Source organism: Podarcis pityusensis (genome assembly GCF_964106645.2).
Source record: "Podarcis pityusensis genome assembly, chromosome: 7".
Classification (NCBI taxonomy): Eukaryota; Metazoa; Chordata; class Lepidosauria; order Squamata; family Lacertidae; genus Podarcis; species Podarcis pityusensis.
The window spans coordinates 52234197-52358585 of record NC_138031.1 but is presented as its reverse complement, the minus strand read 5'-3'; the positions used below and the strand labels follow the sequence as shown (position 1 = coordinate 52358585).

At 40.2% G+C, this 124389-nt stretch overlaps 1 protein-coding gene across 6 annotated transcripts; it reads left to right on the top strand.

The window, feature by feature from the left end:
• The first annotated feature begins 20014 nt into the window (after positions 1-20014).
• On the top strand, positions 20015-96327 carry LOC308481612 (cadherin-19-like). Of its 6 annotated transcripts, none has more exons than XM_081014192.1 (14): positions 20016-20242; positions 47640-47773; positions 48191-48260; positions 49057-49284; positions 52266-52368; positions 56733-56834; positions 57909-58067; positions 60317-60501; positions 61564-61817; positions 63680-63816; positions 68994-69115; positions 81551-81668; positions 87376-87627; positions 88795-90465. In XM_081014192.1, the coding sequence occupies exons 4-14, from the start codon at positions 49087-49089 to the stop codon at positions 89286-89288; spliced, it is 2124 nt and encodes a 707-aa protein (XP_080870318.1). In that variant the 5' UTR covers positions 20016-20242; positions 47640-47773; positions 48191-48260; positions 49057-49086; the 3' UTR covers positions 89289-90465. The 6 variants fall into 6 exon arrangements, with proteins under 6 accessions (XP_080870321.1, XP_080870319.1, XP_080870318.1 ...); XM_081014191.1 differs by lacking the exon at positions 47640-47773 and adding an exon at positions 38728-38811; XM_081014195.1 differs by lacking the exons at positions 47640-47773; positions 88795-90465 and adding an exon at positions 96178-96327 and having other exon boundaries at positions 20015-20242.
• Positions 96328-124389: the final 28062 nt, after the last annotated feature.

Genomic DNA, 124389 nt, shown 5'->3' with positions numbered 1-124389 from the left:
GGACTCCCCCCTTCCCCCACCCCTACCATATTCCCATTTCATATTGTTGGCTCCACAAGCTCTCAGTTCTAATTGAAACTTAATTTGTTTAGACCATTATTCGAATTTAAAATTTATACACTCCTCATCAATACCCCTAATAAAAAACAAAAGTTCTCTCCCCAGGGCCCACCCCATTTTCATTCCACAATTTCCCTTTTTTTAATGATAAGGACACCCCACACAATAGAAATATCAGAAATAAGAAATAAAAAGTATAATAAATGAAAAAGAACCAGTTCAAAAAAGAAAAGAAGTTAACAAGCCTTTGGATTTTAGTTCTCCCCCCCCTGTCCCCGGTTTAATTTCCCCCTGACCACCAAACCATATTATCCGCCTGGAATTCTTAAAGTCCATAAATCATCTATTTCCCCCAACTCCTTGCTGGCTTTTTCTTTTTATAGTTATTTTTTAAAACACTTAACTTCAGATCTTTAATAAAACTCCCCCCATTGTTCTTTCCAAATTGTAGTCCAATTTCCTCTTGTTCCGCTGCTGAAACGTTCTAATTCAGAAGCTTAGTAAATCTGCAGGGATTATTGTTATTCAGGAACAAAAACTTGCGTTCAGTCCCTTCCTTTCTTCAATAGAAAATTCTATTGTCTCCTTTAGCTGAACACCCTGTAGACAAAATATTATTTCCGTTTTGCAGCTTTCCCAGAAGATAACCAGTCCTGTAAAATTCCAATGGTATTTTTCCACTTACGACCATCTTTGTAATGTCCCGAAACTCCTCTAGGGGGATTGTTGTAACTTTGTTTTCTCTAGTCCAAAAGTCCGATTGTTATCCATGTTTTCGCCATTTTGTATCCAAGTTTTAACGAGTTATAGCAAATTGTAACAAATTTAACCAGCAAAGTTCTCATAATAAAATCCTCTCTGCTTTCCGACTTTGACAGCTACTTTGACAGCTGTCAAAATCTCCGACTCTTTTCACCAGGCTCTCTCTTCAATCACCCCGGTTCCCAGGGGGGGGGTTACGTTTCTTCTCCCTCAATTCTTCCTCCAGCACAGTTCTTATAGTTCCCCATCGTGGAATTCTTAGTTTTTATCAGCAATACAAATCTTTTTGGACCTTGGTTTCCCCGTCCTTGTTTTGGAAGGTTTACAGTAGGGGGGGGGACTGACTTCCTTTTTGGATCCCCCCCCGCTCGTGTCCAATCCAAAAAAAAATTTCTTTTTTTTTTCCTTTTAAACCCGGTTTCCAAATTACTCACGGGTTGTTGTTAAGAAGTCCGAATTTTCAATGGAAGAAGTCAGCGCTCTCCGCCGGATGGCATGCGGCTGCGCTCGGCAGGGATAGCAGAGGACTCAAAGCACCACGCTTCTCCCCGGCACCCGATCCGTAGCCTTTAAAAAGGCTCCTTCACGAGTCGGGAGGGCGCTAGCGGTGCCAGCCGAGTCTCCATGTCCACGGCCCCCGTGGCCGTGGTTTTTAAGGGTCCCCGCATCGCCGGTGCGGTAGGACCCAGCCCCTGCCGAGCAGGCTCCCTCCGGAGCTCGGAGGGAGTCCGCCATTCGGCGATGGCGCCAACCCGGAAGTCCCAAGCCTCCTAGATCCTTTTCACATGTACTGCTTTCAAGCCAGGTGCCACCCATCTTGTATTTGTGCCTCTCATTTTTTTTGCCCAAGTGCAATACTTTACATTTCTCCCTGTTAAAATTCATCTTGTTTGTTTTTGCCCAGTTCTCTAATCTGTCAAGGTCATTTTGAAGTGTGATCCTGTCCTCTGGGGTGTTAGCCACCCCTCCCAGTTTGGTGTCATCTGGAAATTTGATCAGGATGCCCTTGAGTCCATCATCCAAGTCGTTGATAAAGATGTTGAATAAGACCGGGCCCAAGACAGAACCCTGTGGCACCCCACTAGTCACTCTTCTCCAGGATGAAGAGGAACCATTGATGAGCACCCTTTGGGTTCGGTCAGTCAGCCAGTTACAAATCCACTGAGTGGTAGCATAGTCAAGACCGCATTTTACCAGCTTCTTTACAAGAATATCATGGGGCACCTTGTCAAATGCCTTGCTGAAATCAAGGTAGGCTACATCCACTGCGTTCCCTTCATCTACCAGGCTTGTAATTCTGTCAAAAAACGAGATCAGGTTAGTCTGACATGACTTATTTTTCAGTCTGACATGACTTATTTGTCTCCAACTAACACTTTCTAAAAGGGGACAGGCTGCATGAATCTGTCAATTTTGGTTTCTCTCAGTTTCTCATATTTTAAAGAAGTTCAATTCCCTACATTTCTGTATCAGATGGTGAGTTAATTATTGTTTTAATCAGGAAAATTTGTCAGCATTTTAGTGCACATATCTCCTAATGTTAACATAATGGTTTGTATTTTTGCCTCGTATACGTGTCTTTTGCAGGTAAGTTTCCCTAATATAATGCATTTTATTTTATTCTCCCTAATAACTTGCACATTTTGCTTGCATCAGTTGGAGAACTATCACAAATTTCAGCAAAGTGTGACTTTTGAACGGTAGTTGTGTTTCATAGACACATAGAATTGTAGAGTTGGAAGGGACCACGAGGGTCATCTAGTTCAACCCCTTCAATGAGAGTACCCCACACACGTTTACTGATTTCGTCACCCCCCACCCCCACAAGTTGGAGAGTGCATTTGTGAAGCAGGGAGCTTCCTGTACTTGTGCAGCCTCCCCACATCTTTTAAGGCCTCAGTTTTCAACAAGTACAATACACCCTTCCAAGTTTATGGGCAAATAGTATGGGGTGTATGTAGATAGCATGCTCATCTCCAGTGTTCTCCATTTTGTTTTTAAGCCACATTAAGAATGTCCAAAGGGAGGTTTAATGTGTGTGTGTTTCATTCTGGTCCCACAATTTGGTTCATTCATTTTGCTTTATAACTTTTCCATGGCTGCAGCATCTGTTCTTTGTTTGCAATACTATGTGCCCTAATAATGCAAAGGGCAGCATTGTTATTTCTTTATTTGTTGTTGTTATCTAGACGTTTAGTCGTGTCCTACTCTTCATGACCCCATGGACCAGATCACGCCAGGCACTTCTGTCTTCCACTGCCTCCCACAGTTTGGTCAAACTCATGCTGGTAGCTTTGAAAACACTATCCAACCATCTCGTCCTCTGTCGTCCCCTTCTCCTTGTGCCCTCCATCTTTCCCAACATCAGGGTCTTTTCCAGGGAGTCTTCTCTTCTCATGAGGTGGCCAAAGTATTGGAGCCTCAGTTTCACAATCTATCCTTCCAGTGAGCACTCAGGGCTAATTTCCTTAAGAATGGATAGGTTTGATCTTCTTGCAGTTCTTTATAGTAATAGTCAGAAGCCAGAGGGTAGTGGTCAGGTTTAAAGCATGACAATGTGTATCGAAAGCCAGCCATTAATTTGCCTTTGCAGCAGTGTCCTTACATCAGTAAGACTATATTAAACTTTGTCAAACATCATTACAAAAATGCTGTGAAGGGAGGAACTCTTTGACTATTGTGCAGAGACCTTCCATGCTCCCTAGTAAGTTACGGATCTTCAATATATATATTATGATGCCATAAATAGTGTCAGTTATATGCCTGATGTCTTGCTAAGTATTACATCAGTCATGCTGTGCAGCTGGGACTCAACCAACTTTGTGTGAAAAGCCCTTTATCTCCTTTGGAACAGGAGGGCTTTTTTTTTATACTCTGATTTCCCCTTCCTTATTTAGGACTTGACTTTGTCAGTGGAATAAAGAGCCATGGGGGCAAGATATTTATAAGAATGACCTATCTTAACTGAAAAGCAAATCTCAGTCCCAGATACAGCATATGTGTTTCAATGAAAAGACTCTAAATGGATAAGTTATCACCTCCCTGGTGAAGTGCAACTCAATTGGACATAATGTATTGCCTTTTCTCTGAAGCAAATCTCACTTATAGATTCTACGTTCAAGACCTGTTTTTGGCTGTAGCCGTGAGTATGGTTGTTAACTGTATACCATGGGCCTTCAAAAGTACAGTATGTTTCCTCCTCTTTGTGAATTGATGCCAAAGATGAAAGTGAAGCCCATTAGAATGCAAATAAATGAGAGAGATTCTGTGAAGCTGATTTGTTTTGGTGTGTTGTTTAAGGCAGAAGATACATTTTTGCTTTTACAAATTCTATGATGTTATGTGATGCCCCGAAGTCGGAACATTGTAGAAAATGTTGCATTGCTAGATTTATTCAATTGCTCAACTGGTGAGGAGAGAGATACCATGTAATAGGCTCCTCATGATGTGAATCAACTTCATGCTTCAGCTTCATGCTATAACAGGCTGAAAATTCAGCGCAAACTCATCAGGATAATTATTTCTTTTCTTCTTCATGTGAGAGGAGTGTCCTGCAGGGTGGCCATCTCTAGTGTGATCACTGATTACATTTGTAGTCATCCATGCCTGTGAAACAAGTGTGGCCAATCTATTGCTTTGCTGCATCACGCAGAGCCCCGGTTCCTGTCCTCAAATTTGTAGCTGGTGCGGTATATAAAAAGGAGAGAAACCCTCATTCCCCCTCCTCACTCCAACTATTTGAATTGCTCCAGTTTGTCCTGGTAATGGGCACCAGATGTCAAAGCATAAAAGGAAGCTGGACCCAGCAAAAAGATTGCCATTTTGACCTTCTATTGAATTCCAGAACTCTTGCCCTTTTTATTTTTTGGGTTTTTTTCTCCCCTGTTTCTTTCAACCAAATCAAGCATGCACAAACATGCTGAATGGAGTGGAAAAAACAGCTTGACTTTGGAGAAAGAAGTCACAAAGAGATGGCCGTTTGCCACTTTTCCTGTCAGGGTGACATCTGCCACTGTTTGCTGAGATGTCTTTTGTGGGCGGGTGGGGGGTGGGCAGATAAATAAAAAGATTAACCTCAGCAGGCCTGTTTTTTCCCCTTTGCCTTTAGAGCTGTTTTATCCCTCTCTGGAATGGTTTTTATTTTGGCTTCAGTCTATCCTTTAGGAAAGATGAAGGCTGTGTCTTAGGAACCTGTTTCCCCCGCCTCTGACTTCCCTTCTGCTATGGCTAGAGCCTTGACACAATTCCTCTTCTTATACAATGAGCATTTAGTTTATTTGCCACTCCATTTGTCTTGGCAAAGCAGGTTTACATCTGTAAAAACGCTCAGCAGAGTAAATCAAAGTGAATACAGCCAGATGCCTGCTAGCATTGATAACAACCCTGCCTCATGATAAAGTCAATCAGCTCCCACACAATTTATGTCTTTTAGCCTTTTCACCACATTTTTAGGATAATAGATCTCTGATGTGTGCAAGGAAATCTATGCAGGACTATATATTTCTGTTTGTGGATAGAGATAAGGTTTAGAATAGAAGGATTTTATTATTATTATTATTTCTCAGTTGCTTTTCACATTGTTTCCATTACAACACCTCACTGTAGAGTTTAAGCAAGAGAATAATAGTAGAAAATAGTAGAAACAGTAGAATAGTAGAAAAAGTTTGAAAACAAAAAGTGTTCTGACCCTTTGGATAGTACCTGGTTAATTGAGTCCATGCTAGGCAGTTGTCGTTTTCAGCAGTTGCATGAAATAAAAGTAGACTGACAATGAGTTTTCATATTATTAGGTTGTATTTTGCAATGTATCAGTGTCAGAATGTGGCAATGGACAGCAGTTCAACCTAAATAGCAATGATAGATAGTGGCTTAACCAAAAAGAATATAGTAGAAGGCTCTATTTGTCTGAGATGTGTATCAACAATATTATCAGGAATTTTATAGTGACTGTAGGAATAAAGTAACATAGATATTGCCTTGCTAGATCAGACCAATGGTCCAGTATGATATTTTTTTCTATTAATCCCTCTCCTGTTACTTGTGCAAAAATCCAGCAATCATTATGTAGAAGCTTTGTTTTTGATGTGATAGTTAATAGCCATTTGTAGATCGGTTCTCTAGAAATAAAATTTGTTTCATTTTTAAAAGCAATCCAGAGTGCAATCCATACCCAGCCCCTGGGTATGGAGCAGGGTTAGGATGGCACATACCGTATTTTTCGCCCTATAGGACGCACCGTCCCATAAGGCGCACCTAGTTTTTTGGGGAAATAAAGGACAAAAATTTTATCCCCCCCCAGGCGCGGGGCTGGGGCGGGGGAAGCCTGAGTTTCCCCCGACCCCAGCCCCCAGAACAGGCAACTCTCCGCAAGCCGGGCTCCCGTGCCTTGCGGAGAGCTGTGCGAAGTCTGGGCATGCTGAGCTCAGCGCGCCCAGGCTTCAGCATGCAGGCAACTCTCCGCAAGTCGCGGGAGCCCAGCGTCGGGCTCCCATGGCTTGCGGAGAGCTGCACGAAGCCTGGAGAGCGAGAGGGGTCGGTGCGCACCGACCCCTCTCGCTCTCCAGGCTTCAGCGAAAGCCTGCATTCGCTCCATAGGACACACACACATTTCCCCTTCATTTTTGGAGGGGAAAAGGTGCGTCCTATAGGGCGAAAAATACGGTAGGTTTATGTTAGTCAGTCTCCATTGGCAGAGAGGTGCACCACTGGGTTTCAGCTTCACCCTAGCAACTTGTAATGAAGCCATGGCTGCTTCTCTCACTGACAGCTGCCTGTGGTAGACATGGCAAGAGGGCACTTTGGGTGGGAGTGAGACACCAAAGGCTTTGGAATTGATGGATCTAAAGTCCCATGGTTCCCATCAACTATGATTGTCTAGAGCTGTTCTCATGAAAATGACAGAAAAAAGTAATCCCACCTTCCACCCTGGCCAGTACAAGCTGGCAAATCTTTGGACATGGCAGAGAATCTACTGCTTTAAACTTCCCCAAGGCCTCCTTAGGACTGCCTAGAGGCCACCACGCATTGCAGTAATAGATTTCATGTTAAATTATGCAGCATGTCAAAAAGTATTTGCTGCATAACCTCCTACCAGTTGTTTGCACTCAAGTCTCATTGGCTGGTCATCATTGGTTTGAATAGGCAATCAGGGATTCCAAAGTAGGATCACTGATAGGTCAAAACGAAGACTTTTGGGGCAGGGAGGGGAGTGGGTAACTGATGCTCTTTCATGCACAGAACTCAAAGTGAAAAGAAGTCTTTTGTTCCTTCTGTATAAATAAAATATTGATTTTTCTGCCTCCTGTTAAGGAGAATGAAAAACAACACAGGAAGCCAAGGTTTAAGTTAAAGACAATTGTGCCATGTTCCTTTTTAACAATTTAAGAAGAATAGCTTACTGTATGGACATTTCACACCGGAATTGTGACTGCACTTGCACATCCAGTGGTGAAAATTGGAAGGCTTGTGCTTCTGTTACAATTTGCTTATCTGTATCAATCTACAGTATATTGAAATGATTTGTCTTTTTTCTTTTCTTCTGTGTTGTCAAAGAGGCAAGAGTGGCTTCATATGTAACCATCATAGGTATGGTTGACACTTCTTCTATGTGCAGCACAAGGGGGTCATCAAATAACTGTCTGGCAAACTCCACTGTCTGTGCAGATCAAAGGCCATTGTGTGGTAACAGTATTTATCCCACTTTGTTGTGCAGCCTCCTATAGGAAACTTTTTGCAAACTAAGGGCAGTATTCCTGAAATATACTCAGAGTCACATAGCTCTTTATTGCAGCTCGTAAAACAGTGAATGAATCCCCCCCACTGCGCCCAACCCTCTGGCTTTATATACATTATTTACACAATGGGTCCCATCTGATTGGCTGATTCTGCTTCCCTCCTGGGGCCTGATTGGGCTGCTCCTGCAGGCCAATCAGGTTGTTGCATTCTAGGATCTTACCTGCCTATTGTTCTAGAATCCAAGCTTACTACATAACAACTCCCTGTGGGGCAACCTTCTTAGGATCACATACCAGTGTGGCCAGAGGCAAAAGTAGACAGGGGAAGGGATGTGATATTTATTCATTTATTTGTATAAAAATATTTCAGTGCCACCATATCATAAAATATCAGGGCAGTGTACAACCTTAAAGCATAAAACACCACTAAAACCAACACAGATAATCATTAAAGTGACTGGGTAATAAATTTAAACTGCTGATAAAGCCTGTTGGCAATATACTATGCTCCAGCCACACAAAAGCCAGAGGTTCTTATGACCTCCCTCCAGACAAGCAACAGACAGTATCACAGTTCCAGGTCACATTCCAGCCAGGCAAAAACACTCAAGGATGGTGTGAAGCAGGGCTGGTGCGGGTTGTGGCCTGGGAAGAGTCCCAAGGACTGAACAGAAAGGCCTGGAGGACTTCATTTGGCTCCTGGGTTTGAGATGCCCAACCCCTCATATAAATACTATAAAATATTCCAAAAGTAAGAGAAGGGATATGAATTTCCTGGTTAGCTTTTTTGGTCAATAGGATGCGGCTGCATATTTTAGATGAGGTTTTGATACTGCAACCATCTCCAGATTTGGGGGATCTGTGACATAGAGTGGGGAAGAGACAAAAGCAGAGCCAGGAAGAATGGTAGCACAGATGGAGAGAGATATCATCCCAATTCCCCACTTTCTTAATATTGCAAGTAGGGATGGGGGCAGAAATTCATTTGTTTTCACCTGAAGGTGAATCTATCACAACTTTCCAAAACAGTACCTGAACCAAAACACAGCTGTCTTCACAATTGCACAAATATTGTGAGGCAGTTCTCCAACCAACTAATGTTTACATGGAGGGGAAAGTTTAATTTAAGCGAATGTATTAGTGAAAATACCACAGAAAATATGTTCATGTTCATTTCTTCAAGACTCTATATCTAGCCCTACCAGCAAACAAAAGAGAACGCCCAACTTCAAAAGATACTTCCGAAGAACTGTAGTTTCCCAAAGAATCAAAGAAATTATTGCAACTTTTAACCAAACACTGGGGAGGGAGGGAAAGAGCTTTATCAGCTTTATCTTGTAACAATTAACATGACAGAGAAATACCAGAAGGAGGAGAAAAGCTTACTCATTAAAAATAACCCATTAAATCTTCATGAAGATATGTTGTGGAGGAGTCATACATCTTTAGGGATGACATAAAAAATAATCTAATGTGATGCGCAAATTTGCTCTGATATCTCTGATAGTAATTTTTCTTGATGCATAGCACTTTAGGATATTCAATAAGTGGCACTAGGCTATTTATCTTCAAGCCAAAATATGTAAAAGGTGGGGGACGTAGGCAACATTTCTCATTTAAATCCAATGAACCTGTACTTTAGATTACATCGAGCTCCTGAGCATTCAATTTGTTTTTCACCCAGAAGTATTTCATGCAAATGCATCCGTGTTTACACATTTGCACATTTAAGGGAATGCTTAAGAGCAAATAAATCTTTCTATTTCCAACTTGATATATGGTGGAATCTGTACATAAATAATGGCAGTTCATCGCTGTCTGACACATCACGTAAGCAGTCGACACATTTGGATACCATTTTCATTCTGGCAGTTGAAAAATGAGGTCCAATGAAGTCGTTGTCAGTTATTGTTTTTATGTAGAGCATCATCAGAATATAATAATACAACGGGTGAGATCAAAAAACAGTCAAGTACTCTTGTTCTCAGACAATGGTCAGCCAGATGTCCGAAATATGATTGCAAGGCAGGGCAAAAATGAGCAGACCAGCCTATGATCGTCTGGCCTCGGTATCTGACAATGAGAAATGTGCTGGCTTTGATCATGGGCATTTAATTCTAGGTACCATGGCTAGCAGCTATCAACAGAGCCAGCCTTCATTAATAGACACACACAATGCATATAGATAGAGCTTTTGAAATCCATAACTGGGTTTATTTTGCAAGAATATTGACAACCTCTCTGGGTATGTTTGAACCTGTGGAAGCTGGACGTATACAAGCCATGTGTATTCCGGGGTCATAGTAATCCACAGGGGCAGTTGACACCCCCAAACCATAATTTCAAGATCTCCTTCCCTCCCTATCTGGTATTCTTCTTCTTTTTAAGCTGTAAATGACCCTGCGATCCTTGAATGAAAGGTGAAATATACATTTATATTCTCCTTATATTGTTGTTAGGAGCTAACATGTTTGCCTTTCAGTGTTTTACATTGCCTCCTCCCTTGGAAAAAAATCCTGTGAATCCACATGACAGGGATTCTGTTGATGTAATGATAAGCTTTTGGGAAGTGAAGGGTAGATAGCTTCATCTCAGTAAACTCTGAACCTTTATCTTCAGTAGGAAAGCCACCCCTTGGGAAGGAGGCACAACTACAAATGCCTATTGCCAGATGTAATATATTTCCAGACTCTTCTTTGACTACTAGAGCTGAAGATCTTTGAGCAATTATGTTGGTTCTGCCCATGAAAACAGTTGCCATTTATGAGTAACTTAAATGCACCAGAACCATGTTTCCAATAAAACGCTTAATTTAATAGTGACTTGCTTAGTATAACATCTTCAGTCATTGATGTGGAAAGTGCCCTAGTGAAACATGTTTAATGGAGGATTTGTTTTGAGGCTGAAATGTCCAGTAAAATTAATATTGGGAGTATAATTTGGACAACAGCTGAAATGCCTATTTATTTTTGTTCAGGAGCAAAATGTATGCTGGAATCACATCTGGGATGCAAAGCATCTTACAGCCAGAGGTAAGATTAAGTTGCCTAGTGACATGTTGTGATAACATTAAGTTCAATGGTAAGATTACCTATTAAAACTTACTATGTTTCCCTTTTAATTCAGCTACAATTACCAGTGGTCAAAATAGATAGCTGAAGTGATAAGGTGGGGCAGAGACTTAAAGGTAAGGCTGATGCTTCTAATATTCTTTTAACATTTGTGCTTAAACAGATCATTAATTATGCAATTTTGCTACCTTTGGATTAAAGCACCGCTAATTGTGTGAGAAGAAAAAGTGCCACTATGAAATTTGTCAAACTGTCATTGTTCATTTTTTGACAGAAACCAACCTTCTTTCCCTCTCCACTGTGGCCTTCACCACCCCACTGTTCAGCTGTCTGGTTTGACAATTGTTCAGCTGTCCACCAGCAGACGCCTCTTTCACTAGCTTTAAATTGAGAGGCAGTCAGCCTTTATAGCAGGAGGGGGCAATGCCAGCTCACTGTACAGGATTTATTCTGATGAATGGCTGCCAGCCATTTCAGTGGGAGAGAGTCACGGAGGCGTGCTTTTGCAGAACTGAAAGGAATCACCATTTCTGCAGTATGGTACTGATATTCTCTTAATTTTCCTATTTTGAAAGAAAAAGAAAAAGGGGGAAGAAAACTCAACCTTCTAATTGACATCACGAACACTGACTCACCACTCATTTTACGCCAACAACTTTAGCAACAATGCAAAAGGCTGGGGTGTGATTTGCTGTGTGTCCATGCAGTCATAGTTAAGAGGAGCATGACACTGATTTACAAGAGCTGTTATCTACTAATTCGTCAGGCTGTTTTATTGGGCCATTGACAGCGCTTTCAGAATGTCGTCTGTATATTTCCTTCCCGTTAATAGAGTTCTCATTTCCACAGTTTCTTTTGAATTAAAAGATGAATTGTACTATTTAGAACGTTAATTTAGTCCATACATCAAAAATGCACTTGATTGAGCCAGTAAAGTACTTCAGACTCCTCACCACAACCCACTCAAGCCGAAGTGCTGATACCAATGGCAACTGGTATCTCCTTTATTCAGCTGAGAAGACAGTGGCTTATATGTAAACTCTTCAAAATATCCAACATATGGATAAAAAGGAACAATGTATAAAATAAAAATAATAATCAAGGTATGAGTCCTTGCAATGCCACCAAGAGTGCAGTTTATGTATAGGAAAATGTCTTGATCCACAGACAGATTACTATGGCTAATGGGATATGCCACTCCTAAACGCAACTTGTTCTAAGGGCCTCTCCAGACAGGTGTTCGAGTGCGAAATGTTCTTAACACATTAATAGTGCACCAGTGGTGGATTTATTCTGCTTTAGTTTCTGTGATGCTTCTTTAGTGCTACAAAACTATTGCTGTCTGGAGGGACTACAGCACATCAAAAGCAGGACAAAAAATAAACTGAACAAATTGGGCTTCTTCCAAATGTTGCAGATGCAAGGCAGATCCTGTTGATTGCTGCACACCCTTTAATCTATTTATTAGGATGTTCTATAAGGAAAAGGAAAACTCTGATGCTAAACCTCCACTGTCTTATGGCTATAATAATTTGTTGGAAAGCCTTCAGGAATAAACGCTGAGGAGAAATCTGTACCCACTGTCTTGCAGGACATCTTTGGGAGAAGAAAAGGCTACGGAGTAAAACCTAAACGAATTCAGAGTGGGGACCCTAAGATTGTTGGATGGTGTCTTGTAGGCCAAGATGGTGCCAAATGTATTGCTTTGCTTTCCTTTGGACCACAGCAGTGAGGCTGAGTGTGAGATCTTGTCATCTGAGCAGCCCAGGACCTCCGTACACACTGCCCAGGTTTGTGCCCTGTAGTTGTTACTTGAGTGCTAGTAATGTAGCAAAAACAATATGGGAGGCAGCAGCTACGAGTTACCAATCTCTGCAGCTCCAGCAGTTTGATTTCATCCTCTTGAGACAGATGGATGCCAACAAAAATTCTATATCAGAACTTATTTCTGGGTTATGATCATTACCTTATTGACTGTAACCCTTTGCAATCATTTAACCACTAGAAAGATAGAGCAAATTGCTATACCATAAAGTGTAATGGTCCATTTGACCTAGTAATGTGAGTTGCAGTAGCATGAGTTGATTGACATTGGGTGATGAAAACCAAAAGCTTTGCAAAGCACCCATGGATGCCCCAGAGTCCATGCACCTGTAGCTTCTGCTGCAGCAGCTCCCGCCAACGATGGAGTGGATAGGAGCTCCAGACTCAGCTTCCTCCTTGAAGGCAGGAGGCAAAGGGCAGCATTATAACTCATCCAGCCTAGTGGTTTGAAATACGGCATTTCTTTGATTGATGGTTTGCTTTATTGAGTGCTATTAGAAACCACTTTGATCACCCAGTGGTGAAAAAATGGCTTACAAATGGTGGAATAAATAATAGGTTGTATCTCGTGCTGCAGTTCAGCTGCACAGCAGACTTCCACTTGCATAATGGTACTTTCCCCTTGTTTCTCATGGAATCTCCCAGGCAATCTGAAAATCTGTTCCAGAGGGTTGGGAGACTAGAGTAAAATTTGGGGTTCCACGAGGAGAGGAAAGGGAAGGGAAGTCTTGTAGCATGAGTGGAGCACTGCTCATGCCACATCAGATACAGTCCAATATAAATAAGATTACATAAGTTAAAGTTTTAAATGAATAAACACAATTTATTTTTTATTTCTTTGAATTTATAACCTGCTTTTCACCACAAAGTCCCAGGAAAGGGCAAGTACTGTTCCACAATACAGTTTTAAAATAATAAAAATAACAGTTAAGTTAAGATGGCAACCAGCACCACAACACTGCAGGAAGGGTGCTACACAATAGGGTCTATCGCCACATGACCCTTCAGCTGCAATCAGAAGTGGCCCAGTCCAGGCACAGAATTACTTCCTCAGTTAAAACCTGAGCTGTTTTTGACAAGTTTCTGGTTTTGAAATCACAAACTGCCGTTCCTCATTTTGATTTCTGGGCTGGCTCTTCCAGGAAACATCACTATGAACAAAGATAATTAAAATGTAGAGACATGTTTTCTTCCATTCTTGCATTTTATTTATTGCACCACACTTCGGTGCAACTCTATCTAGTCTTAATTGTACAATCTACAATTTAATTAAACTGTAATACTTATAAGCTAAGGGGAAATTTTATCCTAAGCACATTTTGTGGAATTATGTCCAGCTGATTTCACTAGGAAGTTAAATGCTAAATGAATTTTAGGAATGTCGAGAAATTTAATGCCCCAGAATTGAGTCAGAAGGCTCCTTTTAGCTCAAGTAATGAGAAGATGTGATAGTATATGAATGAAGGGGGGCAATAGTGACCTTCTTTCTATTCTTTACTGTGTGAACTGAGTTTAGCCGGTCAAAGCCATACATTGTATATGACGTTTTTACAGCCATTCTAGAAATAGTCTTCTGGGGCTGAGCTACTTTTCACATCCTCTTATTTTAAACAAACTAAGCTATTTCAGCACTCATCAGACACTCTCCTTCAGAGGTTTCTATAAGATATTTCACAGCAAATGCATTATTGTCACTGAAGAGACTGTTTTGACAGTGATGTCTGAACGTTTGTTTATTTATTTGCTGGTTGGAAGCAAGCCTTACCCTTCCCTCAAAACAACAGAATTGAATTTCCTGAAAGATGGCATGGCTGAATAGCCGGGACCATGACCAGATGCACTCCTTAGTGTGGCATTTGCAGGTGTTTACCTGAACACTCTTAAACTGTATTTGTGAATGGGAGACAGGTTTGGGCATACAAGCCCTCTCTCAGAGTTCTCATGCACATTGACTTGCACTTTTAGTGATGAAACCTTCCTTGTGTTGAGAGTGGGTGTCAGTTGTGGAAAAAGGCAAATTCCAAGCTAAGGATCATGAGGATAGGAAAGAAAGAGGGGTTGGGTTGGTTAACCAGTTTGCATGCCTCCCCTCTGAGTCACAATGCAGGATGCAGCCAGTGCCATCACTTATTAACACTAGTTGGGGAAGATATATAAGCTAGCAGGTACTATATTTGCAAATGACTGCTTCTGATCTAACAATCTGCTTGCACTGCTAATACCTTCCAAAATGTCTCAATTTGCTCATTAAATCATAATTATAACCTACTGTACCTTTAGGCACCTTTGGAGTTTGAAATTCTACCATTTTGCTTGTTATTTTGCTCAGTGGTCAAGCTGTTCTAGCAATTGCCTGGCCCAGGCAGACACCCAAATGGTGTCTCCATCTGGCCAGTGGGTAGCTGGTTCCAGAAATGATTGACCTTGCTGCTGGGCTTGCCAACACTTGATCTAACTGGGACTTTGCTGTTTTGCCTCTAGGATAATTTCTTTTCCTCTTGTCTGCTGGGTAAGCTAGTTCTTAGCTGGCGTCTCGCCAAACTAACCCAGTTGCAGCTTTTCCATCTGGTTTATTCTTGGAAACATCAACTGATGTTGCTTCTCAATTATAACTCTTTCATTCTCAGCCCTTTTTACATATATCCTCCGTCTACTGTACACTGCCTTAATCCCTTCCTAAATGCAGAGCCTGAGTCTTGTGATATAACCTCCTGTGCTCCACACCTGTAGCTCTCAGTAATGTTCTGCTTTCTTTATCTTCATTGCCACACTTTCCTTGTGCTGTGCACATCATTTTTATTCCTTTGCATTCCATAACAGACCTACTTAGAGTACAGAGGCAGCTAGTTCTATACTGTAATGCACTAAGAGATGCTGTGGGATAGTGATAAAGTCTTTGGCAACAAACAACTGAATTGATGTGATAGTTTGTAATGTTTGTGTACATTGTATATGCTGATAATTTTTAAACTGTATTTAATGTGGTTTTCAATATGAATAAAAAAGATTTACATTAACAGAGCAAATGATGAAATACAAACTTTGTTTCTTTTTGTAAAAAGCAAATCCAAGCTTAAAGAATATATGGTCAAACCCACCATATAATTAAATACCATTTAATGCACATGTAAAACATGTGGGGTCCCATAAACTGTAATTTGTCCCTCACAGAGCTATAATTCCCAGCACCCTTAACAAATAACAGTTACCACAATTACTATTATTATTATTATTATTATTATTATTGAGCCATGTGCATTGAATGACTTTTAAATGTATGGTGTGGATGTGGGCTATTCATTGCAGCCGTACACATTCAGAACTGGGGGAGTGGGAAGAGGGGGAGGGGCAAAGGGAAAAGTAAGAGCAACTATTAGAGCATAGAGTCCTATTGCAGATATTAATATTGTGCAACATGAAGCAACTGGATGCACAAAAGCTGACTCCTTCTGGAATAAAATTGTCCAGACCATAAATATGATTCAGAACTTCACTAACCAGAACATCATCAAAACAGGTACAAAACAATCAGTGATACACCCAGTGATACACTTATGCTGTATAAAGCATAAGCATAGCCAGGCATAGGTTCTTCTTCTTAAATGAATAACATAATTACGTTCCAGGCTAAAATCAAAGCTCTGTCTGTTCCACAGCTTACATTAGCAGCTCCTGGAGAGAATAATTTTCACATCCTTTTCTCATTGTGACTGGAGAATCAAAAGACCAAAAGGGGCAATTCCCTTTAAAATGGAAAATTTGAAATTGAATACCTTAATCATGTGATCTAAGGTTAAACATCCATGTGAAGGCTAGCAGACAACATTAACAGTTAATTATCAACTTAGCTGGAAGCTCAGAGACCTCTTTCTAGCTTAGAATACTCTAATGAAATTTTCCAGTGTTGAACCCTTAGCAACATACACAAAGTCATTCTCCATTTCAATGTGCAATTAAACAATTATACTTAACAAATTCTCCGGAATTAGGCTTGAGACCCAGGAGGGTTTTTTGTTGTTGTTTTTTACCTTCAACAGAGGAGTTAATAAACAGAAAGGAAAACCATATGGCCTCAAATGAGTCTGGTTTAGGAAGCTCCTTAAATAGCCAAACATTCTGGGTTAACTTTTCAGAGAGTGCAATCTGTCAAATGTGATTATGATAGCTGCTGAAGGAGAAATTTTATGGGGGGGGGGGGGGAATCCAGTAATAAAAAGTTTGCAATGGTCCATGTTTTGTGAGTTGTGATGAAAGATCAGTTACGCTGAAACAAACATCCTTGAACAGGTGTGATTTTTCATTATTATTATTATCATCATCATCATTAGTATACATCCCACTCTTACACTAAAAGTCCACAGAACCATGTGCAACATAATTACAAAATAAAAAATTCAAATGCAACAACCAATTTTGAAAAGCAATAAGAAAGAACATAACACAATCAACGCTTACAAATGAAACAAAGCAAGAGCTTAACAGCAGCCAGGGTAAATGGTATTACACATTAAAATTGGGAGCAATAATATGAGGTGCTAACACATTAAAAGCCCATTGAAATTAAAGTGTTGCCTAGCAAAAGAAATAAAAAGAGGGACTCTGACAAATCTTGATTGGGGGAACATTTCATGAGGATCAGCACTACCATGTAAACGCCCCTATTTCTCATGTCAGGTGCCAAGAGCAAGTGTTAACTTCTGAAGCCTAATTTGAAACGTAGCTCTTATAATGATAACTTTCGTGAATGCTGACACACTATTTGGGCATACATTTCCATGTTGTGAAAAGCTGCCTTAGCGTTTTTGTGCTTCTGTAATAAGACACAATGAGGTGACTTTCTTGGTGTGTAGAATGTCCTTCTTCTGCATTGCTCCTTTCTCCTGTCCCACAGCTAAAATCCAAATGGGACACCCTGCCCAGCTGTTTTTAACCAAAAACAAACAAAACATTGGGAGATATCACCACTGACTTCCCATGTAACAAGTAATTTCACCCTGATATGGCACGGCATCTTTGCCACAAGTATCTGTGAGTCACAAACATAAATTTGGCCTTGTTTTATGAGGCAACTGGCAAAGGGCTTTCCTGGTGATTGCTTGACGCAGTTTTGTGCTGATCCAAGCTCTTGAATGCATCTTGTACTGTAAAGTACAAGAGCTAAATTTCCTTGCACACTACATTCTATACAGTTCTTATGTTACAAAATTTTGCTAAAAGCTATCAGGCTGCCCGCCGGTGTCAATTGCCATAGCTTTCTCCTTCCTCTTTTCTCATGGCCAGTACTGCACCATTGAGTGAACTTTGGTCACGATGATCTTTTCCAAGAAAACTAAATTGAAATAATAGATGAAGGAGTAAAGACCCAAAGTGTATCAGAAATAACTAATTTCTGCAGTCCACTGAAAGGTCAAGCAGTTCCTTGTCATACTCCACATCTAGAAACAAGATTCTTCCAAAGAGGTAGCCATGGTAGTCTGTTGAAGAAAAAACAGGGGGGGGGGGGAATCTTGTATAACCTTAAAATAAAACATTTGTGCACCTGACATAGGGAATGCATCTGATGAAGCAGACTTGAACTCACAAAGCTTATGCCATAGTAAATTTATTTCTATGCCACAAGGATCTTTGTTGTTTTTAAAATATTTGTGGTTGTCCATGTGTTTTGTGCTACTAGTAAAACCTTGTATATGTACCACATTTGCAACTTCATTTTATTTAGGAGACTACAATGAGCATGTCACTGAAATCCAATAAAATATAAAGGAAGAAAAATGTACTGCACAACTGATTGCCTATAGCAGGGATCGGCAACCTAAGGCTCATGCGCCAGTAGTGGCCCACAAGGCTTGTCTAACCGGCCCATGCGCATGGGCACTCCTCCGACCTGGATGTGCACTGGAAATAGCATGTGCGTATGCATACGGGACAGAGAAGTGCATGCACACACGCTATTTCTGGTGCACTTCTGGGTCGGAGGAGCACCAGAAATAGTGTGTGCACACGTGCACAGGCACTCCTCCAACCTGGAAGAATGTGCATGCCCACACGCTCTCGCCCATTCTCCAACAGATGGAGCGTTGACCAGCCCATCCTCCAATTAAGGTTGCCAACCTCTGGTCTATAGCTTTGGATATCCTCTTCTCAAACTGTTATGTGATCCATGACCCTAAATTCATTAAAAGTTCATGTGATGGGTGGGACAAAATGAAACCCTCCCCAAAGAACTATAAGGGGAATAAATTTCTCCAATTTGGGCGGTAGATGCTTACCTTAGGAAGAAGCCAGTGACTTTCCATTTTTATTGCTTTAGTAACTTAAAACAAAAACAAAACAAAAAAACCAACCATGCCACTTACTGTGTTGCAAGACTCCCCCAACCCCAGCTTGCTATGAGCTACACTTCCTGGAATGCCTTGAAAGCAATGCCACATCATAGTATCAGAAAACTGTAGAGTTGGAAGTGACACGAAGGGTCAAATAATCTAACCATCTGCAAACCCTCCTCCCACCCCCACAGGTTGCATTGCATCAATCCCAATTTGTTCCATAGCCAGCTGATGTAGTTTGGGCTCATTTCATAGCTTCCCATGGACCACACTTCTGGAAGGTAAGTGGAAATTGCCTTCCCAACATATTGAAAGAATTTCTCTTTCCCCATGCCAGAAAGTAGCAGAAAATCAGTCTTTGTTGTCACAGTGGGAGAATAATTTCAGGAAATTGGAAATAGAGATAGTAATGATAATAATAATACTACTAATGTTCCAGGGCAGGTTACAACAATTACAGGTAAAAGGGTTAAGGTAAAGGACCCCTGGACAGTTATATCCAGTCAAAGGCGACTATGGGGTGCGGCGCTCATCTTGCTTTCAGGCTGAGGGAGCCAGCATTTGTCCACAGACAGCTTTCCAGGTCATGTGGTCAGCATGACTAAACTGCTTCTGGTGCAACAGAACACCGTGATGGAAGTCAGAGCACATGGAAATGCCATTTACCTTCCCGCTGCAGCGGTACCTATTTATTTACTTGCACTGGTGTGCTTTTGAACAATTGCAACACAATATTGAAAACAGCTTATTACAACGTAGAACCATAAAAATAAGATGGGCCCTAAAAATATACATTACAAGTGTCAAAAGCTGGCAGAAATTAGGGTTCAGAGCTCTATGAAAAGAATAAGGTAGGCATGATCCACTCAGAGACTGGGAACAGGAAGGATTATTTAAGAATTTATAGAAAAATATAATTAAGGAAGCAAAAGGGGAGAGCTGCAGAGCCAGTCCTTTACTTCATATTACTTTGTAGCTCCTGTAAAATGATCAACTGTTTTCTTAACATCTAAGTGGAGGGCATGTCTATTTCATTTGCAAAACACTCACACAGAAAATGACTCTTCTCTTTAACACATCTGGTACTTGCCAGTAAGTCCTTTTTCCAGAAGAGAGAAAGAAAGAAAAAGAAAGAAAATCCGTTTTCATTTTGCTCACTACATCCGTCTTGCTTCATTTCAATGCTGGGTTCAGCCTGAACTTCAGAGAAGCATTATGATGTTTTGCACAAAAGAGTCTATGTTTTACTAGGAACACCCAAAATAGCAAGCAGTAAGCAGTGACATACTGTGAGTTTTCAAATCCCAAAGCATAAGTGCCTTTTACTGGCAGGAAATTGTTTCTTCCCAAAGCTTTCAGAAGGCTCTGAAGTCAAAAGAACTTCTCCTTTCTTTCATCAGACGTTTAAGCCAATTTTTTTGTATTATTCATTCTTCAAAAGCTAGGAGGGCCTGGTGCCGCACAGGTAAGTTTTCAATACCTTTTTTAAAAAAAGAAATATTTGTACTGGTTTTAATAAAAGAATAAAATCTAAAACGACTTCAAATGGGAGTTTTGGAAAGACCAATACTCTAGTTCTGAATACGTTTACTTGGAATTGACATCTTTTGATTGAGGTGGACACTTTACACTTTAAGAAATGTGTTTTGGATCCGAGTGCAAATCTTCTTGTTGTTTACAACAATAGTAGCTTACAATCATACTGCTATTTATTTTCTCTCTAAGCAACCTCGTAAACTCGGTTAGGCAGAGAAGTAGTCCTTTGTCTAAAGGGATGCATCAAGATGGAGCCAGGTGTGATAAAGTTGTACATATATTTCTTTGGCCTCATTGTCATTTGAAATCTATGAAGTGTTTTTAGGTTTTGGAAGCAGCATAAAAAAATCTGCGAAATATCTTTGAAGCAAATACAGTAATGGGATTAAAAATAACCACATTTCATGATCATATCATCATTATCACAGCAATAAAACAAATGGTTTCTTTTCTGCTGAGGAGAGATAGAGAATGGGACTTTTCTGTAATTTATCCAATATAAATATATTATTTTGTGCAAACTTGTTCAGATATCATTTTAAAAGTTTGGTAAATGTTGAATGTGACACCAAAAATGCAATCCTAAGCATATTTAGTCCAAAGAAGTCCAACTGATTTCAGTGGGAATTAGTTTCTAGTCACTGAGTGCGTGTTTAGGATTAGTTTTCCTTAACTAAAGCTGCAGTCCTAAGCAAATCAACTCAGAAGTCCATTCCATTAAGCTGTTTCATGAGGGAAAAGTTTCTACTTTTATGCCAAAAATTTGTTAAAGCAGTTATCTATCTCTGCTCATAGAAGGCACCAAAATTTGATCAAAAAATACATGGAAACAATAGATTTGTTTTCATTCAGAGTATCTTCATTTGATTTTGTGGTACTGCAGAGTGTACAGTTCCCTGATTCCTTCAGAAACAGTTTCATAACTAATTTGTTCCATAATTCAGCACCTTACTACAACAGCGGTCAACCTCAACAATTCATATTTCTCTTTCATTTTGGTTTATAGTTTCAAACAACGTGCTCAGATAGCCAAGACCCCTGAGACAAATTGCTATAAGTTTATTGAACTGCAGATTTGAAATTGTAGTATGCCATGAAAATATTACCACTAACACTTTCCTTTGGGAAAGAACTATTGAAAATGCTACCCAAATTAAAGCTGCAGGGATAGTTCTGGATTTATTTATATGCAAAAGTTTGGTATTTTGCATGGGAGGAGGCAGAAATGTCACAGGAGAAAAAGTTCTATGTGTGTACACAATGACTGGAAGTCTATAAATTAATGTAAATATGGCTTGCTCTAGAGTAAAGAAAAATATGCATCTTGGAATATTTTTTTGATGAAAATAAATTTTTGATCATGCTGAATATATTGTTCAGGTTTTTTTTTTTTAAAAAAAATCATCTACAGCATTATAATTCACAGGTTCAAAATGTTATGCTTATGAGCAAAGAACCTGTTTTAATAATTTAATTTTTAAAAATTGTGATGGGAAAACTGCAGCTATAGTTACTCAGAAGTTTGAAGTTCATTGTATATTTTAAATGGTTTAACAAGGAGCAGTTGTTGTTTTCAAATATGCCTTTTACTGTCTTTTCTTGAACTTGTAGATAAATTGAATAGACTGAGAAGTTCAAGAAAAGACTAACCTTATACTGAAGACAAGTGGAACATTAAAACCTTGAAGACAAAGACATAATTCAGCCAAAGTTCAGTGTGTTCCATTTATTTCAATGAGGGAGAGAACTAAGCAAGTGTTCATTTTGATGGATTTTAGTTAACCCAAATAGCACAAATAACTGAAACTCTTCAAAATAAGAGGCAGGAAGACACTGTGAATGGAGTTAAAGGCCAAAATTCAGCTTAACCCTGGCCATACAAACAGAATGTTTCACCCTAAAATGCTAGCTTTTGACTCTACACCCTCACACAAATAGTTTTCCTTTAAATTTTGAAAGATGAAGGGTTTTTATTTTATCTCTTTGACACTGTGAGATTATTTCAGCTACAGTATGTTTTTAGGTAGGTTGAAAATAGATTCCTGTTTCTCAAGGTGTCTAAAGCGGAAGAAATGGTCATAGCTCCATCAAACAAAATTACTTTTATGTTGAGAAAGATGAAAACACCAGCAGTTAAAAAACCAACAACTTTTCCTCTTGAAACTTCTTTTCTGTTTGAAAACTCTTCTACATTTTAAGGCATGGTGGATGCTGTGTTTTATTTTAAAAAAAATACTGTCAATTTCTGTATTTAAACACTTCAAGTAAAGCATACAATATTCGTACCGTTTGAGAGAACTGATTTGGAGCTGAATTGTGTCCTAATTTTACCAATGCTGATGAAAGAGAGAAAGAAAAGAACTGTAGCTCTTGTGTGTCTCTGAAGACTAGTTCACACATTCATGAACATAGCTTGTTTTTCTTATCACTTGAATGCTCAGTTATTGAAGCAGGTTCACATATGCATGTTTGCTTCTTAATTACTACAACATTGCATATTGACATGCCCAAATACCTCTATTCACAATGCACATCGATCAAGGGAGGAAAAGCTCTGTATTGCTTGCATATATTATTATATCTGTCCATAGCTCCCACATATGTAGCTGTATGAGAGGGAGACATTGATAAATGTTCAAATTATCATGCATAAACTGAGAGCAGAACCTAACATTATTTCGGTAATCTTGGATCCCTAGCTCCTGGACAGGAATTATGAATGGCACACTGCAAATATAAAGCCAAAGACAGAATAATATTGCTTCACATAATGCTGAATGCAGAGTCTTACAATGGCGTCAGTTCTCACAATCAGCCACACACCATCAATTCGGTATATAGCAATGAAGTGTCAAGAAATTAAGCTGTTGTATACAAGGCTACCAAATCTTGCTGGCCATAAATGAATTTATGGACCTATATGTGTGAACTAGCTCAAAATGATCAGAGGTCAGTGTAAGAATATTCCATTGTACTTCTCTTGCATTTACCAGACAAATGAGGAAGGAGTGAAAATGCACATATTGGCCACACCCTTAAACACAAATAGGCCTTCCTGCTGCATCCATTGCTGCTGTTGTCATCCATCTGTCTCAGTGGACAATGGAAGAGTGTGCTTTTAGGGTAAAGTCAAACTGCTGGTGAGTTACAGCAGCTGCTGTGGCTGTAGAGACTGATATGGGGGAGACATGTTTTATTGCAGGCGGGGCAGATGAAGGTGTCTGATTTTGCTGCTATAGGTGTGCCATGGTGTTTCTTCTCTCTGTGCTTCTCCCAGCAGTCATTCCTCCTCTTCTCATTGCTGTTGATACATGACCTGACTGTCTGTCTCCAGGCACTGTGATCATCCGCAAGGAATTCCCACATGGCAATGATAATGTTGTCAGCATTCATTTCACATAGACAGCTTTGTGATGCAGAGAGCTGGTCTGTCAATGGGCCTGGTGCCTGAAACCAGCTCCCTGGAGGGCACATGCTGGGAATGTGCACTTGGGAGAGTACATCTTTATTTTGAGACCCTGTCCTGCCATGTTTGACATGGCCATTCATTGACAGCCATCCCTTCAGCTGAAGTGTAAAGGGCTCCTATATATGTCCTGTACAGATGTAAATGTGCAGGCATTTACTATACCAATGGTAGCTGTGTTAGAGGAGGCTTCTGAGTGTACATCTGTACTCTTCACTCTTCCACAGGGCATGTGGCCAGGATATGGTATTGGGGACAAACATGTGACCAGGCGGAGTATTGTGGGCAGGCATTCTGCATCAGCCACACATGTATGCAATGCCTTTTCAGGCATCAAGTGATCAATGTGTTTGTATGAATCAGTCCTCAGACAAGACATTTTTACATTCTTTCCATTGGCTACAGGTAGTAATGTCTTAAATTAGGGCCAATCCACAAGGGCACAGAGTGTATGACTGGTTTATTTTCTTTGTTTAGCTGTCTTTCTAAATTCACTTTAGCTACAGAATAGTGAGTGAGTTGCTATCTGGATTATGATGGCTTTGCCATCAGTCAACCAGTTTTCTGAGAGTTCCCTGTGTCATGCCTAATTAGAAGAAGTCCTTACATAACCTGTTTGCTGTCCTAACCCCTTTACTTAATTCCATACATTGATATACTAAAGGCCAACATGGAGCTTTTGCTGGAAAGCAAGATACAATTGAAGTGCAAGCAAACACATCTTTGATAGCTTACTCTGTGTGATAGATAAGGAATCTAGGTATGAATCTGAGTTGTGAGATTAACAGTGTAATCCAAATTTAAGATCTGCTTCAGTGAGAAAGTTTGGAATAGGCAGATCTTGGTCTGTCCTGGCTCAAGTCATATTGGCTGAACTGGAGCTATGCTGGTGGAACTTAAGCCGACAGAATTTATGCCATTGTAAATTCCCTAATGTTATGCATTAGCAAGGTTTTTGTGCCAAGTGCTCTTCAGCTGACACTATTGCTGCTGCCACTGAGTTAGAGAAAGCCATCTTGTAATTAAATCAGATAGATGATACTCCTCAAGCAGAGAATAGCTGATAAAATTATGTGGAAAACCCAACAAGACTTAGAATAACAGCATCAGAAAACAAACCAAAAACTGACCAATGCTGTTGTACAGGAAGCAAAAATCATACTCAGAGAACTGAACACAAAGTGTGTTTACCAGTGGTTCCTCTTCATCCCAGAAATAAGTGAAAAGTGGGGTGCCACAGGATTCTGTCCTGGGCCCACTGTTGTTTAAGATATTTATAAGCAACTTGGATGGGACTTCCGGGGGCGGCGCGAACGACAATGGCGGTCCTCTTCTGAACGGGAGAGGAGGCTCCGCAGGCAACGGGTCGTCCGCTACGGCGAAGCGGAGACCCACATCGGAAAACCCCAGGCGGCAAGAGCCTGGGGTCTTGAGGCTCGGTGGGCGCCTAGAGCGACCCTCCAAGTGCAGAAGGAACCCCGTAAGGGGCTCCGGAGCACGGAGGGGGGTTGCGGCGCTGTGAGCCGTTTCGCAGCCTGAGGAGCGAAGCCGCGCTGCTGCTGTCGGTGAGCGCTGATCCCTTTTCCTGCCAAATTACGGATCCGGACGAAAAAGCAACTAATTTGTGAGTAAAAGACTGAATCACTTGGAATTTGAGATTTTAAAAGAGAAATTTAAATTGGCTTGAACTTGGCTGTGAGCGGAGAGACGTGGAAGCAGGAAGTCCGTCTTCCGCAGCCATTGAACTTGAAAAAAAGCAATCAGCTGGAGGAGTGGAGGCTGAAAAGAAAGAGACTTTAAACTTTACAGATCTAAGCATCTATTTGAACTTGCATTTTAAAGTAAAGACTTTAAGTTAAAGATTTGGGATCTTTATTTGTACTTGACTTTCCTCCTCTTATTGGATTACAAATTTAAAGGTGAAACCCAGAGTCAGGAGCTGCCTGAGTACTAAGGGAGCTGTCAGTACTGCAGATTTGGATACAACATATTGGAACTGGAAACAATCTGAGGGTATTGATACCTTTTAAATTTGAAACATTCTTTTTGGAAATAAATAAGCACTGTCTGCAACAAGGTAACCATTTATAAACTCTGCTAAGTATTTGTATCTGAAGGTTCTTGGACATTAATTTAGACTCTGAAAGATAGATCAAGCTCCCTCTAGAGGACTGGATTATAACAGTGATTTTACATACACTTTTTACTTTCGATTCCCTTGCTGTTTGCTTGCTCTGGACCTTTCCATTCCCATGGGAACAACTCAGTGTGACCTTGACTGATAGATAACGTTGGAATGAGTGGCACAAGAAAAAGAGGGAGAGCTAAACAAACAACTTTAACAACTCTAACCTCAGCCTTACAGACACGTAGATCATCTGTGCCTGCTTTGCCCTCAGAAGTGGAGGGTGAGGGCGAAGCAGAGCAGTTACAATTGGAAGATATGGCCTCAGGAGCATCTGCCTCTATACTAGATAAAATCTTTGAAAAATTGGAAGCTTTGGACAAGAAAGCAGATGCCCAATCAGCAAAGATTGATAAAAATACAGAATGTTTAAACAAATTAACCACACAAGTGACACAGAATGCACAAGCAATCGGACAGCTAACTGAGGCCTCAGCAGAAAATCGGAAATTGACTGAGGACACTAGACAAAGATTTGAAAATTTAGAGCAAGAGGTAAGACCACTCACTAAACAAGTTGGGGAACACCAGATTTATCTCTCGATGATAGAACTGCGAAATCGTGAGAATAACTTAAGGATTAGATCACTACAAGAGGCAGAAGAAGGAAATCTAACTGAGTTTTTGACTAAAGAATTCTCCAAGTTCTGGAACTTGGAAGAAAAGGACTTTAAAATTGTGTCAGCTTACAGACTTGGAAGATTCATAAAGAAGGAGAGGCCCAGAGACTGTTTGATAACATTGAGATCAAAGGAGGAAAGGGATAAGATTCTGGGATTACACTTTGTAAAATCACTGGAGGTGTTGGACAGAAGAATTGAAATTTATAAAGATATCCCAAGATTACTGCTTGACCTCAGAACCGCCTATTCTGAACTTGTTAAACTACTAAGGAGCAACGCAATTCCATTTAGGTGGGAATTTCCTCAAGGATTATCTTTTACCTTTAGAGGGAGAAAGGTTAAAGTTAGAACACTGGAGGAGAGAGACAAATTCCTGTCTACACACGGAGAGGACCTTCAAAAAAGAATTGAACTACCTGCTGGGCCTGAGGCAACGCCAACACCAACATCAGCACCTGTGGAACCTGAAGTTCCTGAGAAGATACCACCCCTTGAAAAATAACCAGATAATTCAGGATGTCTCTGCAACTGTTGAGTTGGAATATTAATGGCTGTAACATTCCGGAAAAAAGGAAGAAAATATTTCATATATTAAAAAAAGAACAATTGGACATTATTTGTTTACAAGAAACACATGTGACGAGGCTCCACAGAAAAGTGTTAATAAATAAAAGATTGGGCCAGGAATTTGTATCTTCGGATAAAGTTAAGAAGAGAGGCGTAGTGATATATGCAAAAGAGAGCCTGTCACCTAAATTCCTATTTAAAGATGAACATGGAAGAATTTTGGCCATTGAGATACAACATCAAGGAGAGAAAATGCTGATATTAGGAATTTATGCACCAAATGAAGGGAAATCGGAATTTTACAAGAAGTTGCAGGAGACAATGCTGGATTATCTAGACTATAACAACATCATAATGATGGGAGATATGAACGGGGTCGTATCAACTAACATGGACAAGTCACAAAGTCAAAATGTTACAAAAGACGGCAGACTACCTAAAACCTTTTTTGAAACGACTGACAATATGGACTTGATTGACATTTGGAGGACAAAGAACCCACTAGGAAGAGAGGGAACATTCTTTTCTGAAGCCCAACTGACCTGGACAAGAATCGACCAAATATGGATTTCTAGAGGCCTGGCACCTAAGGTCAGAAAAGTGGAAATCTGCCCAAAGACCTGTTCCGACCACAATGCAGTAAAGATGGATATGACACTATTACCAACTGGATCCTTTAGATGGAAGATGAATGACAATTTGTTTAGAGACCAGGAAATTACCAAGAAGGCCCAAAAAGTTTTGAAGGATTATTTTGAGATAAACATGAATAATATGGTGGAAAAAAGAATAATCTGGGACGCAAGTAAAGCTGTAATGAGGGGATTCTTGATACAACAGAATGCAGTGAAGAAAAGAACACAAAATGAGAAAAAAGATAAGATCTTGGATAAAATAAAAGAACTAGAGAAGAAACTAAGAGTGAATCCGAAGTCACAGCCAACTCTGAGAGAAATTAAACTTTATCAAACACAATATTCCAAATTGATAAATCAGGAAATTGAATGGAAGGTTAAATTAATGAAACAAAAAACGTTTGAGTCGGCGAATAAATGTGGAAAACTGCTAGCTTGGCAGTTGAAGAGAAGACAAAGATTAAATACTGTTACAAACTTAGAGGTTGATGGAAAAAATATCCAGAATCCAGTGGACATCAGAAAGTGTTTCCAGAGATATTTCAAAAAATTATATACCCAAGGGCCGCAAGATGACGTTGAGATTAAACAATTTTTGGCAAAAAACGGATTATCTAAATTGTCACAAGAAAATAGGACAATCCTGAATTCTAAAATAACACGACAGGAGATTGAACAAGCTATCCAGAACATGCAACTTGGCAAATCTCCAGGACCAGATGGGCTGACCTCCAAGTACTATAAGACATTGAAAGACTACTTGATACAACCTTTGATGGAGGTCAGCAATGAAATTATGGAGGGGAGGAGGGCACCGGAGTCGTGGAAGGAAGCGTTTATCACATTAATACCAAAGTCGGAAGCTGAAAAGACACAACTTAAGAACTACCGTCCCATCTCTCTCTTAAATGTGGATTACAAAATATTTGCAGACATTTTGGCAAATAGATTTAAAAAAGTTTTAAATGAAGTAATTCATAAGGACCAGGCTGGCTTTCTCCCAGGAAGACATCTGTTTGCTAATACAAGGAACATTATTGACATTTTGGAACTTTTGCAAACAGATATAAATACAAAAGCAGTTTTAATTTTTATAGATGCGGAGAAGGCCTTTGACAATATCTCCTGGAAATTTATGATGGGAAATTTAAAAGAGATGGGAGTGGGACGGGGTTTTGAGAATGGGATTGAGGCGATATATTCAGAACAGAAAGCTAAACTGATAGTTAATAATGTGGTTACGGAAGAGTTTAAAATTGAAAAAGGGACACGACAAGGTTGCCCTATTTCCCCGCTGTTATTTATTTCGGTTCTGGAAGTGCTATTGAACATGATTAGAAGGGACCGGTTGGTGGAAGGAATTCAGGTCGGCCAGAAACAATATAAATTAAAAGCTTTTGCAGATGACCTGGTTTTGACCTTGCAGAAGCCAGAGCCCAGTACGAAAAGAGCATTACAACTGATTAATGATTTTGGTCGGGTGGCTGGATTTAAATTAAATAAACAGAAAACTAAGGTTTTGGGGAAAAACTTGACTAATACAGAGTCAGAACGGTTTCAGAATGAGATGGAACTTAATGTGGTAAAAAAAGTAAAATACCTAGGGGTAAACATAACAGTAAAAAATCTAAGTCTATTTAAGGATAATTATGAAAAATGTTGGACAGAAATTAAGAGAGACTTAGATAGTTGGTCAAAATTGAAACTTTCTTTGTTAGGCCGAATTGCTGCTATCAAGATGAATGTATTGCCAAGGATGTTGTTCTTATTTCAAACACTTCAGGTTTTGGACAAAACGGAGTGCTTTCAGAAGTGGCAGAGAGATATTTCCAAATTTGTCTGGCAGGGCAAAAAGCCCAGAATTAAGTTTAAGATATTAACCGATGCAAAACAAAGAGGGGGCTTTGCCCTGCCAGACTTAAAGTTGTATTACGAAGCCGCAGCGTTTTGCTGGCTAAAAGACTGGCTACTTCTTGAAGACACTGATGTGTTGGATTTGGAAGGGTTTAACAATACCTTTGGATGGCATGCATATTTATGGTATGACAAGGTTAAAGCAAACAAGGCCTTTAAGAACCATATTGTCAGAAAATCATTGTTTAATGTCTGGTCAAAATATAAAGACTTGCTGGAAAATAAAACACCAAGGTGGCTTTCACCTTTGGAAGCCAAGGCCCGAAAAAGACCCAATATGGAGGCTAAATGGCCAAAATATTGGGAAATACTAGAAAAGGATGGAGACAAATGGAAATTGCAGAGTCTAGAGAAAATGAAAGACAAAGTGCGAGATTGGTTACACTACGCTCAGATCAAAGAAGTTTTCAAAAATGATAAGAAATTAGGGTTCCAGGTGGAGAAATCGAAACTAGAAACAGAATTGTTAGAACCAAAGATTAAGGTACTTTCAAGGATGTATAACTTGCTGTTGAAATGGAATACACAAGACGAAACGGTTAAATCGGCTATGATAAGGTGGGCACAGGACATTGGGCATAATATCATGTTTGAGGACTGGGAGAGGTTGTGGATTAATGGATTGAAATTTACTGCATGTAACGCCCTGAAAGAAAATGTAATGAAAATGATTTATAGATGGTATATGACCCCAGTCAAACTTGCTAAAATTTACCACCTGTCTGATAATAAGTGTTGGAAATGTAAAGAGTGTGAGGGAACGTTCTTCCACCTCTGGTGGACTTGCCCTAAAGTGAAGGCGTTCTGGGAAATGATTTATAATGAACTGAAAAAGGTATTTAAATATACCTTCACTAAGAAACCAGAGGCTTTCCTTTTGGGTATTGTCGGCCAAGGGGTGGCAAAGAAGGACCAGACATTTTTTATGTATGCAACAACAGCAGCAAGGATACTTCTCGCAAAACACTGGAAAACTCAAGATCTACCCACACTGGAAGAATGGCAGATACAACTGATAGACTACATGGAACTGGCTGAAATGACCGGCAGAATCCGTGACCTGGGAGAAGAGAGGATTGAGGAGGATTGGAAGAAATTTAAGAACTATTTACAAAAACATTGTAATTTGAGTGAATGCTAAATAAGATGCTAGACTAAAACAACTGAGCACCACTAAATTTAGAAGTTTTTTTAAGAAATTAAGTAAGACTGTGAAAATTTAGCTCCTTTTGAGAATTATATGAGTATGAAATATAGAAGGGATATAAGATTTTAAATAAGATGATAAATTGCTGACAAAATGTTTTAACGATGAAAATGGGAGCGGGAGATGCGAGGAAGTCCAAAGAAAATGTGAAAATATGTTAAGATTGATGTTACATTGTCTATTATGTCTATTTTTATTGTAAAATTTAATAAATTGCTTTAAAAAAAAAAAATATAAGCAACTTGGATGAAGGAATTGAAGGGATGTTCATCAAATTTGCATATGACACTAAACTGGTAGAGGGTAGCCAATGCTGCAGAAAACAGAACCAGGATACAAGATGAATTTAGCAGATTAGAGAACTGCCCCTAAACTAACAAAATGAATTTCAATAGAAGCAAATGTAAGGTTTTGCACTTAGGCAGGAAGAACCAGCTGCATAAATATAAGATGGGGACAGCTGGATTGCCAGTGGTACATGTGAAAAGGATCTAGGGGTGTTAGTAGACGACAAGTTGCACATGAAACAGCAGTGTAGTGCAGCAGCAAAAAAGCAAATGCTGTTCTAGGCTGCACCAACAGAAGTATAGTGTCCCGATCAAGGGAAGTCATAGTCCAACTCAAGTCTGCCTTGGTCGGACCACACCTGGAGTACTGGGTCCAGTTTTGAGTACCACAATTTAAGAATGATATTGACAACTTACAACATGTGCAGAGGAGGGTAACCATGATGATCAAGGGTCAAGAATGATTATGAGGAATGGTTGACGGAGTTGGGTATATTTAGCTTGGAAAAAAGGCTAAGAGGAGTTCTGATAGGCATCTTCAAATATCTAAGGAGCTGTCGCATGGAAGATGGAGGAAGCTTGTTTTCTGATGCTACAGTTGTAGGTCCAAAAGCAATGGCTTCAAAGTTCGGGAAAGGAGATTCCAACTCAACATCAGGAAGAACTTTGATTGTAAGAGGTATTTGACAGTGGAACAGACTCCTTCATAAGGTGATGGACTCTCCTTCCTTAGGGATTATAAAGCAGAGGCTGAGTGGTCATCTGTCATGGATGCTTTAGTTGAGATTCCCGCAATGCAGGGATTGGACTAGATGAGTCTCTGGGTCCCTTCCAACTCTACAATTCTATGATTCTTGACTGTTCCTGTTGCTAGTGGTGTGAGGGTAGAATAGAGAATACTGCTGTTAAATGTAAGTTCTAAATTTATTTAATGGTGGAAAACATATATCATAGTATTGCTTTATTATGTAATTTGAATTTTAAAATAAGTTTAAAAATGAATTTTCACATGGTTAAAAGTACTTGTTTGAATTCCTTCCCTACCAGTGAAAATTCCTTTTAAAAAGCACTGAAAGTGGTGGCAAACAGGATCCTATACTTCTGTGGTGCCCTACACAATTTCCAGATTTCTGTGCCATACTAACTCCTCTGTGCCATAGTAACTCCTCTGTAAGAGTGTACCAGCACCATCTGGCATCTATCAGATGTTAGCTAGGGCAAAAAATGAGAGAGCATAGGACTCCTCTGGACCTATTTCCTAAGCATTCACCCTCATTTGTTTGTCCAAAGCTCACAGGAGGAGTTTGTTTATTTTGTAGGTAGATTATAGAGTAATGAGCATTCATCCAGATTTGATTGTGGGGTGTTGATGCCTCTTGGTATTGATGCTTTGTTGCCTCCACATTTTTCAATGCATTTGATGACCACTTTCCTAACCACAAAAAGTCTGGGGTTTTTTTCTTAATGGGTTTGTTGTGCCAGGGTGACAGAGCCCTTTTGTCCACTTTAATTAAATAAACCTAAATTTCCAGTATGCACTTGAATTGTTTCTGCAGAATACTGGCAATCTGAAGGCTACCATAGCAATTGTTTTTCTAGTGCCTTGCTCCTGAGATTTCCAGTTCCTTGTGGAGATGCTGTGCTGGATCAAATGTAGTTTTAAATGTACCTGAAGTGCATATAGTCCCATAAAGTGAGTCCCAAATGTATCCAATGAAGCTTAGCTCTCCCTGTGTTTTTATGACCACAGTCTTCTCCAGCAAAGCATTTAAGCTTTCTTAATTTCTCTGATCTTTAATGAGCATTATTTCACATATTTTTGACTGAGCTCATCTTCATCTTTCTAAGGACTGCAATATATACATGCATCATCAATTAGATAGTTCAAAAGCATCTTATTTTCTGTCATTAACATATTTGTGTGTGTAGACACAGAAAGCTGAGCAATCAACACAGTTTATATCTGCATAGCATTTCCAAAAGCTCCTCATGGATTTCAGGAGTCACTTTTTTAAGGAAAATGACCAGGTATTCCAGCTATCTAATGATGTAGCATCTGAATCCAATTCAATTTATATGTTAAATGTGTGTAAGGAACCGTGAAGTGGTCTGTTAAGGATTCCCCTCTATTCAGAGGTGGAGCTAGCTGTGCACCCAGGGGCGGGGCTAGCTGCCCAGGGGGTGGGGCTAGCCACCCACCTTGCCACCCACGGGGGCGGAGTGAGCATCCAAGGGGGCGCCGCCCATGGTGAGCGTCCCGGGGGGGAGGCGCGGCGATGTCACCTCCCTCTGGGATGACATCCAGGTCGGACCGCACCCACCACACACCCCTTCCTCCACTCGTGCCTCTATTTATATTTGGTTAACATCTCTTCTTTTCTTTTTTCTTTTTCCAAATGGCATCTTGCCATATCATATAGAAACCTATGTATCTGTATTATTTAAGAATTGGCCGGGGACCCTTAATGACTTCAATTATGACAGACAAAACTATTCTCATTTGCTTCCCAGTCAAATGACAGAAGATAATGCATGTAGAAAATGTGAGAACAACAGCTTCTGCCAGAGAAAAGTTTAGTTCCACACCAACATAAAATTTCAAGTTTCAGATTGAGATGAATGCCTTTGTATTTTTTTTCTTGTAAAAATAAATACATTAAAAGCTGAATGAAATAGAATGAATATTTCAATCAACCTTTTATCTTAATTTTTATACATCTATATCATCTATCTTTTATCTATTTATCTAATTAATGACTGCTTTTTAATTTGTAATTTTAATTTTGAAGCTCATATGCATGAACTAATTTCCCCTTTTGTTCATGCAATAAAATGGTCACAACAGATTGCTCTTATCTAAACTATAAGTCTGTATAAAGCACTGCCTTCTTTCAGAAACTCAGGGTTAAATCTACATTGTTCCAAACTACCTTGGCATTCAACTCAATTTAAGGCTATTCTGAATGCAAGTATAATTGGTTTCCACTAATAATATTTTATTTTTTTCTATCCTTCTTTGTTCTCTTCTGCATAAAATAGCATAAAACTATTACGAAGCTATTTAAGTGTGAGCCATACTTAAAACATAAAACAATATAACAAAACGCATAAAAGACAATGTCTCCTAAAATTCACCATGAACAAATAGCATTTAGAGTATGCACTGCAAAGTGCAGTGTTTTGATGTGTTACATAGCAATCATAAAGCTACTTGTCTTGGGTTAGTTCCACTTGACTTATGTGAAACAGTCCAGTACATACCTCACACCAGGAATGAAGAATTGGAAAATCAAGCATTTGGGTAACACATTGTCAGAAATTATTATTTGCTATATAAATAAATAAAACCAAACCAAACCAAACAAATGTAGGCAGATACAATCTGTTCAGGCAGGCAAGAAATCTCCTCTGTCTACCTCTGAACCAAACCACCCCAGATGAATTCACACAGGTGTGCTCATAGGCAAACAGCATCTTCCATTAAAGACTTAGAATGACAATGTTCACAGGAGCACCTAGATTTAATCTGAAGCGTCAATTGCCATAACCTTTGACAGGAGATGTTTGTGGGGAGGTCTTACAGAATGGTTCAACAGAAACAGAGATAAGCTTCTCCAGGCCAATTCTGAATTAAGGACCAAGGATCAAGTCTAATTCAGTCTAAGTTGCATGTTTGGAGTTAGGCCCATTACAAACTGAATCCATGGGAGCTTGCCTGATCCTACTAGGGAGAATCAATGGGCTGATTGTGACCAAGCTTTGAGCTATTTTATTATGCTTATTCTAGTGATTATGATTTATTATTACAAGCCAAATAGAGTCAGAGATCTAAATTTAAAATAACAGACTCTCCAAGTGTCCCTATTTTCCAGGGACATCCCTGATTTAGAGAAGCTGTCCCAGTTTCTGATTGATCCCTGAATATCCCACTTTTCCATAGGACATCCCTATTTTCATTGGAGAAATGTTGGAGGGTATGGAGTTATCTGATCCCTGAGCTGTCTGAAAGCAGCCCTGTATAGGAAGATTTTTTTTAATGTTTAATGTTTTATAATTTTTTTATATATGTTGGAAGCTGCCCAGAGTGACTAGGACAACTCAATAAGATGTGTGGGTATGAACAGTAAAATTATTGTTATGGAATGGGATGTCCCTATGTTCATTGGAGAAATGTTGGAGAGCATGAAATAAATGAATGACATCCATGAGCAGGAATATGAGTTGGACTGCAGGGTTCTTCAACAGTTGTCTCCAGATGTTTCCCATCATCCCTGACCAGTTTAGTCAATAGTGAGAGATTAGAGGAGTTGTAGTCTAACAGCATTAGGAAACCAAGGCTGAAGAACACTGTTGGAGATGCATCATACTTTTGTCATGGGGACACCACCACATCTACTGACTTTATTGATTATATTAGCCCTGAGCTGAAACTTGTTCTACATTTCTCAGAAGCTTTCTTTTGCTACAAAAGAGGCTTCCATTTGCAGCGCACTTGTGAGTTCCTTAATAATTTCCATGTGGGGTGGGGATAAGCTTACTTATCACAAGGAATCTGATGGCCTAATCCCTGTAATATTATTGTTATGGATAGGGGAATGATCAGTCACTACAAAAGTGTGACTAACCATATACACTTTATATTATAGAAAAGTAGTTTCATTTTATGGGCATTCCAATTCTTTAAAGTTATTTGAGAATATTTCTATTTAGATCTATTGACATTCTGCCAAATGATGAATTGTACTCTTTCTTTTTCCTAGTCCTTTTACATCTCTGCCTAGGGGAGCATTTCTTTCTTTCTTTCTTTCTTTCTTTCTTTCTTTCTTTCTTTCTTTCTCTCTCTCTTCAAGAGTATTGTTACTTTTCCCTTTCCCTTTCTAGTTTTATCATCATGTGTAAAGTGATATGTGCTCAACTAGATGTGTTCAACTAGAGCTCATTATGCTTATTTTACTAACAAAATCAGCCTTACTTGCAAGAATTACCATACAATGCTTATCACAATCCCTCACCTAGGCAAGAACGTGGTCATCAGGCTCTATTTCCACTTTCCTTGATTCCAGAAGCCAAGTCCAAGGTTAGCTGTTTGTCTGAGCCAAGAAAATACCATTATTTTCTGTTATTTAGTTCTGACACTTTCCTTCCAGATATCGCATTGTATAATTCAGACTGTTTCACACCATGCACATTTCAACATAAGAGAATAAAATGCATCAAAATAAATGGGACATTTCATGACACACAAATGTGATGCATCAAATATTTTTCAAGCAAATTTTCCTCTCTGTCATACCACTTTTTCATTTATTTGGTCTCCAAAAATTGTATTTGTGAACTGAAGCAGAGAGAATCAGGTTACATAGCCTCATTAGCATTAAAAACTGGAAGCACCAGCATTAGCCTTGCTGTTATTGCCCTTTCCAACATTTTTTTCTGTGTGCAGAGTTTCAAAGTGAGCATGTCTACTGTGTGAAAGGGGTTTGTGGAAGGGGTTGGTTAATTATAAACATAAAGCCATAATGAATGAAAAATGCACTGTGTTCTCCAACTCTGCCAGATAGAAAAGAGAGAGTTCTGAATTGTTTTTTTCCGGTTCATCTATCATGACTTCTTGATTGCCTGTCAAACTCCAACCTCTATCCCAGCCAGCACAGAGCAATCAAAATGTTAACCCTTTTAAAGAACAGAAATCTATTTAGGATTTATTAATATTTTAATCCTGCAAATGCAGTGGCTCCATTAGCATCAAATTTGTTTTAAAATTGCTATAATCTCTGGAATCAAGAACACTGGCTGGTAGTCAACCAAGTAATGGTGTGAGTGGAAGAACTTCCCCTTGTGCAATGGGACTTCTGCCTCTACCCCAGGCATAGGCAAACTCAGCCCTCCAGATGTTTTAGGACTACAACTCCCATCATCCCTGAACACTGGTCCTGTTGGCTAGGGATGATGGGAGTTGTAGTCCCAAAACATCTGGAGGGCCAAGTTTGCCTATGCATGCTCTACTCCCTCCCATTCCTCCTAAATCTGTTCTTTGGGTTCCCACTGCCTTCCAAATGAGATCTAAAGATGGTGCAGGGCATGTGCAGGAGGAGGATGGGAGAAGTCCTGTTGCACAAGGGGATGCTGTTCCACTTCTGCAGTTATTTAGTTTAATACCACCCAATATGGAAGCAACCCAGTGAAATAAATCATAATACTTACAATGGTAAACCTTTGGCCTGCCGGGCTGGGATCTATGAGTCAAGGGATCTGGCTTCAGCGAACAAGTCACTTTCATTATGCATGTTTTTGAAAAGTGAGAGAGGGTGTGTGGGAGAAAGAACAGTCAGTAGTTTTGTTTTTGTCATGAGGATCTTGTGAACAAAGCACCTGATGAAATCTGTCTCCATGTACCGTATTGGCCCGAATATAAGCTGCACCTGCAAATAAGTTGCACCTTTAAAATTCAAGGGAGGGGGGGAAGAAAAAAAAAAAAAAAATATCTGAATATAAGCCGCTTGCCGTGTGTGTCTGTCTGAGGTGCTTTCTCATGCACGCTCTTCACACCCCCTCCAGGCCGGTTCCTCCTAGCAAGCAGCACAGGCACACACTCTCCCACCACCACTGCTCCTGCTCCTGCCTTGGCTTCTTGTCTTCCCTATCAGCTCAAGGTGTCCAGGCATCGCTGGAGAGAAAGATTGAAGGAGGGGGAAATGGAGGAGCCCACTGTTGACAGGAGAAGTGGGAGTGCTCCCCAAAGGGCAGAACAAACTTGGGCCACTCATGAGGGGAGGTTTCTCTCTCCCCTCTCATACAATGCCTGCCTTGCACCACTCACTTGTGGCCCCACTTCTCAGTTTCTTCCCTGCCACCCTCTACCTCATGGGCTGCTATGGTTTGACCACAGCAATTTTTGTAAGGTCGCGGATTTAAGCCACACTTTTTAACTTTTCACTGTTGTAATTTGGGGGAAAAAGTGTGGCTTATATTCGGGCCAATACGGTATTAATCAAGTTCATACAAGAGTTCATTCACTAATACTAACTTTTTCACTCCGTGCCCATTTTATTGTGTGTGTATTTCTTTATGCATATCCTGATTTACTTCTTGTTTCATAACAACACAGTGTCTCTACAGCTATTCATCCTTGAGATGGGTATATATTGTATATCCAGTGGCACAGGACAATCAATATATTCTTTACCACATACTAAGAATGCAGACTGCTCCACAGGGACTTTATCTCAACTGGATTTTATCACTGAGAGAAAGAAGGCAGAAACACTTAGCACTGTTTCATAAAAATATGTTATATATGCATATACAGATTGAGAGAGTTATCAAGGGGGCGGGGAAGCAAATGCAGAGGCAGCATGAATTTTTAAAGTGATATTAGTATCGTAACCCTCATAGACTCTCTCCGTGTCTCTTGTGGAAGCTTTCAAGGACTCTCATTGTTGTTATTCCATTGCATATGGACTCTGGCCAACTCAGCAGATTTATAGAGAAGTAGAAACATCTCTCTTTCCTTTTCCTTCTGGGCTGCAGAAGGAAGAAGACTCCAGAGTGAAAGCCCCAGACATCTGCTGTTCCCAAGGGCCTGTATTGAGATATGTACCCTGAATAAGCATGGTAAGATGTGGTATTGAAAGCCAATAAAATATGGGTGTGATGCAATGCCTAGTATTTCCCCATCTCTGTCTCTTTGCCACTCATATATTTATACAGTGGTACCTTGGTTTACAAACTTAATCCGTTCCGGAAGTCTGTTCTTAAACCGAAACCATTCTTAAACCAAGGTGTGCTTTCCCTAATGAGGCCTCCCACCGCCGGTGCCCTTCCACCATTTGGATTCCGTTCTTAGACCAAGGTAAAGTTCTCAAACTGGGACACTATTTCCGGTTTTGTGGAGTTTGTAAACCGAATCGTTCTTAAACCAGACTGTTCTTAAACCAAGGTACCACTGTATATAATAGTTCAAGAAAACATGTAAACATATCACAGGTACCACAGTTCATAAACATACAAGCACAATATCATATTGAAGTAGCCAAGGGGAGAAAAGCTCATTCTCATTCATAACTGTTGGAATATAAGGCAACCTCTGTGGTATGAAGTGTAAGTGTCTGGAGGGTGATGGTTTTACATTATGTAAACAGAGCTGATAAATGGGAACCAAATTTTGTCAAACTTCTCATGTTTTACCATTCCCTTTACTCTATGATGACAGCTTAAGTGTTCATAAAGTGCTATGTCCCACACTCAACACCACTGCTCGCTCTTAGAAGGCCCATTTCGGGTTTTCCAGCTTGAGCAACTTCTGCCAATACAATGTTTGAGAGGAATGGCATTTGTGATGGATTGTGGGATTTGTTGAACTATCTACTGGAAAGAGTGCTAGCAGGGCGTCAGAGAGAAGGGGCTAGGTTGACGTTTGAGAGAATTTAAGGTACCTGACCCCAAAACCATGACTACCCTTCTATTGCCATCTGCTCCCTACCATTTTTTTTATTTTTAATTTTTATTTTTTGCCAATAAACTGAATTCACAGAAGGAAAGGAAAATCCTTCCTAAACCCAATATAGGGTGGAATTGTATCCTGCCCACTCCACACCTCTTGCTGTAATTATGTGGACTATGGATTGATAATCCCTGACACATAGACAATGGTAAGTGATAGCAAACACAGCCAAATGGCTCTGGCACTTCTGAACAACCGTGGCTGAATATCTTTTCAAAGGGAAGAAGCAATTCAAAACAGCTAAGAAAATAATGCCCATGTAAATAAATCTGCATAAGGATGCAAACCATATTCAGCATCCTGATTAAATCATGAATAGTGATGAGGAAGTAGCAAGGGACAGTGGAATCTTGGCATTCTTCCAGCAGTTAATAACCACATTGCCATTCAGGAGCAGTCAGAAATAGTATTGCTCTAGTCTCCGAGAGTCAAATGCCTTGACTTGGAACTAAGAAAATGATTAGTGATGTTGACAAAATTCATAATTGCCTGGTTTGCTGCACAAATTTGTCCAGCTCAAAGTGCTCAGCTGCATTAGGAATTGCAGGTTTCTATTCCCCCCGCCCCCGCCCCCCCCGGACGTTGTTTCCTGACTTGGAATGTTAAATGAGGTTCTGCATGTGGGTGCTCAGCAGGGTTTTCCTATTAACAACTTACTCTTAGGACTTGCCGATCAGAAGGTTGGTGGTTCGAATCCCTGTGACGGGGTGAGCTCCCGTTGCTCAGTCCCTGCTCCTGCCAACCTAGCAGTTCGAAAGCATGTCAAAGTGCAAGTAGATAAATAGGTACCGCTCCGGTGGGAAGGTAAACGGTGTTTCCGTGCACTGCTCTGGTTCACCAGAAGCGGCTTAGTCATGCTGGCCACATGACCTGGGAGCTGTACTCCCTCGGCCAATAAAGCGAAATGAGCGCCGCAACCCCAGAATCGGTCACGACTGGACCTAACGGTCAGGGGTCCCTTTACCTTTACCTTGTTAACGGCTGTGAGTAACAACAACAACAACAACATTATTTATACCCCACCCATCTGGCTGGGTTTTCCCAGCCACTTTGGATGGCTTCCAACAAAATATTAAAAATACAGTAATCCATCAAACATTAAAAGCTTCCCTAAAGAGGGCTGCCTTCAGATGTCTTCTAAAAGTCTGGTAGTTGCTGTTCTCTTTGACATCTGGTGGGAGGGTTTCCACAGGGTGGGTGTACCACCAAGAAGGCCCTCTGCCTGGTTCACTGTAACATGGCTTCTCGCAGTGAGGGAACTGCCGGAAGGCCCTCGGCGATGGACCTCAGTGTCTGGGCTGAAAGATGGGGGTGGAGACGCTCTTTCAGGTATACTGGGCTGAGGCCATTTAGGGCTTTAAAGGTCAGCGCCAACACTTTGAATGTTGTGACAAAAAGGAGTGACATGATGAAACCCCCTGACTGCTAGGGCTGGGTTAAGCCATGTGGTTGCCGGAAGCAATGGACAAGATAGCCCCCTCTCCCCTAATTCTCATGCACAGAAGTTGACTGGACTAGCAACTAAATATTTTTCCAACACTAGCAAAGAGAGTGTCCTCTGCTGCAGCTGAGGAAAGCCTGATGATTGCAAAACAGGCCGTGTAGCACACCCAACACTTCCTCTTGCACTCATGCAACAAATTCACTTAAAAAATAAAATGGATTTTTATTTTTTTGGATTTTTAAAAATGACAGGGAAAAGTTTTGAAAAATGTAGGATGGACAATTGATTAGCTGGAAGTCAGGTCAAGACCTTGCAAGCAAATCAGGATCAATGATTATTGTCATATAACCACCCCATCAACAAATAAGTATGAATGCTCAGTAAAGACAGGACATAGTCTAAGCACTGCATCAGCTTTTTGCAAGCAAATCAGAATGAATGCTGGGTGAACAGGTCATTGGATGGAGTCCTTACTCTGTTACGCCTTGCATAAATATGGGTGTGACTCACATTCTAGTTACTTGGAACAACTAAGTCTGCCAGAGTTCTTTTTATCTCATATTATTGAGACATATTATTGCTTAGGAAGAGCAAATTCCCATGGTAGGAACACCTGACTCTCAACATTAACTCAATATCAAAAAATAGTAAGGGCACCAGAAGCAAAGATTGGCATGCACTCCCATTTTATAAGTCCCAGCACAATGACTCTGTAGATATATTTGTTCAATTGAGTACAAGGACTGAGACACATAAATAAAACACATTTGCCATAGTTATTAAATACCTACAAAATGAATGCAATTTGGCATAATATCCAATTTTCAGATAAATATTCCACCCCTGCACCCTTTCCCTGCTTAGCTTAGTGGTTGCATTCAGATGCAATTTGACTGGAAAAGAATTTTGCTGTGTTCAAGCATAATCTGCATGGAAGAGAAAGTGATAATTATTCATGAATCAAACAAGCACGCTTCTAAATCAGAAGCATAATCAAATACATTAAGCTGCTTCTTTTTCCCCCAGATTTGAATGGCTGCTGACAAGAGCAGTGTAAACCAGGAGTGATTTGGCCCTGAGCACTTTCCTAGGTATAAAGCTGCAGTTATAAGGTGTGTGCATAAGCTCCTTTGTGTAGCTTTTGTGAGGCACTGCATCAGTCACAGTTCTGACTTGGCAAGCAAATGTTGTAAGCATCCCATTTCTTCAAAACTGGTGTTTAAACATTAAGGATGGCATTCAACTCATAGCAGTTCTGTTGAAAATAATGATTATGACTAAGTTGAGTGCCAGTCCCCCAACAGCAGCATTAGTACAATGGTGGTGCTGTGTGTTAAACCACAGAGCCTAGGGCTTGCCGATCAGAAGGTCGGCGGTTCGAATCCCCGCGCTGGGGTGAGCTCCTGTTGCTCGGTCCCTGCTCCTGCCAACCTAGCAGTTCGAAAGCACGTCAAAGTGCAAGTAGATAAATAGGTACCGCTCCGGTGGGAAGGTAAACGGTGTTTCCGTGCACTGCTCTGGTTCACCAGAAGCGGCTTAGTCATGCTGGCCACATGACCCGGAAGCTGTACGCCGGCTCCCTCGGCTAATAAAGCGAGATGAGTGCTGCAACCCCAGAGTCGGCCACGACTGGACCTAATGGTCAGGGGTCCCTTTACCTTTACCTCAGGTTTCGGACGCTTCAGGTTACAGACACTTCAGGTTACAGACTCCGCTAGCCCAGAAATAGTACCTCTGGTTAAGAACTTTGCTTCAGGATGAGAACAGAAATCACGCAGCGGTGCAGCGGGAGGCCCTATTAGCTAAAGTGGTGCTTCAGGTTAAGAACAGTTTCAGGTTAAGAACGGATCTCCAGAACGAATTAAGTTCTTATCCCGAGGTACCACTGTACTCCCATTTTTACTCCTGGGACAGATGCACATTGTACAAGTAAAGTGTATCCAACACACTTTTATAACACGTGACTTCCCCTCCCCAAATCCTGGGAACTGTAGTTTCATACCGATGCTGGTAATAGTAGCTATAGCCACAGTTCTCAGGATTCTTTAGGAGAAGCCATGTGATTTGTTTTCACTGAACTTAATACCTCCCCACTTGTACGCAATCAGCACACGTGTGACCGCTGCCACGCGTGCCATTTTTGGTGTTGAAAGGGGGCAAGGCGGTGCAGAGACAGAACAGGTGCCACAGCGAAGAAGGACGTCTCTGAGATCTTACCCACCTCACCTGGTTCCCAGGTTGAAGTTCGTTCAACCAATATCATGGTGCAGAGAAGAATGGCATGTTGTTAGACTCCAGTAGCCCAAGCCCACATGGCCAATGGTCAGGGTTAATAGAAGGCCATAGGCTGCCCATCCCTGTTTTAGCATCTCTCTGCTGGAAGCTAGGCTGTGTATACACTACAACATTAAAGCACATTCAAAACACATTATTCTTTCCCTCAAAGAATTCTGGGCACTGTAGTTCACCCTTCACAAAGTTACAATTCTCAGCAAACCTTAACAAATGAGAGTGCCCAGAATTCTGTGAGAGAAAGAATGTGCTTCAGATGTGTAGTTTGTGCACAGTCTTAGAGCGAAAAGGTGCACAGCGTGAATGAATGCTGTATCTTCCTCATTCCAGAACTGAAGCACCACCGCTGAAAGGCCTTTATTTCTGATCAGCACATCTCTGGAGCTGAGATTACTGAGGTACAGGGTTATGTATTCCAGGAAAGTGTCAACCGTGTGTTGCGCAGTCATGCAATGTGCCTCAATCAAATGAGCATAAGCACTAGAGATTACCCAGAATGACACAAGAGTGAGCATAAAGGAACCAGGTAATTCAATGTGGGGAACCTACACAACACCCATCATCTCTGGCCATTGACCAGGTTTGTTAGAGTTGATGGGAGTTCATCAATATATGGAAGGCCCAAGATTTCCCACTCCTGGTGTAGTGCAATATGACAGATAAACCCTTACAGATTTGCAGTCAGCAGGTTTTCTGCTGCCAACCCCCATTTTAATACTAAATTGCTCAATAGTCTTGTGAAATCTTCATCTGAATTGAAGCACTTTGTAGTGTGATGTCTCTCATCTCTCTTGGAACTAGCTGTAGGGTCTTGTGGTTACAGAGCAAAGCAAAAGAATCACATCAACATAAAAATACCTTACTTTTTTTGCAAACTACTTTGAGTTTTGTTTTTGTGTTTTATGATTAAGTGGCATATAAATTTTATGAAATAAATATATTTCCCCCTGCTGTGATGAAGCATCTTCCTTCTCTTAAAAAAAGAGGATTTTAAAAAATAGAGCTTGGTCACAAAACCAGTAGTCTTAAAAACTACTTTCTTCTGATAATATTAATGATTTGTGCAACCATCTTCTGTAATTTAATGAACAGCAGCAGCAGCAATGACAACGCTTTTAGTCTGCCAAGTTGTGTTAAAGGCTTTCTCTGTTCACTGAGGCTCTAAAATGCTAGCAAATAGCAGCAGGGTTATGCACTTAATAGATGGTTATTTAGAAAATATAAATATAGTATGGTATCCTATATTGTGGTTGATTCATGTTTCAGGACTACTGGGGGGTGGATGGCTGTCAGTTACAGAGAGGTGGACCACATTTATCTGCTCAGTGGAATACATCCACCATGCATCTGAAATGCAAGCTAAAAGTACATTCATTCATTCATTCATTTAATAAAAATACTTTATTGATTGATTGATGCTCAAGGTGGTATACATGGGTCTCCTCCTTCCCAGTTTATCTTTTCAACAGCCCTGTGAGGTTGGTTAGGCTAAGAGATGGTGACTGGTCCAGGATCACCCAGTGACATACGTGGCTGAATGGTGATTTGAACCTTGTTATCTCAGGTCCTACTCCAACACTCTTAACCACTATACCATATTGGCCCTCTTTATAAATTGTATTTTCAATAAAATTGAAACCATGTTTTGTGTCAGTATGAAATTGGCAATAAAATAGCTAGCACATTTTCAAAGCTAAGCAGGGTCTGGTATGGTTTCAAATTGGATGGGGGACCATGTGTTGAGATTTCCTGCATTGCAGGGAGTTGGACTAGATTACTATGGGGGTTCCTTCCAACTCTGTGATTCTATGATCCAGCCAAATGTCATTCATGCTGATTTTCCATTCAACATGGGTGGGTGGGTGTTGGTGTACATGTGTGAGAGTGAGAAATGTGGCCATCAGATGCATATACAGCAAGTGTTTGAGGAGGCTGAACCTGTAGGATTAGCTACTGGATATCCAGTACACATTGCTGTGGTGAGAGAACCTTGCATTTTATGGATTATCAGGCAGAAATTCTTAGCTTACTTAGACATCAAGTATTTGGAAAAGCAGCACGTGTATAATTTTTGCCTGAGTATTTTATATTCCCCATTTTTTCTCAAACTGTTTAGTGCCAGAGTGTCTTGTCAAACAAGTTAACTCATTCAAAGTAAGCTGTTTCTTATCCTTTATACCTCAAATGCAGCATGCTCCATGTACAAGCTTTCTTCTCATGATGTTTCAAATCAATCTGTTGAACCATTTTTAAGTATAAGCCCCATAGCCTAGGAAAAAGTACAAGTAATATCATGTAAAAGAAAACTATTTCTAGGGCTCATACTGATAGCTTTGCCCTAAATTTGCTTCCCTAACAAACAACAACAGCAGAGTGACTTACCAGCATGACATGAATAAAGAAACTCATTCAAAATGACACTACTTTCTAATATGCATTTATCCAGCTCACTGTGCAGAATATTCTTAATCTAAACTGAGAAGACAATGGTACATCAGTCTTTCCTTCACAGTGACTGCAAAAAACAAACAGTGTGTTTGAAAAGCAATCAGATGGATAATTAATCAGCACCACAAATTCAGTAATTGGTGTGTACTATCCTTGTGGAATTCACCATACAATTTTAGTAAGAATAATGTTATAGTCACTGCCTGGCATGCAGTTCCAGATTTCCTCATTGATCTGTAGCTTCTCCTAAGCATGTTGCAAAGAAAACCCGCTTAACAAATGCATTAATGACATGCTTTGATTTATGCTGGTGTCTCCCCTTGGGTATTATTGAGATAATGAATATGACATTTAAAGCATAAATATAAGCATCTTAAATCATCTGCAGGTGTTGCTAGATAATAGGTGAGTTCCACCCCCTGCAGTGCGAAAGCTTTTTTAAAAAATGAGACTTAATGCTGTTCCATTAAGTTTTTAAAAATTGCTAGAAAATGTACGAAGTGTGATCCAAATGTCTGTGCTATTTTAGTTGATACATTGGATTTATTGTTGATGGAGTGGTTTTTTGTGATGGGGTGCTCTGTATTTATGGATGAGAAATCCTCCCCCTCCCCAGTTCATTGATGATGATCTTCTCAAGTCTGAAGTTGGTGACCCCTACATAATTGTCCATAGCAAGACATGTGTGTAGAAACACAAGAAGCTGTCTTATATTGAGTCAGACCATGTCACTCAGTACTGGCTACAATTTCAGGCAAGGAAACCCCTTATCCTACCTGGAGATTCTAGGAATTGAACCTAGGGACCCACTGGTGGAGGAAGAGGGGGGCAGGGGGAACGCACCACCCCCGGCAGTGCGATCCTGGTGGGGTTCCATCGCGGAAGGAAGATCAACACCTTGGAAAGTGGCCTAGGTGTGGACTTTAGGACCACAGCTGATTATACTATCACTGACAGCAAAACATACAAGTTGCCTCAATGGTGTCCTGAAGCAACTGAGCTTTATAAACTAGACTAGTTATCCATTGACTAAAGACCTCAAACCCTGAATGCTGTATCTGCCAATTGAGGGGCAATGCAACCATTTGCCTTTTCTGGGCCCTGGGATTTCAAGCTCTGAGGATCTCAGAGGGTGCCTTTAGAAGGGCTCTGTCAGGTCTAGCCTAGGGAGGCCTGTATTTATGCAAGCTTGCAGCTCCTGGAACGAACACGCATGCAGCCCACAAACACACTTTGTAAATGGGGAGCAGACAGGTTTGCCACATGTATACAAGGCAGATCTTTCCTTCTAAGGACTGTAAAACTCTAAATGCCTACCACTATTAGATTTAGCTGTTCCTTGTAATAAAATAAAAATGTGTGAGTGGCTGGGTATTATGAAATATTTTATTTACATCATGGAAGGTGGGAAGCCGTGCTCAGTCATTTGAAGCTTTGCCTCTGATACTCAGGTTTATTAACCTTGTCTATAAAGAAACCACTCAGAACAAATGCTGATTGTGTACATCTTCCAAAAATGCTTGGCTCACCAAGTGCATCGTTTGCATCATCAATTTATCATTCATGCATTTTAAACCAGGAACTTGCGGGTCACATTTTCCTTTTGTCAGACGAACTGATAGCATGAAAGGACATAAAAAGGTTAAAAAGAAAAACAGAGAGAGAAGTACTACTGTATCATTTGTTAGGGAGCTAGTCTCTTCCACATGCTAGTCTCTTCCTCTAAAATCACACAAGATGCTGTTATGTTTTCAGAAAAAAGACTTGCTGAGATTCTATCATGTTCCTGAAACTCGGGATGCATATACACACATATAAAGCACATGACTTTCCCCAAAGAATCCCAGGAATTATTATTTGTTAAGGATGCAATTGTAGCACTGTGAGAGGTAAGCTATAGTTCCCATGATTTTTTGAGGGAAGACATGTGAAAATGAAGTTCATCCTAATTCTATGATACTCTGTTTCTGAGGAGGCAAAAAGATCCTGGAAACCATGTGACTCACTCATAGGGCTGAGGGGAGTTTGCACTTTAATGAGAAAAAGCTACTACCACCATAGAATGGAGGTGAATTTGCCACAACCTAACTCCCCTGGGAAGAAGACTCAGAATGGTTTTGCCCTGGGAAAGAGCTGGGGAAGGGTCCAATAAATGCATGCATTGATGAAAAAACCAAAACAGAAGCACCTGGGTAAAAATTACTTGCAAAAATATGTGTATTTGTCAAAACCAAATACAAAACTATTTATTAGGAGAAATTCACTAATGCTGTAGGTTGGGTTTTTTCTTTCTTTCCCCAAAACAGATCAAAAATTTCAATGGAAATGTGGGGAACCGAATTTAAGATCAGAAAAATGAGGACCTGAAATTGGAAGGTACATCCATCTTTACTCAAACATGTGGGTAATATTCTTCACATGTTTCTGATATAATCATGGTGCCAGGGACTACATGACTGCCTCCACTGACATCATTGTGCCCATCATAACCTCTGCCAATAGGGAGCCTGCTCTTTGCATGAAGTCTCCTTGCCCATTGTTGAACCCTAAAGGATCAAGGTTCTAAATCATGTAGTAGTTCTGCTGAATAAGTTATGGTGAATACAGTGACTGAGAAATCAGGAGCAGTGGGATGCATGTGGATGTGGAGACAGGACTCCACACCTCCTGGCTTCATGTTTAATCTTTTCCCACGTGCAACACATAAATGAGACTTCTGAAGTATTTCTTTTCAGAACAGAGAATGTGCATTCCAACCACAATTTTTAGGATTCCTGTTCCTTGTTGCACTCATTAGAATCAGCAAATCATTCATGTCCTAGGCACCTGCATCTCAAAATGAATTTTGGGTAGGTAGAATGTGACAATGAAATCTACTTAAAGCATAATGGCTTGGTTGCACAATAGGCATTACCAAGCTTAATACGTAAGATTATTTTCCTTTATGTGGCAAATGTGTCTGTGTGGCGTTTACACATTTCCCAAACAAAGAAAGGCAGGGGGAGGTTGACTTTATGCGTTTTGTGTTTCTAATCAAAAACCTGTGGCTTTATTCTACTTCCTTTCTTTCAAGAGTAAAAAAGTCTTTCTAATGGCGAAAATTGAGCCTTCAGTTTGACGGAGAATCAATATTTGTTCTGCTTTGTAAGAGTTACTTTTTGTCTTCCCACAGATGCATATTGATTGAAAAGGAAATTTCAGCATGCATTGTTACAAATGGCTCTCACTCGCACTGACCCTGGCTCAGCTTGGGCCCTGTTTTCCCTGTACGCACAAGTGTAACCCCGATGACTTGGAGCAAGCATTTGTGAGACGTCAGAGAGTGAAACATGGCGGGGTCCGGAACCTGCTGGTTGTACAGGAAGAACTGATGTTAACACATCCTTTGAAATCAGGCCAGGTACAGTAACTCTTTCTGTGGGAGGTTTAACATCTCGTTGAGGTGTTGATTAGTACCTGCTTGCTTTTCTAAATCTTCCCTCAATCTGGCCTTGTGAAAGAACAGTCTCCTTGAAGCCTTTCTTCTGAGATGTGCAGCAATATACAGCAATACCCGAAGAATAAGCACCATCTTTGCCCTTCTTGCACTGTTTAACGATCTGCTCCATGTTTTCAAAGATGCTTTAGCATCAGAGAATCTGAAAGATCTCCTGTCCAGGTTTTACTTGGGACTGGAGGACTTGGTCAGAGAGCCATGTAAGATTCTGTGTTAGGACTGTCAGACAGGCAGGATCATCCACAGGTCAGAATGATGACTCAAGACTCAATGTGCAGTCAGCTTTTTCATTCAGAAAAGGAAAACACAGCAGAGTTCACTCAGGCTCATCTGCCCTAGTTGAAGACATTGTTGGGGCTGGCATCTGTCCCCTCCTTCCCTCTTTAGCCCTTTGCCTCTGGACTCCTCCCAAGCAGACATAAACTATCAGAGGGACCCCTCCTCTGGGCCTTTCTGCCTGTTGCTCAGCAATGTGCAAGGCTCTTCATGATCTTGGTGTCAGTGGAGGAAGAGAGGCCACTGTAGAAGGACTTGCCTACTGATATGAAACTGAGGCAGTGTCTGGCTCCTCTCTGTCAGAGTCTGCACTCTAACTGACATACTTGGCATCCCACCTTGTCTGTGGACAGCTTCCTTCTTCTGACTCTCTGTGTTCACTCAAGCCTCCTGCTTCTACCACCTCCCAGCTTTCTTCCTCAGTGTCCCACCACCACTGTCCTGGTCTAAGTCTTCTTCCTCTATGTCATCTCTAAGGGGTTCTTGGGCTGGCGCCTCCCACCACTCTTCATCATCCAGCCTGTCCTTCAACCACAAGTACTTGTTTGACACTAAAGTTGCTATCATAAACTTAAAACCGTATTTGGTTTAGGCCACTTCTCAGCATTTCCCTGGCTCCTTGAAGGAACTTACAAACTCAGAATCGAATTCCCTATGGGCTGAGGTAGCCAATCATAGTAGTTTAACTTGAGGATTGGTGTGTACATATTTCTGGACTTTTATCTGAGCTACAGCACAGGGAAAGGAACTGTGCAATTAAAAAATAGTATCATGCTGTATTGACAAAAGTGTTTTGAAATTCCCTTCCATCTTCCAAAAAGAAAGAAAGGACTCATTTATCAACATCTGGCAACTTGCTTAGGCTTTTTCTTTTTTTTTCTTTTTTTGGCATTGCATCAGAACAGACACACTGAGCAGCAATGCAGTTTACCAACACTATTTAGATTGATATTCTGTTACGTTAAGTGGCATTTGATTTACCCCTCATTAATTTTTAATGAAGCAGATTAATACTAAATACTTTTTACCAGTAAGAAAGCACCAGGAACCGGCACAGTTCATTATGTTAACGTGACTTGGGCACAATAAGCAATTATTTTCCACCCCGTTTGAAAATGCATATGATGCCCAGTAATTTTCTTAATGATTCTTCCCCCTTCTTCTTTATTGCTGTTATTTAGTTACTTTAAAAAAAAAGTCAAAATAAGAGAAGAATAAAACACACAATGCTAAAGCCATTTTTAATCTCTCCATCTTGCATCCTTTTCCTATAAGGCAACTTTTGAGCTGAATGAATGGCAAAAAAAAAGTTTAACCACTAATTAACTAGCACTAAAATTTAATTGGGCCCAAAGGGTGAAGTGCTCAAAATTCATTAATTACTTTTTACAGCCTTTCAAAGCAAAAACTCTGGAAGTATGATGTCTCATTTCAAAAGGATACAACAAGACAATCCCTTTATATTTTGTGCATCTGCAAATATGGGTCACTTTTTTTTTAACAGAAAGGTCACAAAAATGTGATCAGCTTTCAGAAAGTTTGCTTTTTAAAAACAACAACACCAAAAGCAAATATGGATTTAATTTGCAGAATGTAATGTGATGCAGAGGGCCTCTGTTTGTTTATAGGAAGCATTTCCTGGGTACCTTTGTCCCTCCTTTTTGTCATCAATGCATTTAGAAACGGCTTCTGAAGTTTCTCCTTAAACATATAAGCCTAAAAAAGCCTTATTGGGGCCTCATGTGCACTATGCATTTAAAGCAGTATTATAGCAATTTAAACAGAGATGGCTTTCTCCAAAGATTCATGGGAACTGTAGTTTTCTAATGGTGCTGAAAGTTGTTAGGAGACCACTGTTCCTCTTACAGTTCCTAGAATTCCCTGGGAAGAGTGATTGATTATTAATCAAGATGGCTGGTGTTTCTCAACTTTGGGAACTGGAGTTGAATATATCAAGATGGTTTGATAAATATTTGAATTTTCATTAGCATCTCATATCATTTAAATTTGTCATATCTGATGAACTTGCCTTTTTTCACTGATGCCATACTACGTAGAAGATTTCACCACGCTAATATAAAAAATGATGGATACCAGATTCAAATACTTGTCATTTAGTCTTTGCAAGAATTATCAATGAATCAATTAATTAATCACACTCCAAACAAGCATTTCAAGATGATTTACAATAAAGACAACCAAAACAGCAAATACGTTTAAAACAAAACTAAAACCATACAAAATCGACATTCATGGCAAAGACCCGTTTATTCAGCTGTTAAAGTCTGTCAGATCAAAAATGCCTTTAGTTGTTTCCAGATATTGGGCACCTTTTGTATCTCAACTGCTGAATCATGGGGCATTCGTGAAATTCCGCAACTGTTTGTTTCTATTACAAGGAGAAAATTCTGCTAATTACGAAAATAAATTGACTCCATTTGCTTTGCAATCAGAATGATATACTACAATCTCATTCAATTTGGTATAAATCAATACATGAAAGGGATTGCTGACCGTATTGGGGGGAAACCGACTTGACATTAAATTTGATAAGGTTTGTTTGTTTGAATCCTATCTTGAAATCAGCTTGTTACTCATTATTCTCGCAGCTGAAAACTGATGTAGATAAACAAGACAATTCCCTGGCTGAAAATGGACCACATTTTTTGGATGAACCCTATGAAGCCACTGTTCCCGAAATGTCTGTAAGAGGTACTGTGTGTTGTACTTTGACCTTGCATTGATTCTATGTGTTTATGTTTATGTTTATGAAGTAGGCTGTTGCAGCTAGATTATTTCATTTTCCTAAAGAATCAAAATTTGAAAAGATTCAGGACTTTAAATATGTGCAAACCAATGGGGTTTCTCTAAACCAGCATTTCTAATCATCACATCCCTCTCATTCCTATAAACCCTGTTCCATGCCCAATAATCACGGGATGCCTTTGCCCAGTGATGCTGTGGCCCATAGATTGCAGCAAAATGCTGGGCAAAGTTACATAAAAATACCAAATGAGAACACAAAACACACAATAAAAAACAAACAAAAAACAAACCAAATACCCTCTTACCACAAACATATTTAAAAGGCCATACAATGTTTTATCCACCAAAGGCAAGGTTAAAGAGAAACAATATATAATGAAAGTGTCAGAAGAGCATTCCACAAATGGGGAGCCACTGCAGAAAAGGCTCTTTGCCACATAAGTTTCCCACAACCAAATCAGAACAAATGCTCAAAAAGAGTGGACACTGTATAACCCTTGAGTAAGCAAATCAGTATGAATGCACAATAAACACATTGTCTGTACGAGTCTTTAATCTCTGATTTGGTTTGATTTGAACATCTCTTTTGGACTAGCTTGCTTCTTAAGATCTAAATTGTAGCTTGTCTAGATCACATCCTTCTTTTGGGGGGTTCTGCAAAAGGATAGGAGATATACCAATTTAAATCTGGTTTAACTGGTTAAATTAAGTTTTAACTTCTTTTTTAAATGCTTCCTTCCCAGCATTCAGTTGCTATCTCACATTCACACAGTCTCTTCAGGGCTCTTCAAATTATATAGTTTCTTCAGCAGAATATTTAGCTCTAGGCGCAATTCAAGAATCAATATCTGTATTAACATGTATGCACATTAATTTATTATTTAGTACACTTTCTTACTTACCCACTAAAGACAGCATTTACACTTCCTTCAGGTTTTAAATACAAGTGTTCTACTAAATTAAAGTGTAACAGGAAATACAGTGGTACCTTGGTTTTCGAACATAATCCATTCTAGAAGACCGTTTGAGCTCTAAAATGTTTGAAAACCAAAAACTCAATAGCCGACAGCTAGGCCTCAGGATCTTGCACTCAGTACAAGCTGCGTGGCATGTTCGGCTTCCAAGGTGTGTTCGAAAACCGAAGCATTTACTTCCAAGTTTACGGCGTTCAAAAACCGGAATGTTCATCAACTGAGACTTTCGAAAACCGAGGTACCACTGTAGACTCTTCCGCAAATACAATGCTATGATCTCTGTCATATTGTTTAAATGTCTATAGACACAATACATTTATAAAAATGACCAAGACTAGAGTGCAGTGGTCATACTTTATATTTCAGTGGGTTTGAGATCTGATTTAAAACTTTATCCATATAGTTTTTTCTGCAATTTTTATTTATACCGCTGTCTAGTAGCAAATTCAGGACATAATGTATTATTATTGCATTCTTATTCCATTCATTGCTTCCATGGTTCTCGCCTTCCATCAACTCTGACAAGTTGTTGTACTTGTGAGAGTAACATTTCAGTTTAAACACTGTAGCCTAATAGTCACACGTGAAATCATTTTTAGTTAGTTGAAATCATTTTTGAGTACACAATCTTGAAGTCCTATAGCATTTGGAAACTATTAAATGTAATATGTGGAAGCTACTGAAGGAACAAATTCCATGGCACAACTGATTCATCTTTGCCAACTTTTTGAAATTATTAGGTTGCCACATTTCTAGCATTTTCCTGAATGGCCTTATGAGTCTGCAAAAAGCTGAATATCCATCTGGTTATTGAATGCAGATTTCAGAGTTGTTCTTCCCATATTACCTCAGGAGCATATAAACATATGTACATAGCAATCCAAATTATGTGCCATATGTCTAGCCTCATGAGCTATTCAGTGCCTCATGGGCCATTCAAAAAAATCACATGATTGAAGCCACACAATAATAAGATTATAGTAGTGGGTGTTACCTAAGGATTATCTTCTTAGTAGTGACTTCCTTTTTACTCAAACCAAGTCACAGCCAAAATATAATAGCGATGGGGAAACTGCAGCCTTCCTGAAGTTATTGGACTCCAATTCCTATCAGCCCCAACTCTCATGGCCATTGGTCAGTGATGATGAAAGTTGTAATCCAACAACCTCTGAAGACCCACAGGGTAGACATAATTGACTTAAATGATGTGGTCCCAAAGAAGCTTCCAAGCAGATAAATTTAATACTCTGTGCTGCTTTCTTAAGTAATAGTATACAAATAAGTTTGCAGGTGAGATACAACACAAAAGCCATTAGTTTGGGACATTTCTTTTGATGCCACGGAAGCAGCCAGATTCCCTATCAACATATTTACAGATAATGTTACTTCTTTATATAGGCATCTAAAAGTCCTCAGGGTGCTGCTGACTAATTTATCAGAGAAACATGCCGTTGTAGTGGAATGTCTTGGGATAAGATGCGATAATGTGATTCTATGATAGAAAGTGGCTGGAGGTCTTGCGTGCCCCAAGAGAGGTCGATTTGTATTTGTATTTAGGAGTTAGGAAAGAAATGAGTTAGACATAAACACTGCATTATAAAATGAGAAGCTCTGACGAATATTTCCTTCATGGGTGTAATCTTATGAAAGGCCCGTGGGGATGGTGTCAGATTTAGATCTAGGATATAGCCAGCTCCCAACCAGAGACAAAATTGTCTTCTCTAGATGGATTGCACTATCTGTTATTCAGTGGAAAATGCTCATTACCAACCTCAAGGATATAAAAAGCTATCAGAATCCTGTTGTGTGTCTTGCCTGCATTGCTTGTTTTGACTTTATTTCTTTTAAGCCGCACCACAGGCATTAAGTTAAGGACTGATGCAGTGCTCCTGGTTTGGTGGTTTTTTGTGTGTGTGTGTTTTAAATATGGAGTCCTTTATTATCTCTTAAACCTGTAGCCAGTGTAAAATTAAGACAGCATCCTGCATATGTACACAGGTGTGTGAAAAACAAAGTGTAAAACAGGATTGGAGGAACTGTGGCTCTCAATATGTTGCTGGACTTCAGCTCCCTTCAACAACAGTCAGCATAGTCAAAGGCCAGGAATGATGGGAGTTGTAGCTGAGCCATGTCTAGAGTGCCACAGGCCCCATACTCCTGTTTTAAAAGTATGGCCAATTAAAAACAACTGCACTGGTTGCCAGTTCATTTCTGGACTGAATTTAAGGTGCTCAAATTAGTGTTTAAAGCCCTAAATGACTCAGGCCCTGAATAGCTGAAGACCACGTCATTTCCTACAGACCCCTTGGTGTTCAGATCAGCATAGGCAGGCTTCCTCAAACTCGGCCCTCCAGATGTTTTGAGACTACAATTCCCATCATCCTTGACCACTGGTCCTGCTAGCTAGGGATCATGGGAGTTGTAGGCCAAAACATCTGGAGGGCTGAGTTTGAGGAAGCCTGGCATAGAGAGTACAGTCCAACCACCCTCAGATGCTTGGGGGGTGGCCCTGGGGAGAGCATTTCCTGTGGCAGCCCCTATAATGTGGAACTGCCTTCCCAAACAGGTGCATCTTCATTACACAGCTTCTGGTGGATGTGCCTCTTTAGACTGGCTTTTGAGATGTATATTTTGAGAGGGTCTTAAAGCTGCTGAGCCCTGGCTGAGGCAAGGTTCAGCCAGGAAAGCCCAAGATCCATGAGATCCAAACTCTAATCCAACCAGATCATGGGTCTGGATTACATTGTTCTTACCTTACTTAAATTCCACAGAAATGTATAGGATTGTGCTGTCAGTTGAGTTTTATTTCCATTTTGTCCAAAGGCCATAGCAGAAATCTAAAAATGCAAAACATAAAATGGTTAGTTTACACAATGTTACCATGGGCAAAATGTAATCCAAAAGTAGTTGTCCTTGCAGTGATATGGGAGGCATTCACAGTGAAATTCAGTAAAAAGGAGGACAAGATTTAGATTCTGCTAGGCTTCGCAATCTCATAAAAAATGAGACAGCTAGCTTTTCAGGTGAATAATTCCAAAAGCTGGGTGTCTCTGTAAAGAGATCCACTATACTTCGGTAAATAAAGGGTCACACACAAAAGAGGATTTCACCTACACTTTAAAGGAATATGGTATTTATTTATATATTGAATAAAGCATGTAAACTAAACCTAACCCTTACTTTCCCGAACTGGATTTTGAAAACAAAGTATCTTTATGTTGCCTATATGTCTATATACATATAGAAACATTAACAAACATTGAGTAACTTTTTTACATGGCTAGGTATAGTAAATGCTCCCATAAGAACTGTGCCTTTCACTCAACACTTCCACAGGTACTTCGGTGATTCAGGTTACAGCTACAGCTCCAACAGGTGCCCGCCTGCTTTACAGTATCCCTTCCGAACAACCCTATTTTTCTGTGGAGCCAACAACAGGTATTGCTGGTTATGGATATAAGACTCTTGAGTATCAGTAATGCACAACATGGGTGTAAAAAACCTGTATAACCAATAATCTCCCTTTGATGTTATATCTGTATTATAATTGGATCTGTATTATAACTGGGTTGGATACAGATTTCATCTAAGATTAAATGCACATAATGGTGCCGCAGGAAGATGCTGCCTTTTCCCCATTGTGGCCCCCTCTTCCATGCTCTATTGATGAAGATGAAGGTGGGAGGAAGGATGACTCTTCTTCTTCTTCTTCTTCTTCTTCTTCTTCTTCTTCTTCTTCTTCTTCTTCTTCCTCCTCCTCCTCCTCCTCCTCCTCCTCCTCCTCCTCTTCTTACTGGTTCCTCCATTCTGGGACTTTGTGTGTTTGTTTATAGGGCCCATAGGAGCAGCCCACCCAGTGATCCCAGCTGTAACAAGTAAAGTTGTGGTCGTTTTCAACCCACATCAACTTCCATATATGAATTGCTCTTCAAAATTTACCCAGCTGTGTGTGGTGCACGGCTTCTAAATCAACAGATACTGACCCAGATTGCTTTGACTGCACTTCTCACCAGTTGGAGGTAGAGAGTGACTGTCTTTCCCAAACAGGCAACTGGGCTCTTAGAACAGGGAAGGGGAAATTGTGGTCCTCCAGTTGTTATTGGATTCCAGGTCCCATCAACACAAGTCTATGTGTTCCGGGATGATGGGAGTTGTAGTTCAATAATCTCGGGGGGGGGGTGTCACAAGTTCCTTAGTCCTACCTTACAGGTCACAGTACTAATTCAGCAGTACCTTCAGATTTCAAAACAGCTGGGGCCATCAGAATACTGTCCTGTAGGCTTCCTTTTCTTTTTGTCCATACAAAGGCAGAGCCAGAGGCTATCCAATCATGGAAACCCTCTGTGCATGCAAAGTGTCCTTTCTAGACTGGGACAATGGTATGATAAAATACTCTCATGTCTTGGTGTCAGAAAAATAGTTTGAACTTTAAGACTCCAGTGCTGGACATGCTTGCCAGGCTGCAGGTCTCATTGACATCTAACTGAGCTGTAAATATTGTATATTTTGCAGGGGTAGTAAGAACGGCTTACCCAATGGACAGAGAAACACAGGATCAGTGCTTTGTTGTCATTCAAGCCAGAGTTGGTGAAGCTGGTGTTCCTACAGCTACCACAACTGTAACTATCAACCTCTCTGATGTTAATGACAATCCTCCTCGATTTCAGCAGAGTGAGTAAAATGTCTCTTGGTTCATTATTTTTTTTAAATGTTGGGAGCAAATTCAGACCAACTAATTCTGATAAATAAAACATATGTTATATGTGAAATACTTTTGTACAAAACTTAAAAATTAACGCTTTTATATTGCATATGTTCCTTGATTAAATGTCATTGTCTCTTTATAACCCTTTCAAAGAAACATTGCATTGATAGTATAATTAATGCCAAAGGAAGGTAAACCCAGTGTGTCCAGACTCCATAAGCCATTTTGTTGGAACGTTTATAATTTAGATAAAGGAACTTTGAGAAATGTACTTCTGTGAATTCTTAACTGATGCATCTAGAACTCTACTACTGCTACAAATTCAGTCTTTTTACACCAGTTTAAATTTGTACTGTCAATTTTGTCTTGGTAACATAGATGTAGTCCCTATGTTTAAATAGCTATAAAAAATAAAAGCATTGAGCAACCTGTAAAGAAAACACAGTCAGAAAACTGCAACTGTTTCTTCTTTAGTTGCATGTCCATCACCAATGCAAGCAGCTTCTTCATTTGAACAAACAGTTCTCCCAATAGTCACCCTGTGAAAATGTTTAGAGTGTACATGGAGAATCCTGAAATATTATTTTTCTTCACTGTTGCTTTAGTGCCATGTACCTCTCCACTATGTCTTCCCCTTCCCTGAATGATCCTAACAAAACAGGGATCGCCTAATACATTTGATTATGTAAAAATACCACAGAGCTGCTTAGATTTTACTGCATCACAAAGGCAATTCAGAATAAGGTCCAGGAGCATCGTTTTTATCTTGAATGGGTGTTAGAGAGAAAACCATGCTACAAATATTTTTTCCCCATATTGGTATTTCCCATTGCTGAAAGAGGGAGCATCTCTTTTTGGAGGAGGTAAAACTCACACAAAACATGTTCCCTGCCATTTTGTCTCAGCCTTATCACTTTCTATACAGATATTTAAAATAGAAAGAAACTCTTCCTTTGAACACCTAATACAATTTCCACCTCCCTTGGGGAAAACAGCCTATATTTTTGTAACTACTGTTGTTATACCAACAAGGATAAAATGAGGTTTTGCTAAGGACAAAAATCCTCTGAGGACCAACTAATTAAGTGATAAATATAAACTGAGTAACTTGGGACCAACACATCTCAGTGCAATCTAGCAGGCAAGGCATAGTACACCTTGGATTTTTAATAACAGAAAATCTGTAATTTATGGTAGTGGTTTTCACTACTTGGATTCTCTAAAAGCTTATCAGGTGTTCCTCAGTTAAAAAAAACCAGTCATGGCAAATGTGTTTCCCTAAAAGACAGACAGCCTGCAATTTTCTCTCCTCTCCTACAATGCTGCAAACACTTTTCTCATATGCCGGGTGGTGCTGAGTATAATTTTGGGTGCACTTTCAATTCAAGTAGAGCAATGGTGAGGTCCAGCAGTCCTGATCAGTACAGTAAATTGTGTGCACATGTAATGACATTTCCTTCAAACCTTCTCCACAGGTTCTTCAAAAGACAAAGTGATCTGGAATGAGCCTCAGAAGGTGGAATGTTTGAAACCCCCATTGCTTTAGGGGAAAACTTTAATTTTAGTGGGTACTAGGTTGCTACTGTGCAATGAAAGCACAAGGAAAAATATTCTAGACATGAGCATCATAAAGTGACCTAATGACCTCCCCCAGTGTTTTCCTGTAGAGTTTACACAAGAACACATCATTAGAGGATGTAGAATGTATTGCTTTCAATACGAAACAACCCACAACTGCTTAGGGACAGTTTCTGGATGCTTAGCTAATGAAATATATTGAGGTATCGTGTTGCAAAGCATCATACATATTTCCAGTCTCCCTTAAAAATGATTAAAAAATGCTTAAAAATTGGATGTTTCAGTCACAATTAGTTGTATTTTTCATCTCCCCTCTTTGAAATTGGTTGTTGGACAATTGATATCTCATTGTTCAATTGAGTTTTTGTATTGCACACAAGCAAGCAAGTGAACTTATAAACAACTGGAATGTTGAATTGGCTCATGAATGTTGAAACTCATGAATGGATGATCTAAGTCAAGGCTGCCAAGCTTAACAAAAGAAAATGAGCTTATGACTTTAGCTCCCCCACCCCCAAGCCATACATCTTGTGTAACTGGGCAATTTTCAGAATAAAAAGTGGTCTACATTTAGTTGTTATGTCGGTGATCAAGATTGTGTTGGCAACTTTCTCTGATATTTGGTTGTTTCTTTAAGAGCGTTATGAAATGTATGCATCTGAGGCAGCACCTGTGGGCAGCATCCTAGGCAAAATCAAGGCAGATGACAGTGACCTGGGAGAGAATGCTGCCATGGACTATGTAATAGAAGGAGACACTCCTCACATTGTTCGCATCGTTACTAACAATGAGACTCAAGAAGGAACTGTCATATTAAACAAGGTGAGACGTCAGCCATTACTTGACAAAGAAATATCACAGAAATCACTGAAACAGACAAGATTAAGTACGTTTGCTTGTTATAGCCTTGTGTTGTTGGTCATGATAAAATATCAATGCAATATAAAGGGCTGTTGTTTTGAAGAAGAAAATCTTCTCTCATGATCCAGGATAGATTGGCTGCATGCAGAAAAGTATGGCCCTAGACCCACACAAATTAATGAGACCAAACATGGGACAGTGGCATTTTAATTAATACAATACCTTGCAGGAACGACAAATCAAATTAACCACATTCAGAAACTGTGATCAGCTGAGAATTTTGTCTATGGTAGGGAAGCATCCCTCCAGACCCCTGGGTATGTGATACAGCTGCAGGTTGTGGTTCCCCAGCAAAGGATGAGGAGGAAACAATGCCTTTTTTGCTGGGTGAGCCTTGAGTATGAGTTCCCCATGTGTACCCAGGCCCTGTTGCCCAGTGTCCAACCACAATATGTATGTCAGGTATACAGGGCACCTCCCCAATGCCACCACACCTAAAACAATGGTGGATCCCTAAAGTGGGCCCTTAACCTGGTAATGCCTCGATATACCTAAGGTTTTCCCCCTCAGCTTCCTCACATGCCCAGGCTCAATGCTCCATGAGCAGCTAATCTATGCTACTCCCCAGAATGCCAGCCAAATTGTTCCCAGTGTGGAGTAGGCAAACAAGGAGGTACCTTAATGGGCAATGAAGGACCCCCCCATAAAAAAACCCTGCTCAGCTTCTTCTAAAAGGCACCTAGCCAAAGCCCACACTGCATATAGAGAGGGAGCATACAGCAAAATGCCAAGAGGAAGAGCTCAGGGGAGGAGCAGACTCCTAAAGCCAGGCTCCAGCCCAATGACTGATCATCAAAAACACCAGGAAACTAAAGGAGTAAACTTAATAGTAAAAGCAAAGAGAGGCAAGGCAAAGATGAACCATTAATATGTTTATTGTCTTTAATTCTACACTTATTATTGGTTTCCTAATGCTGAATGGAAAATATTCTACTCCCCCCCCCTTCCTTTTCTTACATACAGATATTGGATTATGAGAATCAAAGCATATATAATATGAAAGTGAAAGGTGTCAACAGGCACATAGATGAGCGCTTCCTGAAAGATGGGCCATTTGAAGACACAGCTTCTCTTAGGATCAGAGTGAAGGATGTTGATGAGCCTCCCATTTTCACGTTAGATGAATTTGTGATGGAGATTGATGAAGGGGATCTGAATGATTCATTTGTAGGAGTTGTGAGTTCCAGAGATCCAGACAGTGTCAACAGTTCAATCAGGTGCAGCTTCAAGAGATCCTTCTACAGCTGAGATTGTCATAGATTATTGAATAACACTGAAGACAACAGCTCAAATCTAGACCTGTATGTTCTGTCTGAGAGGTGTATGGCACTTCCCCATTAATTCAGTTGAGGCGCTCCTGTTTGTGTTTAAAATGGTGCATTTATGGAGCTTTGTTTCCCTTAAATACAATGGCAAAGCCTTGCAATAGGGAGACCTCTGTGTGCATATCCAGACTCTGCACATTCAGTGTTTAGTTGCACATTTGCTGTTTGGAAATAAGTGCTGATTTATACATATAACTGCAATTTATAGTTTGTGAAGTAAAGTGAATCCTGGGAAAGAAAATGGGCTTATTAAACAATACAAACATTTTGAAACAGAGTTACTTCTCATGTTTTCTTGGCTGCCACAAATCTGATAAAAATTACTTATTTGGACAGGTATTCTGGGATGTATTATTTCTTTCAGTAGTAGCTGCTTTTAATGGGTTATCTAATCAGGAGTGGCACATCCCATTTTGCCATCCAATTTAGGTAAAATGGGAAGTGCTGCCCTGCTGCTGCCCTGCCCACCCCACTGGCAGAGAAGCACCAGCAGCAGCAGCACTGATTTTGAAAAGATCTCGCCAAAATTTCATGAGATCTCATGCACTCTGCAAAATCTCATTATAGGGGTCCCTATCATGGGACCTGTCAGTATTTCCAATAGTATCTGCAAAAGATCTCAGTAAATATTTCCTCAAAAATCCACAACATATGAGATTTGCCATTCCTGCTCAGTTCCTATTTGCATTGGCCCAGCCTCTGTGCCAATGAACATGTCATCTGAACAGAGGAGAAGTCCCAATAATTTATCTCAGTGACTGAGATGGATTGTGGTGGCTGGTGTAGGTGCCTTTTCTTCATTGATGAGGTGCATGCCCACACCATTTTATGGTCTTGTTCCATTTTTTTCCTGTTGTTTTAGTTGTGGCAAGCATTATGCCATATCCCCATGGCAGCCATTTTGTGTTACACTTTGCACCTCTCTGCAAACAACAGCATTTTCTCAAAATGTCAAATGACCCCATGTTTGGTGACGCCTGCTTTAAAGTAAGCCATTTTTTAAAAAATGATCTTTGAGTGCCCCCTTTCCAAGGGTACAGAATAAGTATATATTAAAAAATATATAAAAATTCCATCTATAAAATATCCAGTTTTTTGTTTTTTGGGAGGGGGTGCTGGAAGACTGTAGGGAAGCTAAGAAGGAGGTCTTTTAAGTAGGAAAACCTTATTCTGCCTTACAAAACAGTTTGTGAAAAGCAAGCCCAAAGGTCTTTCCCCCCACTTCCGGCAACACCATTTTCTGACCTTTTCTTTTTATTTTATGGAAGTGGGATACATACTATCAAAGGGGCTCTTTTCAGCTCTTCCTCCTTTGCTCTGCTTCTTTGACACTGCATCAAGCCAACCATGATGAAATAAATGTACGGTTATATCCCAACTAAGTTGCCAGTGTTACTCATTTCACAAGTGGCACTTCGCTGTTTCTTTTGAATTGAGTCACTCACCTGCTGTGAGTCTGCCTGCGCAATGAGAATGAATAATGCATTTTAGATTTGGTTCACATTAATATAGGTCTGAGGCATATTTAGTTTCATAGAAAGAAGCGCTTTGATCTTGGTAGCAGTGAATTTTAAATGTTTATTAGTGTACATTTTTCATGATTTCTGAGCAGCTGGAGAACACATCCATATTCATATCTACACCACTCTCCTTTCTTCACTGACAATAGCTTATATAGCCTTGTTTCAGAAGTACCATTTTTGTTCAGTTCTTAAGAAAGTCTCCATCTCCCCCTTCCCTACTTTGATGTGCAGGTATTCTATTGTCCACAGCAAGCATTTAAAGGGATTTTTCAGCATCAATGCACACAATGGAACAATCAGTATGACCAAACCTCTGGACCGAGAGATAGCGGCTTGGCACAACATAACCATCTCAGCCACAGAATCAAGTGAGTAAGACTTTAAGGAACCCTATGCTTGAGCGATGGCATGAATTCCTTGCAATTATCTTCAGTATATCTCTTCTTTCTGAACTGAGAAAATAAGCTACTTTTTCATTATTTCACCGTTGCTAGCTAACATTATGTAGCATTGCTAAAATGATTAGTTGGAAGCCAAATAATGTTTGATCTCCCAAGTCTTGGGTTCTCATAAAATATTATACCATTTTTTAAAAAGAAAATAATGGAAACTAAAACAGTTTTAAGTTACACCAAAGCATATAAAACTGCTCTCCTGGTACAAGATCTTATGTTAAATTAGACCCCAGTTAATTTCACAGCAGATTTTTTGACTGGTGTGAAATTAGCCAGGGTTTAATTTAACGCCAGTCAGAAACCTGTGTCTCAAATTAATTGTGAAAGCAGGGCTTTAATCAGCTAGACTTCCATACAGTTGCAATTAAATCAGGAAAGCATACCTTATATAGATATCACCTGTCAGTTTTGTCTCAAAATCAAATGCAAATTGCCTCGTTTGTGCTCTCACTTACAGGTCACCTTGCCTTAGGGAGGTAATTCCAAAAAATCAAAAATGTAAATCTGGAAGAGTGTGCCAGAAACTTAGTGCCTAGCAATAAAAAGAGTAAATGAAAACCACAAGGGAACAATTTCAGATAACTTGAGATTGTCTTGTCAAAAAGATGAGCTGTGGGCTTTTCATTATAAAGGATAATGCACACACAAATTAAATTATACCAAAATAAAAATTACTTACAGCATGGAAAAACTATACAGATTTTTTAAATAGAATCCTAATAGATTTTAAACTGAGTTCAGTTTAACTCAAAATAATATAGCTCATTTTTTCCCTTCCACCTTGCAACATTCCAACATATCACGTGAAATTTCGAATCTTCATTTTCACTTTTGTTCTGTTTCCTTTAAAACAACAACACAGAATGACAATAAAGAGAACTTTTTTGTGCAATATCCCAAATAGTATTCAGTAGTCTGTTATCTGTCTCTACATATCTCTCATCTTTTTTCTGAAATTGCAAATTCTCACAAAATTCCAATTTTAGAAAATCTCAGATTGCTGTATGCAGTAATTTATAGGCACTGAAAATCAGAATAGATTTAGGGAGCAATCCTATGCACAAGAAAAGTGAGCCAGCATAAATTAAGCTGGCATAAATTTATACCAGATCCAGACCCCATTCAGCAGTGGCGCTGCTGCTGCTGCTCTGCCTAAGCCTAGCAGAGGTGAGAGACTTCCAGCTGGGTTGCTTGGTCTTGTGACTGAGCTGAATGGGCTTAGGTTGCAGCCTAAATCCTCCTTTTCTGCACAGGCTGGAGAAGCTTGTGGACGTGGGATTCGGCTGGCACCTTTTGCGCCTCCCCTACTCGCGGGGAAACCCAGTTTCGGGGATCCGGAGTGTCGTGGGGTGAGTGGCGCAGTGCTTCGAATCGACTGCTTCTTTCACGGAGTGAAGCCGCATTGCTGTTGCAGGAGAGCGCTGACTTTTTCCTGTAGACAGTTTGATCTTAAAACAACTACCCGTGAGTAGAACGGAAAATTGGATCTTTAAACGTCTTAATTTGGCACCGAAACGGGGAGGTTTCAAACAGGAAGTCTGCCTCCCCCTTTTGTAAATAGATTGAAGCAAAGAGGCTGCAAGCTAAAGCCTTGGAAAGTCTCACATAAAGGATTAAACTTCCATCGGTTAAACCATCAAACCCCCCTTGGAAGCAGGAGAAGAGGGGGGAAATTGAAGATCGCGTAAGCCTGCAGGAGAGAGTGAAGAAAGTCAAATTACCACCGCTCTGAACCTGGAAACGGGCTGCTAGTAAAGATTGAAGTTTCGGATATGCTCATTGACTGTGAATAGATCGTCTGCTGACAGTAAGTTAAAGAAGAGAATAACATTGTTTCCATTGTCTCCTTCTGCGTTTAAAAAGGAGTAAAAGTAACTGAAAATTGAAACTAACTTTATTGTTTGAACTGTGCTTAAAAGGATTGATACAAATAGAAATTGTTTCCCCCTAGAGGAAGCCTTTGAAATTGTTACAAGAGCTGAGCTGGGGGAATTTTCCACCTGCAAGATAAAACTGTGAGAATCTGGGATTGACCTTGAATTGTTAAGAATGTTGACAGAAGAAGCCTTAGTGGTTAAATTTTGTAAGATTAATGATTCACTGGAACAGCTTTATAAGAAGACGGATGCGAGGACTATAAAAATTGATAACTTGGAACAAAAAGTGACTAATTTGGCACAAAAAGTCAATATTAATACAGAAATTATTCAGGAATCGATACAGGGATCTATTTTGACATGGCAAATTGAGGAGAAGGCGGGGGAGAAAGTTTTTGCTGTGGAACCTAAAGCGGCACAAATGGTGAGGGAGAGAACTCCAGCCTTACAGTTGCAATTTGATGATTATAAGTTGATACCTTCCAAGACTGAATTCAGAGAAAGTCAGACTTTTAGGATTGGAGCCCCGCTTGGACTGGAGATTGACCTTTGGGACCTGGACTTGGGTCAGAAGGAGACTGGAGTTGTGGGGACTGCCAGACTTGGAGGAACTTTGAAACACGACTGGAAATATCTTTTGAATTTCAGTTCTAATTATGGAGATTTGGCCGACTTGTCGAGAAGGAATAAAAACATTGCTAGATGGGAATTTCCCGGAGATCTACTTTTCAGCATCAAAGGAAGGAAAATAAGAACAAGATCAGGAGAAGACAAAGTAAAGTGCATGTATAAACATGAAGAAGACTTGCAGAAGGGACCTGGAAAAGAGTTAAGAGCCTCGGACAGAAGATCACCAGGTTGATGGGCTATTTGGAATTGACGGAAATGACTGGCAGAACCCGAGACCAGGGAGAAGAGACGGTGGAAGAATATTGGAAAAAGTTTAAAATCTATATATGGAAATAATGTAAAATTAATGAGTGTTAGAAAAATGTTGGAAGGGAATTATATGGCTTTAGTAGAAATATTTTAAGGAATTAAGTATAAATAAGTATTATAGTATTAATGGAAAATAAGGTTAAAATATGTTAAGATAATTACATGACAGAAAATAGAGAAAGATGGAAAGGATTTGCTGAAACAATGAATAGAAATGGAATACAAAAAGGGAGGTGAGAGGAGGTCGATGAAACAAGGGAATGAAAGAGAGGATATTGAGATGGTATGATGTGTGTTTTTTTTTGAATTGTTTTTGCTTTTGTCTTGTTTAATGTGTTAATGTTAATGTTGCGTTCTGTATTGTTTATATATTGTATTGTATTGTTTTCTCTTTTGCTTTTTTTTCTTCTTTTCTTTTTTCTTTTCTCTTTTTTTCTTTTTGTAAGGTATAAAAGTAATAAATATTATTTTTTTTAAAAAAAATAAATCCTCCCTTTCTGGTCCAACCCCACTATGCCCCTGGAACATCCCTGTTGGGGGACTTACTGAGTCCTGAATAGAATGAGCAAGTTACAGTGGTGTATCTTTGGCTAAACCAGGGTTGGGGACTTAACTGTAGCTGAACCACTGCATGCTAAACTGCTCATCGCAGAGGATCTTGATACAGGATTGCCCCATTAGTTGCAGACATCTTTAATAAGTACAGTTTCCCAATACCTGTGGCAGAATTAGGATATTAGGAAAGTTGGTTGTGCAGCGTGCATACAATTTTCATCCCTTGCTGACCAGGAAAGCTACAGATTACTGGGAAAAGCCTGGTTGTCTGAAACTATCTAGAGATAAACTATCCAGAAAGAAGTTCTATACCTGTATGCTAGCTTTTATTTTGTTGTTCAGCTGGGAAATGATAGTTGCCATATTAATTTGGTCAATATAAAAAAATGCATTACATAAGATAGAAAATCTAGTTTGAAATTTTTGTTCTCCAGAGGTTTTTCAAAAAATATTGAATTAATTTCTGTAATCCTACCCTCATTTCTTAAAAGCAAGTCACATTAGTTGTTATCAAACACTGGCACAGCTAATTGGGGAGAAGAAGAAAATTCCTCTTTGGAACAGCAGGTGTTATGATAAAAGAGCCTAAAACATTTTGTTCAAAACAACAAAACAGAACTATTTGACATTATTTGTTGTGACAAAATGTCACAAAGGCCTTTATTCAAAATATGGGCTTTATTTTTGCTTTTAACTTTATTCATTATGAATTTTATTCATTTATTCATTATAGCAGATTTCGATTGGCATGACTGACCTTGTCAATATGTCCAAGTTTTACAACCAGTTCCCGCAATCCCTTTCCTCTTTTCAACATAAGGGAAAATTAACCTTTTCTGCTTTTTCTAAGCAATGATATGTTGACTTGTGGAACAATATCCAAAGACTAAGAAAATCCCATGAATAAATAAAACTGTTGAAGATAGCCAATGGAGAGAATTTTAGATTTCATTTACTTGTACAAGTAAAGACAAAAAATGGCTTTATCAAGTACTTCTTGAAAATTAAGCTTATTTAAGTGTGGGACTGCGAATACTGTCATACCTGTCTTAAGCAAAAGATTCATTTGTTCAAAAGCATTTAAAATTATCATATCTTCTGTAAAAGAATTGCTAGAAAGAAGGAAAGTAAGAAAGTAAATTCCTTCCTTCAGTGGTTCTGGTTTTCAGTTATTTTATTTCACATTTGTCCATATCTCAGTTATTGCTTACTCAGTTCACTTACCTACAACATTTGTCTTAAGTCACATCAGGGAATATTTGTTTGGAGTGTTTATTCTTTCGTGGCTCTTTCAAATAGGTAATTTGCCGCTTGCGCTGATCAAAGGAGGAACTTGCCTAAATGAACTCGTCACATGCTCTAGAATGTTGTACTGTATGTGACTCAGTCACAGGTAGTCATGGAATGCTAAGCGGTTACCCCTATTGAAAACACTGTATCAGCACAGTGGATAATGCTATGCCAAATGACCATTATTATTATTATTATTTCATTGTGACATATAATAATATGCAACAGTCATACTATTTGTTCCTGAAATCAAAGGCACAGTATGTCTCACAGGAGAGGTGTTCTCTTTTTTTCAATAGTCACGTCTTCTAGAGCTGAACAAAGCATTTTAATGACAAAATTATATATCATACTACAGGGTCGCACAATAGACTATGAGCTGCCATTTTTGCCTTTTATTTATACTTACTTTTGTTTCCTTTGCTTCAGTGAACCCAAAACAAATATCGAAAGTGAATGTCTATATCCATGTTCGTGATGTTAACGAACATGCGCCAGAATTTTTGGATTACTATGAGACATATGTGTGTGAGAATGCAGGTTCTGGACAGGTAAGATGAAAAAGTCTTGTTGATCTCTTTTCCTCCCTGCTGAGATCTGCCAGTGCTCATCCTTTCCTGGCTGCCTGAAATCGTGTAAGATTTTCTTATTTGGACAGGTACTCTGGGATGAATGATTTCTTTCAGTGGCAGCTGATTTTAGTGGTTCATATCATTGGAGTACTTCTCCTTTCCAGTCCACCACAGGAGGTAAATGGAGAGTGAAGCCTTGCTTTGACCTCAGTCTTGTTGCATCTCCTCATCTGCATTGCTTTCTGTTTCACTTTTGTTATCACTGTGGGTGTTTTTTGACCGCTTCTTTGGATGGCCATGAGGAAAAAAATCAGTCATATGATCCTGGGTTTTTCATCAGTGCTTGGCATCCCTTTAGATGGGTCATTGCTCTGGACAGGTGTTTCATTGTCCACTGTTGAAACTGGAACTTATATATTGGGACAGGTATGCAAATTTTGAAGAAGAAATGGAACTGGTAAAACTGTGAAATGAGACAAAAACAGAAACAACTGGCTCTGTAATTGATCTGCATTGTCTTCTTACCTTCTACCTGCTTCATTCCCTGTCCTCTCAGTGCCAGGTTTCCATAATGCTTGTTTGTGTTGTTAATAAGAGCTGTAGTCCTTTTCTTTCTGTGTGTGTGTCTGTCTGCCGCCCTCCTCTCGTATTCTTTCCTGCAAGCACAATATTACTGTGCAGGTTCAAAGTTGTGGTTGACATTCATCAGCTGTGAAACTGAAATATAATGTCATAGCTCATTTTAATCAGATACAGTTGATGAGAATAGTTCACGTCCACCATCACCGGCTACCATTCCAATTACTGTCACTGAATCCAAGAGTACCCTAGACTACTCACCAGATATCCAGAGGAGGTTGAATCTAATCACTAACATGAATTCTCCTATCTTCTGTATATCTCCTGATTATGATTCACTCAAACTTAGGACTAGCTACTCAGGATGTTAAAGGGGTGGCTTGGAGGAATGTCAGGGGTTTTTTTTTAATTGGAATTGGAATCAGGATTGAGACCACAGTACATAGAAAGGGGAGGTTTAACCCTTCTATTTTGACCAGAATCCCGGGGGGGGGGGGGTCCACTATTCAGTGGTTTAAACTTTTAAGATGAGCCAGTCACTTTTATGATCATTCTATACCAGTTATTTACCTCCTTTTGTTAATCCTGGTGCATGCCACCTTGGGATTTTTTTAATGAAACGTGGTATATAAATATTTTGATTTAAACATATAATGTCCTGTGTACTAATCCTGTACTCCAGCTTCTGCTGGTTCACCAGCTGTATCCAGACTACATCTGGGTCAGACTTTTTAAAGAAAGAAGTAAGAGCAGTATATTAAAGACATACCACTTAGCAGCCTCATGTTTATCTTGTCTGCAAAGATGGACATGATAAGATCTCTCAAATGCCTGTTAGCTTCCGCAGAAACATCACCAGCATCTCATAATAACCCATGGTATTGAAAACTGATGTACAATGAGCAGGGAATGTGTATTGATCACTCTATAAGGGCACAAACCTCATACGAGTGCCATCGTGATGAAAACAAGAATTGTGGGGGCCCTAGAAACCAATAACAATGCTATTCAGGTGAATCATAAATGCCAAGGTCACCACACAATACATCAACATTGCCAGACACGCAGCAGGTGGGCCAGAAAACTGCAGGTTTTAGACTGTCTAGCGTTCTCCCTTTTAAAAGGGTAGCACGTATATTTTCAGTCACTGTGCCAGCTTCTTCAAAGCAAATCCTTTCCTAGTGTCTAAAATATGTGAAATTGGGCCTTATGAACAGCCAGGAGCATGTCCCATTTCATGTATGCTCTTCCTGACCAATTTCTGAAGAGGAGAAATAATGTGAACTGGGCTTTCATAGGTTGTGTGCTCAAATAGAGGGTTTGTTTCACACTGAAGACTAATTCCCTAGTGAAGGGGATAGACTCAAGCCCAGTGGCAACTGATGTGCACTAGACCTGTTGGGACTTCTAAGAGGTCATGTGGTGTGGCATGTGAGAGGTCACAGGGGCATAGCCAGGTACTCAGTTTCCCCCCTTGCAAATATATTCCAGACACTTAAGCATTGCTGTTTATAAATAGGCAGCACCTAACCAAACGGAAAAATGTCATATATATTTTTCAGAATTGTTCTATGCTGGGAAAGAAAGTTGTGTAACCTCCACCTGTTCTGGTTCTTCTCATTTCCTTCTTCTTTGCAGGGAAACCGTAGAGACTTAAAACATTGTTGTTTCATCAATACTTAGCACCTAAATAAGCAGTTGTATAGGGATAAGCAGGGTTAAGATTCAGTGGATGTCTGGTTGAGTCAGGAGGTTCTGGAAATTTGTCCAGAACCTCCTGGTTTGGTCAGACTAAGCCCTGGTTGCCCTACCTAATGGAACAGCATCTACTGATATTTCTCCAGCAATATCTCAGCACTGATCCTGACCAAATATATGAACCAGGGCTAAGATTTCATGAAGCCCTCTACATAGTTGCTTCAAGCCCCAAAACCCATCCCGAATGGAAATAAAGACACAGTGGAGACAGAAATTAGTTTAAATGTTAATGGGCAAATTTTGGCCACAACTTTATTAAAATACACAAATGTGACTGGCATGGCTTAGGCATTGGTATCAAACTATATCTGGCTCCTGCTCCACCCTGCAGGAAGTCTGGAAGGGTAAACAACCAGCAGGGGGATCTCCGTCAGTGTATATTGACTGGTGCTCACCCCTGGGGTTTCCGGGGGTCCTGGCATGGCCCTAGCCCCTCTCGGACGAGCTCCAGACCCCCAGATTCCTTTAATGGAATACCCTATTCATTGGAGGGGCAGGTGATGGCCACGCCTCCCCTCCCCACATTCCCCTAAACCAATGCCTAACTGCCAAACCTTACAAAGTTGTGACAATTGCAAAGAGGTAGGCAAAAACCAAGTGGCCACAGCCAATCTGCCACATTGGAAAAAATTCCTACCTGGCCCCCATTCCAAAAACAGGCAACCAACCGATGTCCAAAGCAAGGCCGAACACGACCTAATTAACGGGTGGGTGGGTGTTCAGCAGGGCAAAGCAAAGGGAGGTCCCTATGTCGTGCTGCCAAATAGATACCCCCAACTCCCAACCTTATCACGCTGCTAATTGGATAAAGGCCATTGGCATAACTGTGGCACCACTGGCTTGGAGCGGGGCAAGCCCTGCCCACAAGCTGGTTAGGGAAGAGTTTCAGGGCCGAGCACAACATGGACCCTCTGTTAGGAGGATCCAACTTACCTTAAAAGTAAAAAGAGATTCTTTGTTAATGTGGCTTACATCTGTTCAATCCAATGTAGGAGAGTCCATTTGTAAAATTCCCAATAAAAATCACTTCCATAGAAATTTTGTTTAGTATTTATCAAGATTCTGGAAGGAAAGCTGCATTTAGTAAAGTGATTGCATCCTCTTTTTGCCTTTATTGTGACTTTTGGGTGCTCTTGAACTTTTTGATTTACCCTCTGGCAATGGGTCTCTCTCTATATGTAAGTCCTTGGGACTATCATATGAAAACATAACTTGGTAATAAAAACTAAATGTAAAAGGAGATTGATTTTTCCATAACTCTATCCATCATGCTTACCAGACACTTTAAATAGATTTCCATTATACTTTTCATGTCAGTGCTCCACACCTTCCACAAACCCAGGCATCGGCTGCACAATAGCTGACTTTTTCTTATACAAACCAAGTCCAGCGCACTCCTAGAGTTGGATTCATTGGTCTGTAAAACACTTCAAAACAGGATGTGCATGAAAGGAACTCAATAAAATGAAAGTCTAATCCTTTGATAGCCATCAGATGTAACAGAATAATACCAGTAAATTGTGTGTTACATTTACATGAATTTACACTGCCTCTCTTCAGCTCTCAGAGCAAACTATAAAAGCCTGGGCAATATGATCAGATTAAAACCTGACAAAACAAAGATCTTTTTTAATTAGCTCCACACTGTACTTTAACTGATTTATTATTCCCTGTCATTTCTATAGTTCTTAAAGTGCAAAGTAATTATGCCATTCACCTACACAACACACACATGTAAGACTCCCATTTTATAAATTATGCTGGTTGCTAAGATTCTCATTTGATAGATGCAGGGTTTAGGTCTTTCCCAAGTCCTTGTGCAGCAGAACTTTGAATTAACATCCAAACAACCTGTAGAGTATTTATCGCTTATAAACTGCTCCTAAGGTTCAAACTACATGCAGGGGTCACAAACTTGGATCTGCCTAAGTGGCAGAGTGTGTGATTTAAAGTACCAAGCGGAGAAATGGGTGAGACAGAGTGAAGAAACATGCACACAAAACACACCGTTTTACTATGTACTTTCCTTTCCCAGGTTACTTTTTTTCTAGTAAAATGTCTCATATCTGACCAGAACTAGGGTAAAAATGACTGGGGGGTGGACTAAATTATCACTTGCCCTTTCCTTTAACATGATCAAGGTAGGTTTGAGTCTGCTGTTATTTGGAGACACATGTCTTTGGCTCTCTAGTCCATTCTGGGATAAGACTTGCCGCAGTAAAGCATAAACGTTCAGGACAGAGCAGTTGTCAGTTTGCAAATAAATCCTATTGCTTTTAGTTGTGCTTACTTCCAAACAAGGGTGCCAGAATGGCGGCAATATATCCAGCAATATAAAAGGGGACCAAATTTATCTTAGACGCTACAGCAGAATTAATCTGACTCAGTCAGAATTACCACAACCTGGTTCTGACCTAAAAAAGATTGAAACGTTCTGCTTCAAATGTGTTTGTAGACAAGTAAGTAAGAAAGCCGAGCAACATTTGTTATTGTGTATTATATGTAGGGCTGAGCCAGAAGGGAGTCTCTCTCTCTCTCTCTCTCTCTCTCTCTCTCTCACACACACACACACACACACACACAACTTTGCTAGAATTGGAAGAAGTAATACACTTTCATCATTTGTTCAGGATAAATAAAAAAAAGTTTCATTTTTGATCCCTGATAGTTTGTGATCCCTGATTGTTTAGGATTGTGCAAATGATTTGTACAGTGAGCATTGCTGAAATGACCTTCATTTGCCCTTAGGGATGTCAGACAATAACCCAAAAAGGTTGGCTGCCTAGTATTTTGGCATTCAATACGTGATCCCAGATGGCTTGGATTACTTGCACTGGAATGAAATGGGGGGGGGGGAGATATGGGCAGCAAATAAGCTGCAAAGTGGAATGCTAAGGTGAATGTTTTGATTAGCCAATAAAAAAGGAACACATATTATGTGGGGCATTGGTCCTCAAACCATGGCTTTCAAGCTGAAAAAGAAACATGAGGGACACCTGTTGTTGTTGTTGTTGTTGTTGTTGTTGTTGTTGTTGTTGCTGTTACCAGTCACATTTTATAACTGTTTGATTTCAGGGCCAATTTAAGCATTATGTTATTGCTCTTTAAAGCTCCCAATGGCTTGTAAGTCGTTTGTGTGCCCAGGCTGAGACCCCCTGACCCCATGCGACACCTGGGTGGAATAATGACTCGTGACAACGTGTTATGGGATTAAAATTGGCCGCAACTTTATAAAACTTTCAGATGTAGGAAGACCTTGGCTTTGGCACTGGGTGTTTATCCCTCCCAGTCCCTGTCCGGGAATCTGGGGCACATCAGGGTTAACCAATCTTTCTGGGGATTGGGCTGGCTTTGGAAGACATATGTTTAAGCAGAGACCCCCCCCCCATTTCACCACAACACAGGGGAGTGCACTGACAGCCTTTCAGCGTATGGCCAGTGACTCCCCTCAACACAACCCCTTTAATGGGGAACCCTGGGATTGCCACCACGGGGGGGGGGGGCGTGTGTGTCACCGCTTCACACACACAGCATTTAGGGAAGATAGATTAAAGGATTCCCGCCAAGGCCTAAAACTGCCAAAGTTGTGACATTTTGCTACGGGGAAGGCAAAACCTGCCAATGCAGGGGAAATTCCTTCCCGGTCCTTTAACGGCAACCATTGTAAGACTGCAGCAGCGCTCGCATACCTGTAAAGAAGAAGCCAACCTGCAATAAAAGGCCTAAATGAAGGGAGGATAGGGTGGGTGAAGCTCTGGAGCCGACTGAGAGCTCCCAGGTAGGCTCCACCCTCTTTTATGCTTAAAGAGTGGACCCTGCCCTCACTTGGTCCGCTCCCCTGGCTCCGCCTCCCCAGTCGTGATTGGTTATTTGAACTGAGGTTTGGTGGGAACCTCAAGGTTCGTGACTTGGGGAGGTGGTCCAGGAGTGCTCAGTACACAAACCTTTAAAAAACCCCTTTAGAAGTATTACAGAAGAATCATTAAAATGAGTGGCTACTCAATAATTCTTTTAATAACCAACAAAATAAAATAATAACAACAATAATAGTAGTGTATCCCTGCTATCTCGTGGACATTACAGTTGCTTTGCATGAAGGAAGAATAATATTTTTTTTCTGAGGGTGAGATACTATGTTTACTTGTATCTTTCTGAAATAATACTGTCCTCTCTAATACATATTTATTCTGGCACAAATACCTGCAATTTGTGTATCATCTGTGAATTGACTTTGATGCAGCAATTTACTTGACCATTTACTTATTAGCTCGTAAAGTGGCTGAATGTGTATTTTGCACTTTGAAACAGAGATAGCAAGGCAATACATATTTACCCAGCACTTAGCATAAAATAAAATAGTCAGCAATTACAGTCAAAGTGAAAGCTACTTACTTGACATTAGTTCTCTATAAAAGAGAGATAATGCTACAAATGCCAGGAAAAATAACAGCTTGAATATAATTCAACCATTTTTAAAAAAATATATAACTAGGGAGGCATTCTGTATAAATTAAAACAATATTGATAATCTATATGTAGTGGATCAAAAAAAGAAAAAGAAACAATAAGTGAAAAGTATTGGAAAATGTCAGCAGAGACCAGTTGTTTTATTTACATGCACTTCTAGACCGTGGGAAATTTGATCCCTAATTGTGAAATTCCTACCTGTTTTTATGTAGGAAGATGAGAATGAAGATAATATTTTATAAAACAAGCAAGGGTCCATATGAACAAGTAGAACATGAAACAAAATGCTGCAGACTGAAGTGCTATTATTCAGAGCAGGGATAGATTTAGGGGAGTGTAACCAGTTTGGTCACTGTAGGGGATGTCACAACTATTTTTGCCATTCCACTGTTCTCCCCCTTTTGGGGATTTCCCCTCCTACACACCTTAGTGTTTTGCTGTTGTTTTTCTGCAAAGTTTGGAATTTCCCCCAGACGTGCTAATATGACTCTCTTGTGTGTGGATGTTGCATCTTTGGCTATCGGAAGATCTACACATTGCAACTGGCTTCACTAAGACTTTATAGGATTTGCCAGAAGACAGCAAGCCATTTAAGGAGGGTGCTCATCTGAATATGTGAGGGGCAAATGGAGTCCTATGGCTTCGGGCCAAGCTTCCTCACCCACCCTGCTCCCAGTGTGAATGTACCTTCTGGCCATGCACCCAGTGGCTGTGCATTTAGGTTTAGTGAGGAAGGTACCCCACAGAGATTCACACAGAAGACTCCTCCAGTTCTGAGAACCCTTAACAGCAGGCTTCCTCAAACTCAGCCCTCCATATGTTTTTGGCCTACAACTCCCATGATCCCTAGCTAGCAGGACCAGTGGTTAGGAATGATGGGAACTGTAGTCTCAAAAACACCTGGAGGGACAAGTTTGAGGAAGCCTGCTTAACAGGTTCCCCAAAGGGTGTGGGAGCTGTATTCATCTAAAGCATGGATTGGCAAACTAAGCCCCGCGGGTTGGATCAGGCCCGATTGCCTTCTAGATCCAGGCAGCCAGCATAGTGCACATGCATGATGGTTTTTGTGACTCAGCCAGGCTCGGGGGTCAAAAGTGAGATGGGCAGCTGCTCAAGACAAGCCCCTTCTCTGTCTATCATGTGCGCGCAGCAATCTTTTCTTCCGGGGTGGAGGGTGGGGAAGAGGGGAAAGGAGCCACAGTTCAGATTTCCACCATGGAGCTGCCGGTGACTGACCTCAGAAAGGGTAGTTGTGGTGGTAGGTGCTCGGAGGTGCCTCAGGAGCAATGCCCACCAGTGTCTGTAGCGGCAGTGCTCCCCACTGGAGGAAGCGGTGAGCGCCTGGGCGGCTGCACTCCAAAGCAATTCTGCGCTCTGCTGGAGAGGCTGCTCGTTAGCTACATGGTGCAAGCCATGGAAAGGTAAATAGCCATCACCTTGTCTTCCCTCACCTGGGGAAAAGAACGTTTTAGCTTGAGCGGCACCAGCCTGACTTAGCGTGGCCAATGGCTTTTCTCTTCACCCATGCATGCACACACACTCGACAGGAATGGCACACTTACCTCAGCCCCCCACCCCCCACCTTATGAGAGAAATAATATCTGTCAACACGAAAAATGCAAAGGAAGCAGCATGGGTGTATGAGGCACCCCCCCAAAAAAAATAACATTTGGGCAATGTGGGGGTTGATCCCAATAAGGTTTTTTGCCAGAAATGCGGGTCATAGTCATGGCAACATATAGTCCGGGCCCCCACAAGGTCTGAGGGACATGCTACAATAATCTGATTGGTGGAACCTCGGGGCCACAGGATGGCGTCTGATAGTTGTTTGTGACAATATATTGGCAGCCATCTTGAATTTAAAGAAGTTCTTATGTGGGAGTGATTAAAAGAGATGGATAGATCATTCTGTTTCTGATTTGTGTCAGTTTCACATGTGTTAATATTTCTGTCCCATTCCATTTTTGCATCCATCTGCATTAAAATACAAAAACAAACGATGAATGTATTGTTTCAGAGTATATCAGTTTCTGTGTGCATTTTGTTTGTGTTTCAACCTAAAGTATATATTCTGTACACATTTTGGTATGTTCTTTGAGCTGTGAAGTATAATGCAAAATTTGAAGTGCAAGAAAACGGCAGTTTGAGTCTGAGATGTGAATCAAGTAAAAATCTTCAAGTCAAATGAAGTCCTTGAACATCACTAACCATCCTTGAAAAGAAAAATGAAGTGTGTTTGAAGCTCCCATGTAATACTAATGAAAAGGAGACAGCTCAGATGAACAGGGCTTTTTTCAGTGAAAATCAGCCACTGACAAATCAGCAAAACAGACCCTGGGAGAGACAGAAGGAATAAGAAGTCAAAGCCCTCTACAGCTATTCAGCTTGACCATGCAAGGATGAAGACAAGGGGCACATGCACCACACTTGCCCACAGAAACCTCCCCTGCAATTTTTGCCTTCCAATGAGATGACATAATGCCTAAGAAGGGTTCAAGTTCCTGTTGCAGTAGTGCACAGCTTCCCAGTTTGGAAATTCATTTTCTGTGGTAGCTACTGATTTTATCTTTACCTTTGGCTCTGGTGCTGAGAAAGAAAGTGGGAAATGAAAGGTGAGAGGATCACCCACTGAAAAATATATGTGCAAGGTTGGAGAATAGTTTTTCTCTCAATACCCACGAAGTTTATATACTCTTCTCTCCTTCCCTTCCAACTGGTAGAGAAGGTTAGTAGTGTTAAGGATGCAATGGGGAAGAAATTGGATTATTCATCTGAAGTGAAGGCCAAATTAGCTACAAGTTTTGATGGGGAAGAGATTCAGTGAGTTTGCATTTTAACCAGACGTGCCTTATTTGCACTTGCTGAAACAATATGCGAACCAAAGCACAACTTTGAAATGTGCAGTTCTTTGAATTTTGTGATGATCTTATCCAACCAGGAAATTCGCGCAGACATACGTATATACTATGCTCAAAATAGCATATATTTCTGGAAAATATATACTGCATGATAAAATGTGCATATTAGAAATGCACACTAAAATGCTGGCAATTTTTTTATGAAGACTCCTTTAAAAAAAGAAATACATTATGCCTGGCTGCATAAATGTGGCAACCTGATCCCAAGACTGGAAAAAATATGAAACTGAAAGAAACTATAGTTGACCATTTTCTCCATCCCCTGCCACAATAATTTCAAGGCCCTCTGGTTGTATCAGACAGACTTCAAGCTGTAAAGATTCAGTTTGCTTTCAAGGTTTTTAGGAACTAGAGCTGCTTCCACTCAAAGGCTGACCTAAGGCACTTTTCTGCTGCCTTAGGTTGAGCATTAAAGTCCTCATCCCCGAGTCAACATGCACAATACCCAAGGCCAGTCAAGTTACGCTGAAAGCTCCCCATCCTCTATGGCAGTACAAATATAATCATGATATCAAATGCAGCTGCCTGAAGCAGTTGCTTCACTATGTCTAATGCTAGGGCTGACCCTTCTCTAAAGCCTGGATTTTTACTCAAACCAATTTCATTTTTAAACAATGACCAGGCAAGTTCCCCAGTTAGTAGTCTTCCCCAGTGACTTGTAGATTGTTACAGTTTTCAGATTAATGAGCCTTGATATGACACAATTCTTGGCAATTAGATTTCAGCACAATCAATAAATCAACCCATGCAAGCTTTCCAAAGCAATATCCAACTATGTTACCTTTGTTTTAACATAAAGCATGAAGTCATATTAGACCATGATGCAGAAACAATTAGTGCACTGTTTTCATTTTTTTAAAAAGGAGATGATTGTTTAACTAGTGAACTGCTGTCTATCAGGTAGTTTCAGACCAAAGTAGAAATGATGTGGGAGATCATTAATTGTTTTAAATTTATACTCCTCTGAATCTTGTGAGACAATTCTCTAACCAAATAAATGCGTACAAAAATGCAAATATTCAGGGGAAATTGTTCACAAAACCCCATATATTACAGAAAATACCATGCATGTCAGAGGAAATTGCTTGTAAAAATGTATTTGTCGGCAAAATTGCTTACAGAACTGTGCACAGGGAAAAAATGCATTAAACTGCTGGTGAATTTTCAAGAGGATTTTTTTTTTTTTAATGCAAACTGATGCAGAACACTTAACTTGAGCCTTGAAAAATGAGAAACTGGGTGGGGTGGATGACACTGACAGATGGTCCATTCTTAAACCACACCCACTATTGTTTCTGAAGGGGAAGAGGGAGCAAGGGGAGTTTGCCTACCCAATCTGTCCATGAGTATTCTGCCACCATAGAGTTGTATCTAATGTAAAGTTAAGTCATTACAAGGAGCTGCTGCTACTGCTTGAAGAGACAGCTGACAAGTTGTAGTAGCTAGAGTTAGAGGACCTGCTGTTACAATCCTGTTATGATTAGATCAGTAACTTAGGGTGTCATAGGTGTAATGTGAAACAGTTTGTTTTTATGTCAGGTTGATGCAGAAGCTTGCATCTCATCCTAAGAACTAAAGCAGCAGATGATAGAATCAGGCTGTTATCAATGAAAATAAACATTTAAAAATCATTTCTTTAAAAAACTCTATTAGCCCATCATTGCATTGAACTATGGTTGTGCCATAATCACAAAGTAATTTCTGTGGCTGTCTGTTGGCTTCTCTGACCCTGTACTTGGCAAGGCTGGGTTTTTAAGCCCCAATTAGCCATTAAACAGCATTTTAGAAGACTTACCCTCTTAATGAAAGAAATGAACTGGTAGTGCATTGAAATGGCAATATAATGTGGAGCTAAAATAGCAAGATAAAAAATGTTGTCACTGATAATGTACAATTTGCCCAATGGTATCAACCGATAATGGTAACAAATATTTACTCTTAGCAAGCAGAGCAACTGTTCATTATAACAACTGCAACATGGCTTGTTTATTTGAGGTGATGGAATCAATGATTTCTGAATGCAAAGACGCTAATTTTGACTCTGTTTTCCTGCAAATGACAATCTGGTTCAATAGGTTTGGAAATTTAGGCTATTTTGTTTCTTTGAAAACACAACCAAGTGTTCCCATAATCAATCTGTTACTATCTCAAAGAATCAACAATTCAGCACATGAACTTGTCACAATCTTGCGGTCACGGCAACTATAATACATCACTTGAGTGATGCCTATGATGTTTGTGGGCTGGAAGGAAATAGGTTTTTGTATTGAAGGATGTGTTCAAATATAGAATGATATACTTTTCACCTTGGAGAACAAAGGAAGGGCAGAATACTTTATACATTATTCTTTTTTTTCCCCCTTATGGAAACTTTATTTAACCTTTGCATTTTCAATTCCAGAAGCCATTTGCATTAGCCCACGACTTTAGTGCTTATCTCCTCCCAATCAATACAAAATCAAGTGGCATAATTGTAGGACATTAGAAAATCAACAAGCTCAACAGGCTTGTGTTAAGTGATGTGTATTTGCTGCTGCAGCTAATACATTTCCTGCCCTTCAGAGACAAGGCAGGGGGATTTCAACCTTACTAATTGAATGGAATGTCTTGCACGCAATTTTGTTGCATTGCTTTCAAAGGCAGCCAATAATATTTGGTGCTAAGCATATTGTTTGCCATTGTTTGCTTTTAGGTTATTCAGACCATCAGTGCAGTGGACAAAGACAATTCTGTGGAGGACCATCATTTCTTCTACTATTTGAATGAGGAGGCCACAAACAGCTCTGGTTTTGCAGTCAAAGATAATCAAAGTAGGTATTGTGTGCACAGCCCTTGAAATATTTCTGCAAAGAATTAATGCTCAATTTGCCACTTTAATTATGAAACTTTCACTAGACCTGTTCAGACATTCACCTTCATGTGTTCTCAGAAATTGTGGAGGGAGGAACTAGTTGTGCATACCCTGTTTGTGCTGACTGCAGCCTTAGATCTTGAATCTAAAGATGGAATTTTCATGTGTTCATTTGAATGAACTTAGAATGAACTTAGAAAGCCCTTAGAAGCCTTTATGCAGCTGGAAACCCTGAGCAATTGTGGTTCCTGTTCACACAGAAAATTCTAAACACGTTCAGCTGAATGTGCAAAGTTTCTCCCTGCTGACCTTCCCACTCAGTTGCAATAGTAAGAGCCAGTGTGGTGTAGTGGTTAAGAGCAGTAGACTTGTAATCTGGTGAACTGGGTTTGTGTCTCCACCCCTCCACATGCAGCTGCTGGGTGACCTTGGGCTAGTCACACTTCTTTGAAGTCTCTCAGCCCCACTCACCTCACAGAGTGTTTGTTGTGGGAGGGAGGAATGGAAAGGAGATTGTTAGGCGCTTTGAGACTCCTTCGGGTAGTGATAAAGTGGGATATCAAATCCAAACTCTTCTCTTCTTCTACAATCGAGGGTGGAGATTTTTTTCACATGTAGACACTGGGGAGTGGGGGCAGTGCATGTGGTCCTCTCTCCATATGTTCTGAGAACTCTTGAAAGCTAACATCTGAGCAAGTCTATTGTTCATCTGGTAAATAGTACAAATTGTGGTGTATAGCTGAGAACCACTGTGGGCCACACAACGGCTTAATTTTCAGGATTTAGAATGCCAGGCTCAACTCAGAGCTCAGCTATGAACATCAATGATGTCATTCTCTTTTATTACCTCACAGGAATATTAATGAGATTAACTTGCTGTCTGTAAATTTCTTGCTGATATGGCTGGATAGTTATCCAATGAATAAAAACATACCACATACATAATTATATCCTAGTGTTTAGAACCTGGGCTGGTGTCTTCATCTAAAACGAATCTGCAGCATACTCTCACAGTTAATCATGTCAAAGTTGTCAGGAACAGTCCCTTTCAGTCATCCTGGTTTTGGTTTTACACCTGGATAATCAAGTGGTGTCTGTGCTTTGCTGTCCCTTTGGTCAGCTGAGGCTGCTGTACCAGCAGTGCACATACCTTAGGAAATTAAACCTGGTCTGTGTAATGCACTCCACATGGTATTACCTCTGTAGCTGTTGGTGAATACTAGCAAATAGGGTCACTTTGCACCAATACATCTGTACTATGTACCAGTTTGCTTACAGGCACAATTCGTAGAGATGGTGTTTACCGTTAAAGTCCTAAACAGCTTAGCCCAAGACAATTTAGGGAGCATCGCATCCCTTATTATCCTGCCCATTTCCTTTGATTAGAAGAAATGTCTCCTCTGGTAGAGGCATAGTCGGTGAGGATACAGCCTTCTCCAGACTGGTCCCATAATATGAAAAAGCAATGAAGTGTAGTTCAATACTGTCCCACTCCACACTTGCTGCTTTTTGCAAGGCATCTAAGAAAGTTTTATTCTAGCAGTCTTTTAATTTTTGAAATAGGCAACACTTTTATGATTTTTTAAAAAAACCACAACTGATGATGCTGTCTATTTGAGGTTTTTAATGAAATTATAATTTTTATATGTTGCAAACTGTCCTGAGAGATGTATTTACACTAGAAGTATGGTGTATAAACACACTAAAAACAACACCACTCACACACACACACATATATATATATATTAAAATGAATAAGGATGTTTGTGATCATTGGTTATTTCATGTGTTGAGCAGAATAACTATAGAGTGCTGGAGCCATTTCCTTTTTTAAAATATGTTTTTACTGAGCTGTTGTAAAGCACAATACTGAAGACAGCATACTCAACAGTCAGGCACACATTCCACAAGACACAAATCTTAAATACTTGTCATCAGGCCAGGAAAGCATTGCTTTAGGAATTCCGCTATGTCTGCTGTTTCTGAAACCTTTATTAGGCAGTGATCTCATGATGTCATCCCCTCCCCAATTTAGCTATTTATAATTGAGCTACAGCTAATAAGCAAAAATTAATCTGGCATGCTTGGCTTTTATCTAATTATAAGAATGCAAATAAAATAACTCATAGATCAAATAAAATATTCTATTTAAGGTGCAGGAAGTTGATAAGTTATTGCTTCCAAGATTTTTCAGTTCCTGAATTCCTCCACCAAATGTGGAAGAAATTGGGTTTGTATTTATGGCATATCTATCATTTATCTTCTGACAAATTAATTACACCTCTTTTCCATATCTTAATGATAAAATATAGTGCTGCTTTTTGCTGAATGGGACATAGATCCCCACAAGCATTTCTACTATCATATTCAGTCTCCTCTTTTTCTTACTGTGTAGCTTGACATCATTATAAGAGTTCTGCTGGATCAGAGCAAAGGCACATCCAGTCAAACATTCTGCTCACAGGAGGCAACCATATGCTTATAGGAAGCCTGCAAGCAGGACCTGAGTACAACAGTGTTCTTCTCAGTTGTGATTCCTAGGAACTGATACTCAGACGCATATTGCCTCAAACAGTGGAGACAGAACACAGCCAACATGGCCGGTAACCATTGATGGCCTCCAACTCTATGAATTTTTCTACAGTTGTTTTAAAGTTGGTGGCTATCACTACCTCTTGGAGGAGCTAATGCAATGGTTTCACTATGCAACTTTCTTTTGTCTGTCTTGAATCTTCCAACATTCAGCTTCAATGGGTAGCCCTGAGTTCTACTATTAGAAAAACTTCTCTTGGCTTGCTTCTCCACACCATTACCTTAAGCCTTCCACACCCTGCTTGATCTTACCATCTGCAAGTCTCCTATCAAGGGTGGGTATATTTGCCCCCACCCAGGGACAGAATATTTTGTCCCTAATAACATTTGTGTTTAATTCTTGCCAGCTATAGTCACCTAAGTCTGTATAATCTCACGGAGGTAAGGGACTATAGCCAGAGTCATATAGAAATTATAAGTCCTACCAGAGTCACTATTCTTGGTGTAAAAAAAAAAGCCTATTAAGCACTTACTCAAATAAGCAACTATCTGGGCAGTTGTAGCAGATTGTTAGGAATTGTTGACTTCTGATTTAGAGGGGGTGGGGGAGATGACTAAGGACTAAGGTGATGCTGAATTTCATGAGGTTTCTCCTCAAGGGTCTCCTTCTCTGCAGCAAAAGAAACTGCATTCTGACTTAGAAAGCCTATAGAGAAGTAGCAAGGCAGATTGCAGCCTCTTTTATGCCAATAGTCCAGGGCACTGGGAGACTGCACACAGTTCAGTAGCAACATCTTTAGCTTGGTTCTGGTGGGGTTGGTGGGAATGGTAGGGTTGTTTATAGAAAGTAAGGATAGCATGAGGAGAAATAAGAGATGTTCCTCATCTTATAGTTGTTTGTTGTTTAGTCGTTTAGTCGTGTCCGACTCTTCGTGACCCCATGGACCAGAGCACTCCAGGCACTCCTGATTTCCACTGCCTCCCACAGTTTGGTCAAACTCATGTTAGTAGCTTCAAGAACACTGGCCAACCATCTCGTTCTCTGTCGTCCCCTTCGCCTTGTGCCCTCCATCTTTCCCAACATCAGGGTCTTTTCCAGGGAGTCTTCTCTTCTCATGAGGTGATCTCACAGTACTAGGAGTCAACCAATAAAATTGATTCAAAAGGAAGCACCGCTTCATACAATACATAACAAAATGTGCAGAATCAATGGTGAAATGGTGCACTATGACTACTAGCTTTGACAACGTTGCAAAATGTTAGATAAAATTAAGGATAGGATGAACAGTAGCTGTTAGCCAGGACAAGTGGGCTCTACAACAAACTGTTGCAGAGTGGAGAGCTCCTGTTCTATAAAGTTCAGCCTTGCCCAACCCAGTGCCCTCCACATGGTTTGGACTCCAATTTCCATCAGGCCCAGCCAGCATAGCCACTGGTCAGAAATGATGGGGATTATAATCAGCAGTGGAGCAAATGCCTAGGGAGGCGTGCATACCCTATATCCAGGGGTGGGGCCAGCCGCCCATGAGGGCAGGGCAAGTGGGAGCAGGGCACTCCACGGGGCCTCCAAGGTGTCTACCTTCCTCCTCACCCAACAGCTGAGGAGGAGGTGGTGGGCAGACCGTTTGGGGCAGCGCGGAGCCTGTGGGTGCCCAAGCCACTGCATCACTCACAGGAGAGATGTGTGGCTCAGGCACACTGCAGGCCCCGCAGTGAGTGCCGCCTGGCATTTTGTCACCCCCCTCAGTGGTGACAACTGGGGTGGTCAGCCCCTACCACACCCCCTTCCTCCACCCTGATTATAATCAAACAACACCTGGAGGGCACATGGTTGGGGAGGCTGATGTAGATGACATTTAAGTAGAACTTCCAAGTTCAGGGACAGTAAATCACTGAGGGTGGCCTAGTGCCTTCATGCTCTTCCTGATAAATATGGACTGGCTACTGCTGAAAACAGGAAGCTGGATTAGGTAGTAGGATACTAAATTCTTTCCCTCTTATGTAGAGCACCGCTGGCAGATTCTTATTCCAGCAGCTCTTTCACAGATCTGCAGATATAGTGCTCTGAAATAATAAAAAACCCTCAGAACAAAATCTCAAAAGCCAATTTTATCTCTTAATAATTGCTTTCTAAATATGGCAGATTGTAGGAGTAATAACTTCCCCATTATCTCTTAAACTGCCAAACACTGGTAGTATTAGAAAAGGGAAGAGCGTGCAAGGGAGAGAGCAGGTTTTTAAAATGAAGTGAAGATTTAATATTAATAAAAGCTTCTGCTTTGTATTTAGTTCTGCTAAAACACAGTTAAAGACAAAGGCACAGTTCACAATTATTTAACTTTGTTTCTTGTTCCCCCATTACACTGTTTTCATCGATAGACAGATGACATCATATGAATGACTTTTCTGTGCTGCGATGTTATGCAGCATTTGTATTGATCCCTTAGGCTGAGAAAGAATCGTAAAGGGGGGACACCAATCGAAACTAATCTGAGGGGAAAACCTAAGTTCAACAGCTGATGAAATTGCAGGAAAGGAGACCACTTAAAGGCAGCCTTCTGAGACTTAGAAGAAGAGCTATTTCAAATTCAACTAAAGTATACATTGCTCATATTGACTTTGCTAATTATTTGAATGTTCTGGCTAGGTGAATAAATCAATACAGCTAACTTTTGGAAAGTTCACTGTATTCTGAATAAGAAATTGCTTGGTTCAGATGCTGCCTGGCCCACAAAATATGTGGCCTTAGACTAACCACTGCCTCTCAGCCTCACACCACCCAGGTGCACATAATACGAGTCTACCTTATTGAGTTAGTACTGCAAGGGTTGCTGAGATTATGTAGGGATGATGATGATAGCGGTGCATCTGAACTATACAGATTTTAGCCAATGTGCAGCATAATCCTAAACACACTTATGAGGAGGCAAGCTCCACTGATCTGAGTGGGACTAAGTTGTCTCCTTAGCATCATGATTTCCAACTTTCTTCCCCCACACCTCTTTATCTGCACAAAATATGGCACAGTGTTTCTCATAAATAAGATATTCTAACTGAACGTGAATTGTTGGACTTGGAAACCCATAAGCATTGTCATGAAACAAAATCATATTTTTTGTTATTATTTTTTAAAGATAATACAGCTAGAATTATCACCACACGAGGGGGATTTCATCGTCGAGAACAGTTTATTTTTACCTTACCAATTCTAATTGCTGACAACGGAAGTCCACCCCTCACCGGCACAAACACTTTGACCGTCACTGTGTGCGATTGTGACCACGAACCTAGTCTCCAGTCATGCAGATATGGAGCAATGCTCTTCTCAATGGGCATCAGTGTACAAGCTTTAGTTGCTGTTGTAGCTTGCCTACTAATAATATTAGGTAAGAAAAACAATCCTTTCTTCATTTCATATTATGTCTTCTTGGTTCCATGGATTTGTTGCCCAGATCATGGTCTGTATTATCCAAATTAAAACCTGACAGAACTCATATATGAGTCAATGGCACCCTTTTTTTAGACAGAGGACCATACAGTGGTACCTCAGGTTTTGAATGTCTATGTTGATGAACATTTCAGTTTTTGAATGCCGTATACCCAGAAGTAAATGCTTCAGTTTTTGAACACACCTCAGAAGTTGAATGTGCCACGCAGCTTCCACTGAGTGCAAGATCCTGAGGCCTAGCTGTTGGCTATTGAGTTTTCGGTTTTCGAACATTTCAGAAACTTCCGGAACAGATTACGTTAAAAAACCGAGGTACCACTGTATTCACTTCTGGGCAATCTCCTTAGAGCAAGATGCCAGTGGTGGACAAGGCCAGAGGCAAAAATAGCCCAGAGGAATGAATGTAACTTTTATCATTGTATAATAGGCTAGTTTCTACACACATGCACAGAAATACATCCTCACTATCCTTGTCCAGACAAGGAAGAGAGATGATTAGAGTTAAAGAATGCATTATAGCCAGACAGCTGGTGTACAAAGTAGAACCAGTGAGCGGTGTGGGCTGATGAGATAACGCATAGCCTGGGGAGAGTTCCAAGGTCCAGATAGACGTGCCTGGAGGACTACACTTGACTCCCAGCCCTGAGTTTCCCTTACCCTAATTTTCAACACCTTCATGGTGATTATATACTGGACGCAACCTGTGCTTTTGTATCTGTGATAGTACTCACTGGTACAGGGTGCCATCATCACTTTCCTTTGCTACGATGACAACAATTTTGTGCTGGTGCTTATAGCACTTTTATCAAGATATGAGTACCAACACCTCAATTTTTTAAAAAACTAAAAAAGCACCAGACACAAAACCCCATTTACAATAACTCATAGACCCCATTTATCTACCCCAGTTCTATACACATATATGTGCTCATAATACTACCATGCTCATGATCCACACTCTTCCTATCTCACCCATGAAACCAGAGTCTATAAAACTGGTCACACTGCAGTAGCATCAAGATTAGTAAAAATTGTGTGTGTGTGTGTGTGTGTGAATTTCTCAAGTATTTCACCAGCACCACGCTTTTATTTGTTTGCTTGGCAGTTTTTATTCTAGCAATTGTGGCCTTGAAGCAGCAGACAAAGCAATCTCTATTTCACAAGAAAGGAGGAGAAGCATTCAGAGAAAACATTGTGAAGTATGACGATGAAGGAGGTGGGGAGCAGGACACGGAGGCTTTTGATATTTCAGCCCTGAGGAACCAAACTGTCCTCAGAGAACACAAACCTCGAAGAAATATCACAGCACAGATTCAGAGCCTTTACAGGCAATCTCTGCAGGTTGGCCCCGAAAGTGCTGTTTTCCGGGAATTCATTACAATGAAGTTAGAAGAAGCCAACTCTGATCCCGATGTTCCCCCTTATGATTCCCTTCAGATATATGCTTTTGAAGGTACTGGGTCAGTGGCTGGATCGCTTAGCTCCCTGGGATCAAGTTCTTCTGAACAGGATGAAAGTTATGACTATGTTCCTGAACTGGGATCTCGCTTCAAGTATGTAAGAAGCCCCTGGGGCTCTGCAAAGAGGGCAAAGCCATAGGCACTGCTAATGGGAAAGTCCAGCAGACATGACTGTGGCAATAGTTACAAAAGACTGCAACTCTCTTATTGTATCAAAGAAAGTTGGAAATATCAACACAGATGGCAAAGCCAAGCCGTTTTGAAATACAGCACAAGTCTTATTATTTAAATTGTATTTTTGGCATATGGTTGTTAGAAATATATTTGTGTACTGGCAGCATCTTGCAGAAACGATGCTAGAATAAAGGCTACCCACCTTCCCTTAAAAAATGGAAGATTCTGATATAAGCAAATTGTGAGTTGGTGCACCTGTTGTTGAGACATTATTTTCTGTGCACAGGGATATTGCATTTGAAAAGACATCCTTGCTTAAAATGATCATCTCAGATTATCAGTATGTGCTATTTTTTCCTCTTCAGAAAAAGACATTCAACATTACAAGTACAGAAAAACTTGATTTTCTTTTAGTATTCTGTGCAGTTTAAGCTTTTCAGGTATTTACAAAGTTCTGCTGGCTACAATTTAATAATCACAATCAAAAATGTATATGTATTTCATACAGTATGGAATTTTGTACAGTTTATAGTGAATACAGAAACACCTGAACTCTTGGAGAGAAAGAAAAAAAACCAGTGTGTTTCACTGCCAATTCTAGAATTATCTAGAGAAATCTGAAACTTGGTTGTGACAGACATTTTATTTTTCACATTTTTCTCTCTCTGATACTTTCACCTACATTTCCTCAGACAAATTAATAGGTGCACATAATTTGTGATTTGTCTTTGTTGTGGCTGTACATATACTTTACTCTCAGCAAAAGTATTTATTTTGAAATAGCAAATTGAAATAAATCTAATTTATCTGCGTTAAAACATAGATCTCTGTAACAGCCGGTATCTATTCATAATTAAGTGTGACTTCTTGTGAAACTCCTAATTAATTTTCTCACTGGCAGAACCTGAAAAAGTAAAAAATATAGCAGGTTCAAGTGTGAATCAATATTCAACTTAACTATGGTAATCAAGCATGTTGCAAAAAACCAAATACTATTCACATCTGGGCATTTTCCCTTTTTATTAAGAGCTTAAAAAATGACTGATTTCCCAGCACAGATTTATTTTTTTTATTATGGAATATAAAATTAGCTGCAGCACTCAATTTTATTGTCACAGTATTAAAGATCTTTAAAATGCTAAGCTGGTGGACATAAAACTTTATGTATAACATTAGATAATAAGATAGTAAAACACTTTAATGTTAATCCAGCTCTTCAGAAAATGATCCCATTCCATTTCATCTTTCAGGAATAGAGTCAGTCTTCCAAATTAAATTCCCCTGCTGTATTTTTGTTTGCACAATCTACAGCCAGTATAAAATTGGCTCAGAACTATTATTCTCTGTCACTTTATCCATCTGGCTGATCAGCACAAAATGTAGTGATCTAAAAGCCATCAAATGCATTCAAATGGCATCCGGTGCAAAGAGAGCCCTGCCTCTTATTTATTTACCATGTTTCTATTAGGTGTTTATTTTATGGCCTCCGCATCGTGTAATCAATTGAAACATTTCAATACCCGAAAGCTGGCATTGTGATAAGGAAAACAAGTCCATCAGCTACTTTGTTTTTAAGAACAAAAGCAAAAGAAACACCAGACAGGAAATCTCAAATGAATTACCATTGAGGCAAAAATGGAGAAGCAAAAAGCAAACGGAATTGCAAATATCAGTGTTTGTACTATTATACTTGCTTGTTAGACAGAAACAGAAACCTGAAGAGTATAGGCTAAGTGGAAAGCTGCTGATAAAGGGACAATTTGCCTGCCATCTTAACTATAGTGTAGTAGAATTGGTAAGAGACAATATTGGTAATTTAATTCAATCTTTATTTAAAACAAAATAACCTTCACTTAAAGTGTCTCTGACAGTTTTGTACCCAGGCTTCCTCTGCAAATCCTCCACAGCCCCTTTCCGCCAATTTGTTCTATAGCTTGAGTTTCTTAGGGCCAAAATTAGTTGTTCTGTGACTGGATCTTACCAAGTAATTTTCTAGAACTTTCCTGAAGGCTGTGTAGGGTTTTGTTTTGTTTTCTCTTTTGCAGGGGGTAGAGGAGAATGAATATTCATGTGAAGGTAGAGAGAGAGAGAGAGAGAGAGAGAGAGAGAGAGAGAGATCTTTCCACCCACATAATTTTTTCTCCTGTAAAGCATATGAAGGGAGCAAGAGAAATGAGCTATTATGCATCCCTCTTTTTGACTAACAACGGTGTGAGGAAGTCATATGGATAAGGAAAGTATTCAACTCTCCTTCCCCATACTGCAGTCCTGACCTAAATCCTTTTCTCAATAGTTCCTATTTGAATAATAGAACTGCATAGGTACAGTAAGAGGTAAAGGTAAAGGGACCCCTGACCATTAGGTCCAGTCGTGACCGACCCTGGGGTTGCGGCGCTCATCTCGCTTTATTGGCCGAGGGAGCCGGCGTACAGCTTCCGGGTCATGTGGCCAGCATGACTATGCCGCTTCTGGCAAACCAGAGCAGCGCACGGAAACACTGTTTACCTTCCTGCCAGAGCGGTACCTATTTATCTACTTGCACTTTGATGTGCTTTCGAACTGCTAGGTTGGCAGGAGCAGGGACCAAGCAACGGGAGCTCACCCCGTCGTGGGGATTCGAACCGCCAACCTTCTAATCGGGAGGTCCTAGGCTCTGTGGTTTAACCCACAGTGCCTCCAATGTCCCTATAGGTACAGTACATCTAGTCATATGTCACCTATGTCAGGGGTGAATATCCTCTGACCCTCAGGTATGTCCAACTGCTCTGATGAAGAAGAAAAAAGCTCAACAACTTTGGCTCATTCTCCCTAAAAATAGCTCATCAATTTTGATGAAGCCTCCCCCCCCAAAAGCTCAACAACTATGAAGAAGTCTCCCCCCCCCCCCCAAAAAAAAAAGCTTAGCAACTCTGGTCAATCCAATGGGTAGATCACTGCCAGTTTATTTATAGTGGGAGTAGATCACAGTCTCTTGGAGGTTGGACGTGGCATAGATGATGTTTGACTACAGCTTCCATGATAACTGACCATCGGTCATGCTGGTTAGGGCTGATGGGAGTTGGAGTACAACAAAATCTGGAGAGCCTCAGTTAGCCACCTCTGCTGTCCATAATATCTACTGCAGTCCCCAGACAGGACAGTTCACCAGCAACTTTAGGTCAATTCACCCAGCCTGGAGATACTAAAAGGTAAGTTTAAGTACTGGGTAGCCACAGACTCAATCTTTGCCCCACAATGAAAGTTGCTTAGTTGCTTAAAAGGTTTCAGGGATTTCTTACTCTCTCAGCCTAATCTACCTCATTTGGTTGTTATAATAATGAAATGAAATTTTATATACAGCGGTACCTTAGGTTAAGAACTTAATTCGTTCTGGAGGTCCGTTCTTAACCTGAAACTGTTCTTAACATGAGGCACCACTTTAGCTAACAGGACCTCCCGCTGCCACCGCATGATTTCTGTTCTCATCCTGAAGTAAAGTTCTTAACCTGAGGTACTACTACTGGTTAGGCAGAGTTTGTAACCTGAAGCATCTGTAACCCAAAGTACCACTGTATGTGTGTGCATGTGTAAAGTTAAAGGGACCCCTGACCATTACGTCCTGTCGCGAACAATTCTGGGGTTGCAGCGCTCATCTCGCTTTATTGGCCGAGGGAGCTGGCGTACAGCTTCCAGGTTATGTGGCCAGCATGACAAAGCCGCTTCTGGCAAACCAGAGCAGCGCATGGAAATGCCATTTACCTTCCCACTTCGTGCTTTCGAGCTGCTAGGTTGGCAGGAGCAGGGACCGAGCAACAGGAGCTCACCCTGTCACGGGGATTCAAACCACCGATCTTCTGATCCACAATCCCTAGGCTCTGTGCTTTAGCCCAGAGTGCCACCCACATCCCATATATATATATATATATATATATATATATATATATGGCTTGAGGACATTTTCTGGGCTGTCTTGGAAGCCAGAATGTAGGACATAACAGCATGTGTACACCTTCTGCCTTTAGGGATCTGATGAAATATGAAATTCAGTGGATTTGATATTTGAAAGCACAGGCTATGCTGTTCTCCCTTTAGCTGGAGGATATAGAATAACAGCACACAAAACTCCATATAACATGGTACTTTGAGTTTTCAGGGCATGCATCCTCTTTTATGTGGAGGTGTCAAAGTAAAAGCAATGGACACTACAGATTGAGAGTTTCCTCACTACACTTCGTTAAATTACTTTTATGTGGTGTAGCACCAAGGAGTTCCTGAAGTTTTACAGATCTCCTTAAAAGTGAAGAATGAAACTTTGTCTTGGAGATACATAACTGGGAGTGAACGTGGCTATGAAAACTAAATATAGTTCTTCAACGCGCTTATTGGCAGAGACACGCAAGGATACCTGTGAGCACAGATGATAATCACCCACATTCCTCTCTCTTAAGTAAAGGAGGCTTTGTTCTTATTTCTTATAACAATAAGAGTTCCATCTGTCATCCCACTTGATGTCCACATATTCAGTGAAATAGCTGAGACTGAGTGCATACAGTCAACATGTATGCATACAATCTAAATATTGAGGCCCTCCAGTTGATAAAAAATCCAGCACGGTCAGAATTCCTGATCACATGTAGCCTCTGTACAATTACAGCTCTGTGTGCATAGCTAACCCCTTTCAGACTAGGGAATGGATGAATAAATCTGCTTTCAATACATTTTCAGTCCTTTTTCTGTGCCAATTGTAATTATTATTATTTTTAAGTCCATATGAAAATGTCCATATGAAAACATGTATTCCAATGATATGCTTTCTCAAAGAAATAGATTTCTAAATGTGTTTTATCTAAAACCTAATTTAAAAATGTGTATATACTCTGTGTGTGTGTGTGTGTGTGTGTGTGTGTGTGTCAAAAACTGTGATTGAAATGCAATGTTTGGGAAGGGCGAAAGCCAGTGGATAACTAATTCAATTCTATACATTAATCCAGGTGGCTCGAATCAGCTCCCTTGATACCAGAATTCACAAAGAATCCAGTTCCACAAACATTCCTATTTCAGATGTCCTATTAAACACTCTTTTTCTAACACAAGCTCTAGTACTTCTGTGTTCATGAACTGCACATGCTGGATGCACAATTAACAAACCAGTTGTTTGCCATTAATATTGAATGGTTATGTTATTTAAAGGCAGTCCAGCTCAATGTAGCCATGAAGACTGCATTCAGACAGGGTTTATTGTGTTATTTTAATGGATACAAACTGTCCCAATTGCTAACGTTCCTTTTAAACAGCGGCACGCATTGCCTTATACAGCTGTGGCTATTTGACTGTTATACCATCATGGCACGCTAAATTTCATTTACACTAGTTGACATGGTATAGCACCAGACCCCCAAAGTGTCCCTATTTTCCAGGGACAATCCTGGATTTACAGAAGCTGTCCCGGTTTCCTATTTGATTCTGGAATGTCCTGCTTTTCCTAAGGACACCCCTATTTTCATCTGAGAAATGTTGAAGGGTATGGTTGGATGTCCCTATTTTTATTGGAGAAATGTTGGAGGGTGTGTAGCACAACAATTACCATCATCTGACGGTTGCTGTTCTCCTACCCGCTCCAGACATGCACACTTCTGTTGTCCCGTGATTCACTACATGCCAACAAGATGTAAGCACTTGGTGTTTGATAAATATGACGAAGCAACTCTTGATAAATACAGAGTGGATCCTCAATAAGGTGGCAGCAGATGTCCCTCATTTTTCCTAGATTGTTTGCCTGACACCAACTGAGTCATGCTTCATATATTTGAAGGAACAGGTGCTTCAAGACATCACAGAATCAGCCAGAGTAATACTACACTAAAGAAAAGAGGAGCCTATAATTTTGATGGTATTTGAAAGTATACAAATTGTACTAGATAACTAGCAGTTTATATGACACCTAAAGAAAGCCTAGCACAGAAAAAGAAGAAGAAGAAGAAAAAGAAGAAGAAGAAGAAGAAGAAGAAGAAGAAAGTAAACAGTCAAAGCCTCAAGGTAAATAAGTCAGCAGCCAGATACTCCATATTCTTGACAATTATACCTACCTAGTTTGTCAAGAGAATTGGAAAGTAACTGAAGGATCATAAATAAAGGAATATGATAAACTTCAACACATCAAATGGAAGGAAATGTTCCCTGGGGCAAAAAACAGGATCCACGTTGTTTATAACACCTACATTAATGATCAGGAAGAGGAGATAAACAGCATTTTAATGGCATTTGCCAATGATAAAAATGGGATATATTGCAACACTAGGGAGAGCCGAGATAAGCTACAAAATGAAATAAAAAAGATAATCTGGAAATAAGGCTGGAAATATTGACAGAATTGGGGTGAGGGAAGGATTCCCTTGGAGAAATACAAGTTGCCATATATACATAATAAATGTGAGAAGGAAACTGGAAAACACTATATTCAACAGGCAAAGAAAAAAGAAATAGTGCTTTATCTTTGTTTTAATTTTTCCTCTACCTAAACTCTACTTATATATTTGTGGGTTTTTTTTTTAAAAAAAGGATATATAACACCATAAGAGTCCGGCGGCTCTCTCCTGACAAAGGAATCCCAACCTGAGGAAAGGCTGTATTTGAATTTCATATTACGTAGGCTACCTGACACTTTATTCAAGTGTCTTTGCATAGTGGTTTTGTGAAATTCATTTACATTGCTGGCTGAGTTTTTTTAATTATTTGGATTGGCAATACAGCCTTTCTAATGCATTTTATATGTGAAGGGAAAGTAGCAGAGAACTATGTCAATAAAAAGGAATGTGTGCTAGAAAAAAAGTTCATCATTATGCATTAACATCATTTAAGGTACATTCTTTTGATAGGAAACCTCTGCCTTTGGAAAGCAAAGTGAAATGGCTTCTGCAACATTAAACACTGACAAAGAATGAATATTGCGCCTCCACAAAGCAAATGGTCAAAGCAGGACAAGAAACAAACACATTTAAAAACACCCCCTAAAAGGATGTGTGTGTTCTGTAGATACATTTCATTTCCTTTTTGCATCTCATAATATTTGCAGATAAAAAGCTTCAATTTGCACAGGGAGTCGCTGTTGTCTCTCTAATTATTAACACATGAAGGGTGATACAGAGCTTTTCCTTGTTGCTGAAGACACTATTGTCAATTTACCAACCTGCAGAAAAGGATACCTTCAGGGAATCCTTTTCATATTATTTTTCCCTTTGGGAAAAAGAAACTGCAACCCGCCCCCCACCCAAAAAATCTTCCCACTCTTTAAAAATGCAGCTCCTAACCCAAGCTGATAAAGCTTCCATGCTCTAGCTAGATCCACCTCTTGCCTGGAGGAAGGAAGTTGCAGTCCTGGATATGGGATCCTCTTCAAAGAGGGTCCTAATTGCACTCAGGACCTTGGGGCCCCCCATGGCATCCGGAAGCAGGGCTTAGCCCAGGCATTCCTGGGGTGGTCTCTCGATCACCCCATTTCCAGCACCCAATCAGGTTGTTTTGCAAGTTGGGGAGGGTGAGAGTTTATAAACGGCAGCGTGACATGTCAGAGCCAGTTGCTTCACACTGCCAAACACCTGCCCACCCGCCGTCTTTGGTTTCTGTGCTCTGGCCTTGCATGGGACTTCAGTTGGTCACCTGTTTTGCGGCAGGGGCCTGGTAGGAATTTTGTCCACTTGGCAGATTGGCACTGGCCATTTGGGTTCTCGCCTACCTCCCAGCAATCGTCACAACTTTGTAAGGTTTGGCGGTTAGGCATTGACTTAGTGTGGTTGGGGGAGGGGAGGTGTGGCCATCACCTGCTTCTCCTTAAAAAAGGGTATTCCGTTAAAGGAATCTGGGGGTTCTGGATCTCGTCTGAAGTCCGCTTGAGGGGCTAGGGGCATGCCAGGACCACAGGAAACCTGGGGTGAGCTACAGCTGATTTGCATCGATTTAGCTCCCTCGTTTGGTCTACCCATCCAGACCTCCTGGAAGGGGTCAGTTTTAGTTTGTCAATGCCTAAGCCAATACTGCTCACATTGTGTAATCAATAAAGTTGTGGCCTAAATTTGCCCATTAATTTTAAACTAAAATTTGAGTCTGTGTGAATTTATTTCTGGGGGGTTACCTGAGGTCCTCGAAGCGCAAATGTTGAACTATGATTTCCGTCATTCTGGACTTTTGACCATTATGTCTGGGACAGAAGGGAGTTGGAGTTCCCATGCTCTCTTTAGGTCATAGTAAGGCTTTAGAGCTGCTCCATCCTTTCATTAGTATTTTATTAATATCCTAAACTAATAAAAGTATATGTGGAAAGAAGCAATGCATAAGGATGTTTGAAAGTTAGGGGGAGGTGGTAGGAAAATAGTGCACTAGTGTTTTGAAATTTGCATCTATTTGCATGGGAGTTAGGATTCATTCCTCCCTCCCCTTCAAGCTCTAGAGAGTGGAGAGTGAAACTTGAATATCTCTGGCATCAAAAGCAAAAGGACAGTCATTCTCCCAGGACAGTTACTAGAAAATTCTAGTTCAATACCAACATCCATCCTCCAATTTCTCATAAGTGTTCTTGCCCTGTGAAACATGCTTCCATTTTTCTCATTCTCAGGGCACTTGATAATTTCTTGCAGTGTTGGGTTTTGCTTTATCACTATAGGGTGGCCTGGGGTGGGATGTGTGGGTGTCAGTGTTTTCTTGCCAGTAAACATTTCCTTTAGCAGTCTGCAGTGTCCCTGCCTATCAGCAATTCCTGAAGGAAGTTACTTCATGATGTCTTTCTCTGGGCTTCGGTTGAAACAAAGACCCCTGGGAGGGCTACAGAATGCAGACCACTGGAGAGGTGATTTGTTGAAGTAAAGGAAGGCCACTTGAAAACATCCAACAGACACCTTGAAAATAAAAATAAGTGTGACAAAACACCTATGATATCTGCCTTTTGATAATTTTCAAATACATTTTATTTTCTTGTTAAGTGAAAAGGGAATGGCTGAGTAGGAAAAGGAGAAATGTTCAGCATAGCCCCAGAAAAACCAGACAATCCCTGGTAAATATGGATATTTGGTCCATATAATATCATCCAGGCCCAGTGCTTTTTATATCAGGGGTTACTCAATGGTATGCATGCCTCTTTTTGGTTGTTAAAAAGTGTGGCACTTGCTGTAACATCTTCATGGTGAGTACCAGGACCTATTTTTCTAGGGGGTGGGGAGCACTGTCTAGGCCTCATATTATGTAGATTCTCTTTTCTATTTTACCAATATTTATTAACAAAAGTGAGCACAAACAAAAGGATCCAGTATGTTGTTCCTTTTCACCTCATTCAGCCCACCCCTAAAATCTGCAGGAGTGTATTTCTGTTTTATAGGGGCCAGACTGCTAAATGTCTGCATTTCCCATACACAGAGATTATGGCTACTGCCTCTCTGAAGCGGGAAATGTGTGCCCTCTCTGCTTGCAATGAGTCACAAACAATGCAACCCTGCACATGTCTACTCAGTAACAAATCCCACAGTAGCCTGAAAGTGGCTACAGAATTGCAGCCTAAATCTAGCAGGATGCATTTTTACCCTATGGTCCACACAACACAAGATACAGTTTCTGGAAAAAGATGAAAGAAGTTAATAAGCCATGTCATTAAATGTGGAATACCTCTATCGTCATTCCAGCAGTTTTCTCCAAACTGCTAGATTAGTGTAAAGCAACTGCACTGAGCTTTGAAATGTGTTTTTTTTTTAAAACCCCAAAAAGTATTTTAAGAATTGCTGTCCTTGCAGTAATTTTAGTTGCTGACAAGAATAGTTTTGCCATCTTTTTAAGCAGTGCCTTTACTAAGGACGTTAGGAACGAGTGCTTAGTGAGAATTACCGCACAAGCAGCTTTCACTAAGCACATGATTATATAGATCCTTTCATGCTCCTGCATTAGGTTAAATTCTGATTACTGTGTTTCTTGCCTTTCTTTTCAGCTTAAAGTGGTTTTTGTGGGTCCAAGCCTGAACATGTAAAGCACAGAAGCGCTACAGTGGAGCCTTCTGTGCAGATCACAGAGCTTATTGGAGGAAATCCTGATATCCAGTCACAGCTTCATATTGTGATTAACTTCACAGTGGTAGTCAGATAGAGTATTTCATAAAGGGCTTTAATAAACTTATGTCTGTTAGAGGAGCGCTTCAGCTGAATAGATTGCGATTTCTGGATTTTCTCTCACATAATGCGTTCAGGTTTCTCAGAAATCCAAAGAATTTGAAGCTTTTCTGTATAAAAAAATAATGAAGGGAAATGCCTAAGGTCTAAATTTTATTCACCTGACTAGTTCTATCACAGTCACCATTATGCTGCTGCTAGTACTACATATGCTGATTTCTGAGCCAAATGACCCAAGAAAAATCCCACTTTTCCTGGTAGCTGTCCCTGGCGAACTATGGTGTAGGTATTATTTATTTGTGGTTTATTTATTCCTAACCTCCCTTTCAGAGCACAGCTCTCCCAAGGTGGTTCAGAAGGATTTTTTTTAAAAACAAACAAACAAACATAAAACCACATAAAACAAACTTTCCAAATAACCCTATATGAGCAGCAACAAATAAAATTCAAGAACGAGCACATCAAACAAACATAGATCTTTAAAAAATAAAGTTCATGGCTCTTTTAGAAATCAATGTCAACATTCTTTTAAAAGTCAGTATGTGGGTATTTACCTGAGGAGGGAAACCTGTAGCTGTGAGGGTACTGTCAAAAATGTCATGCTATCAGTGTTCCTTTCTAAATAATTCCTAAATTATTTGGGTATTTGAAACAAACATGAGTTAACCAAGACCACTGAGTGACTAGATTGAAAATTAATGGATGTTTCTGCATTTACTTCCTATTTGGTGTCACACAACCTATGGGAGAAGTTTTTTAAGACATACAGTTCAAGGCATTACATCAAAAGTTGCAAGGATAGGTCACCCTTGCATTCATTGATAGCCTTGCATTCATAACCCTCCCCAATAGACCAAGGGATCAAGGCAAATGTGGTGTTTGGGAATCAAAATATGATGTAAGCAAATGACCACAATGGCTCCGCAATATGTGTGCCTTGTATATAGACTATGTAGAATATAGGTTCTTTCGCATCTTTTACTGGAGTGGGAAACTAGAAATGTGTAACTGCTATTTCTGAAATTCAGAAGAAAGCCAGGATAAATTAGAAGATTTACTATCTGATTTGTGTAGGTACAGCGCATTAAAGATAGGAAAATTCATAACAGTAGCTTTGAAAAAGTGCTTGGATTTGAATGAATCTACATAAGGATGCTGTTGTAAAATGTCTAGCAGGGATTCACCTTCTCCCCCAGATAAAAGTGCTACAAATGTGAACCAGGCTGCTCACTTGCATTTTACTTCACTGTAGTTCTGTATCTTTCAGCCTGTATGATTCTGGATTAATGTCACAGTGACGCTAAAGGTGAGTGTACATTTTCATTGAAATTGTATGGTGGTTAGTTGCTTAAACAGAATAAAATCTGCTCTTATATAGAATATAAGGCATATATGTATATTTTATTAGAACCCAAGGCTTTAATGTTTTAGATTTTTCCCAAAGGGATCAGATAAACAAAGCCATACAGCAAAAACACTACAACTAGGCAGTTCTGCAGCCAATATACTATAAACAGAACTAGATCCAAGTCAAGCAACTTTAGCACAGGTGGGCCCATAGCACTAAGACCTGTTACCATGAATATTTCTTAGCTGCACTGTTTTCAGGGCCACAGACTAGCTAAGGAAATCATCCATCACATATGTCCACCTATAAAGTACAAAGAAGAATTTGTTCTGAGGACCCAGAAACAGAAAGCCACACATTTTCAAGGTTAAAAAGTGTGCAGAATGAAAATCTTGAGAACTGGCTTTCAGCAGACTTTATCCATTAGTTATGGTGACTGCTTAGATGCACCTTAAATGGCCTACACATAATAGAATTCAGTTCCCATGATTTCATAGTGCAAAAATACATCAGACATCTTATGAAGGAGATAGTTTAGAGCCAATATGAATGTTATGAGGACCACTAAAGTAAACAGGAGTTTTCAGAGTGATCATTTCCCCCTGGTTCCCTTAAAACTCTAAATAGGAAACACACACAGTTTTAATGATTATGGGTTGTATCCAAAACTGTGTGCTAATGCAATGGGACTTCAGATTCTTCTTCCCCCCACCCCTGAAGCCTCATGTCATCCCTCAACATCTGCTCTGGGGAGTGATCTGTGGGATCCTCTGGTGCAGGGGGGGGGGCACAGGGGATGTTGTATTCTGCCTTATTATTATTGATAGTCAGAAATACAGTATGTGGTTTGGGTAAAATAATCCACATATTACTACTGCAGTATACTAAATGGAAAACTAAATTGTCCACTGTGTCTATCATCCATTAGTTTTAATAAACACTTGTATCATCTATTAAGAATACATTTCTCACTGAGGACTAGGATCAAAATAATTTCTTCTTATATTTTTATTAATTTATCACCTGAGCCCTACTAAGAATGCTTTACTAACTAAGCAAATAGTCTTTTTCTGATTTATCTTCTGATTCATCTATCTGAACCCTGTACCGCCCCCCCCCCAGTTTAAGAATGTGCTACAAGGCTATTGAAACAAAAGTTCTAATGTTTTATGACTCCAAAACTCTGACTGAACTGATGTACAGTGGTACCTCGAGTTACAAATGCTTCAGGTTACAAAATCCGCTAACCTGGAAGAACTACCTCGAGTTGAGAACTTTGCCCCAGGATGAGAACGGAAATCGTATGCCGGAGGCACAGCAGCAGCAAGAGATCCCATTAGGCAAAAGCACACCTCTAGTTAAGAACAGTTTCAGGTTAAGAATGGACCTCCGGAATGAATTAAGTTTGTAACTAGAGGTACCACTGTAATTCTTATTTAAAAGTGAAAAGCTCAGAAAATTGGGGAGGGGGAAATCATGAGACTGAATCATGCTGAATATGAGAACAACTCTCATCTTTATATATGTTATGTAAGAGGCAGCCAAAATAAAGTAGACTAATTAGACAGGCTGTTTTTTACACAGTTTTACATGTGCAAGGTTCAGGAAAATATACCACTGAAAAGGCCCTTGTGTTGCCTCCTTCCACACCTTATTGGGTGGGGACACACAGAGAGAAGGGCCTCAGATGATGAAAGCAGGCTTTGAGTTGGTTCACATGGGGAAAGTTGGTTCTTGAGCTACTGGGGTCCTGAACTGCATAAGGCTTTTTAGCTGAAAACCAGAACTTTGAGTTGAGCCCAGAAACTAATTGGTAGCCAGTGCAGTTGTGCCAGAATCGGTTTTATTTTTCAGACTGTCCTACTCTGGTCAGCCATTTGGCCACTGAATTCTGCACCAGTTTCAGTTTCTACACCATCTTCAAAGGCAGCCCCACATATAACATATTGCAGTAATCTAGCATGGAGGTTACCAGAGCAGAGACAACAGAAGTTTTGTATGCAACTTTGCCTAATACAGACTTCTTTGCAGAGCAATTTTCCCCAATACAATGCATTTGTATGTTCATTTTAATTAATACATGCATTTGTAGGCACACTTTCTGTCAATACCTCCCAAATCATTGCTGGCTCCTTCCCATACCAGTATTGTCCCACTATCTGACATTAGGAAGGAGCCATAGTTGTGGGCTCCTCCCATATGGCTTTAGAATTCTCGCATTGCTGCTCAGAGTGGTTGGGACAGTCAGATGGGTGGCATAGAAAAATAAATTATTAGTAGTTGTATTATATAGAGAAGCAATGTGGGAAAGCAATCTCAAAGTTAAACTGTATTAGCAACCTGTGAGTCAGTGAGACTAGATGAGATCGAATGCAAATATTTCAGACTTACTTGACTTGCAGCGGTAGCTGACTCTTGCTTCCCCCATGCCATTACATCATGCCACAGCGTCAATATTTTTAAGTAGCACTAATGCACTCATTTCTGTTAATTAATTGTAAGCATACATGGGTAACCTTGAACATTGTTTCATTGTTGGGCCCCATTCATTCTTAATTTCCCACAATGGCAGCTTGTATGTCTTTGAAATAACCTAGATCTGTTGCGTACAGCTACATTTCTCCTCTAATTTCCCCCACTGCAACAGTTTATTTGACTGAACATTTTCAGCAGGGTAATTAGCATGTACAAGACTATTTATAAGACACAAATCTTATTTGTGTACTGGCCAGTGGCCACTGTTAACATTTCCCAAGGGGGGGAGCATGCAAACCTGCTTGCTCTTCCGAGCATGTTTCATAGTTGTAGCCTTCTGTAAAAACCAACAAAACATATCCAAAGTGGATCTAAAAAGGCATTGCTTTTCTTTTTTATGTACTTCTGCCTAAATATGATGGGGTGAGAGACTTTAAACTGGCCATCGGGGGATGGCTTTCTTCACCTGTCTTGCCCTACACTTCAAGCCCTAGAAGCCTCTGGAAGGGAGTTTCAGCTTTTGGTGAATGGTGAAGATTCACCTGCTTACCCTGGCTTTTGACACTTGAGCTGTATATTTTTAGAACCCACCTTATTTCTGTGATTGTAACCTGTCCCAAAGCCTTAGAGTGAAGGGCAGGCAAATTAGGAATACTTTTTGTACTGTGCGCTCTCTCTCTCTCTCTCTCTCTGTGTGTGTGTGTGTGTGTGTGTGAGAGAGAGAGAGAGAGAGATGCTTATCTGTAGAGCTAGCTGTAGTGTAGCTGTTTTGAGAGGAAGCATGATGTTGAAAGCTAATGTAGATTAGCTATGGATTCTTTCTAACTAGAACTATCTATAATCTCTCATTCTGTTATAACTTCACTAATTTCTTAAAATACTGGGACCCTATTTGACATTCCAGCAAAGATATGCAGAGTCATGCAGGGAACAAGGTAGTACAAAGATGGTAACAGCAAGGTAAGTAGATCAAGGAAGGTGGCATACATGCCATAATGTATTTTCTGCCATCCTGCTTAGCTCTCAAGTCCATAAACCTGCATAAAGTTCATTAATAGTATTTTTATTGCGACATAAAAAACATAAAAAGTGAATGAAGTGAGACTCAGAAGGAAAGAAATAGCGAGTGGAAGTAGAAGAGTGTGTGTGTGTGTGTGTGTGTGTGTGTGTTGATAATATTAACACTCCGGGACAAAATATTCAGCTACCTGTTATTTCCCCTACCTAGTATGAGATACATATATCTCTTAACACTCCAGATCCCTCTGAAAGCCTTGGGCAAAGTCGGAGAGACAGTGTGGCATAGTGGTTAGTGTGTAGGACTGGGAGACCAGAATCCCTAGTCAGCCATTAAGCTCATTGGATGACCTTGGGCCAGTTGCTGCCTCTCGGCCTAGCCTTCCTCATAAGGTTGTTGTGAGGATTAAATGAGGAAGGGGAGAACCAAGTATGCCACCATAAAAACCAGTCTGCTCAAGAAGAATGAAACAAGCTTATTTTGTTTAAAGGACTCCGATAGAAAAACCATATAGGTTAATTTCAAACTTAGCTTAATCTTCAAGTCACTTGGGTCAGAAGTGGTGATAAGACATTGTAGGAGAACTGACCCAATAATGTCAGATTTGTGTCTTTATTTTATTGTTTGATTCAGGCTGTGTCAAGTGGCATTGTTCAAATGTATGGTGGTACAGTGGTACCTCTAGTTACAAACTTAATTCGTTCCGGTGGTCCATTCTTAACCTGAAACTGTTCTTCACTAGAGGCGTGCTTTCGCTAATGGGGCCACTTCCTGCTGCTGCGCCGCCGGCACACGATTTCCATTCTCATCCTGGGGCAAAGTTCTCAACTCGAGGTAACTCTTCCAGGTTTGCGGAGTTTGTAAGCTGAAGCGTTTGTAACCTGAGGCATTTGTAACTCGAGGTACCACTGTATTAGATTTGCATTCCCCAAAAGATACAGGAACATAGGAAACTGCCTACTGAATCAGGCCATTGATCCATCTAGCAGTGGCTCTCCAGGGTTTCAAACAGTGGTTTTAAGCAAACCTACCTGGAAATACTGGTGAAAGAACCAGGGTCCTTGTTGCATGCAAAGAAAAAAGAAAAAAAGCAGATGTTCTACCACAGGCTATGGCCCCTTTCGTAGTAACAAGCTCTTTCCCTAATACAGTTTTGGGCATACAATAAGGATCAAGTTCCAGATCCCATGAAGTCAGCAACAGAGTTCTCAAAAGTTTCAAAAGAAAAATATCAAAACCATAAAGAAACAAACCTCTGCCCCTCACACTGAATAAGACTGCTCAGTTTTATCTATGGTTTTATCTGTTTTTAAAAGTTTTGTTGTCATTGTTGCATTTTGTATCTTGGATCCTAAATCACTTTGGTATGCCTCATGGGAAGCTATTAATAGTAGTAGTAGTAGTAATTAATAATAATAATAATAATAATACTTTATTTTTTCCTAATTTTATTTTATGTAAACTGCTCAGACTCATATTTAAACTGCACAGACTCAAACTTAAGGTCATGTTCAGCTGCAGTGAAAAAAGCTATACAAACCTCAAAACATCCCCTTCTTAGTCAATGCTTCATGGCAATTTGTACCCTGGAAAGGAAAGTGCATTTCATAACAGTGGCTTCTGAGAATGGCAAAGTAATAACTGTTTTCAAACACTGATAAAGTGGCTATTTTATTTGTGTGTCCCAGCCAAGTGACCTCAAAACTAGGAAGTATAATCATTCAAGTTTTTATCCTGATCTATAATCATTCTGAGTTGGGTGTTTTCCCCATTTCATAACCTACTGCCAAACACAGCCAAAACTCTTGCTTACTACCAGTCTAATGAAAAGTAGAAGAAGAAATTACAGGGTTTATGTCCATATAATGATGGCTGAAAAGACTAGTGGAAAACCATTATTTTCAAAATCCTGCAATCATCACAGCTCATCATAATTCTTATTAATCTTGAATGTTCTTTCTGTTTATTATACTTTCTTTTTCAGCTTGTGCTGCAGACATTTATTATTAAAGCCCCAAATAATCAATCTCTTCTTTGTCATTGCTTATTTATGTGTAACTTTGTGTATTTATTTTCCTTTATCAAATGCACAACTCTGTCAATTTTTCTATGCCGTTTCTCTCTCTGGATGATTGCATTTTTGTCTTCTCACCTAGAACTGGAAGGCAATCGCAACAATGTAGTACTAAAGAGATCTACTCAGAAGTAAGCTCTGTTTAATTCAGTGGGGTTTACTCCCAAGTACTAAGTGGGGTTAGGCTTGTAGCCCAAACTTGAAATCCTATGTCTATTTATGTAGGAGTAAGCCCCACTGAAATTATTGGGATTTGCTTCTGTGTAGACGGTTGTACTGTAAATTGTTGAAATACCTTGTCTGTATAATTCAAGCTAAAGTAATAATATTTGCAATTATCCATATTATTGCCTTAGGAATTTTTTAAAAGATGTATTTTTCTTGGTAAATTCATTTTTCTCCTATTATGAGAAAAATAATGATGATGGGGAAAGATATTTGCAATAATCTTTCATTTCTCATGCTGTTCTGTATTTCATCAAGAATCAAATATATGCTTTCCAACATGCAAAGTATTTTTCTCCAGTAGAGAAAATACAGTGTTGTTCAGTGTGCTGGAATTTTAATGGACTAAGGAGTGTTAGCCTGACTTAAAACTACACCAGATCAACATCACCCACAAATCTGTGCTAGGAGTTTTGTCCTTGCTCCTACCACCATCACCTTCTACAAGTCTCTTTGAATTACCAGTAATGAAAAGGCAGGCTTTCTTAGGGGATGACATGGAAAAGTTGGAAGCGAACCAAAAATTTGTGGATGATGTTGAACATAAAAACAGACAATTTATTTCATAGCAAATCAGGAATTTCAGAAAAAAAAGGTGTTTATACAATGCTGAGCAGATGCTCAACTGGCATATTCACTCTAGCATATTCACAGTCACACATTATCTGTTGTTCAAAATGAGTTCTGGAAAAGTTGCTTGGGAGACATAGCTGCAGAACTTGACAGAAACCAATCCCTGTCACATACATGTCATTAAGAGCAGCAAATTGATGCCAGCAAAAAAGTAAGATGCACGTTTAAGACAAAATAAGTAAATACAGTGGGTGGATGCAAAAGTAGATTATGGTTTATTTCAGGCTGATAGAAATGAGAAAGAGGTGGGATTTTGTTATGCTATAGATATTTTGAGAAGATGAAGCGCTGTGGCCCATAGACTGCAGCAAAATACTAGGCAAGGAGCTCAGAGGCATTTTGCCTTGAGTGCTTCCCACCCACCCTCAGGTTAGAGCCTTCGCTGATCACTTTTGGGGTGCTGGTTGACAAGCCAGAAAGTAATGTTGTCTCTCAGCATGATTGGCACTTGGTTCTGGGTTTTCTCACCTTCCCCTCAGTGAAACTATGGCCTACTTTTGTTAAGCAGAAGTACATTGTTTGTATGAGGGCAGAAATGGCATTGGGCAGGACCAACATAGCATGTGGGGAGAGCTAAGGGGGAAGGTTGACCATGGCACTTCACAAGCTTGGGTTGGGGTATCTGCCTGGTTGGAATCTGCACCCTGATTGCCCAATGAGACCTTTGCTTGTTTGGCTTGCACCACAACAAGGTTCAACACTGGCTGACTCCCATGGAACAGGTTTGGGGTGGCCCAAACCCAACAGTCCCATTCTATCAATATGTGGTTGTGGAATGATGAGCTGGTCCTGGTCCCAATGCCATGCCAACCCTTACCATGATTGTTGTTGTCAATAACGATCTGGCCTAATTTATTCCATCAGCGGGGGGCCACTAGGGGCACATTGGAAGATGGCCGACAATAACATCTCTCCGGCTCACACGAGGTAATTAAGAGGCTGATATGGGAGTATGCAGCCTCCCTTGTTGCCCAAGGGAATGGGGAACACTGCCTTGCCTGCTGTGGCCATAAATCACCCCCGGATTCGAAAGAAGGGGGTGAGGGCACTAGGCACAAAACCCTTGTGTGGGTCCGGCTCTCCCGGACGCTGTCTCTGATCGCGCGCTGGCTGCATTAGCTCGAAATAAACAATTAGAAAAGAAGCAAATGCACATACTTCGAGTGAAGATCAGGAGTAACGACTGCTAACTAAAGGGATCTCTGGGATGTGGAGCGACGGGCTGGATTCAACAATAAATCAAGAAGAAGAATCATCAAAGGATTGGTATGTCGGAGCGAGACTGAAAAGGGGGGGGGGGACTTTTCTTTTTTTGTCTTATGTGAGTACCCAATAACCCTTCCCCCAAGAAAGAATCGTCGCGATTACTGATCACAAGCAGGATGAGTAAGAACTGTGTGGAAATTAATTACTAATCAAAGATATGGCGTGTGGGAACATCAAGAAAGTTCTCTGTGATGCAGTCATAAAAAGAGACTGTTATGGCAGGCCTGCCCACAGGAGGACTGAGGGGGAGGAGGACTATGGCTGTTACTATATCGGAATGTGAGATCGGCCTGGCAGGGCCCCCTGAGAAAATTTATGAGAGCGGCAGGCCTGTGGAAACCAGGACAGACAGTGGGAAACGTTTTGTACGGAGGTGCTGAAATGATGTCTGTCTATTTTGATATGGCTCTTGGATGAGTGTAAAATCCACACAAGATATAACAATGTTTGTTTTCAACCTGCTTGTGGAGACTATCAGAGATCATAAAGAAAACAAGAAGATGAGGAAAACAACAAAGAGAAGATGGAATAGAACTGTGAATACTATTTGGATAGAACTGTGTATATTGAACCAGCAGCAAGAGAGATGTTTGGATCCCGTTTGGAGCTGGAAGTATGGGTACCCCCAACAAAAATTTTAAAATTTGGCTGTGTAATTTGGAATTAATGTGATTTGGAATTAATGTGATTTGATTGGCCGGTTAATAAAAATTATTTTAATAATAATAATAATAATAATAATAATAATAATTTAATCCATCAGCAGTGTACAGTCTGGTTATTTGCTGCTCTCATGCATCACATAATGCAACTGCCTGGGTAAATGAAAGGCGCAGCTAGATCTTCTAGGCGAACTGTGTAGGTAGCTTTTGCATACTATAACGTTAGTCTGGAACTTGCCACTCACTTTTTACCTAGGATCCATACAATATTATTGCTAGCCCATTATTTTCTAGATGTCTCTATATTGCTTTTCAAAAAATTTCAAACCTGTTTTGCGCTCTCTCGCTCTCTCTGTGTGCATGTGTGTGTGTGTGTAATACAATGCAGTGTCAGTGCAAAATATCCAGTATGGACTGGCCAAGATATATAGAGACCTCTCAGGTCTAATGAGCCTTTAATTAAAATGTTCCTCCAGTTTGTCTCCTTTTTATTGCTTCTAGTTGAGGATAATGTGATAATACTAGTGAATAACCTTTGAATTGCCCTGTGACTAGCTTCCAAATTGTTCTTTAATGAGAGTCACTGGGAGTGGGGGGGCGGAGTGCCTTAATTACAAGTTGCTTCTCTTCCCACCCTCACCCCACCCTTATTTCCCATTTGTTATTGTGAAATCACTCAGTTTTGCTATAAAGGTAAAACAGATAAGAAGAAATGTCCAATGGTAGGGCTTGCTTTGACAGGCAGGCACCAAGGCTGATGGATCTTCTTCATCCTCTTTATTATAAAAGCAGGGGAGCAGGTTAGAGAGGACATTTCTGTATCTCTCTCTCTTCTTTCCAAAGCTTGTCCAGCTTCAAAAGGCAAGGAAAAAATGGGACTGCAAAATAGATTAAATTCTTTGCAGATTATTTTCTCATAAGGTAAAGGTGTTGAGAACGCAAGAGGGATGTCACAGACCAGTATACAGTGGTACCTTGGAAGTCGAACGGAATCCATTCCGGAAGTCCGTTGGACTTCTAAAATGTTTGGGAAACAAGGTGCAGCTTCCAATTGGCTGCAAAAAGCTCCTGCAGCCAATTGGAAGCCTCAACGGACATTTGGGTTCCAAAGAACATTTGCAAACCAGAACAATCACTTCCGGGTTTGTGACATTCAGGAGCCTAAATGTTTGACTTGCAAAGCGTTCGACTTCTGAGGTACGACTGTACCACAATAATTCCTGAAGAGATCCTTGGCTAGGAGAATGGATACAAGGTACTTCAGCTTCTTGTGAGATAATGTTAATGTTTTTGTTTAAAACACTTATCTTAATTAAAAATGGTAGGGATAAATATGAAAGTACAGAAGGAGAAGGAGATAGGGAAATGCTGTGTGTGTGTGTGTGTGTGTGTGTGATATTTTAGTAATCTAGTTATTGGAAGACCTCAGGTATAACCTACAAGTATATTAGTTAATCTATGAGAAGGTGCTGAGAAATTATTTGTAGCTTGTCACCATGGGTACAGTAACATGTTGCAAGGACATGATTTTGGTGGTAGGTGTGACTAGAAAAAGAATAATCTAACAACAGTATAAAGTGGTAGACTAGCAAAAGTAGTTTAACTAACAATACAGTTTACTTGGAAGCAAGTAACTATGTTCAATGGGGCTTGCTTCTAGTGAAGTTCTTAGCGCTGTGCTATAAATTAAATAAGTGCCTGACATTTTATTGGAGCGTCATCACAGTGTTTGAAAGAGTCTGGTCAGTTTTAGTGTTTAATTTCTTACTGTTGAGAATCTGAGAAAGGAGGAAACTTTCCCATCATATTGCACTCTTGGCATGAAAGGCCACATCTTGCATCAACCATATTCAATAATGTGGCTCTGAACTTTGAGCTGTGATTTGATATAGCAGTATCTTTCCTCACCCTTATTACCTAACACTTACCAGCCTGTCCACTCTTGGCTGATAATGAGCCTACTTCCTTTCATGCCTATCAGCATGCTTTTGTGTTAGCTACAGCAGTAAATTACCTAAAATAACTCTTTTCTTGATAATAATAACAATCCTATTGACCTCCTGCTATGAAGAATGACATTAACTGTTCTAATTCTTTAGCTTGCCTTGCTTGGAAGACATTGTACTGTCTGCTCTTAGAACACATGAAAATACACACCCTTTAATGTTTCTCCCCTCATCTCAAAAAAGAAGACCTTAAAATATTTCAGTCAGGGAGACCTTTGCCATGACTGTTAACTTTTAGGTGAATAAGAAACCTGGATCCATCTCATTTTTATATATATAAAAATGAATTTCTAGAACTATCAGCTATTGAATGGAGCGGCGATGAAACAGAGAGGGACATCTGGCTATTTTCCTGGAATGGAGGATAATAGATGACAACCTTTCTGTGTGTACTTGTCCTTCTCCAGAAGGTCAGAGCAGTAGAGCTGTCAAGAAGAAGAAGAAGAAGAAGAAGAAGAAGAAGAAGAAGAAGAAGAAGAGTTTGGATTTGATATCCCGCCTTTCACTCCCCTTCAGGAGTCTCAAAGCGGCTAACATTCTCCTTTCCCTTCCTCCCCCACAACAAACACTCTGTGAGGTGAGTGGGGCTGAGAGACTTCAAAGAAGTGTGACTGGCCCAAGGTCACCCAGCAGCTGCATGTGGAGGAGCGGAGACACAAACCCGGTTCCCCAGATTACGAGACTACCGCTCTTAACCACTACACCACACTGGCTCTCAGAAATTATTAGGAGATAAGCATCTGGTTGGCTCCTGTGAGAACAGGATCCTGGACTAGATGGGCCATTGGCCTGATCCAGCCAGTGAAAACACAGTTTGAGCAATAAGAGCAATAAGTATTTTCAAACTCCTGTCTCTTCAAGTGGAAGTAATCAATAAGAGCAGATCGCTATCCCCAAAATCCTGCATTTACTTATTTTCTGAATAGTTGTATGAAATCATTCACTGTTGCCTCTCAGCACTTTGGAGCACTAAAAAAAATGGAGGGTTGGTTTGTCTGTATTCCTCGGCCTATTGAAGCTTTGCCACCAGTTGGCACCTCATTCTTTCAGCTGCTAGACAGGGACAATTATTGCCACTAATTTCCAATGCTGACAAACCAGCATCATTTCAAAGCAGGAAATGCAGAAACTCTCACCCCCTCTGGCCACTGCTCCAATCTGTCAATTATAAAATTTCATCCAAGAATGCTTCTGTATGCCAACTTGATTTTGTGTATGTGTCAGAAAACTAGTATGGGATAGAATAATAACAGTAAGGCAAATGTGGATGAGAATGCCAGATACCTATGGACATTTTATAAGTGTCTGCATCTGCTTTTACTTGGAACACTCCTTTCCAGTTATATAGCACTATTCTAATGAAAGCCAAGCATATGTGGTAGAATTTTATGATTGCTTTAATTACTTAGTTAAACAGCGATGGCTAGCCTCCCACACACAGCAGCCATGGTACGCTGTGAAATTCTTTTCTCTCCCCGCGTTTTTAAAAGGTATATCAACAGTGTTTTTCATTTATTTATTTATCTTTCTAAACAAAGTGTGAGAACATTTGAAAATACAATTTCCAGCATGCCAAATGATATATTTAGCCTTTGTGAACCCTGATAGTTTTAATAAAATATAACTTTCTACCTTTGATACAGTTGTTTGTATCTCTTGTTAGACTCCCTTTTGACTCTAAGTCTCTGTGATGTTGTCTGTAGTGACTTCTCCTCCTGCATGACTAATTGTTGTTTCGATGTTTCCTCAAGAGAAATTTTCTTGTCTCCTTTTTCCATAGGAGTCCCTCAGTGCTCTGGCTTTAGCCCCCACCCTACCCCATTCTGACCTATGTGCATAAGCAGTCATTGAAGAGTGTTATGGTGTATCAACGTTGTGCAAGTGGATTTCTGCTTGCACAAAGTAGCTTTCTCTTTTTCTCCTCTTCCTGGGTGCCCCCTATATCTGCACCAAAGGGTACCCCAAACCACTGGAGAAAATTTTGAAGGCAGGTGGGGGGCTGCAGGTGGCAGGAGAGCCTAGGCAGTTTATTAAACTTTTAAGAAGTATAAATGTGTCAAAATTAATTGCATTTCTGGGGGTAAGACTGGATTATGAATATGGTAGCGTTGTATTTACTTACCATACCTACATTTGTACCCCATTCTTCAGGCAAAAAAAGCCTTCCGCAGTGGCTAAGATATAATCAAAATAAGACAGCAGTCCCTACCCACAGGCTTACAATCTGACAACTAAATAAATAAATGCCAGGGAAAGGGGACAGGGAGGGAAGAGGAAAATCAAAATCAAAACTCAGGCACAATTTTTTCAACAGTTTTTACTATAATGACCAGCTGGCACTGTTCAGGGACAGGAAGTCCCTGATGGAGTTGGGCTTCCAGCCAATTTGGAGAAATGAGCCCTACTACTTATCTCCCCCACTGTGGCAGCCTGATGGAATGGCTGCCCCAGGTGAATGTCGAAGGAGAGGAGCCCTCATGAAGCTGGCCTGTTGCAGCAGAGCTGGTGGAACAAGCTATGCTTCCCAGCATTCCCACATTTGTGTATTATCTGCCTTGTTTTAGCCAAGAAAATAAAGCTTATTTCATGTCTCCCATCATTTTTTGTAAAACAAAAACCTATAATTCCTGCACATAGATGATATTCAGGGTCACTTCCAATTCTATGATCCTTTCAAATACACAGTGGCTCAAACCTGCAACCTTGTCATTATGAGCACCACACTCTAACCAGCTGAGCTATCCAGCCTGCTACATGGACAAAGTGTGCTATACACAAGAACACAGTTCATGGGCAAATAATGTCGTTTTTCAAGGGCAGACAAATATATCAGAAGCAAAAAAACAACACCCCATGTATATTTAAAGAGGAAATGGCCCGTCTCATTACTACATGGAACCATAGTCCTATTATAGTCACAGTTCAGGAAATTTCTGTATTCATAATAAGAACATTTAACATACGTCTGTCCCATTGGTAGTGCTGTGGGTTTCCAGTGTCCTAGATATGTCACCCTTGTCTAGAATGCTGTGAACCTCTCTTTGTTAATCTGAATTAATGAGCAGATGATGTCCAGCTGGACTGGAAAGAATAACAACCTTCCATAGGTAAGGATAATTGGTCTACCTATAGAGCATATTCCAAGTAACAGTTACCATGCTTTAAGGAGTTACATTCCCCCACCCCCGCCCCACTCCCTAATAGATATTAATAGATTTAACAAGTCGTTAAGAAAATGCAAAGCTTTTTTTGTGCCATTAGACAGCTTTTATTATTTCATGTGCTACAAGATCTCTGGTGCATTGGTTTTAGCCATAATTCAAGGTGCTGAATTATAAAGGCCTATGAGATTCTCTTCAGTCTGTCTAATTCTGCTTGCCTGGGAGAAAGGACTATTTATAAATACAGCCATGAACTTAGCTAAGTGAGCCAATCTTATACTTGTTTCAGGCTATTGTAGAAAAGAGAAAGAATTAGATGAAATTTAAGACTGAGCTTTAGTTGAACTGGATTTAAGAATTTTTCCAATAAACCATTAAGCCATTGTTCAATATATGTCATCTCTTTCATGATAGTTTCATGCAATCTAAACAAATTCTTATTTAACAATCTAAAGTTTAATGATAGAAGCATCAAGGTCATAAGATCACGGGGCATAATACATATCTTAATAACAAACAAAAACACACACACACCCAACACACACAGTTTAAAAGGCCATAGATTGCTTAATTAGCTAAAGGCCTGGGATAAGAAGAATGTTTTTGTCTGGCACCTAAAGATACGTAATGGAGGCACCAGGTGAGCCTCCCTGGGGAGAGTATTCCACAAACAAGGAGCCACCAAGGAAAAAGGCCCTTTTTTTGTGTTGCATCCAGACCTCTGGCAAAGAAGGCACATGAGATGGGCCTCAGATGATCAGGGTTGGTTCATGGAGATAAGGCAATTGATGGCTACTAGTCGCAATAGTTATATTACTTCCAGTAGTCGTGGCAGTAAGCTTCTGAAGACCAGTTGCTGGTGATAACAAGTGGGAAAGTGCTATTGAGACTGGGGACTTTCCATGGTCATCTGGCTGGCCACGGTGAGCTCAGGAAGCTGGACCTGATAGATCTTGTCTGAGTGTGATCTCTTATGTTTAGTATAATGGTGAACTATTTCTATTAGAAAAATACAGATGTTCCTTATTCTGACAACATATCAACACAGCACTTTCCTCAAAATAAGCTTCCCTCCATTTTAATACTTTGGTCTGACTAATCAAGTACTCTGTTTGTAACCTAATATAATCTCATGTTGACAGTGTGAGAAACAATTTTTACACCCTGCAGTAGCCACAGGGCAGAGAACAATTTATAAATGTATATTCACCTCAGCCAATGCCATTCCATCATCTCCCAGTTATCTAACTTTACTCCCAGGACTGTATCAGTCTTCCTTGCCTGAACTATTTTCCTTTATTTCTGATGTTGAAATTAAGGGCATTGCTTACATAAAAATCATTTAAAGCAACCATCAATCTCTACCATAAATTATACATGTATGGGATTGCATGGCTTGTTTAAGCATTTTTCTTCAGGCAGTCTGTAAAAAAAGTATGTTATATTGACCGAGGCTCAAGTTCTAAAACATTTGCCAAATAAGAGTGAAATAAATATATGACTATTTCAGATAATAGTTAATTGCCAAATTGTGTTCCTGAAACATTTGAAAATCGCTATTAAACTTTTGATATTTGAATAGTGCTGTCTCAAGCTTGTGTCAAAAGGGCCAATTGTTCTGATATTTTAGAAGGGTTAGTTTGGGAAATACAAATTGAGAATTTGTGTAGTTAAGCTATTTTTTAGTCTGATGGTGTAGATTAATAGCAGAAAGTGAAATAATAAATCAATGATAACTAACGGCTATAAATGTAGTAAATCAATATTCCCCCTCCTCCTGGGTTTCAGCGAGAAAAATAATAATGGATGCTAAAACAATGTATTTGACTTCATTCATGAGTCCTTTTCTTTGGGTCTTTTTTATATTTCAGTGCTGAATTAATTCAGAATGCCTGAGGAATATTGAATATTAAATTCTATTATATTTTGTTTTCATTTGGGACAAAACTTTTTATATTTTACCTATGTAACTTAGAAATATTTACCAACAACTTTATTTTCAATATGCATAGTCTTTTAAATAAATAAAATTACTTTTTTTGCAAAAGAAGACGAACTAAAGAGAGGCAGGCTTTAAAAAATAATAAGAAATACCTGCAATATTAAAAGTTTGAAAATATTTTGGTTAAGGTTACTAAAAAGATTGCTTATAATGAGCTCAGCTTTGACAATAATATCCAAACACATACAGATTTGTTGATATTACATAACAGTTCAAAACACTAAATATATATTTTAATTATTTACAAAGGACTAGCAGCCTCACACCCAGCATTGCTCAGGAAATCTAAGAACCCCCCCCCCCCAAATCATTTTAGTTTTGAAAGGTTCTGCTGACCATCTTGGTTCAAAATGGCATCCTGCAAAATGACAACTGCAAAGAGGACATGGGGATTTTACTACAAGTACAGACTTAGACCATATAGGATACTGTTTCGAAACTTGTGTTGAGCATCTTTTCCTTCCGCTAGGGAAATACTGAAGGGGTCACCACTTCCCCTCTTGCATGCTAACAAGGAAAGCACTAATCTGCTCCACATCCCAGGGGGGCGGGGTTGCAGTCCAGCCGTGCACTCTCCCTTTGTACAGTGGGGGGGGGGGCGTGGTGATGCCCCCAGATCACAGGGAGTCCCCAGCAGCATCACGGCCCCTGGCTGACCAATTCAGTCATCCAGGAGGGCATGGCTAGGGCAATTTAAATGGCCCCAGGGCCAGGGAAGCTCTCTCTTCCTCCTCCTGCATCGCCCATTAACCCAAATTCTGGTGCCTGTGTGATTTATTCTCAAGAATGGGGGAGGGCTCGGGGCCTTGACGTGCAAAGAATTTGCATTTAGATTAGCTTAGATTTAGTTCTAGCATTGCTTCGCTAGGGCATTCTATAGCAAATACTATTTTATTTTTAGGAGATCAAAAATATTTATGCCACTTCTAACTCTAAACATTTTCTTGGAGTTATTTAATTTATTTTGAGAAATAAGTTTTCTTCTTGCTTACCTAGAAGAAGGTTTCTGAAGAACCACCTCCTCTCATATGAACCTCCACAGCTATCTTCCCCAGGACTTGCTCAGTAAAGATGAGGCCTTTTTTCTTATAGTAGCATCAAGATATGGTATCTCATCAGAAATAAGCTTGCTTTACTGCTTACAGTGTAGTTTTCTTTTTTTAAAAAAAAGTTAAATGCAAAACATTCATTTTCATTTTCAAGGTAGAAAATTTATAATATTCACAGCGGTCCATAGAGTGGCCATAGCACCAGGAAAAGTGTCTGATCATACCAAATTTCATGAAGGTACTTTACTTTTATTTTAACTCTTCTTCACACAGTCAAGATAACTTCCAGAAAGTTGATGAAATTGTACTTCTCGTCTTTTCTTCTCACATAATTATAATTGATTTTTATGTTCTGGAACACTTTTACTTTTTAAAGCATAGTCTACAGAGGCTTGTTAAGAAAACATAAAATCTAATGTCATCAGCGTTTCCTTCCTCCCTGTCAAAGCATAAAGTTCAAAGCTCTTGAAGTAATTGTAATGAGAGACATTGATAGCCATATTGAAAATGTCATCAGGATTGTTGATATCTGTTGTAAAAATGCACAATAAAATCAGAACTTAATTGAATAAGCAAAAAAAACCCCACAAAACACCCTTTCTTTGAAATGCTGTGGCAGCCTTTTGTGATTTATCATAATCTGTTCACAATTAGTATTGCAATACCTACCTGAAATCTCCCAAGACTTTATAGAGTTAATGTGAGCTATGGTAATATGAAAACTATTACTTTAAAGATGTATTTGGAGGCCTTGATCTCACAAAGGTAGTAAACCTGTGTCTGGACTGTTTCATTTCAGAGTGAAGCTGATTTAATGTGGCTGGGTTTCTTTGTTTTTCAAAAACCTACCACACATAGAAAACTAGACTCTACAAGTACAGTGGTACCTCAGGTTACATACGACTCAGGTTACAGACTCCGCTAACCCAGAAATAGTGCTTCAGGTTAAGAACTTTTCTTCAGGATGAAAACAGAAATCATGCTCCAGTGGCGCAGCAGCAGCAGCAGGAGGCCCCATTAGCTAAAGTGGTGCTTCAGGTTAAGAACAGTTTCAGGTTAAGTACGTAACTCCGGAACGAATTAAGTACTTAACCTGAGGTACCACTGTACATATTCTGGTTAGCTTCCTAGTATTGCTTGCTTCCCTGCGTGAAGGATATATTTGTCTCAAGCAGCATTCTTAGACTCTCATCTTCAACCCAAGTTTACCACTTCAGTAAAACTAGGCCTGAATTGCCTAAAGAAGAGAGGGATAAATATGTTTTGAGGGGGGGAAGTACATTAAAAAGTTGTGGTGTGGGGAAAAGGTTGGCATTAAAAGTGTTACTGAACAATAACTCCCATCATTCTTGACCATTGATCATGCTAGCTTTGGATTATGGGAGTGGAACCCAGCAACATACTTAGGGCCACAGATTCTCCATTCTTGAAACAAAGAATTTGTGAGAATTTTAATGGGATTTAAAGAAAAATGTTTCTTCATCTTGAAGATGAAGTCAATAAAATGTCTGCGCTGGATAAGTACAGTGTGACTGAGGTAGAAAGGAAAATAGTAAGTAGGATAATGTTGGTGAGACCTGTTCCTGGTGAAGATGCCAGAATCAACCTTCAAGCCTGTGTGGTGGGAAAGAAGTGGAATGGGAACCTCCCTGGGGCACAGAAAGTTTCATTGCCCTCAAAGATGAAATACCTTGAGGTTAATGTTGCTGTCAGTAGTTGCCTCAGCTCCTTGAGAGGATCACCTACAAGAAATAGGGCTGATCTCAGGCTGATAGGGATGGAGTCAAAATGTAGCCATCGTGTTAAAGAGCAATATCTACACTGAGATAATTATTTGTTATTACCTTGCAGATAGAGATGGGACAGAGGATATTGTTCATCCCATATATTATCTCATGTCTGCATCCAAGTGTGCAGAAAAGCAAGGGTCTTAAACAATGTCTCTCAAAGCAACAGCAAAATGTGGCTTTGGAAAATCATAATTAGGTACATCATTCTAGGAAGACATGTCAGCAAGGCAGAGAGGCATGATTTGATACAAAACTGCGTCATGTGGTACCACTCATCTAGATCCTCACAGATAGTCAAAATGGAAATAACTGACATCACCATTTATAACCACAAATTCTGGAAATCTGGGATAAAGGGAGGGGCATATTAGTTCATGACAAATTTAGGTTGTATCCTCTTTCCTGCAGGGATCCCTTTGCAGACATACAGCCTTGCCATAGATATCAGAGAGCATGCAAGCAGACAGAACTACAGACAAAGTTGTGTTAAATTCAAATCTGAGTGCTAGGAAAACCCCACTACAGGAATGACTAAAAGGAGAGGCATCTTCCTTTTCTGAAAGTAAAGAGTTATGGGTGTCACAACAACCTTTATACAGAAAAAATAATGGCCTTCTATGTTATAAGTCTTCAGTCTAATGCACACTAACTTGGGGCTTACCTCCAAGTAGACATGGACTGCACAGGTCTACAAAAAAATATGTCCATCAGTTGCTTCCCAGGAGTGTCTGAAGTTCGTTATATAGTACTATAGGGATGGGTCATTGAAGTACACAATGAAAAGCTTGGTCACTGAACACATACTAGAGTCGTATTGCAATACTACAAACTGGCTCAGTGTGAGAACCTTAGATTTTTAACCTTACTGTGGTGTTTGGAATGGCCAATTTACTTGCTACATATGATCTCAAAGAGAGACTGAGCACATGCTGAGGCAGTGCCTCAAATAAATTCACAGTGCCCAAACTGCCCTGCCTTATAAACCATCACAGCAATTTGAAAATCAATTTTATGTTTGACAGAGAGCCAATGTAGCTCCCTCAGGATACTTGCAACATGCTGAGGCCACTTAGTGTGAGTAAAATTCTGACAACAGCATTTTGTCCAGTTTGAAGTCTGTGCAGGCCTTCCCCCCCCCCCAGAATACCCCCAAAACAAAGTATGTGATAGTCTAACCTAGGGGTGAAAGTTCAAAGCATTGCCCATTATTTCTGCATAAATAGTTGCTGACTTTAGTTGATACATAGGCAGAATATTTTTTTGCCTCTTGCCAGCCACAATACAGACATCCTAGGGTAGGGGAAAGAAAAGAGGGAAGTTCAGATGAAAATCATGATGGAAGAGAACTCCTGAAGACCATGCAGGCTTTCACTATGCCATCCTCATTCCAAATTTTAACGTTTTGATGTTGAAATGTGGGTGTCACTGTTATAATTTGACAGCAACACTTGACAGTTTTAGCTTTTGTCATTACAAAGGGATACTTCTTAATAGATTATAAGATTTTTAAAAAACAACAACAACACCACAGCCCTAATTTTTAGGAGTGTGTATATATAGCAGTTCGAAAGCACCTCTGGGTGCAAGTAGATAAACAGGGACCGCTTACCAGCGGGAAGGTAAACGGCGTTCCGTGTGCTGCGCTGGCTCGCCAGATGCAGCTTGTCACGCTGGCCACGTGACCCGGAAGTGACAGCGCTGGCTCCCGGCCTATAGAGTGAGATGAGCGCACAACCCTAGAGTTTGGCAAGACTGGCCCGTACGGGCAGGGGTACCTTTACCTTTACCTTTATATATAGCATTAAGATATCATATAGGTTTTAGTTTTTTCTTCCCAGAGACCTGTCTTAGAGCAGGCCTTGGAACTGAGGCCAAGTGGCTCCTCAGCAGTTAATGTCTTCTTATGTACAGCAGTAATAAAGGAGTCTGTTATGATACCAGTCTGTTGTGTGTTGCCTGGAGAGCAGAGCTAAGATGTGGAATGCAACCTGAGCAAGTAAGCTCACCTCATGTTGAGCATGACAAGAAACCATTGCATCACAAATGAGGCTTCCTATTAAAGGCATGCCAATGTAGTCAAAGCATAAGAATGACATAAGCAGTAAAACAGGAGCCAGCACATTAAAACCATGCAGGAGGAGAAAATCAGTACAGACAAACTCTCTTGGGGAAAAAATCTTAACAGCATGCCTGATGTTCATCAGGGAAGGGGCCATCAAAGTGTTTCTGGAGTAGGAGTCCAAAGTCTGGGTGCTGCAAATGAAAATGGCCACTGTTTTCTCCCCACCAGCTGTGCCTCCAAGGGAGGCAGAACACAGGTGGCTGGCTTCATCCAGCCAAGCTGCTTGTTTACATCCTCAGGCTGCAGAAGCTCAAAAGTATCCATAACAACATGACCAAGCAGAACCTTGGCTGCCTCCACCTCTGATTCAGTCAAAAGTAGGTCACCTAAGGCAAAGCAGAGACAAGCAATTTTTTTTCTGCAAAATGTAAAGCAAATGGGTCACAACAGTCCTTTGAAGGATCAATCTAATGATGTTTCACCAGGCCTGGCAGGATCTCAAACAGATCAACTGGCCAACTTTGAACAGGTGTAATGTTGATTTAAAATTTTAAAAGATACTGCTGTTAAGGTGCTACACTCAATATGCCAGCAAGTTTGGAAAACTCAGCAGTTGCCAGAAGATTGGAGAAGATCAGTCTACATCCCAATCCCAAAGAAGAGCAGTGCCAACGAATGCTCCAACTACCGCACAATTGTGCTCATTTCACACGCTAGCAAGGCTATGCTTAAAATTCTACAAGGCAGGCTTAGGCAGTATGTGGACCGAGAACTCCCAGAAGTGCAAGCTGGATTATGAAGGGGCAGAGGAACCAGAGACCAAATTGCAAACATGCGCTGGATTATGGAGAAAGCTAGAGAGTTCCAGAAAAACATCTACTTCTGCTTCATTGACTATGCAAAAGCCTTTGACTCTGTCGACCACTGTAAACTATGGCAAGTTCTTAAAGACATGGGAGAGCCTGATCACCTCATCTGTCTCCTGAGAAATCTCTATGTGGGACAAGAAGCTATAGGTAGAACTGGATATAGAACAACTGATTGGTTCAAAATTGGGAAAGGAGTACAACAAGGCTGTATACTGTCTCCCTGCTTATTTAACTTATATGCAGAATTCATCATGCGAAAGGCCAGGCTGGATGAATCCCAAACTGGAATTAAGATTGCCAGAAGAAATATCAACAACCTCAGATATGCAGATGACACAACCTTGATGGCAGAAAGTGAGGAGGAATTAAAGAACCTTTTAATGAGGCTGAAAGAGGAGAGCGCAAAATATGGTCTGAAGCTCAACATCAAAAAAACGAAGATCATGGCCACTGGTCCAATCACCTCCTGGCAAATAGAAGGGGGGAAATGGAGGCAATGAGAGATTTTATTTTCTTGGGCTCCATGATCACTGCAGATGGTGACAGCAGTCACGAAATTAAAAGACACCTGCTTCTTGGGAGAAAAGCAATGACAAACCTAGACAGCATCTTAAAAAGCAACAAAGGTCCGTATAGTTAAATCTATGGTTTCCCCAGTAGTGATGTATGGAAGTGAGAGCTGGACCATTAAGAAGGCTGATTGCTGAAGAATCGATGCTTTTGAATTATGGTGTTGGAGGAGACTCTTGAGAGTCCCATGGACTGCAAGAAAATCAAACCTATCCATTCTTAAGGAAATCAGCCCTGAGTGCTTACTGGAAGGACAGATCCTGAAGCTGAGGCTCCAATACTCTGGCTACCTCATGAGAAGAGAAGACCCTGATGTTGGGAAGGATTGAGGGCACAAGGAGAACGTGACGACAGAGGACCAGATGGTTGGACAGTGTTCTCGAAGCTACCAACATGAGTTTGACCAAGCTGCAGAAGGCAGTAGAAGACAGGAGTGTCTGGTGTGCTGTGGTCCATGGGGTCACGAAGAGTTGGACATGACTAAACGACTAAGCAACAACAACAATATTGATGGAGAAATCCTTTTTCCCACCACCACCTTCACTACCAGAGAGAAGGTCTGGGCTCTAACCTGTGCCCAGTCATAGTCAAGTTTTCCACCATCTACACTTTAGATGTTAAACTTGCCATTTAATTGTCATTAATTGTGAAACACAGCAGAGAAGCCGAGAACACTTATCTCGCCTGTGGTTGTTTAGAAGTGATTGTGTCTATAGCCTTATCAAACAACAATCAGTTCAAAATCCACATAATCAGTGACATGATGATTTCATTTATTCTGAAAGAGCCATCTCATATGTTGATTGTACCAACTGTCTCTTTCAGAATAAATGCAAGAAATTATGTAACTAGCTGTCTAAATCCAACTTTCATCTTCTCCTTATTTGGGAGAGGATGATGAGGGTCATGTCCTGGACAAGGGCAGGTATGTGGGGCCATTCATCCCACTGGATCAACAGAATTTCCAGTTATGTGCAAGCAGCTATAGGTTTTTCAGAAAGTAAATTCTGCCGCTCGATCAGATTTTATTTCAGATAACTTGCCTCAGATCGAATATTTGTTCTGACTCCAAGAAGAAGAGCTGGTGAGATTTTCCCACCCACCCAAATCACACCATCTGGTGACTGTCACCGTAGCAGTATCTTCGGGTCACATTCCCACATAGCTGCATTATGGATTCTTGCCTACAGCCTCAGTCTGATGACCCAAAAGAGCAAAGTAAAAAGGCACACACAGCATGCCAGCAAAGTGGCCAAGCTCATAAGGCACATGTTTTATTGAACGGAAATAATGGTTTCAATTTGTTTCCAGAATTGTAACAAAGGTTTAGACTCAAGGGAAATCCTTCCTGTTTCAGTCCATTATCTATAGGACTAATCCCATGGTTTTCCATCTCATTCATTGTTTCTTATTGAATGTTAGGGTCATGGCTGATAGCAGTTGACGTAAATATAATTTCTGCTTCTTCGGAACTGGATTCATTTGCCTCATCTGATCATGGATTTTTTTTGTGCTTTTGTCTTCTTCCCCACTAGTTTGCATATGAACACAAAAGTGTAGAGTTTCTGTGGCTGAAATAAATGACAACATGGGAAAATCATTGTATTGAAGAAGGATCCCATTGATGGGCTGGGCTATGGAGCTACCGATCTGGGACAAACATGCCTCCTAGAGACCTTTGTAAACAAGGGTCTCTATCCAAACATATTATACAGTAGTAGTGGGGAACAGTTTT

Coding starts and splice junctions, on each gene's coding strand:
- LOC308481612 (XM_081014193.1), top strand. CDS start 49,087: ATGCATTGTTACAAATGGCTCTCACTCGCACTGACCCTGGCTCAGCTT. Junction 81,669..87,375: donor TGCAGTCAAAGATAATCAAA/GTAGGTATTGTG, acceptor TATTTTTTAAAG/ATAATACAGCTAGAATTATC. Junction 87,628..88,794: donor TTGCCTACTAATAATATTAG/GTAAGAAAAACA, acceptor TTTGCTTGGCAG/TTTTTATTCTAGCAATTGTG.